Source organism: Elgaria multicarinata, chromosome 8 (assembly GCF_023053635.1).
Source record: "Elgaria multicarinata webbii isolate HBS135686 ecotype San Diego chromosome 8, rElgMul1.1.pri, whole genome shotgun sequence".
NCBI classification, from domain to species: Eukaryota; Metazoa; Chordata; class Lepidosauria; order Squamata; family Anguidae; genus Elgaria; species Elgaria multicarinata.
This window is the reverse complement of record NC_086178.1, coordinates 97,275,099-97,419,277: the sequence shown is the minus strand read 5'-3', so window position 1 is coordinate 97,419,277 and position 144,179 is coordinate 97,275,099. Positions and strand designations below refer to the sequence as shown.

General features: G+C 41.8%; 1 protein-coding gene across 1 annotated transcript; it reads left to right on the top strand.

Moving 5' to 3' along the window:
• Positions 1 to 80,247: 80,247 nt before the first annotated feature.
• On the top strand, positions 80,248 to 139,559 carry CABCOCO1 (ciliary associated calcium binding coiled-coil 1). The gene is made up of 7 exons (XM_063131638.1): positions 80,248 to 80,348; positions 81,330 to 81,499; positions 84,222 to 84,366; positions 87,649 to 87,721; positions 133,103 to 133,225; positions 134,771 to 134,905; positions 139,426 to 139,559. Exons 1-7 carry the CDS (start codon positions 80,278 to 80,280, stop codon positions 139,498 to 139,500), a joined length of 792 nt encoding a protein of 263 aa, XP_062987708.1. The 5' UTR covers positions 80,248 to 80,277; the 3' UTR covers positions 139,501 to 139,559.
• Positions 139,560 to 144,179: the final 4,620 nt, after the last annotated feature.

Sequence of the window (144,179 nt, the reverse complement as noted above, 5' to 3'; positions counted from 1 at the left end):
ACTGGAGATAGTCGGAAGGAGCTCAGTTTGGCTCAGGCCTTAGCCAAATCCAGTGCACATCCCTTGTTTAAAATCTACCCTTTGTTGAATTTATGTCCGTGCTGCACCTGGAGGCATGCCAAGTGCTGCAACCATTGTGTCTGATTGTAGTATCTGTTATCCTGCTGACCAGATACTTAATTTTCTTGTCTCCTTGCTCTGTTGACCAAACTGAAACTGACCTAGACCATCTGCCTGTTGCCTGTGCCATGACCAGGTTGACAGTCAGAGATTTGGTCCTCTATATTCTGCCTCAGTCCAGTGGCACCTTAAGGCAGCCTTCCCCATCCTGGTGTCCTCCAGATGTTTTGAACTACAACACCCATCATTTTTGACAATTGGCCATTCTGGCTTGGGACTGATGGAAGATGGAGTTCAAAACATCTAGGGGGCACAAGCTTTGGTAAGTTCATGAGTGAAGCCAAGAGAAATGCATGATTCAGGAGGTTACTCTTGCTCAGGTTGGCATTCAGTACTTTAGAGATAAATGATTCATTTGGACCTACTATAAACCATGATTGATAGCAATAAGGGTATGTTTCCTATCTGTGTTGTTTCCTATCCATTTCTGTGGAATCCACTCAGTTCCATAATATCTGCCCACTACTCCTGAAATCTCCATCAGTGGGCTGTAATAAAAAGAATTTGTTGCAACATCTAAAGCAAACACATCCTGTATTATATGCACTTCCTCACACAGCACATCTGGAATATAGATAGTGCCATTGACCTTTGGTATATTTTGCTTCCAGGGACTGAACACAATGGAAATAATTTTCAAGTTGTTTGTGTTGTTGTTTTTTAAAAAGGCATTTGAGAATACATTTTAACAAATTTGTTAATGTGACACAATTCTTTTACTCCTGTTACTAAATGCTAGATATGCCATTGTGAAAGAAAAATAATTCTGGAGGGCAGTACTGTTAAATGTCTGGGGCACAAGGCAGAAAACATTAGTCATCACAACAAATGTCTCATTCATACATACAAAAGATAAAGTGCTAAACCGATTTCTGGACTGTACCACTTCAGCTTGCAGTTGGAAGATCACATAGTTGAAAACTTCTCAATCCAAACCCATTTCTCTGAATGTAAAAAAAACCCCAACACCCTAGCATATCAAAGAGAAGGGTTCTAGCTTAGCCTTCCCCTTGACATGCTAATACCTTATGTGCAGGGATTTTTTTCCCATGCAGAATCTGAAGAGGCACTATGTAGGAACAGGTTGGCCTCTTCGTCTGGGGTTTATGTGAACCAGGCCTTAAATCAGCTGAATTTACAACACAATCCTATGCATGTCTTCTCTGAAGAAAACCTCATTGAGCTCTTTGGGGCATCCTTCCATTTAAGAGTACATAGGAGGGTAGCCTCACTTGCAACTAAAAATCCTATTCCATTGCTTTCAATGGGACTTGACATAGTTAATCTTCACTGGATTAGCCCCTACCTCATCCAACTAAATTTAGAAGAAAGGATTCCATTAATACCCATGGAAGTTTTTTCTAAGCTTTTGAGATGCTGGGGAAGGGATTTGAGGGTGGGGTTTTCCAGCATGTTGGAAGGAGAGAATTAGCTCTTCCCTGCTCAGCTCCAATCTTCATCGAAAAATCATCCCCTTGTGGCAATTAGCCAAAGAAAAAATCTTCCATTGGCATCAATAGACACTCAGAGCTCTGGGGAACAGATCCAGGGGTGCTGGAAATAGAATTGAGAACAGGGCACCCAGGTAAGTGTCCATAGGACTACAGCCTGAATAATACTATCTGTGCACATGTCTGTTAGTGGAGTGGATAGAGTGTTAGTCTTCACATTCCTACTTAGGGCTAATCTACACCTGCAGTGCTTTTGCTACAGAAGAGGGATGCTCCCCAATGTTCCCTGCTTCCACGATCGCCACTCACTGGGCAGACACGACTGATCTTTACCACAATCAAAGGAGTGCCATTGTGGGAGCGTGTGTGCCCCGTTACAGCGCGTCCACATGTGTATCGGTAGAAGTGGGTGGGACTAGGCAGATGGCTGCCAGACAAAGGTTTTTTTTTTTTTAATGACTCATGAGGGATGCGCAGGAGCGCAGGCACACAACAGCACATGGTGGGATAGGAACTCCACTGAATATGCACTCCTGCGCAGAGATATGGTTGTATTAAAAAGAAAAACACTCAGCGGTAAAACACGCCAATACGCATGCACACACCCCTCACAGCTGATTGGCTGTGGTAAACAGCAATGACCTCACAAAGGGGGTCACACTGCAAATGTTCTTTGGAATGGAAGCGGGAGAGCTGGAGAAACTGCGACAAAAGCAGTCAGAGATATTCCAGGAAAACTGAGCGGAAAAGGGTAAGTTTTTTTTAAAAAAAATCCCCACTCACCCCACCCCTGATGGGCACAGAGCTGAGGAGCTCTGTGCCTCGTGCCCCCTCACAGTTACTCACGAGGAACTAGAACAAACTGCAACGCCCGTCCACACGCTCTGCGGTCTCGGGATCATCCCAAGACCACGGAAAAAGTGGGCTAAAAGGCTATGCTGATATCCCAGGGCAAGGGAGGGATCATCCCTCCCTGTCCCAGGATCCCCTGTGCATCATGTGAACACCCAGGAATGATATCCCCAGGTCTAGACATGGCCTCAGTGGATGACTTTGGACCAGTCACCACCTCTCAACCAACTCTACCTCAAAGGACTGTTGTGAGGATAGCATTAGATAATCCAATATACAGATTAACAAGCAGAGACAGACCTGGAAATGTGCAGGAAAATGTGTTTCAATTACACTTTATCACCGGCAATTCTCATTTCTTATCTCCTGTGTAAGGACTCAGTTTTCCTTTTGAGAGAACATCAAAACGGGCTGGGGTTGCCTTCCTCATCCCCCTCAATAATCCAATGTACATCCCACTAAAGTCCTTGCAGGAAAGGCATGATAAAAACATGATGAGCAAATAAACTGAACTTTCTGAATATCAAATATGAATGATTGTCTTAAATATGAAAAGAGAGGGGAGAGAGAGAGAGAGAGCAGTCAAGAACTTGATCAATGATTTAAGTAAATTAATTGCTAATTCTTAGGTAAAGAAAAGAGATGCCTGATCAACAGTATTGAATTATTTGAGGAAACATCCAATATCTGAGTCAGACTAATACTAGAATTTGATGGAATTATATCATGAAATTACTTGCTTCAGGGTTTTTATGTTTAATAAAGTACTTTTGCTTTGTTACCTAGGAGATAAATCAATTACAAGAGAACATAGAATGAGGAGAAGATAGATCCATTTTGCTGCATAATTCTCAATTTAAAACTTCCAGTTCCTCAGGATAGGTGTGTCCCTTTAAAGAGAATAATATAGAGAGATGGAGTGCATAGCAATAAAACTAAACATAATGTCTCAAAAGGCAAGGTTTTCCCCCTTCTTCTTCTTTTCTCTACTAACCATCCTGCATATACAGAATGGTAAAAATATTAGTTCCATACCTATTGTTTAGTGCAAAATGAGCACTTTAGAGGAAATGGAGATATAAATCAATGCCATAAAAGGGGCTATATGAGAAAGAAAGAGAAATGAAATCTGACGTCTAACTTGCAAAACAAAATAAAATGGATACTGTGAGAAATGTTGGCTACTAAAATCTGTGACATGTTGCTATTTCTGTTGTGGTGGATGGTGTCAAGGAAACAGTTTTTGAATCAGATTTGTATCTCTATAGCTTGTTTGCCCATGTATTTCAATCTTGCCTTGATTCCCTGTAACCTTTTCCCCCTACCTTTATTTGTCTTCAGCGTGTTTTGTCAGAGATAAAATAGTAATTCAGTGGATGTCATGTACAAAATGAAAGGGAGAAGTATAAACTCTCCTAGTTTCCCAATATGGCAATGATTAGATTGAGAGCTAAAGGAAACTATATTATACGCAGTTATAACATTTATCTATTATTTATATTTTTTTATGTGGTTACATTTATATGACAAAATCAAAGATTAAGCTAGCATTTCCACAACAGATGAGCTTTCTGTTTTGCTCACCTATTTCATAGAGTTGATGGGTAAATAAATGAACCCAGATTCCAGAGTAGCCTATTAATAGTACATTTACCAAACCTTTTTCTTCTTCTATAAAATGATACGTTAATAATCTATTGTGAAACCTTTCATTAGCAAACAAAGCTAGCTGAACGCTTTTGTTGCAAAGAGCACAGTGGTTGCAAACCGGTACAATCCATATTAGTGGTCCTCCTCTTGTGAAACTACAGAGTGGGGGCTACTCCCAAAGACCCAGGCTCTCAGCTCATCTTTCACAAGGGCCATATTTTGAATTCATCAGGGGCTGAGATAGCTGCATGCTCAATCGCTCACTCCAAAGCAAACGGGAAACACAGACAAATGGACCTTTAACCCTCTCCGTGCCAGCGTGAAAAAGCTCTATGAGGAATTCTCTCCTTCGGTACCCCACTACTTCCTCGGAAGCAAAAGAAAAATGTCCCAGTAAAATTACAAAGGCAATAAATTCAGTAACTAGCACTTTTCACGACACCCCCAAATCAGCTGCCTGGATTTGCACTTTGGAACAGGGAGAAAGAATAAAGAGAAAGAGAGAGAGAAAGTACTTAAAGAGTCGGTTGATGTTGAAGCTCCTTGTAATCATGGGCCCACTTGCTGCGGATCTATGTGGAGTCATAGATTTGCTGCCTGATAGGTGCACTTCCTGTTTGCCTCTGTTTATGCTCTAATTGTACATTTGTAAATTAAGCAGGAATTGCCAAAACACCATCAATCTCCAGTGATCTCCCCTCCAAAGCAAACCAAGCCCAGATCATACTACCCCTGGAACATTTCACCGCTCGGGGAAGTGTGGGACGCGCAACACAATTTTTGATTGTACGGAATTTTGGATTTGTTCCGGCATTGTTTTCTATGTGTTGTGGGGGAGAAGGAAAACACATCAAAGATGCTGAAATAAGGCCATGAGAGGAATTAAAAGCCAGAGGGGATGTGTCCAATCCAAACATGATGTGCTTCTTCTTTTAAGACTTCTTCCAGCAATTGTTTGCACAAGCAGCATTCTTATCTCCATCATCCAGGTCAGACAGAAAACCGTTACAGTATTAACAAACATCTTCAACTTATTTAGGAAGGGCGACTCTCCCTCCCCTCCCAAAGCTTTGCTCAGTTCATCCATCCATTGATCCATCAATTTATTTATTTATTTGCACTAACAATAATACTTAGCATTTATATAGCATGCTCAGACCATTCAAAGTGTGCTTTGCATTGCATTGCATTGCATATATTGGGCACATTCGGATGGCACAATAGCCTACCCTGTCCTTATAGTCCACTCCACGGATGACTATTAGGACATTACCCTTGGGTATCATGCTAATAAGTCACCCGTGAAGTAGGCTATAAGGGCAGGGTTGGCTATTGCTCTCCCCCCCCCCCCCGCCCTCACCACGGAATGGCGGCACTGGTTCCTCCTTACCTTACTGGGGTGCTGCCATTCCGTGGGGAGGGGCAGAGGGGGGAGAGATGTACAGTATCTGTAATGTTCAAAGGAAAGTATCTTTAAAGTTTTTATTTTCAGCATGTAACATGACATTATTCACCCTTTTAAAAAGTGTGCTTGACTTAGCCACATTTATTTTGGAGAAAAAGCAGCCAAGAGCCCCAATTTGGAATGTGCCCCTGACCCAGATCAGGTTTCCACACTGGTTTTGTGCTGAAAATTGCCCCCTCTTGGGTGAGATTTACCCCTGAAAATCCAAATGGTATCCATGGAGAAAATAGCAGCTAGCAAGGAGGCAAATTTCAGCAGAAAAAAATTGGGTATGGCCCTAATTTGGATCAGGGTCCCACAGCTGCTTTTTCTCCAAAATAAAAGTAGCCCGGTTAACCATACTTTCCTAAAAGCATGAATAACATCCCATGTAATTTGACTCTGTGACATTTACACACCAGGACCAAAATGTCCTCAAAAATAAGTGTGCCTGCAAATTAAAACAGTATCCACTTGCAATAAAGCTAAACTAAACCTTAAGTTGATTAATCAAGCAAATTATACCGATGACATCTTACAGCCCTGCTTTTAATGGGTTCAGATTGCATAATGTGCGTCTTCTTTGCAGCCTATAATTGGCAGACAAGATTTCTCCATTAGCTGCCTTTCATTGAACATTCCCAATTCCAACTAATTTAATGTGCTGCAATGGATGCAGGGGGAGAAATTATAGATCTTATGGACAGAGTATGGATTGGGGGAAAGAGCGTGAAAATAATGCATTTGCAGAAATTCAGTGTGCAGGGCCAACACTAGTCTCAGTACTGTTTGAGGAACATTCTAAAATTAGGAATGAGTATACTATTTAATTCTAAATGAAAACAAATGGTTACAGAAAAGAACTGAAGGAAATACAATATTGATAGAATAGATCTGAAACTTTTATAACTGATTGAGGCAATATTCTTTATCAATGAAAATGATATACTCAGTGAATCAGTTAACAAGTTAAAATGGATATTTTTAAGGTGCTATCGTATGACTTTAAATGCCATTATCTTCTATACAAAGAAGGCGGCAGACCTAAACACATTTACTCATAAGAAACAACCCAATCCTATGCAGGCCTACATAGAAGTAAGCCCCACTGAATTCAATGAAGCTTACTCCCAGCCAGGCAAGTGTGTATAGAATTGCAGCCTTAGAGACCAACTGTAGCCCCTAACAGAGGCTGGCTGAGGTGGCTCTGGAGAGAATGTGAGTGCCCCTTCATGAGTAGAGAAGAGTTCCACTTTAGGGGAGGCATATTGCTTGGTGGAGGGGGGGTAGTTTGCTTGCAGAAAGCTCCACTGATGTAGATTTACTGCCAGAATTGTTTCTGCCAGGTATAGGCCCCCCAAACTGGGCATTCTGGGGGATGGTTGGGGTGGCCATGGATCCACCAGATTCAAAGCCACTGTCATGTCTAGCCCTGCTCCCCCTGGTTTGGAAGAAGGTGTTTCAGGTAATCAATAAGAATCAGACTCTGATGTAGAGGAGTCGGCGCCAGACACAGGCCAGCCTGTATCAGTGGGGGAGAAAGCTCTCATGGGTTCTTCACCAGCTGGTGGTGAACTCTCTCCAGAGCTTATCTCATCAAGGGCAAATAATACACAGTCAGTGGGAAGCCAACATTCTTCCAAAGGAGAGAGCTCCAACAGGTGAGTGGGTGGGGAGGGAGCTCCGCACCACAACCACAACCTCCTGTGACAGTGCCTCTGTGGTATGGATTTGGTGGTGCCTCTCGCTGGTATACAGGATTGCTCTGACCATTCCTAAAAACTCAGTTGAATGTACTTCTGAGTAGACATGGTTCAGATTGCACTTTTAGGGCACAATCCTATGCATGTTTGGACACAATAAATTCCTACACCTCCCAGCATTCCCCAGCCAGTGGCTGAGGACTGCTGGGAGTTGTAGGTCTTTCATTCTAAACGTGCAGAGAATTACACCCTTAAAGTGCCAAACTCGCAACTCTCTGGCATTCTTTTTCTCTAGTTGAAAATGTTCTTAATTTGAACACGGTGGCTACAGGAAAAAGAAATATTTTTAAAAGTAAAGTCAAAGCATTATGACTAATGCTTTACAAATTACCGTAAAATCTTAGCGGGGGGAATGATTTCTATAGAATAACAGTAGGCAAATGATTTCTAGGTCCTTGCAATTATGAGATGTCTCCGATTAGTGAACTTACGAAGCTCCTGCCAATGAATCACAACCTCTTCACATAGCCAGCACAAAACTGGAATGTTGTGAATCTGAGCAGAGTGATTTATTAGGAGTGACACACTGCTGACTTGCTCCATTATTACCATTACTTTTTAGAAATAAGTGTCTATTATACATTTTTATGAATACATAAATTATACTAATGCAGTGTCTGCCAATGGCTATTAAATACTATTCAGGAGTAACTATTCTTCAGACCTCAGTTACACAGGAAGACTCACAATGTATGAACAAGTTGGAATGGAATACGATTTTAATCAAGGTATTTAAAACAGCCATAATACTTATTCATTCTTGGCCTTGTGCTATACAGCTGCAACCCTGCAAACAGACTCAGCCATGCAGTGTGAATGCTTTGACCTGTCCCTGTGCAATGCTGGATTAGTTGCGCAAACACAATGCAGGAACTATCTGTGCTGTGCCCAGGAAAGAAAACTTGCCATCATGTCCTAATAACTACATAGCTCTCAGAGAGGGCGACCACTAATGAATGCCCAAAAAATAAGACCAAAGAGGGGGTGATTTACATAAAAATTAAATATGGCTATTATATATATATATATATATATATATATATATATATATATATATATATGAAATCATTATAATAGTTCAAATAGAAATACAGTAGATTTCATCATAGTGTGGAAGGCTGTAACCCGGGGGAGTCCACACACCGTTCCGAAGGCGCCCCAAAGCCCCTTGATGGCGCCCCAAAAACACTCGTGTAGCACATACCTTAATCGTCCCCAGAAGAGGAGGAGGAGGAGGCGTGTTTTGGCAGCGCAGACTGCGGGCGGGCTGCTCCTGGCTCCGTTTTCCTTTAGCCAGCAGGCCCTACGAGAGCTACCAGCAGCAGGGCTGGGTCGTGGGAAGGAAGAGAGCCGACGGGCGAGGAAAGGGGAGGGCGCCTCCCACGCCCCCAGGACCGCGCAGGGGCCGCCGCCGCCCTGCTGCTGGTAGCTCTCGCAGGGCCTGCTGGCTAAAGGAAAACGGAGCTAGGAGCAGCCCGCCCGCAGTCTGCGCTGCCAAAACATGCCTCCTCCTCCGCCTCTTCTGGGGACGATTAAGGTATGTGCTACACGAGTGTTTTTGGGGCGCCATCAAGGGGCTTTGGGGCGCCTTCGGAACGGTGTGTGGACTCCCTCTCGGTAAACTGTATGCCTGACTGCTCAGTCTGTCCTATGGCTCCAGAGGTAGCCAATTATATATGACAGACTTGTGTCCACCAAGGGGGCATTTGCTGAACATCTCTTGGTGTGGCTGAGGTATATTGATGATGTCCTCTCTATTTGGAGAGGGAATGAGAAGGATCTATTCTATATGCATTGACCACATGGGTTAACTCCAAAGATGAAAACATGAAATTTGACATCCCCTAGAACGTCTTGGAGAACCACGTTTTAGATTTAATAGTGAGAAAAGAGAGGCAACAGCTTAAGACCTCAATTTATAGAAAACCTATTGATGTCAATGCATATCTGAGGTATCATAGCTCCCACCCTAGCTCACTTAGAGGAAACCTACTATATGGGTAGTGTGGCATTACTCCACTATTGAGTATAGTGCATATGTCTAGATTAGTATGTCTGGTAAGTATGGAATGTTAGAACTGAGTGGGTGTGGTTATGATGTAATAGGTGTGGAGGAAAGGAATATATAAGGAGAGTGTTGTGAGTTTGAGTGTGTGTGTGAGGAGAGTTGTTTAGTTGTAGAGTAAGAAGAGTTTGGATTCTAGGGACTTAGGATTGGTGTGAAGAGAGTGAGGTGGCTTGGTGTGTGGAGAGTTTAGATCAGGCAGGATTGAAAGTATTCTATTTTGATTTAAAGCTTCTAAACAACAATAAACTTATTTTTATTTTGTTAGCTACCAAATACCAAGTGTCAGCTTGGCATTATTTACCTGCCTTACAGTTATTAAACACCCACAGCAGAGTATTCCCACAGTATATTTTGAGAGATCCTATAATAAACCTTCTTGACCTTTAAACTAGACTTGGATTGGAAAGGACAGTCCTTGGGCAGCCTTTCCAACAGAGGACTGTCCTCTGTAAAAGAGGACACATGACTTCTCAGAGGTCAATGTTATGTCTGTTTAAGTCTCTGTCTGAACGAAACGTGATTTATTTCTCCAAAATGTGCATATGAGTTCAGCCTTGCATCCAGATCCTGTTTATGTTTTCCTGAAAGTAAATCCCATTTCATTGAACAGGTCATAGATACCTACTCTCAAGTAAGTGGCTTTACGATTGCAGTCTCACAAAAAGATACACCGGAGTGGCCGTGGCTCCTCCAAATGAGGAATCCATCAGGAACCGCTGAATTACTCCAACTGCCTCTCCTGGATATTCACTCGAAGAATTAAAAACATATGGAATAAGAGAAATGTAATCCCCCCCCCCCAAATGAAAAATGAATGTTTCTGCAAGCAAGAGCCTACGTAACTAAGGATGAAAAATAGCTGTAAAAATTGTAGTCAAAGATGCAAAGGAGGAGGCCGGAGACCGGGTGTCTTCATCCATTCTGGAAAAGTCACCAATGATGTCACTGACTGAAAGAGTTACTTCATTGAAACTATTATCCCCAAGGTGTCTTCTCCTCACAGAATGTACACACTTTATAAAAACTTAAATATTTGCAATCTCTCTTGGATCCACCCTATGTGTATGTGATGTTACTGAGATATGTTCGTGTGTGTGTTTATGTGTATATAAGGCGCTAAGTGCTGCCTCTATATACATGTTGGACTAGAAACAGAAGGCTCTTCTTAATCATTATTTTATTATACACAACTCAAGGGACAGTACACTACATCATGACTGGGGCACAGGAAAACTCAATGTCCTGATCTCAGTCAACTGAATGAATCCAAGAGCCCCACTTTTCCTCCTTTTCCTACAGATGTTCCTTCCAGGCATAATATCTACTTCCTGTGAGAAGTCCTCAAGCGTTATGCTGAAACATAATTCCAACTTTAATTCCAACTTTTCCCGTGGTCTCAGGATTGTCCCGAGGTGTGGGTGGCTGGCCCGGTTTTGTCCCAGCTCCTCATGAGTAAATGTGAGTAGCCAGGCACGGGGCACGGAGCTCTTCAGGGGCTCCGTGCCCATCAGGGGAGGGGAGCAGGGGAAGTTTTGTTTTGTTTTACCTTTACTTTTTGCTGGAGTGCTCATGAGCTCCAGCTGTTCTTGGTTTTTTTTAAAATGGCTGCCACGACAGGCGCTATGCCTAGGATGTCTCGAGGCCCATGTGGACTGAGGGGGAGGATCTCGCAATCAGAATACTGTGAGATCCTCCCCCCTCCCTCCCGGAATGCTGGGAGGTCTAGACATGCCCCATATTGCTGGTGAGATGTGAGCTTTGTGTTTTGGATATATTCCCATATCAAAATCCTCCTGTGTGCAAAAAAATATAGCAGGGAGATGGTTCTAACCTAGCTTCAGTTCCAACTCCAGGTTTTTGAGGGCCCTTGGCAGGACATCCTCAACGGGGGCCCTCACACTGAGTCCACCTTCTCACCTCCATTTTCACCAGTTTCTATTGCTCCTCCTCTTTCTCATCATTGTTACCACTTGCTTGCTTGGCAGGCAGAGGACCAGTGGACATGCAGGCAGTGGCATCTACTGCTCCTCCTTCTCAGCACCACCATTGTCTGGGCCAAAAGCAGGCTTCAATTGTGAAGACGATGAACAACTCCAGAGGTTCCTATTAGTGGGGCCCCTCAGGGATGTGGGCCCTCAGCAGCTCTCCACCCATGCCTGCTCTTGATGCCAGACCTGCCTATCTTTCTCCCCGATGTTGTGATCTTCTGCGTGTGAAAGAGTTCTTGATTTGTGATTACAGTCCCAAACAGGTAGCGCTTTTCATGGCGTTTCCCTTCTCTACAAAGTAAGTGCATTTCATTTGTCTTTAGTCCAGGGTCACGTAGCCACATCTGATTGGCTGTGCATAACATCACTGTTACTACGGTGATTCCTAAAGAAGAACAATGTTGAGGTAGTGGCTGATCGGGTCTACAAACAACAGCAATGAAAAGGATCAGCGTTTGAGGGCAACTGAGAAACTTTTCAGCTCCCACCCTGTTCACACTGAAAATGTTGGCTGGAGAACTTTCTGCTCTGTCCTAGTTTCAAACATGACTTGGCATAGTCCCGGAAACTCTCCATCATGTGTTTTATTTGCACCTTAGAGGTACAGGGCTGCCCTGGCTTTGAAGGCACCTTGATGGGTCTGCCTTTTATCTTCTCATTGGTCTACTTATATATCTCACCTGGAGCTACACCTGTGCACCTGCCTCATCCTCATCCTTCCCCCTCCTTTTATATTTGAGGGCAATGAGCCCATCCCACCACTTCTGAACTGCACCAATTTATGTTTTGCTTTCTACCTTCATTCCGGCTGAACACTGCTGCCCCTGTTTACAGCGTTCCCCCGCCCCTCCATGCACTCACTCCAAAAGGGAAGAGAATGATTTCCTCAGGTTGCAAACATTTTTGCAAAGAACATGCACCCCTTTTCACTTAACCCCAGGTGTGTCAAGCGAAAGGTGGAGCTAAATCTTTCCCCGTGGATCACATTCTTTTTATAGCAGCTGTACTGCCTTTCCCTGCCCCATCAGCATCTGAGGTACGTACCTTATTATGCACGAGAGTTGTGGCTAAGCCACACGCCTGGTGCACTCGGTCTACCATTTTGGAGAGTGACATATGGATCCCTAACTTTGGAAATATTTAGGTCAGCCCCTTTTTGAAAAACTTTTTCTGAGTACTCAACAGCCTAGCGGTTAGGCCACTGACGAAGACTAAGAAGCCGAAACGCGTATGGCCAGAGTCTAATGTGCCCTGTTTTTATTTTATTACTTTATTTGTAAATGTATAAGAGTGTTCTTTGAAAGTATTAATAATTTCATTTCATTTGTATTAAATTTTAATTCATACGTATATCCTTAACTTCTTTTCTTTTAATTTCTTTGATTGGTTTATTAGGAAAAAGAGGGAGGCCAGCTATGATATAAAAACAGATGTGTTATTGTCCACTGCAATACATTGAAATGTCTGAAAATTCCTCACAGGACCACCACATTGCTAAGAAGTCTCCCAGCCCCACAATTGATGATTCAAATGACTCACTGAGTGCTTACGTAATGCCAGCATCCAATGTGTACTGCATGCCATTATGGTACAGACATGCCTTTCAATTACAGTCCGCAAGGCCATTACAAGGCCTGTCATTTAAATGATATGATTTCACACAAAGCTTGGACTGGTCAGGCAAAGCAGCTGTGATGATACATGGCCCAGTTAATGCTTAGGGTCAGAGGGAAGGCACCACGATCTTTTAAAGCAAAGGTAACTTGCAAAACGCTGAGTACTGCGGGCGCCGCTAATAGCTTCCTCAAGTAACACATCAAGTGCAAAATGTCTGCTTAATGAAATGGAATGTAAATCAGAGGATTTGATAAAGTGAACAAATGTGTAATATCCGCAAACGAGGATGGAAATTAGGAAGAGTAGGGTGGGTGGGTTTTTTTTATGATTTCACATTCAGAGAGCTGATGTCCTGTCTCATGCTTAAGGCTGCAATCCTATTTATTTATTTATTTCACTTATATACCGCTCCCATAGCCAGGGCTCTCTGGGCGGTTCACAGAAATTCTAAAATTGAGATAAAAACAAGTATACAAAATTTAAAACTCTAAAACGCAGAACATACACACATAAAGCATTAAAAACCAATTAAAAACTAAACATGTGGGTGATTAAGATGTGCCGCCATATGCCTGGGCAAAGAGGAAAGATAGCAGCGTTGGTGCCAGGCGAGCCTCGTCAGGGAGATCATTCCATAGTCTGGGGGCCACCACCGAAAAGGCCCTATCCCTCGTTGCCACACTCCGAGCCTCTCTCGGAGTAGGCACCCGGAGGAGGACCTTAGATGTTGAACGTAGTGACCGGGTATATTCACGTCGGGAGAGGCGTTCCGTCAGGTATTGTGGTCCCAAGCCGTTTAAGGCTTTATAGGTCAAAACCAGCACCTTGAATTGGGCTCGGAAACATACAGGCAGCCAGTGCAAGCGGACCAGAGCAGGTGTTATATGGTCAAACCTTCTGGTTCCTGAAATCAATCTGGCCGCTGCATTTTGCACGAGCTGCAGCTTCCGAACCGTCTTCAAAGGCAGCCCTAAGTAGAGTGCATTGCAGTAATCTAACTTGGAGGTTACCAGAGCATGGACAACTGAAGCCAGGTTATCCCTGTCTAGATAGGGGCGTAGCTGGGCCACCAACCGGAGTTTGTAGAAGGCACTCCGTGCCACTGAGGTCACCTGAGCCTCTAGTGACAATGATGGATCTAAAAGAACCCCCAATCCTATACACTTTTTATATAAAAACCATAGAATGGCTCCCTTTTTGGGGTGGGGGGAAAGGTTCCTGGGGTTTGAATGGGAGAAAGTTATGAAACAGAAAGTGCAGGTTTACCAGAAGGAAAAGGCCAAAGAATGGGGAAAACAGGTGTGTGGGGGTGCATAGTTGACCAGGGAATATGAACAAGGAGATGCAGTTGATTGTGGAGCTTGGAAGAGGAACACAATGGTCAAACAGTCTTCTAAGCTCAGCCTGAAGTCTGAGGCAAAGGTTGTATGATTGCAGCTGGAAAGGAGGACAGGGCTCCTGTATTTTTAACAGCTGTATAGAAAAGAGAATTTCAGGAGGTGTCATTCGTATGCATGCAGCAACTGATGAAACTGCCTCTTCATCACAACAGTTCAAGCTGCAGGAGCTATACTAGAGTGACCAGATATAAAAGAGGGCAGGGCTTCTGCAGCTCCCAAGTACTTTATAACTGCTACTGTATAAAACCCGATGGATATGCACTGCAGAGTCAATGTCTAATAGGCCTCCCTGGCACGCACCCCCTATTTGAAGGGCAGTCCAGGCCTTGTCCAGTTTAAAGATCCAGGACCCATAAGAAGGGAAAATTGAAGCCTTGAAGTTGCCCAACAACAATACCCGGACAGCAGACAGAGCAAGGCACCCAGGACACCTGGTCACACTCTCCCCCACTGGTGAAGTCTTTCCTGCCTCAGACCCCCACCCCCACCCCCATGGTGAGATGCATTGATTTTCCATTTAAATAAGTAATTCTCTCTAGATTTGCATCTATACATATAAATTAACACATGCAAATTCCATGGCAAATCCATGTCCTCTTTTGTCCTCTTTTTCAGTGATGCATTTCCGTTTTTCTTTTTCGGCCACCCTAATTTAGGGGGTGTACATCTGGTCTTCACATCCTGTGTGTTTACTACTGGAAAAACCAGTGCAGCTGCAGCACCAGACATGATTGCCCCCGTCAAGTGTGAAGCAGCAACGAATTGCACTGTTCAAACAGAGGAACTCGGTGTTTAGAGGTCTCCGATGTAAGCAAAGCTTTCAGACTTCCTGTGATAGGAAACTGAATGAACAAAATAAGCTCCCATAAACGCGAGGCTTCTGCCTCATAAAAATGGCAATAAGTAAGATATTGAAAAATCTGTTTAAAAAACAGCTTAACAAGAAAGGCTTCTGGCAACTTAATGAAGGAAAACCAAACATTATGCTGACTGAGAACAAATTTAATTCTTCAAGCTTCATGTGGCATTCTTTGCTTACTGTGCCCCCCCCCCAACTTCACTCTGTAGTGCAGTAATTCCCCAATTGTGCAGTGAAAACACTGACAGAAGTGAATGAATTAAACAATGAAGAGCTCTTGTGAAGCCAAATTTTCCATCCACAGAAGAGGCTGCCCACCGCATCTCTGTACGACTTACTGCTGTGGCCTTCCCATTAATTTCCGCCGATGGCAGGCCAGCCCTCCCATAAGGCAGGGTGGTCCCTACCACTTCCAGCGGTGGAGTGGGAGGAGTGGTGAATTGCACTGTTCCCGTCTCTCTCCCTCCCTCACCAGGAGGGCTCACTGCCTTCTCCAGGGGGCTGCTCCGGAGAGTCTTGCCAGCCGCCTTCCCATTTGCACACCAAGAGAGCAGCTGGCAGGCAGCCTCTCTGGAGTACCTGCCCCCTGGAGAACCATGTTTATTTATTTATTTATTACATTTATATACCGCCCCATAGCCGAAGCTCTCTGGGCGGTTTACAAAAGCCAAAAACAGTAAGCATTAAAAACGTACAAAATTTTAAACCATCAAAAACAACAGTATAAAAACATCAGTATCCATTTAAACAACAATTCTGGGGTCCATTAAAAAACAAACTTAGCGTTGTTAAATGCTATTAAATGCCTGGGAGAAGAGAAAAGTCTTGACCTGGCGCCTGAAAGATAACAGTGTTGGCTCCAGGCGAGCCTCATTGGGGAGATCATTCCACAGTTGGGGGGCCACCACCGAAAAGGCCCTCTCCCTTGTTGCCATCCTCCGAGCATCCCTCGGAGTAGGCACTGGGAGTAGGACCTTAGATGTTGAGCGCAGTGTACGGGAAGGTTCATGTTGGGAGAGGCGTTCCATCAGGTATTGTGGTCACAAGCCATGTAGGGCTTTATGTTGACATGGAAGCCACTCATTTTGGCCTGGCCAGCTCTCTGCACCAGCTGCTTCCCCTGGCCATGCAGCTTGAGGCAGTAAAGATAAGGGAGTGGGGGTGCAACATAGTGAGTGGGAGTGCAACACGGTGGTGGCACATGTGCTCTCTAGCCTCAGGCGTGTCACATCTCTGCATTGGTTGATTGGATAATTCAGTCACTCCTGATACAATAAAATTATCCAGCTTCACAAGAGGCATATCCGGGACAGAGACCCACACAGAAGGCGGGTTTCTTTGGCTGTGGGTAATTCTTACCAGGAGCAGGCTTGAGGGGACCTTTGCGGAGTGTCCTCTATGGGGCCATTCCTGCACCATAAGCCCCTCCAAGTAGCACCAGGCAGCTGCCACTAAAGTTGACACCAGTGGGTACCATTTTAAATGTTCCATGTTCAGGACTGCCCCTCACTCATTCCCCCTACAGGAACAAAGCAGTTTGGTACCTCAACCTAAGATATCCCATTGCACCTGAGGACAGTGGGAGAGTAGGGCATGCAGGTCAGGTATGTGACGTATCCAGCTCTGCCCTCCAACACTTCAGAATGGAGATAGAGGCAGAGCCATGGGGAGCTTAATATGTTGGGGGCAGAGCCAGCCACAGGACAACCTGCCATGTCAGTGGGAGGACCAGAGCTTCTGCTCTGGCATGATGGGATATGGTTCTTTCTGGGCTACAGGAGAGGTGGAGTTCAATAAAGGTCCCTCTGGGAGAGGGACTTCAGTCCCTGCTTCAGCGTGGCTTCTGGGCTTTCTTTCATACTCTCTACAAAGGGCCAACTATATCACTCCACTTTACCTACTCGTTCCCTCCCAAACCCCGCAGCAGCGCTGCTGTGAAGCAGCAGTAATAGGGTTCTATGGCAGGAGTGAGCGTGGGCTAACCAGGCAGGAAAAATTGCAGTGCTGTTGTCAGATGGTGGTAATGGGCAGCAAATATCACAGGACCGAAAACCACAAAACTCCTTTTTCCCCCTCTCCACAACTCTGCACAACTTTGAAAGCCGGTAGCAGTGCAGCAGAGGAGCCAGAGCGGTACAGTGGCTAAGGTGTTGGACTGGGATATTCATCATTATGTGATATTCATCATAACTTCCCAAGACTTTAATATTGCCCTGGCGGCCATTACTAAGTTTGTCAACCCCTGCACTAGGATCCACCCCTAACTACGCCCACTCTCTTGATCTCAACTAAAGCCACCACTGACAGACAATAAACAACCACGGAGACACTGGAGGAATGTAAAAAGTTACAGTAAAATGACACGTAAAAAAAAAATACAGTTTTGTGGGGTTGGTGGCTGTGTCATATAAACACTGGGGCGCAACGGCACAGTCACGCAGGGTATATAGAGTGTATAGACAAGCCCCAGGTCATGGGGAAAACCTGGCAAAATTTGGAATTTACCGGTTCCTTCATACCCTGCTCCTGATTACCTGGCAGGACATGGCACAAGCCAGACCAGTAGGGTTGGCAATCACCCAGTTATTTGAGCAGAACTCAGCACTTTCTCATCAGTGTATGGTCCCAAGGAGGAGGGTGTCACCTTCATTCATGACGGCAGACGCATAACTCTACAGAGGAGTCCAGAAGACTCACTGGAAAAAGCAATCCAATGCACTGCACAGATTTGCTTGCTCCAGCCTTGCCGTAAATCTGGAAGAACTCAGAACTGAAATGACAACGGTCCTCCTCGCAACACGCTTTAAAGGCAGAAGATGATTCGGATACATCTGCAAAGCTGAGCAGATGTTTCTGAATGAGTAATGCACATCACTGACTCTGAAACAGACTAATGAATTGCAGCATTCTACAAGTGTTCACCAGTGACATGTTTGGCTAGGAGCCTGGCATGTGTGTGCTTCATCTTGATGAAGCATCTGCTTGTCTTTGTAGACATGGCCGGATTGGTCTGGCTCTTTTAATCATATTTTAAGGATAGGGCTGGGTTAACCACCAGCATACATCCACTATAGAAAAGAGGCCCTGAAAAAAAATGAAGTCTCTCATATAGTGCAATTGTCTCTGAGTGACTGTGCAGAGGGGGGAAATCTAGCTTTTATTTATTTATTACATTTTCTCCTCCAAGGAACCCAAGGTGGCATACATAATCCTCCTCCTCTCCATTTTATCCTCACAACAACAATCCTGTGAGGTAGGTTGGGCTGAGAGTCCGTGACTGGTCAAAAGTTATCCAGTGGGTTTCCATGGCGAAGTGGGGACTAGAACCCGGATCTCCTGACTCCCAGTCCAACACCTTAGCCACTATACCACACTGGCTCCTCTGCTGCTCTGTTTCTTTAAAGTGCCTTGACATTTCAGGAGAGGGAAGCCATTGGACAATTCAGCCATTGAATGTTTTCCAGTTTTGAGGGTTACTGGGAGCGCATGGTTTATGAAGTAATTTCAAAATATAATTTAAAATTCCACAACATGGTGGTGTCCCTTGGTGAGGGGGCAGCAGGTAAAAAGGGGGGCCTCTACAATTTATTTTGTGTGCCTCATTCTGTAGAGGAGGGAGATTCAGCACCACAGCAGTTTCTTTTAACCCCATCAGCACAACAAATATGGGTAACTTTGTGACAACAGTTATTTTCGGGGGGGAATGGATTTTCATATATTTAGGGAAATTTTAATTGTAATGTATCTGTTATATTATGTGGTTGTGACAGAATGGTTTGATATATTATTTTGTTGTTGCACCCATTTATACTGTTAGTTTTACCCTACCCAGTGCCTGTTTACCCTACCCTGTGCCTGTTTGCATTCTCTTCCCCTCCTTATTGTTTTATTATGATTTTATTAGAATGTAAGCCTATGCGGCAGGGTCTTGCTATTTACTGTTTTACTCTGTACAGCACCATGTACATTGATGGTGCTATATAAATAAATAATAATAATAATAATAATAATAATAATAATAATAATAATATATTGAGTTGTTTATTCTTCTTGTGTGCTGATTTGAGCACAACTTGGAAAAATGGCATACATGTAAATATGGTGATGATGACGACAGGCAGCTAGGTTTCCTCTTTAACATCTAAGCATTTTGAAATTATTTGAGTTGGAATACACAGTGGATACAATGCACATTCAAACTGGCATTGTGCAATGTCCACGGACTTTTAATTGGGTACACTTTCCCACGCACCAAAAACCAAAACAAAAAGCATCCGGAATAATCAGATATTGTGTTTCACTTTATCATCAAAATGTACAAGAAAATGCATGTGGGGAACTGTCTGAGGGCAATCGCCTGGAAGTGCAGATTGCCTTTATATTTGATGGCTAATGTCCAATAGGCACAGTTTAGCCCAAACCGGCTAAATTTTGCAGAACTAAAGCTAACATATTAAGCATAAATGACTGCCAAGCCTAGCTGAAATAACTTCACACCTTTGCCAGTAGCCCGATCCTATACAGACCTAAACAAACTGAAAACAATGAGCTTGGGTGTGCCTGAGGGCTAAACTGCACACTACATCAAATATGTTGTGTATTGATGATCCTCACTTTCTTTTTTAGCATATGGGCCCCAATCTGCATCAGGACAACCATGTGTAAATGGCCACGTGAAATTCCACAGTTCCTTTCTCCCATAAATTCACACACACACACACACACGCTAATCAAAGGGTGAAAACTTTCATTATTGCCATTGGAAGTTTTCTCTCTCTCTCTTCCAACCACTGGATGGTTGGAAGATTTAACCCTTCCCTACCTGCACATGGTGGCCTTGATCTGGATTGGGGGCTAGCATGCTGCTGCTTATTATTCTTTTTCTATACCGCCCTATAGTCGAAGCTCTCTGGGCAGTTTACATAAGATTAAAACAATTAAAAACAATATACAAAATTAAAAACCGTAAAAAGATACAGTATACATGAAAATATACATCTAAAAACTGTCAGCCAAACCTAAAAACAGACCCAGGATCGGTTAAACTCATCACATATTGCTAAATGCCTGGGAAAATAGAAAAGTCTTGACCTGGCGTCAAAAAGATAGCAATGTTGGTGCCAGGTGGGCCTCGTTGGGGACATCATTCCATAAATAGGAGGCCACCACAGAGAAGGTTCTTTCCTTTGTTGCTGTCTTCCGGGCCTCCCTCGGAGTAGGCACCCAGAGGAGGACCTTAGATGGTGAGCATAGTGTATGGGTAGGTTCATGTTGGGAAAGGAGTTCCATCAGGTATTGTGGTCCCAAGTCATTATACGGAGCAGAAGGAAGTGAGGGTCATCCACAGGCAATGTAATTAACACAGTGTGTAATTTAGCCCTAATTCAGCACAAATTAGGGCTGTTGATCTTTCTCAGATGTGTAGCCACTTTCCAGCTACATCAGTCAAGTCCTCAGATAGAAAAGCAAAAACATTTATCACCCTGGAATATAGACATAGCTCACATTTCTGGAGGTTATAAGGCTGATATATTAGGGAAATGTAGCATATGTGAGCTGTGGCCAGTTCTTCTCACTGAAAGGACAGTTTTACACCCAGCCACAAGTGCTCTGAGTGAACGGAGCCTGTGGCTCATTCTAACATTTTTGGGTTTTTTTTAGTGTACCAGTGTGGGCTCCCAATCCAGATTGGGATGACCATAAATGAGTAGGAAAGTTAAACTTTTTACCCAGCTTCTTTCCCCCCTACATTCAACCTCATGCCACACACGGGAGCAAAAGTAACCATGGGGAGGGGACTCCATTGGCAGCAGTGGTGGGTTTTTTCTTTCTTTAACCCACAGACGGGGGGCAGAGATTTAGAAGAGGAAATACCTAGTTAGGAAGATTTAAACCGCCCCCCTAGCTGCATGCAGTGGTTTCAATCCAAATTGGAGCCTCATGTGCTGACACTAAAGCAAAACACAAAAAAAGTTAGGATCAGCTACATGCTATGCATTTAACATAATTTAACCCATAGGCAGAGCAACAAATGGTGCCCATATCTCCCCATTCATGCCCCACATTAAGGTACATAGTACCTAATGAGGGTCAGTCAAGGTTAGGGTGACCATATGAAAAGGAGGACAGGGCTCCTGTATCTTTAACAGTTGTATAGAAAAGGGAATTTGAGCAGGTGTCATTGGTATGCATGTAGCGTCTGGTGTCTTTGGTATCTGATCAAGAGGGCAGGGCCCCTGTCGCTTTAACTGTTGTGATGAACGGGAAATTTCACCAGGTGCTGCATGCATGAAAACGACACTTTCTGAAATTCCCTTTTGTATACAACGTTTAAAGATACAGGAGCCCTGTCCTCCTTTTCATATTTTCCCCATCTAAGGCAGAAAATCCTACAAATATTCATGGAAGTAAAATACAATTAAATAACTAAGAGTTTGCTGCCCTTACAAGACACTCAAAATTAGTTGCCTGAGGCAGCTGCCTCACTCTACTTAATGGTAGAGCTGGCCCTCCTACAGGACAGTTGCTGTAGTTTCATCACAAAAATAACTAGCACATAGTCTTTGATTAAATGAAACTTGTCTTGTATGATTCTCTTTTTTTAGCTGAAGACAACAGTATCCCCTTAGCTAAAATGGAAAATGAAGCAGGCCCTCATTAACAAAACTTTTTAAAAAATGTTCACATGTCATCCTCAATACATATTATCATGGTGCCTAAGGCCTTCCCTTTTTGGAGTGGCATTCTCAATTTTCCGTGAAGTATATTGTACAACAGCAGAGGCCTCAGAGCAATGAGAGAAGGGAATGCAATATTATGTAAAAAGAGACATTCACATTTTATTTTTCTTTCTTTCTTTTATTATGTTTTAATTCTACTTTTCAGACAATTACTGTCTCCCAAAGCTGTTCACATCAATTAAAGGGAGGGGGGCAGCCCTCAAGTTTACAAATGAAAAAGACAAGTCACAAGGGAAAGGGAGTGGAGGGAAGAGATAGAAGAGGAAGATCAATTTGACAATGCCAGAACAAAATTGTTAGTTGTAAAGAGGCATTTATATCCAGTTGGGCCAGGCTGATTTTCCCTTGCTGGTGTTCTTGCCTGGATAGACATGCAATACTGACCCAGTAGTCCTTGCACCTCTGGCTAGTGGCAGGGGGCAAGGTGGGCTTCCCCTCACATGGCCATGTGTCCTCTTTTACAGAGGTCAGTCCTCTATCTGAAGGGCTGTCCAGTCCAAGTCTGGCTGAAAGATAAAGGAACCATCAGAAGGCAGAGCAGGGCTTTGAAGTTTGCTGAACAGCAAACAGACAGACCAGCACGGAGGTCACCTGGTCACAGTCTTCCACACTTTGGTGAGGTACACTATTTTTTCTGCTTAAATGATAATGGGCAGTATCCAACAAGGCCGTTGCGCAAGCAGCCCCTCCCAGTGGTTCTGTTGCATGAGTGGAACCCACTGATGGCACAATGGAGATGTAACGCTTCCTATAGGGAGCCTCAAAATGAGTGGAGACACGAGCTCTGCTTATCTGCCCCTCTCCATTCCAAAAACAAGTATTTTTGTTCATCTCAGGTGACTCCCAGAAGCCCTAAATCTCCATTGTGCAAGCAGTGGGTCTCGCTTGTGGAATGGAATCAGCGGGGGCACAGCACTCTGTTGGATACTGCCCCATAATTGTTTCTAAATTGGCATCTATGCATATAAATTAGCATACAAAATTTAATGCAAATGTGTGTCCTCTTTTGTTATCTTTTTTGGTGATGCATTTTCTCTTTGGTGATTCTTAAGTTGCCACTTTACATGGGATGGTCTCCTCCCTGCTGTGATTCCCTTGCTGGGAGGCAGGTGGCGCAATCTTCCAGTGGCCTTTGGTTGCCTGGACAATGCCGGACATCAGAATATACTGCCCATCTGCTCTCAGAATGACCTGTCTGGTATATTTATTGCTGCTTCCTGTTTGGAGGGAGAGTAATGTTTTAGATCTATAAAAATGATAGTGAATTGTGTTGTTTTCCTTCAATTCCTAACATTGTCTCTCTCTGTGAGTTACATGATGCTTCTTATTACAATTTTGCATTTATCAGCCGGTTGGGTGTGAGTGGATGTTCCAGGTAGCATTTTAATCCAGATACAGCTTACTGTCAAGAACTGTGCCACCAAACAACTTTTAATGATGAAATACTGGGTCCAGTTTTGCCCAATGCAATCATGTTCACCACCTATTTTATAAAGCATGAAATCTATTTTCTCCTGAGAAACGTAAGGCAAAATTGCAACCATATGTGGATTAGTGCGGGTGGATTTGAGTGTACACCAATCATCTCTGAAGATGTGTGTGTGTGTGTGTGTGTGTGTGTGTGTACGCACACACTTCTTAGAACCACAATCATTTCTGAAACATGCCAAAATATAGTGAATGCACCACTGAACATTTTAGAGAGCAATCTTCACTCCTGGAGTTAGCTTGCTGGAGGGGGTTAGGAGGAGGTAGAGGTGTACTTCTTCCAGCAGGGGGGCTCAGCTCAGACCATGGAGAGGTCCAAAGGTGGAAAGCTAGTGCTGGTTGTATTCCTGTCAGCAGTAGCTGACAAAGGGCCCTGAAAATGAAAATCCAAAGCCCATCATTCCCCTCAGTATTAAGCCCTGGAGCTGGTATAGGGAATTTCCCTCCTGTTGTGACCGGTAGGAGGGATTGTTTAAAAACAAAAAAACAAACTGCACCATCAGGGAAAAAGGGGAGGAATTTTCTCCTGGCCAGTATGAGCTGATAGGGCTGTGGAAGAGACAGTAGATCTCTCATGTCATAGAATCATACAATTGGAGGGGGAGCATCTAGTCCAACCCCCTGCTCAATGCAGGATACCAGAACTTGAGGTGACAATGGAGAATGTCTTCGGATTCACCCTGATGCTCTCATCAGTGAATGCCTCCACAAATTTTTAACCAGTCCACAAAAATAGTTTTTCTTTTTAAAAAATGTTTATCTTATAGACATTGACCTATTTGCATTTAGCAGCAGCAAATGATGGGTCAATTAATTAACCCAGAATTTGCTGCAATGCATGCTGGGTATGAACAATTTCCACTTTGCATAATGAACCTCCGAAGGACCCTTTGTAATGTGCAAACCTGGACACTATAAGTTAGTCAGTTACAGCAAGCTATGATTAGTTCTTAAGTTAGCTGTGGGTTGTTTAACCCACGATTAACCCTTATTATCTGGTTCACACATCATGAATCAACTTCCAATTATGGCAATTAGAGGTTGATTATGCAAAGCAGAAACAGCACACGCTGCTGTTTTAATTAACCCACAATTTGCTTTCAGTCTCTCATTCTCTTAACTGGACTGGTCTGTTTCTTCAGATTAATTAGGGCATCCCACCTATCACTAGTGGATTTGTTTAGAAATCCCTTTTCACAATTTGATATTTAGGGCATGTCTACACCAGCCTTGTATTGCGGGATCATCCCTGTGCATCCAAATGACACAGCCCCCTGCAGGCAGGGACAATCTCTCCATTTTCTTGGGATAATCCTTAGGTGTAAAAAGGGCCTTACTGTGCTAAACTATGTGTCAGTTACATAAGTCAAAAGGCTTCTTCAGGAAAGGCACAGGGTGGGATAGTGGTGGGGAGATAATGATTCAATTGTTATTTCATGTCAAGCTATCAATAATAAATAGTCATTCTGCCACGCCTGGCATGGCCTGGGCGTGGGGAGGTGTTTGTGGGCAGGGGAGAGTGAGACTTGCCTTGCCAGCGTTTGGATGGCGCTGGTATGGTGCCACATGGGGGGAGGAGTTATAGAGCCTTTAAATAGAGGGCTCTTCCTCCCTCCCCCCTCTTTGCTGCGCGGCTCCCTCCCTCCCTCCCTGTAGGCAGTGTGGGCTTGCTCGTTGCCGTTAGGAGCCGAGTAGGATTTTTTTACTCCTGTACTGAATTGTGCAGGAGTTTCTTCACCTACTCCACACTGTGAGACAGTCTGGGTGTATTAATTAGGTTAATCTAATTTGGTCACATTTGCATTTGGCGCTAGGTATGGGCATCCAGAGGGGGAGTGGGAATGGTGAGCATTCACATGGCACTGTTCACAGTGACTGGTAAGTCTGAGGCTCTCAGCTTTGAGCCTTACGGCCTACCTGGGAGATAAGACTTACCTTTGGGGCCGACCCTACTCACCCATTCAGAGCTGGACAGCGTGAGTTAGGGCGTGACAAAGGAAGGTCCCCTGACCCCACAAGGGGCAGGCCCGGGGAAGGCGAAAGAGGCAGCGCCTAACCTTGGGCCACGAATGGCTCTCCCAACTTCAGGGGCCTGGCAACAGGCCATGCTGGATGCCCGGTAGGATTCACCCCCTTTCGCAGATCATTTAATAAAATGTGGCCCTGTTTAAATCCAGCTGTAAAGTTGTCTCGTCTCTTGATTTATTGTCACGTCTCCTTATTTATCGACCTCCGCACCACAAAGAGCTAGATGTGCCTGCTTCCATTCCGCTTTCAAAGTACAAAAATACATGGACATTAAAAAAGAAAATAAAAAAAGAAAATACCATACAGCCTCTAGCATCATGTAGGTACATTTTATTATCTTCCCTTTTTATGATAAACTAGCTTGGGAATCTTTTTTAAAAAAAAAACAGGAAAGGAACTGATCTCTCTTTTCTTCTCTTTTTTTTCTCTTTGAATATGGTTAATTTCTCATGTGCCAACCTAACCATGAAACTGTAATATGTGTCCCTTAGTGGGGGGAAAAACCCTTTGCTGTTGATTCTTGCACAATTTCAATTCACATCCTGTGTAGAAACATTTCCTTAGATGCACAATTGTCTGTATTTTATCACAATTTTTTTTAAAGAAACACTAAGTTCTTTCAGAAAGAAAGGGACGTCTCCAGAGATGTAGCGAACACAATGAAATAAATACCCTGACTGACGCATTCCTAGATCTACACAGAATACTTGAAGGAGAAAAGGATCAAACAATCCTTTTAAAGTTCAGATCCTGGAACTGATACATTTTTATCAACCTTCAGAGCGCAATAATTCCTCTTCTTCCTCCATTCGGTATGCCTAACGATAACTAAATAGGACAGAGCAAAGCTCTGTAGTAGTAGCTTGGGCTGGCCTGATTTGTATTAAAAGAAACATTGTACAGAAGAAACTGGAAAAGAAAGTGATGACAAGAACACAATGAGAGACATTCCAAGGTGATCCTGCACACTGTATTTGTGTGATAATATGAGACATCAGGGTGGATTAATAGTCCACTGAGACTCTGGCGGAGGAAACAGTGTTTTTGTTGTTAATATTTATCACATTTCTATACCACCCAATAGCCAAAGCTCTCCAAGCAGTTGACCAAAATTAAAAACACAACATGATCAAACATAATAGAAAACCTTCAAAAAATTTAAACAGAATAAAATATTGGCTGATCTATTGGCTAGAATCCTGCATTTGGACCAGGCAAACCCAGGTTCAAAACTTCATTCCGGGCAAGCCACAAGCTACATGGAAATATGTAGAACAGCAGCTCTGGAAAAGGCTGATTTGAGTGCCACAGAAGCAGCAAGGGAGAGGCTCCTTAACCCCTTCCCAACCTGCCATTTTCTCATTTCGAGTGCCCCCCTAGGTAGCTTTTCCCTTCACAAGATCCCGAAGTGTGTGTGTGTGTGTGTGTGTGTGTGTGTGTGTGTGTGTGTGTATCAGTAGTGGTTCCAGGTTTCAGAAGCCCCTGGGCAAGTTGCCTTGAGTGTGCCCCCTTTCCACCTTGCCATGGTCACCCTTGCTTATTCACTTGCCCTCTCCTTCTGGAGCCGATCCACACAGCCCCCTTGAAGGAAATGAGTGAGGCCAACAGGGGCTCCTGCTCCTCACTCTTGTGGCTGCTTGCTTGCTTGCTTGCTCTGGGGGCTTACTCAGGGAACAACAGGGCCAGGGGACCTCAGAAGTTGGTGTGCTCCGGAACAGATACCCAGTGATGCTGATCTCTGCCACCAGGCCCAGAAGCTTGAAGCTCCATGGGAGCCAGTTGGGAGGCAAAACGAGTTGGGAGGCAATTTGGAGAGGAGAAATAGTGGGTGGGAAAACACAACCTCCCACCATTTCTCCACTCCCAAATGTCTTTTGCTGAAGTGGTTCAAACGGGGTAATAATGGCAATACTGTTACATCCATTTTCATTTAACATGCAGGTTTGTCCTCAACCATGATCTTATGTCTTTCCACCTATCTGACAGGTATGTTGGGGGGGGATGGGGGAAATGAAACATAAGAATGTATTTAATGAATAACAAGAACTGAAATGAAAAAAGAAGAAGAAGAAGAAGAAGAAGAAGAAGAAGAAGAAGAAGAAGAAGAAGAAGAAGAAGAAGAAGAAGAAGAAGAAGAAGAAGACCACAACCTGGCCTTACATTGAGACTGTATGTTTTCGTGCATGTCCCAATAGCCACAGAAAATGTTCACAATCCTACCTCAGACACACAACCTTCTACACAAGGCAGTTAATCAACTGTATCTACTTTCAGTTTTGTTACTGAATTGAGATATTAGTACTACACAAGGAGCATTTCCTTTCCTGCTTTTCAGTGAAATAACCTCTACGTGGCACTGTAGTATAGTGGAATAGTGCAAATACACAAGGAGAAACAGCACTTTCTTTCACTTTCAGAATTAAATTCTGCATTTTCCCTGCTCTAAAAAAACCTTGCCAAAAGTGCTGGTTAGACACAGAAGCAAAACCGGAGGGTCACGACATAGTTTAAAGAACCCAAAAACAACTGTGAGTAGGGAATGACAAGCTCTGAATAAATGCCTCATGAGTAAATCACAAGGGTTGGATCCAACTGGGCTGGCCAAGAGAGACATCCCCATCCCCTTCTCCACATGGCAGCCCCTCCAGCCCCCTAAAAATGCTACACAGAAGGTTGAAGAAGGGCAATCCCTGAAAACTGAGCAGAGGCCCTTCTGCTCATGGAAGGCAGATCCTGGATCCAAAATCCTATACTCAATTTATCATATATATATATATATATATATATATATATACACACACACACACACACACACACACACACACACACACACACACCAGTTAACCATGAGCTGCCTCTCAAAGTTGTGAAAATAAATAAGACAATAAATCTTCTAAAGCAATTCGTACAAAGAAATGATGGAGGGTTAAAAAAAGTAGTTTCCTGCCATTGATTGAGTTGGCTTGATAGTCTAGGAAAGATACAGAAAAAGGCACTGAACACGGGTAAAATTGTAACAGAAGCTCTTGAAATGATAGCTGATGAGCATATTCAAAATTGGACAAAATCGAAGCATGAGAACACCCTCAAATTTCCATTTCAAAATGGCAGTCATAATGAACAGAGCACAGCAGATACCTCCCAGGGTTCACTGTTTGAGTAATTTATGGAACGCTATAGATATTGTCCTGAAAAGTTACAAGATGGTGCCTTACCTATGAAGCTGTGCAGAAAAAAAAATCAATTGTTGCAGGTATTATCACCAAATTGCTTTTGAATGCTATAAATGTGGCTTATCTTGTCTTAATATCTGAATATTGTTGAATCTCTCATATAAGTGCTCATGTTGTCTGAGTCACCCTATATACGTGAGAATGCCCCCATGGTGGATCCCTGAAGGGAAAGCTTTTTGTCCCTGTGGAGCAGTCATAAAGGCCCAAAGGAATGTGGAAAGGGAGAGAGGATATCTAGCAAGGAAAGAGTATCTAGTGAGGAGAACAAAGGCAACAGAAGTGGCTCCCTGATGGGGATACGGTTCAGCACCTCAGATAGCTCCTTTAGAATCCTGGCTGGTTCCGACCGAAACCCAAAATAGATTCACAGCCCCACCAAAATCAGAGCCACTGGCTCAAAACTTGAGACAGCAGCCAACAAACAACTGACTGAAAGCCTTTCAACCCACATCCAATCAAGGATTGATTGCTATGAGACTCATAGTTAGCTTGAAATTAAAAGGGAAAATGGCCGGGTTGTCAAAAGTCTGCATAACCTGAAAAGAAAGATTAAAACTGGAAACAGAGTTTTGCACACTAAGAGAAAAGAGGGCAGAGGGGATCAATTCTACAAGCATGGCAGTGCATATTTGCAACTACTGGCTAAAAAGTGTGAGTTACATGCAGGACGTTGTTTCCCAACATGATAGATATCTAAATTTAAATGGATACTGTTGTTTTGTACTGTTGCTTTGATATTTTCGATGGTTTTAAATTTTGTATACTTTTTTAACGTTTACTGTTTTTAACTTTTGTAAACCGCCCCAGAGAGCTTCAGCTATGGGGCGGTATATAAATTTAATAAATAAATAAAATAAAATAAAATAAATAGATAGATAGATATCTTCTAAGAAAAAGGCCTGCAATATTAAGAGTAGCTTCAAAAGAAGCATTCATTTCAAGTCAAAGGTCATTTAACAGTCAATCAGACTATCGATAATGTGGTACTCATGTTGACTTCTCACCAAAGCACAAGCCAAAAACAGGACATGTAAAACTAAGGACAAGTCACTTTGTTGAAACCATTAAGAGCTACCTGTAAGAGATGTTGTGACAAATGGACATTTGTCATAAGAGGAGGAATAGAGTATTACTTGTCCAATCCTCTTGCTGCAGACAGCACAGATCAAAGTGGTAGCATACATTTTCACAATGGGAAAAACATAAGAACATAAAAAGCCCTGCTGGATCAGACCGAGGATCCATCTAGTCCAGCACTCTATTCACCCTGTGGCCAGCCAGCTGTCAACCAGGAACCAACAAGCAGGACATGGTACAACAACACCCTCCCACCCATGTTCCCCAGCAACTGGTCCACACAGGCTTACTGCCCCCGATACTGGAGGTAGCACATAACCATCAGGGCTAGTAGTCATTGATAGCTTTCTCCTCCAGGAATTTATCCAACATCCCACAACAGCATACAAGTAATAAACATCTGTTGAAAAGGTTGAATGTGGGACACCCAAATAATGAAGCACTTCTGAGGACATCTATTTACTTAAAAGCAAATTACGAAGAACAGCTGAGTGTTGCAAAACAGCTGATCCGCTGCAGAATCCACGGGTCGAATTCCTAGGAATTCGAACTCATTTGAATCCATTGTGGATTTCTCCAACATCCCTACCTCTTAGACACTTGCAAATATCCTGTGGCTCAAAAAAGTCTTTATTGCCCTTCCAACAAACTGACGGGAGCTCCACTGACAAATCTCCTTAAGAAAGGACTTGTGTAGAATGTCTTTGGTTGCTTTATGATTTGGTTCTAAGATGCCCACGAGTGCTTACTTCACTGAAAGGCAGTGGCATTAAAATGTTCAATTAAACAAATAAACACACAAGCTGTAATTGTTGAGTGGCGGGATAAAAATGCTTAAATAAATAAATAAAATAAATATTTTTGTCCCTTTCCTCCTCTAAGCAGGGGTCACAAAAGAAGAGAATCCTGTACATCTCAACGCTGCAGGCCCTTCCGTTTTGCCATCTTTCAAATGAGTCACTAACACTTCCCTCCATAAACTTCCTTCATACCAGACTGTGGGATCTGAGCACTGTTTATTCAAGCCAAGGGAGGAAATTGCTCTATAAATTTCTCACTGGCTACCAGATGACAACTGTGGAAAACAATGGAAAGATACTGATGAACATGGGCTACTCTATATACAAGTATCCCAGCTAAGATAGAGTGGAAATAGAGGAGGCATGGCAAGATGTATTCAACGTGGCTCTCAAAATTCAAGAGGAAACCTGAATGTTATGTAGTGAGTCATAGCTTGACTGATTCCTCTGAAAAGTTATAAGTAAAATAATTAAAGCAGAAATAGCATTTCTGGAGAAGACGGGATATTTCAAAAGCCACTCTCTAAAATTAGGCAATATATATCTTGAGATTACAAGCCACCTCTGATGAGTGGCGTGTCTCTAGGCCCAAAGAAAGAGCTGAATGAAGCTCTATTTCTGGTAAAGCTCAATCCCTGAGACCAAGCAAATTTGGGCCTGCCTGGCTAGTAAGTAGTCATGAAATTCTAGGAATCCACTGAATGTTGCTTTGAGGTCCTTTGTAGGAAAGAATGGAATAAACTGATAATATGTAATACATTTTTGTGCAGCTAAGAGATTCATGTTATGTTAAGCCAGGGATGGGGAGCCTGTGGCCCTCCAGATGTTATTGGTCCACAGCTCCCTTCATTTCTGACCACTGGTCATGCCCAACAACATTTGGAGGGCCATTGGTTCCCCACTCCTGCTATAATCCATAGATTCTCTGTTTTCACTTCTAAAATAGCTAAGCACTTCAATGCGCCTTTGTTTTTAGTGGGAGATCACTAAGAATGTGCTTAATGGTCCTATTTAAAATTGATGAGACTTGGAAGTGCTTCTTTGGGACATGGAGCTATCGAGGAAAGTGAACCCTGCTGGAGACTTTGCCCTGCTAAGCTTTGCCTCACTCAAAACTACTGCTTGGCTGTTTTGCCTTGCCAGAACCCAAACTCCTGCCTGTTGAGCTGAAACCCCCATCTGACTGAGCCCCACTACCTTGGGCAGAACAGAAATATGGCTGGGAGTAGGGGGGGGCGATATTTTCAGGGGAGAATAGACAGCTGTGGGAGGGCTATGTGCCTCTTCCATATGCTAATTCTCTCCTTCAAATGTCCTTTCCATCCCAGCATTTATCTTACCTTGGCCAAAAGCAGGTTTGAGAAATGGGTAGTAGGTCCAGCCTACTCGGTCATTCCCCAGTTTGCCTTTGTTACACCAACTGTATAGTGGACATCCTGACGGGAAGTTCATATGCACTCTTGCATATGACGGTTATACAGAAAATATTAATTCTGCAAAAACAAAACACAGCAATTGGTGCTTGGAGATTCCAATTAGCAAGTCAGAATTGAGGGCTACTGGCTTTTTCATATGTAAATACTACATTCAGTAAACAAAAGTATCTTCCATAGCTATGCCTTAAGTCTATCAGTGGTATTGGGTATGGTGGTAGAGTTGAAGGGGGGAAAGTAAACCTTGTTGTAAGCATAAAAAAATGAAAGTTACAAGGTTTGCAACCCCCTTAAGTTAGATATGCTTGAAACGCCACTAAGATTTTGTAAAAATCCTACATAGGGGCCCAGAATCATGGGGTGCCATTGAGAAAGAATTGGAGGTAGAGAGACTATACTTTAAATTGAAAATAAATTCTCATTTGAAATGCGCTTTGCCAGTTTTTCCTTGTAAACTAGCAGTTGGCAGTGTGGTAGCAAAGTGGAACAGTATACATCCTTTGGTCAGGCATATGTACTTCCACAGTGTTCGGTTTTAAAGGATGAGTTTTTAAAGGTGTGATTTGTAACATTCTCTGGAAAGGCCCGATCAGCACCACACCGTCCTCAAATCCTCCAGCTAGAACCCCCATAAAACCAAGAATTTCTCTCAAACTTTAAGCAAAACCTCAAAAGATGAGGGGAAAAACCCAATGCGTTCTAGCAGAACTGGCCAAATGCAGTTGGGGGAAGAGGTTAGTCACTGAGGATGGTGGGGACACGGCTATTCCATGAGACCTGTAGATGGTGGGGTCAGGTCGAGCTCATGAGGCCTCAGCATTCTTTTAATTCATGGAGAGGTTGTCTGAACTCCTCAAGTGTGAGCCAGAATCCAGTAAGTCGCTGGTTCAGTTCTTACCTCAGCTAGGAACTGCCTCGACTGATGTCTTTAGGGATGACTTTCAGCTCACAACCAATTTGGGTAATAATAATAACAGGCTGTGGAAAGGATTCCTGAGATAAAATTCGTAAAGCGCTGTGACGATTTGAAATAGAATGCATGGTTATTTTTGCATATTAACTTCCAATTACTTCTGGCACAATATAAGATTGAGAGATGGTGACTGGCTCAAGGTCACCCAGTAGACTTCACAGCTAAGTGGGGTTTTGAATCCAGGGCTCCCCAGTCCTAATTAAGAAAGTCTATGTTCATTCATTTTCAGAGCATCTTCACTCCACATTTCTCAATTCACATATGTATTGTCCAGACTGGATGCATAACCAGATATCATGGTCCTTCATGTTATTCTTGCCTGTTCTTTGACTCGGTTTCCCACTTCAAATAGAAATGGAAAAGTCTATTCTTACAATATGATGTCATACTTTTGTACTATTATTAATTATTATTATTATTTTGTAAATGAAAATGTGAAAGTGAAAACAAGACATCCAGTAAAATAGTGACAGCAGAATAGTTGTCATGCTGTGTGTTCTACTAAGAGTTGAGTTGTACGCTAATGATTTTTAACATCTCAGTTTGCCCTAGCATCAATTATTTGCTGAAAGCCATCCAGATTGGCTCGTACGTGCCATTGTGTGTACATCATGGAAACATGAATTAAATCTGTCAGTCTTTTGATCTGCATGCCAGCCCAACAGTGTAAGCGCTTATTGTAAGTACTTATAAAGGCCCTTCTGTGTTCTACAGGGGGGCATTTTTGCCCCTGTGCCTGTTTTTATCCACCTCCCCCCCCCCACACACACTTCTTTTAAAAAATGACATTTATTTGTCAGCAGGAGAAATAATCTTGTCAGTTATAATCCTTAATTATAGATTCTGAGCTATATGTTTTATTCTTCACTTCAGGATACAATCACACAGCCCCCCCCCAAAAAAAAAGTAATATGAAGTTACTATTAGCTTTGGCATCTTTTAAATCCTCTACTATTAAAGCTCTTTTTCACTTGAGGGTGGTTGTTTGCTAAATTTTATGGTTGTGATTTGTGCTCAGACAACCACTTTTTTAAATGAGAAAAGATATTTTATTATCATAATACATCTATACACACACCCACACACACCCAAAAAAACCCTCTTCCATGTGTGATTGTATATTCCAGTACAGAATAAATGGAAAGTATTTTCAGGAGGTTTCACAGTACCTCCTAAGCCATCGCTGAATTTGATCTGTCAACTTACCCATCTCAGCAATATCTAGAAGAGTAATTATGCATCTTTCTAACGATGAGCTAATATAGTCAGTACTAATTCAAAGATTTTGCAATATTTTAATATCCCCTTGAAGACTGTCATTCAAATAATTCAAGAGTAGCATTGTTGCATCAAATCTTACACAATTATTTGAAAAATTAATCCTACAACATATGTCCAATAATAATAATAATAAATTTATTTCTTGCCCGCCTCTCCATTTTGATCGAGGCGGGGAACAACAATAAACAATAAAATACATAATACTCAATTGAAACATAATATACATTGTTAAAAACATCCTAAAAAACATTTTAAAAACATCTTAAAATTCCACTGGATAGGCCTGCCGGAAGAGATCAGTCTTTATATCTTTCTTGAATGCTAGTAGACTGTTAAGTTGACAAGTGTCCTCCAGCAGGCCATTCCAATGAACATAATCGCAAGGACTACCTTCATATTAAAAAAGAAAATCTGCTTGATTGGCATGTAATTGTTAATAACGTTGGCATGAATTTGCATGAATAGGTGATTAGACCACCCATTCACCAATTAGAAGTTATGTGTCTCCCCCTTCCCAATATCTCACGTGTTATACTCATGGGGTCCAGAAAACATGGCTGCCGTATGGGCGTATTATCTTGATTGGTGTATTAATGTCTAGGACATCTTCTTTGAGATCCCATTTCTCTTTGGACATATTTGGTCATATCTGCCCAAATACCTCCTCCCAAGTGTCACGTTTGCTCAGAATTATGAGTTTCCACGCCCAACTTCGAGTGAGGACATTCTCTTATCAGCAGGTGCACACCATGAGATGTCAAAACAGTTGTCCCCCCTCCTAGTGGACATCTGAGCATGCTCAGCTCTCTCATCCAGCTTGCTCACACACTTTCCCGGCACACTCACCCAGCACACTGGCCTTGAATGTACTTTGAGAAACCGCTTGTAAAAGTCCGCTGTGGGTTTCCCCCTCCCTCCCTTTCTTCAAAGACAGTCCTGCAAGTCTTAGCTAGAGTCTTAGTTGATGGTATAACATCAATTAGCATAGAATCAAACTTCAAGGTCTTCATGTCCATGGCTCAGAGGGTTTGGAATATACCTCTGGGATATTTCAGATATGAGTCTGGGGTCTTTTAAGGGGTCTTCTTGTAAATCTCCCCAAAACCCTCACTCAAACCACACCATTCCAGATCAAATCATCCCTATTTCACTTGAAGTAGCCTTCTTCATGCAGCATAATTTAACCCTTTTAGCACCAGATTAACAGTCATTTCCAAAACCATCCTACATACTCATAGCAAACTCATTCCATGAGAGCTGATCCCTACAGAATCCAAGTGGCAACATCCACATACACAAGGGAAGTAACAGCAGGCTCAGGAAAACACCAAGGTTTTCAAAAGTACAAAAATCTTTAGGTGGTGGGGGAGGAGGGGAAGAAAAAAATGACCCAATAAAAAATGTGCATGCTCAGCTGACATAGAATTCTGACTGTTGAATGTGTAGGAGAAATGTTTTTTGGATAATAAATCAAATTAAACAGACCTCTTGCTATCTTGACAAACTCCTACTTCCTGTCTGTATCTGGGTCCATAGAGTTGTGGTTTTTCTAAAGCTGAGAAAGACTCGATCATTTTTACACTCAACCCAGTTACGTTATAAATAGATGGTCATAGACCAAACATTTATTAACACCAAACAAATGTATTTAAGACAACTGTAGAAAGAAATTGATAGTGTTATATGTGATGAGATTGCTTACTATACTTTGATTGGTTATGTACTCTTTTAATCCCGCCTCTTCATGTGTATTCCTATTTGATGACATTTTGCTTTACTTGTACAGTTCTATAGAAATTTCCCAACTTGTCCTTTGTGACTTTGACCTATCTGGGGTATTATTATTATTATTATTATTAGTATTAGTATTAATATTAGTATTAGTATTAGTAGTAGTAGTAGTAGTATCCCACCTTTTGCCCAATGCTGGGCCTCAAGGCGGCCTTACAAAGTTTAAAATATACATGGGGGGGGAGGGAAACAAAACCATAAACAATTAAAAAATACACAACAAAATTATAAGACATTAACATAGATGGAGGGCTGGATTATTCTCCAAAGGCCTGCTTGAACAAAAAAGTTTTAGCCTGCTTCCGAAAGCCCATCAAGGAGGGAGCCAGCCTAGCTTCCCCGGGAAGAGAGTTCCAGAGCGCCGGAGCAGCCACCGAGAAGGCCCTCTCCCATGTTCCCACCAAGCGTGCCTGTGAAGAAGGTGGGACTGAAAGAAGGGCTTCTCCAGAAGATCTCAAAGCACGGGCAGGCCCATAAGGGAGAATATGTTCTTTCAAATAACCTGGACCTGAACCATATAGAGCTTTATAGGTCATAACCAGCACTTTGAATTGTGCCCGGAAACAGACTGGAAGCCAGTGGAGCTGTTTTAACAGGGGAGTTGTGTGCTCCCTGTAACCAGCCCCGGTCAACAATCTGGCTGCAGCTCTTTGAACCAGCTGGAGTTTCCGAACACTCTTCAAAGGCAGCCCCATGTAGAGCGTGTTACATTAATCCAATCGGGATGTAACTAAGGCATGTGTCACCGTGGCCAGGTCCGACATCTCTAGGAACGGGCGCAGCTGGCGCACTAGCTTTAACTGTGCAAATGCACTCCTGGCCACCGCCGAAGCCTGGGCATCCAGGCTCTGGGCTGGATCCAGAAGTACACCCAAGCTGCGGACCTGCGTCTTCAGGGGGAGTGGAACCCCATCCAACACAAGCTGAATCCCTATTCCCTGATCTGCCTTTCGACTGACCAGGAGCACCTCTGTCTTATCTGGATTAAGCTTCAATTTGTTCGCCCTCATCCAGTCCACTAGTGCCAACAAACACTGGTTTTAGCACAGAAACTGCTTCCTTGGAATGGACCTTATTGAGAAAGGAAGTCTTTCGTAATGTTCTCTTTTCTTCAAATCAAGCTTGCTGCCAGAAAAAGGTCAAAAGCAAAATTTGGCTCAGACAGACATTTTAGCTATGCCTCCCTCTTTGATATGCCTGGTATAACCATTACCTTATAATTGCATACAAGGGAGGGGGAGGGTGGAAAACCAGGGGGCAAGATGGAATGGAGTATCCTGAAAAAGGGCATGACTGACTGGCTGGAACCCAGAACAGGATCAGTCTACACCACAACATGTTGTTGTAGGTATCACTTATCTGTTCTAAAGGTCTTAATTAACTTTACAGGGGTAATGTACCACTGGCACGTCAATTTATACTGAGCCTCTCATAGAGATTAGCATAGGGAACATTGTCTAATTGTTATTTATTTATCTGCCACCTTACCATTTAATACATTTCCAGGGCAGCTTATGGCAAATAAACAAAGCCAATGCCTAAAATTATAATTCAAAATATTAGTATTTATTTATTTATTAGTAATAACAACAACAACAACAACAACAACAGCAACAGCAGCAGAAACAACAATTTCAGTGACAAACCCAAGCCTGAAACTAGATTTAAATGAGTCCAGGGCCAGATCTACACCAAGCAGGATATAACACTTTGAAAACTGTATATATAATGTGTCCTGGGCCCAAACAGTTGTCCAAACCATTATACACCTTTATAAAGCAGTAATGTAGGTCCTGCCCAGATAATTGGTCTTAGTAGCTTGAATTCCAGAACAATTACTCACTTGAGTATCTTAGCCGTAAAGAGGAAATCTTTGCAACTGGCCCCAATCCCCGGGAATCTTTCCCACAAATCCTGCCCGACGTTTCAATCCCCAAATTCACCTGTACAAATATACTTATCAGAGTCGCTCTTTAGGTCTACATCTGAGGTTACCATAGTTAGGACAGCTGCCCTTTCTTTCAGATAACCACTTTGCCACAAGCACACTCAAATCCATGTCCAAGCTGAACAAAATCACCTGCCCAGATAGGCAATAAGTGTTGCCTATTCACCTGTGGCTCACGGTAAATATTTATTTTATCGCTTTTGTTTTCCATCCTTCCTCTAAGGCAATCAAAGCAGCATACATTTCAGGTTAGGCTGGGTCATCGTGACTCGCTTAGAGTCACCCAGTGAGCTTCATGGCCACTGCGTTTCCCCCCCAAGCGAACACTCAGGACCAGATGTTCTCCAGAAGAGTCTGCGGCTCATATAAAAGCTGCCTGTGGGCTTCTCATCACTTTTATATCAAGGTTTCCATAATCACACATGTACAATGTAATGAAGGGAATTAGCTTACAATAGATGAGATTTATATTCCAGTATTTTCTTTAATATGGCTCATGGTGGCCTCCTACATCATAAAATACAATCAAAAATCATCATTAGCAATAAAATGCGTCCCATAAAACCCTTAAAGGTATAGACACACATACTAACTAAAATCAACCAGCCTGTGATGCCAGCCTAAAGTAAAAGAATTGCATGGCATTATAAAACTGAGCAGTGAGGAACCGTGGCAGAACAGGCTTTCTAATACCTTGGTGGCACTGGAAAAGTCTGTCTCCTATACCTCGCTGTTTTTACTTCTCTCACAGAGGACCCCAAGACTGAGCTGTCTCCTGCCCAAGACCAGCATTACCATTAGGTAAATTGAGGCAGTTATCTCAGGCAGAGAATGCTGGGGTTTGGGGAGCTATGGCAAGATGTTGGATGAGACCACGGTGTTTGCTAGGTCGTCTGCCCCTGCCCCCACCAACCTAACCAGCCAATGTTGAATTAAGATTCAACTGCCAGTCCAGTTGACTCTGAATGTGTGTGTGGTGGTGGGAGTGATGCCTTCTTGTTCTTTGCTTCAAGCAGCAAAATGTCTTGGCGTCAGCCCTGCTTCTGCCTGGCCTGGGAAGAGGCAAAAAATGGCCAAAAAATGGCAAAGCCACCTGGTCGCACAGGCAGCAAGACTTACATAGAGGCTTTTATGGGGTGCGGAGTCGCAGAGTCAGACCCAATTACATCACCTGTTCTGATCTCTTGCTGTTCTTCACTGGTCTGGCTGCTTACCCTGTAATTCTCTGCTTCAGCTAAAGCTTAGGGGTAGTGCATAGCTAAAAGTCCTCCTGCTATCTCTAAAGCCAATGTGTCAGGACATACTGTGGGCCTGAGTCCTAACTCACACTGGAAACCACATTAGTAGTCCATAGACATGAAATAAAACTGGAAAATGTTAATTTGCTGGAGCTGGCGCAATGCCTGTTAACCTGACATTTTCCACAGAGATCCATGTTCTGGTCTTGCACTCATAGCAGGTAATATGCCCATCACACTAAATACTACCCAGACCTCTGTGGCATTCCATTGCGCACGTGGGTGTATATATGTGCAGGGCAGCCCCATTCCGTTCAGTGATGAGTAACACAATGCTCCATGCATACATCTCAATGTATTGAAGCTTTCTGCAACATTAAATGAAATTATGTGGCCACTGTTGCTTTCCGTACACCTTGGGGCGCCTGCACGCCCATAATCTAGGGTGCCCCCCCCCAAAAAAACAGGCACGGTGACACAGTACCAAAAAAGATAAAATGCATTACCATAAAAGAAGAACCAAATGTGCATATGCTAATTTCATATGTATCAATACGATTTGAGAAATAATTTAAATAGAAATACAATATATTGCACCGTAGTGAGGAAAAATGTGTCCTGTGTATACCGCTCAGTCTGCTGTCAAGGCGCTAATTGTTGATGGGCAACTCCAAGGCCCAGCTTTTCTTTGGTGGGGTACTTTATCTTTATACCAAACTGGGACTGGACTGCCCTTCAAACAGGGGAAGACTTCAAATAGAGGACTGTCCTCTATAAAGTAGGTGATATGAATACCCTACCATCAGATCTGCTGGCTTTTGTTAACAGGGTTCATTTTAAGTCTCAGGATATATACATAGTGGCTCTTCTGGGATTGTCATACTATACATATTACATAGTGGCCCTTCTATAATCTTCATACTTTTCTACTATACTAGGGTGACCATATTTGGGAAACCAAAAAAGAGGACACCTAGTGTGTGTGGGAGGAAGCAGCTTTCTGAGTCCTGCAGAAAGTACGTTATTCCCCCGCCACCTTAAAGAACCCGATTGGAGTGGAGGAGGGGAAAGGATTTCATTCTGCACCACCACCATCCACTCCAATTGGGGCCTTTTCTATAATGTCCACGAATGACCCACTTTCCCCTTTAAGACCTCAATTGGAGCTCGGGGTGGGGGAATGATGTGCCTCAAGAAAGCATGTCACTCCCTCCTGCCATGCTAATGGCAGCCTTAAAGAGGAAGGTGTGTCATTCCAGGACATTATTGAAAATTATAGAAAATCCGCCCTGACACCATGGAAAGAACAAAAACCAGGACAAATCCGGGGAAATCCTGACAGTTGGTCACCCTAACTATACACTACACCAGAATAGCAGATTTTCACAATCTTAGCCTAGGATGCTATACTAAACTATTTCACGGGAAAATTAGAACACACATAAAATGCAGTTCAATAAAAAGCCAATGTCTGTTGTTAAGATTATATTGCAAGGGAAACACTGTCTGGCAGTTTTGTATAAATCAACATTCTCTTGTAATTCTGTCTGCCAATTTCCTTTGATCCCAAAGATACTTTGTTCTGGAAAGTTTCAGAGCTAGGAGAAAAGGGGGGAAATTACTCCTTTTAAAAAAAATGGGGGGGGAAACTAAATAGAAAATACACTTCAGCAGAATCTTTTTGTTCTTCTGTCACAGTGGGCCATGATTCATTTGGGGACATAATGTGCAAGTGAGTCACACAGAAAACAGCCTCTTCATAGTGAATTAAGTTGTCATTATGGAGTAATATTTCTTGTCTAAACTTAAACAAAGATGGTAGAAGAAGTCTCCAAAAGATCTGGAGTGTATAATTGCATATCAACTTCATACTTTGGGCTTTCGATTCTGATGGCTTCAATAAATTTGCAAAATTGGGCTCCCGCTTCCTTAACTATTTAAAACCCTTGGCTCGGATTCAAAGAAGTACTTAAGGCCACCCAAAGGTTTGGAAATACCCAGTGAGGACTTTGATTGCTTCCTTTTCAATGGCAGATTCCCCCCACTTCACCCATACAGTATCACAACTGCTTTTGAAACTTTAGTTCCCGAAGACGCTTGCCACGCAGCTTTGGGGAGCTTGAACAGAAGTTCAAAGCATCTTTGGGTGTGTGGAACTAGTCACTCCATTCTTTAGGCCAATAAATTCATCGTGGCAATACTATGAGGAAAATAGTTTCTATTTGTGAACTGGCTTTTGATGACGAAATGGAAGCCTTGGTCAAGAATGTTCCAGCTGTAGCCTGACACAACGGGGGAGTCTACACCAGCCGTTAATTGCAGGATTGTATTGTAGTCATCACTAACGGGCAGGGCCGGTGCCAGACTATTTTGCGCCCTAGGCAGGTGAGCTGCTTTCACCCACCCCCTACCCCAACGTACTTAGGTGTAGGGCGCCATCTCGCTCGCCCAGCCAAAGCGAAGCCAGGACGCTGGGGTGGGGCGGCTTTGGAACGGTGCGCCCGGCCGGAATCCGCTCTGGGAGACTGACTTCCGGGCACACCGTTCCAAAGCTGCCCCCCACCCCACCCCAGCGTTCTGGCTTCACTTCAGCTGGGCGCCCACCCAGCCGAAGCGAAGCCAGGACGTTAGAGTGGGGGGGCGTGGCTTCGCTTCAGCTGGGTGGGCGTCCAGCCAAAGCGAAGCCAGGACGCTGAGGTGGGCGGGCGGCTTCGGAACGGCGTGCCTGGAAGCCGCCCTCTCAGAGCCGCTGTGGGAGAGCGGCTTCTGTGTGTGGCGTTTGGCACCCCCTTACCTTGGCGCTCTAGGCGGCTGCCTGAGTGGCCTCTATGGTAGCACCACCCCTGCTAACGGGCCACATGATGTTCACTTCCTCCAGCGGTGATGTTGGCTCCACCTCTTAGTTTTCCTGGAATATCCCTGACTGCTTTTGTCCCGTTTTTTCCGGTTCTCTCACTTCCATTGTGAAGAATTTTTGTGGTGTGCCTCCCCCTTGATCGTTGCTATTCACCGTGAGTTCTAGTCTCAGTAAACACCCAATCAACTGTGAGGGGTGTGTGCATGGGTATCGGCTTGTTTCACCACCAAGGTTTTTTTGTTTTAAAACAAACATATCTCTGTGCAGGAGAGCATATTCATCAGAGTTCCTATCCCCTCCCCATGTTTTGCTGTGTATCTGTACTGGTGCACATTCCTCAGGAGTAATAAATAAAATCCTGTGCCCAGCAGCCATCTGCCTTGCCCCACCCACTTCTACCGATACACATACTGAACCACCGTAACAGGGCGCACGTATTCCTGCAACGGCACTCCTGTCATTGCAGGAAACTTTGCTTGCTTGTGCCCCATGAGTGCCAATCACAGAAGCGGGGAAAGTCGCAATCCCCCCTCTTCTGTTGCGAAAGGGCTGAATTAATCTCTATTAGTGTGTCACTGTCCTTCCTCAGAAGATGAAGCAGATCCATTTGCCGGGACCTCAAAGAAGCAAACCCTCTACTGTCTCTGGTGGTGGTGGTCATAGGCACCAGTCAGAGGGGATCCACGACCTCAGTACCAGAAGCCAAGGTTTGTGCCAGCTAATTAGAGCAGCGGAACAAAGACCTGAGGAACACTCTGAAACCTATCAGAGGCAGGAAGACTAGTGTTGCTCAGGTAAAGTCCAAGCCCAAATAAGACATCTCAGGGGACCCAATGACCAGCCTGGGTGGGTGAGGTCAGTCTGGAGCCTAAGAATACTTGACTGCCCTTGAAGATATGCCCACCTGCAGCTGTGGGGGGCTCCACAAACAGGGCAGCTGCATTTAGAACCAAGGGCTCCTGGTTCTTGCCCAGATGGAAGCTCAACCTTGGAAACTGAGCCTTTTCAAGATAAGGACCCAGCTGTAGGCAGACGTATTCAGGAAACTATGCCACAAGACATGCAGGGAGGGGGGTCACTCAGCTGGATAGGAGACCACTTAGCTAGCTGTACATTGTGGTGTTCTTGAACAGAATTATTAGTGGTTGGGTAAGGATGAGGACATTCAGCCATTATCAGAAGGGGCTTCAGCAGATAACTTGTCCATTGCTGAACTAAGGTGGTCGATGGTGTCATTCCTCATATGTGATTGGCTTTTTTGCTGTTCTTTTGACTTCTTTTGCTGTTCTCTATCTTGTGGAGTTGTGCATTTGCAGTTGATTCCATCTGTCCTTTTAGGACTGTCCTGCCCCAGGCTACATATACATGATTCTTCCTTAACCGTGTGTGTGTGTGTGTGTGTGTGTGTGTGTGTGTGTGTGATGCACCTTCCTGCTTGGTAAGATTTAGACTGATCTCAACTATCTTCCTGGTCAAAATATTGCCAGTGTTGACTTGGGCATGAACAAGCAGAGAATGTAAACTGCCACCTAAAATTAACATGCATGGGACATGACTATAACATACATATAAGGACCTCAAGGCACTGTTCCAACTGTGTGTACACAACAGCCAGGAATATAAACCCACAGCCCTGTCAAAAACAACCACAGCACTTATGCTAACTGGTTGTTTGGCAATGTGTGGAAGAGGACTAGATCCAACCCCTTCCCACTGAATAACAGTGCTGTCATGAAGGACACACCAGCCCGGAAGATAGACAAGACATTTATTATAGACAAGTAATCTCACCCAGATACAGTTACGTCCAGTGCCACCTACTGATTAAATGAGATAACAACACTACAACCCAAATGCTATAACTGATGTTCTAACATGGCTATGGAATATCACAGCCCTGAAAGCGGGATCACCCATTTGTTCATCTAGTCAGGCATATGCAAGCACATGACAGTTCCACAGCAATCTTCCCCAACCTAGTGTTCTCCAAATGTGTTTGTCTACAGTTCTCGTCATTCCCAGTTGGCATTATGTGAGTTCTAGTCCAACATATCTGGAGGTCACCAGGTTGAAGAAGGCTTCCTTGAAAAGTATTTTCTTCCATATGTGCTTCCCCACTCATAAGGTCATCTGGAGAGGTCTTGCCCCACAAACTTTCTTTTGTCTTGGTTAGAACTGAGAAAATGCAGAGCAGGGCCTTCTCTGTTGTAGCACCCATTCTCTGGCACTCCCTCCCCTATGAAATCAGACTAGCTAACACCTTTCCTTGCTTTCACCTTCCAAAGGTGTTTGCAGGGCTCTAATACGCCTGATGTGTTTTACACTGCTAAGGTTTGGGTTTAGTCTTATTTTATTGAAGGCGTATTTAGATTTTAATTGAACGTTGCTTTGAAAATCTAGTTTACTGGAAAGGTGATTGGATTTTAAAAGAAATAAGTACAAATATGGATTGGATTAATAATTCAAAAAATGTATACCACATACTTGTTGCCAATCTTATATAACATTTTAAAATTACATGTTCAGATACAAATTATATCGTATCAAACCTGGTGTCTGATCCAGAATACATTAAAAAAAATCTACAGGAAGCAGGTAATTGTGAAGAAAAATGTATCCTCCATCAGCCTTTGGTTGCTCTTCATACAGCAATTGTATTGTTCCTCCTCAGAAGTTTATATCAGCATACACATTTCACTTTAATTTGTCAGAATTCATTGACTTTTGAATAGCATTTACAATTCAAAATGACTGCTGTTTCGTTCATACCTGGAGTTATATTTTTCTTAATCACAATGGCTGCATTCCTAGATAATCAGGCATACAAAGTCCATTCAAACCAATTGCAAATTTGTTTGGTTTATTAAGTTCCTCTATAATGCTTAATACAACATGTTCCTTAAGGACAGAGGTCATTAAATAATAGTTTTAAAATGTTGCCTCCTTTGTAGGAACAAGTCTATATAATTAAATTCGCTTCCATCTGCTTTTGCACATTCTCTCGTTTTCTTGTTTCAGACATGTCACTGCACTAGTAATAATGGGAGTGCATGATTTTAAGCATATTCCTGTGTATTACTTAGGATTCAGTCACATCACTTTGATGGGTAGTTTCAATGCAGAAATGCCTGCGATTAATACTATGCCTTTTCTTTTTCCTAAAGCTTTTAAAACTTGATGTTGTGCAGACTTCTACTGTTACTTTCTACTGTTAGTTTTACCCTACCCTGTGCCTGCTTACCCTACCCTGTGCCTGTTTGCATTCTCTTCCCCTCCTTATTGTTTTACTATGATTTTATTAGATTGTAAGCCTATGCGGCAGGGTCTTGCTATTTACTGTTTTACTCTGTACAGCACCATGTACACTGATGGTGCTATATAAATAAATAATAATAATAATAATAATAATAATAATAATAATAATAATAATAATTTTGTTTGTTGTTGTTTATTCGTTCAGTCGCTTCCGACTCTTCGTGACTTCAGGGACCAGCCCACGCCAGAGCTTTCTGTCGGCCGTTGCCTATTTTACAGACTGGGAAACGAAGCTGGGAGATAGCGGTCACCTGCTATTCAAAACCGCCCATAAGGTTTGGCATGACGTCAGCTGACAATGACTCCTAAGTACAGGCCAAAATCAGTGAAGGCCAGCCAGGGGTCCTATAAGCACCTTCTTCCCTAGAAGACGAAACAGTTTTAGCTTGGATTGGAGGGGGAGGATGCAGATTGAATTTAGCCACATGCACAAAAGAAATAGAAAATCATTTGAGGTTTTTGTAAGTGGCTGGCAGGAAGCAGCCTTGGGGACCTGCCAGGGTGTGATGTTGCTTTTAGATCTGATGCCGCTTTAAGATTAGCATTGAATGCTTATATGCCTGCTTTCTGCCCAATAGCTCTACCTATAGTTACAAATAACCAGAAGGTAAAAAAAAAAATAATTACAAAATCTCCAGTACTCTTTCTTCGCATAGAGAACAACTCTTTGGGTGCTCTGGAAATTCCTATCACTCACTGCCCCCGTGCCCCCCAACACACACACATAAAAGAGTGGGAAATGATATACTTCAGGTTCTGTCCAATAAATATTGGATGTTTGTTGTTTATTCGTTCAGTCGCTTCCGACTCTTCGTGACTTCATGGACCAGCCCACACCAGAGCTCTCTGTCGGCTGTCGCCACCCCTAGCTCCCCCAAGGTCAAGTCTGTCACCTCCAGAATATCATCCATCCATCTTGCCCTTGGTCGGCCCCTCTTCCTTTTGCCTTCCACTTTCCCTAGCATCAGCCTCTTCTCCAGGGTATCCTGTCTTCTCATTATGTGGCCAAAGTACTTCAGTTTTGCCTTTAATACCATTCCCTCAAGTGAGCAGTCTGGCTTTATTTCCTGGAGTATGGACTGGTTTGATCTTCTTGCAGTCCACGGCACTCTCAGAATTTTCCTCCAACACCGCAGTTCACAAGCATCTATCTTCCTTCGCTCAGCTTTCCTTATGGTCCAGCTCTCGCAGCCATAGGTTACTACGGGGAATACCATTGCTTTAACTATGCGGACCTTTGTTGTCAGTGTGGTGTCTCTGCTCTTAACTATTTTATCAAGATTTGTCATTGCTCTCCTCCCAAGAAGTAAACGTCTTCTGATTTCCTGGCTGCAGTCAGCGTCTGCAGTAATCTTTGCGCCCAGAAATACAAAATCTGTCACTGCCTCCACGTTTTCTCCCTCTATTTGCCAGTTATCAATCAAGCTGGTTGCCATAATCTTGGTTTTTTTGAGGTTTAACTGCAACCCAGCTTTTGCACTTTCTTCTTTCACCTTTGTCATAAGGCTCCTCAGCTCCTCCTCGCTTTCAGCCATCAAAGTGGTGTCATCTGCATATCTGAGATTGTTAATGTTTCTTCCTACGATTTTAACTCCAGCCTTGGATTCGTCAAGCCCAGCAAGTCGCATGATGTGTTCTGCATACAAGTTGAATAGGTAAGGTGAGAGTATACAACCCTGCTGTACTCCTTTCCCAATCTTAAACCAGTCCGTTGTTCCGTGGTCCGTTCTTACCGTTGCTACTTGTTCGTTATACAGATTCCTCAGGAGGCAGACAAGATGACTTGGTATCCCCATACCACCAAGAACTTGCCACAGTTTGTTATGATCCGCACAGTCAAAGGCTTTAGAATAGTCAATAAAACAGAAATAGATGTTTTTCTGGAACTCCCTGGCTTTCTCCATTATCCAGCGGATATTGGCAATTTGGTCTCTAGTTCCTCTGCCTTTTCTAAACCCAGCTTGTACATCTGGCAATTCTCGCTCCATGAATTGCTGGAGTCTACCTTGCAGGATCTTGAGCATTACCTTATTGGCATGTGAAATAAGTGCCACTGTCCAATAGTTTGAACATTCTTTAGTGTTTCCTTTTTTTGGTATGGGGATATAAGTTGATTTTTTCCAGTCTGATGGCCATTCTTGTGTTTTCCAAATTTGCTGGCATATGGCATGTATCACCTTGACAGCATCATCTTGCAATATTTTAAACAGTTCAGCTGGGATACCGTCGTCTCCTGCTGCCTTGTTATTAGGAATGCTTCGTAAGGCCCATTCAACCTCACTCTTCAGGATGTCTGGCTCTAACTCACTGACCACACCGTCTGACCTATCCCCAATATTATTATCCTTCCTATACAGATCTTCCATATATTCTTTCCACCTTTTCTTGATCTCTTCTGTTTCTGTTAGGTCCTTGCCATCTTTGTTTTTGATCATACCCATTTTTGCCTGGAATTTACCTCCGATGTTTCTAATTTTCTGGAAGAGGTCTCTTGTTCTTCCTATTCTATTGTCTTCTTCCACTTCCGCACATTGCTTGTTTAAAAATAATTCCTTATCTCTTCTGGCTAACCTCTGGAATTTTGCATTTAATTGGGCATACCTCCCCCTATCACTGTTGCCTTTTGCTTTCCTTCTTTCTTGGGCTACTTCCAGTGTCTCAGCAGACAGCCATCTTGCCTTCTTGGTTTTCGTTTTCTTTGGGACGTTTTTTGTTGCCACCTCTTGGACAATGTTGCGAACTTCTGTCCATAGTTCTTCCGGGACCCTATCTACTAAATCTAGTCCCTTAAATCTATTCTTCACTTCCACTGCATATTCATTAGGAATATTAGTGAGCTCATATCTAACTGATCTGTGGGTCTTCCCTATTCTTTTTAGTTTGATTCTAAATTGTGCAATAAGAAGTTTGTGATCTGAACTACAGTCAGCTCCAGGTCTTGTTTTTACCGTCTGTATAGATGTCCGCCACCTTTTGCTGAAAAGGATGTAGTCAATCTGATTTCGGTGTCGGCCATCTGGTGAAGTCCATGTATAAAGCCGTCTTTTAGGTTGTTGGAAGAGAGTGTTTGTTATGCACAGTGAGTTGTCCTGGCAAAATTCTATCAGCCTATGTCCCGCTTCATTTTGTTCTCCTAGACCATGCTTACCTGTAATTCCAGATGTCATTTGACTACCACCTTAGCATTCCAGTCTCCTGTAACAAAAATAACATCTCTTTTTGGTGTATTATCCAGTAGGTGCTGCAGATCCTCATAGAACTGATCTACTTCTGCTTCTTCAGCATCTGTGGTTGGGGCATATATTTGGATCACTGTGATGTTAAATGGCTTACCCTGAATTCGAATTGAGATCATTCTATCATTTTTTGGATTGTATCCAAGCACTGCTTTAGCCACTTTATTATTAATTATGAAGGCTACTCCATTTCTACTGTGATCCTCTTGTCCACAGTAGTAGATCTGGTGGTGATCTGATGTGAAGTGGCCCATTCCAGTCCACTTCAGTTCACTGACACCCAATATATCTATATTTAATCTTGACATCTCACCAATAACCACATCCAATTTGCCCTGGCTCATAGATCTTACATTCCAGGTTCCTATGGTGTGTTGATCTTTAGAACATCGGATTCGTCGTTCACCACCAGCACCGTCGGCCGCTAGCCATTCAGCTTTGAGCTAGCTGCGTCATCACATCTGGGGATAGTTGAACTTATCCTCTGTTCCTCCCCAGTAGCATTTTGACCATCTTCCAACCTGGGGGTCCCATTTTCCGATGGTATACCGACATATCTCTGGTTGTACTGATCCATTTAGTTTTCATGGCAAGAATACTGGGGTGGGTTGCCATTACCTTCCCCAGGGATCATATTTAGTCTGACCTCTCTACCATGACCTTCCCGTCTTGGGTGTCCCTTCACAGTTTAGCTCATGGCATCCTTGAGGTGCTCAAGCTCCAGCACCACGACAAGGTAACGATCTCCTTTGCTGGAGAAATATTGGATGGAATGGTCTAATTTAAAGGCATTTGTAGCAAATGGCTTATTAGATTTCCCCGTTATGTTTCCCCTCCTTCATCCCCCTCAGCATGTGTAGGATAAAGTTATTCTACCGCCTACATTTTGCACTGTAGGATGAAGTTATTATAAATAATTTTAAGCAGTTTTATAAATAGTAAATAGTTATCATTTACTGGTTACACTTTATACAAACTTGACAAGCATTTATTTATTTTTCACTTCCATTGATTACATCATATAAAGATTTATTTATTTTTACATGTTGTCCATTACGGTGGATTAATATTACTCTGTTACAGTTTCCCCCTGAAATTTCACAATCCCGTATCCATTCAGTGCTGAAGCAACAAGAACAGGCAATTGGAAACTGCACTTCTCTTTCACAGAAGCAACGTGCAAATACTTCTATACCTATGTTCAACAGAGTGAAGATGGACAAACAACCATATTTGCCTCAGAAATGACTGGGATATTGCAAGCATTTCCTCTGGGTATTTGCAAAATTTGGTGGGCCTGTTTTTATCTATATGCCAACTCGGCAGGGAATGACTTCTTGAGACCTCTCAAGAAGCGTCATCACAGGGGAGAAAATTGTGTTTCGTTACCGTCGCTTCTTTGCTGACGCATTTGTCCCTCATTATTTCCTCATTCTCAAGGGAGAGGAAAGAGGAAGTAAACAGCATACAGGTGGCCCATTCAGTGGGCTGTTTTGATAGGGTGACCATATGAAAAGGAGGACAGGGCTCCTGTATCTTTAACAGTTGTATTGAAAAAGGAATTTCAGCAGATGTCATTTGTATATATGGAGAACCTGGAGAAATTTCCTCTTCGTCACAACAGTTAACACTGCAGGTGCCCTGCCCTCTTTTAAATCTGGTCACTCTAGTATAGCTTCTGCAGCTTTAACTGATGAAGAGGGAATTTCACCAGGTTCTCGATATATACAAATGACACCTGCTGAAATTCCCTTGTCTATATAACTGTTAAAGATACAGGAGCCCTGTCCTCCTTTTCATATGCTCACCCTAGTTTTGATCACACTGCTTCTCCTGCACACAGAAGTTCCGTCTCAGAAAATAAGTCGGACTTACCAGGGTGGGTTTTTTGTTTCGCAAAGAAGGTTAGAAGGGGCAGGAGGAAGATGACGTCATGAGAAGGACCTGCAAAAATCTATGAGTGCCTAGTAACTAGCATGCAATACGACACTCATCTGATGGAGCTCACAGTGTGTTGAACAAGAGGAATCATCACTTCTTATATCTTCTGCATAATTTTATCAGGCATAGACATGTTTAAAGAAGACATTCAATGAAGTCTTGGTAATCATATATGATTACCTTTTTATTGTCCCAGTATTTTAACACTTAATTTTAACTTAAATTTAAATTTTACTGTTTTAACTCTGTATTTTAATTTTATATCAATTTTGCTGCGTGGTTTTTATTCTGTTTGTGCTTTTTATATTGTATTGTGTATTTGTGCTTTTAACCTGTTGATTGTTTTACTATAATTTTAATTTTTGTGAACCGCCCAGAGAGCTTCGGATATTGGGCGGTATAGAAATGTAATAAATAAATAAATAAATAAATAAATAAATGAACTAGGTATTAGCAGAACCCCTTATTGCTTTTCATGAGGGAAATCTGATCAAATGTGCTATGCTAGTATTGGTTATTGTGCCTTCTCTGGCTGATGCCAGGAAATGTTAATAATCCAGGAACCAGTATTAGACTCCTCACTAAGCATGATAATTGAGCCATTAGAATTGAAGTTAGATGATGGGGTTACACTAAACTCATTATTTGTTTTCTTTTAAACAGATCTGTCATGCTTTTTCTTAAGAAATGGAATAAAGCAGCTCACAACAACAACAAAAATAACTATAAAAATACATCACAATTAAACAACACTCACATTCAAACCAGAAATTATGTATTACGAAGTAGCAGTAACTAAAGCAAACATTTCAAGCAACGGAGGAGAAAAGGAAGAAAAATCACCTTGTAGAAGCAAAAAAAAGCATTAAGTCAATCAAACCCAAAGGCCTTCCAGGATAAGCAGATCTTAGTTTCATTTGGTACCTGAAAGATCAAAGTATTGGGACTTGGTAGGCTTCCTTAGGGAGGGCATTCCATAGGGATGATGCCATAGCCAAGAAGGCCCTGCTTTCAGTGGATATCCTCCAAACTTCAGATGGTAGTGACATACAAAGCAAGACATCAAATATGATTAACTATGAAGTTATAATTCCACGCAATTTCAAGATGTCCTAACCCTGTATGAGCCCTGGCAATCACAAGCAACCTAGAGAAGTTTCATCACTCTTTTCAAGCTGGACCTGTACTTGATTTTTCTCTTGTATCATTGCACCTTAATCCTTGAAATATGAATGCACATTTTTCTTCCAGCTATTCTAAAAGCCAACCTTGCTTCGGTTGTTCTTTCCTTAAAAAAGAAGGGAAAAAAGCTCATTTTGACTGTTGACACTGAACACTACTTAGAATCATGGAATAGTAGAGTTGGAAGGGGCCTATAAGGTCATCGAGTCCAATCCCCTGCTCAGTGCAGGAATCCACCTTCAAGCATACCTGACAGATGGTTGTCCAGCTGCCTCTTGAAGGCCTCTAGTGTGGGAGAGCCCACAACCTCCCTAGGTAACTGGTTCCACTATCGTACTGCTCTAACAGTCAGGAAGTTTTTCCTGATGTTCAGCCAGAATCTGGCTCCCTGTAACTTGAGCCCATTATTCCGTGTTCTGCACTCTGGGATGATCGAGAAGAGCTCCTGGCCTTCCTCTGTGTGACAACCTTTCAAGTATTTGAAGAGTGCTATCATGTCTCCCCTCAATCTTCTCTTCTCCAGGCTAAACATGCTCAGTTCTTTCAGTTTCTCTTCACATCTTAATCACCCACATGTTTAGTTTTTTAATGGTTTTTAATGCTTTATGTGTGTATGTTCTGTGTTTTAGAATTTTAAATTTTGTATACTCATTTTTATCTTAATTTTAGATTTTCTGTAAACCGCCCAGAGAGCCCTGGGTATGGGAGCGGTATATAAGTGCAATAAATAAATAAATAAATAAATTAGGGCTTTGTTTCCAGACCCCTGATCATCCTCCTTGCCCTCCTCTGAACACACTCCAGCTTGTCTGCATCCTTCTGGAAGTGAGGTGCTCAGAACTGGACACAATACTCAAGATGAGGTATAATCAGTGCCAAATAGAGGGGAACCAGTGCCTCGCGCAATTTGGAAGCTACACTTCTATTAATGCATCCCAAAATAGCATTTGCTTTTTTTGCAGCCACATTGCATTGTTAGCTCATATTCAGCTTGTGATCTACAACAATTCCAAGATCCTTCTCCTTTGTAGTATTGCTGAGCCAATTATCCATCTTGAAACTGTTCATTTGGTTTCTTTTTCCTAGATGTAGAACTTGGCTTTTATCCCTATTAAATTTCATTCTGTTGTTTTCAGCCCAGCACTCCAGCCTATCAAGATCACTTTGAAGTTTGTTTCTGTCTTTCAGGATATTAGCTATCCCACCCAATTTTGGGTCATCTGCAAATTTGATCAGCGTTTCCTGCACCTCCTTGTCCAAATCATTAATAAAAATGTTGAAGTGCACTGGGCCCAGGACTGAGCCCTGCGGTATCCCACTCATTGCCTCCCCCCAGTTTGAGAAGGTACTGTTGATAAGCACTCTTTGAGTCCAATTCTGCAGCCAACTGTGGATCCACCTAATAGTTGTTCCATCTAGCCCACTTTTAGCTGGTTTGTTAATCAGTTTATTACATGGAAATGCATATCTGATGAAATTAAGGAGATATTGTGAGTAAGGATTTCCTTACTTGGTCATTGCTCTGGTTATTGTCGGTGGAGACTGGTCAGCTTGACAGTTTTTTAGCATTCAAGAAAACTATCAAGACTGATCTCTTCCGGCCGGCCTATCCAGTAGAATTTTAGGATACTTTTAGTATGCTTTTAGGATGTTTTTAATAGTGTATACTATATTTTTAATCAGTATTTTATGCTTGCTGTTATTCCCCACCTCGATCCAATCAGAGAGGCAGGTAAGAAATATATTATTAATTACTACTACTACTACTACTACTACTACTACTACTACTACAGCCCTGTCAATTATTTCACATCCTTTCCCAGATGACAACCCACAATGGAGCAACTGTGGTGCATTGCTGTTGGTTCCTCTTTCAGTGAAAAGAAGGAGAAACAAATTCTCAGGATGCTGAACTTTTTATTTGTAGGTTGTAAAGCCTGATGTGTTTCGCCTGTACCTTTCCAAGGCCTTCTTCAGGGGGTTGTAGGAAGATGTCTGCAAGATCTTCTTATCTGTCTTTCTCTGATTGTTAATAGTGACTGACTGACTGCCAAGATGAAGAGGAAATGACACTTCTAAGTGAAATCCAAGGGAAGAAGGATACCTCATTCGCAACATATATAGCTGGTCAAGCTTTTTGTATTTAATTATCCTATCACGACATGGGCGAGATTTGCCCATACATAATGATCTGGTAAGCTTATAATGGCATAGGAATTTTTCCTCTAGCCTCATATATTTGAATTATTGTTGGTGAGGCATTTGCTTTGCATATAATAATGGGGGATCATATTAAAAATGACCAGCTATCTAAACACTGTTTTAACTACGTTTTAATTGTATAACTCAAAAGAGTTCCCTTAATAGCTAGTTACAAACAGAATATGGTACATCTAGCAGCTATTGCTGAAACCGGCTAGAGCAGTTAATGGTTGGCTGTCAGAGTGGTGTTCCAAAGGAGTATTCAGTTTACCTTCTGCATTTTTAGGGACAGAGTAAATATTTCATTGTGTGCTTTAAAATAAATAAATAAAAAGTCTGTTTAACATTGGCTACTTTTTTCTCGAGAAAAACCAGGTTCCTGGTCTGGATTAGGAGGATGGCAGCAAAGGGTTGTTTTAGCCATTTCTACCCCTTGCAGATTTCCTGCCCCAAATTCCTCCCAGTGGTATTCCCCCCATTCTCCAAGATTCTGTTTGCAGTAAACAGCACCTTTGGGGGCAAATGGCAGCTGTGCAGGAAACTGGCATTGGGAAGAAAGGGTTAAACCCTTTTCGCCTGCATGCCATGCTTCCGATCCAAACCAGGGGGTGTGCCGTTGGTTTTCTTTGTAAAAGAACACTTTAAAAAACATACTTAATGTAATATGTAGTTCAACATTGGATGAAGAGATGGAGGACATACTCCTCAAGTAGTCAGCATTGTTCATGATGTTTTAAGGACAGAAATGATACTGCTGTGACCACCACCCTAGGAACATCATGGTCACTGAAAGTATGTGGTCTGAGAAATTATTTGGCTTTATTTTGTGCAGTAGAAGTAGCCACACTCCATGGTGGACATTACAGGGCAGGCCTTGCCACACAGCCAGGTGAGTCAACTTGTGTCAGGTGGCCACATTACAGGGGCATAGATGAAAGCAGGAATTGCTGCCTGAGTGGCACAGGAGGGCTTTTTACGTGTTGGCCTAGCAATAGGGAGGAACCATTGTGAACTGGTGAACAGAGGCATCTGTTGAAAGGGCAAAGCTGGGCCAGCCCTACTAGTAGTACTTGGGCAGCAGATTTTGGGTGTCATGAAAGGGCAACAAACTGTTAGCTGTTTAATGTATTGTTATTGTATTTTTATTATTATTATTGCCAGGGAGGGGGTTTCTGCCTCAAGTGCCAAAATAACTTGGCTGGCCTTGGATATGTTCTACCTAGGCAGCAACAATGTTTTGGGCCAGCCCTAGGCTACAGTCCTTATACCTGTGATCATTCACACAAACAGTGTGGGACTAAGATATTATACCTCTTTAAAAATAAGTCTGGACTTCTACTCCTTCCTCAACTCTGAAAAGCTCATTGGTTTTTTTTTTTTTTTTTGGAGGCAATGGCACTGCTGCAGATGATTCAATGGACACAGAAGACATTTTTGGCAGCAATTACGCTGCTACTCATCCATTAAAATTGGCACTCGATGTGAAGAATAAAAGAGTTAAGGACGTTAAGGGCTTAAAGAGCATTTGCTAAACTGACGTAACTGTTCATGTGAATGTGACTCCCATACCTATATAACTCCAGGAAGACATGCTTGGTATGCAACACAAAAAAGAACAAGATGTTCACATTATTAGAACATAATATGTGGCAAGAACTAGGAGAAAAACCTGAAATAATGGCCCTGAGAATTGAAGTGGTTTGCTTTGTGTAAGTGACAAACACTTTGACTTAGAGACACAGTACCCTACATTCAACAATGGTTATATATTATTACAAACTCCAGTCTAGTTCCTTCCATCAAAGAAATAACATTAATATCACGCTGAAGTTATTTACAACAGGTATGAATTTCTCCATGCAAGCGTTTCTGACAAGGCTTCTCTAAGTATTTCTGTCACATACAAGCTGTTTGGCACTGAAATGATGCTTTCAAAAATACTCATAGAATATCACAATCGGCCTCAGTGTTCTTAGCCCAGAGATGAATTTGATCCTATGGCAGTAATGCACTACATTAAAACCCACACCAGACAGATGACTATTACAAGAAAAAGAACTTGTGCTAATTGACAATGACATCACTTCACTCCGGATCAAAATTATTGCTTCTAGCTTCGCTTTACAGCCAGTTTCCTTCCTCCAGCCATCAGCATTGTTCCTTTATGAACTATCTACATCATTTACAACCCATCAAAGAAGAATTTAATAAAAGCACGACTTTGGTTTTCGGTTTGGCAAACTCCACTGTTTTCCTTGAACTGCACTTTTTGTAACTGTGCTGTTTGCTTAATTTTCAAACTTAATTATTTAAAGTGTTTGCACGAGTCTTTACTATCACACCACTAAACTTCCTATTGAACTAGATTCATTATTTGTGTGTATATTCAATGTCTATGCTAAGTTCATAAGATTATGCTGTATGCTGCTCTGGGCATTTCTAGTAGAAGAGTAGTAGGAATAGAAGAATTCACAATAAAAGACAGTGGAAATAATCTATAAGCCACCTAACAATAAGCAAACATGAATTTGAAAATGGAGGCATGGAGGTGTCAGGTGAAATGAGAGATTTGGAGAAATGAGAGGAGAGTTAAGCACCCCTATTTCACCACTAAAACCATAGGAAACTGTCTTATATTGCTTCAGCTCATTGGTCTATCTAGCTCAGTTTTGTCAACACTGACTGGCAGCAGCTCTCTAGGACAGAAATGGGGATTGTGTGCCCCTCCAGATGTTGTTCGACTGAAAAAACTATCATCCTTCACTTTTGGCTGTACTGATTCAGGCTAATGGGAGTTGAGGTTCAACAACACTTGGACGTCCCCATCCCTACTCCAGAAGCATCAGACCACTTTTAGTGCCTCAGAAGGCTTTTATTCTGTTGCTTTATATATTCATTCATTTTGAAAAATTTCTTATGGTAAAGAGATGGGTTTCAACACTGACATATTCATTGTTTCTAGAGAGAGAAACTTCACATTTTAATAATAACTCTCCTTTTTTAAGGTCTACTAACTTGCTTGCTTTTGCCATTTCCCCCTCATATTTTAGGGTTCTTTGAAATTAGTCCCAAAGCAAAAATATCAGCCTTGTATTGTTAGGGTGACCATATGAAAAGGAGGACAGGGCTCCTGTATCTTTAACAGTTGTATTGAAAAGGGGATTTCAGCAGGAGTCATTTGTATATATGGAGAACCTGGGGAAATTTCCTCTTCATCACAACAGTTAAAGCTGTAGGTGCCCTGCCCGCTTTTAAATCTGGTCACTCTAGAATAGCTCCTGCACCTTTAACTGTTGTGATGAAGAGCGAATTTCACCAGGTTTTCCATATATACAAATGAGACCTGCTGAAATTCCCTTTTCTATGCAACTGTTAAAGATACAGGAGCCCTGTCCTCCTTTTCATATGGTCGCCCTAGCAATGCTTTCCACCATAAACAAACAAACAAACAAACCCAATTTAGTACACCTTTCAATTATAGTTGTAACTCTGCACATAACCAATTCAGTCTCAATTATTTCAGAGAATATAAATACAGGAAAAGCATAATGCTGGATATGACTAAAAGTCTATCTAGCCCAGTATCACACCGCCCAACCAGATGCCTCATGGGAACCCCACATGCAGAACATGCGGGCTATATTGCTCACTTGCATCAACTGAAGAAAATAGAATTGCCCCATTTAACAATAAAGCAGTTCTATATCTTACATGGTATAGTGTAATGTTTTCATAAAATGCAAGGATGACAATAATTACTCAAGGCAGTAATTTCCTTTCCAGGGCTTACGCACCATTGCTGCCAAATCCTTCCTAAACTTAAGCCCTGCACTAAAGGCTGGAATTCTTTCATGGCCCAAACTACTTTTTTAGAGCGGATTCCCTCTTTTATTTCCCATGGCCAGCTCTGTCTCCTGACCACTTCCAAAGCCTAATGGTTCATTACATTATTGGTTCTGTAATTCACCTGCCTAAATGGCTAGGTCACATGACACTCATAGAGAACAGCTGACCACTGTACTACACCAAGATATGAGAAATTAAGAGTGGAGGCTTTTAATTAGGGTTGTGTTTTAACCTGAAGAATTTATATGTGCACTAGTAAGGCCTTCCGTTATAACGAAAGAGCCAAAAGCATTTCATTTTGCCTTTGCAGCTGGCAAGTTACCACAGGTGCTCTGCATCTGTGAATAGCCGTACCGCTGATCTGCATTATTGTTTAAATTGCTGTCTGTGAATTTAGAACATAAGGTGTCCATTCAGCAAGGCAATGTCTAAAGTGATCACTTGTATACGTTTCCAAAGAAAAAGAAAGACAAATAAGCAGTAAATACTAAATGGACAAAGAAATGAAATTATGTCATTCGTTCTTAGAGAACATAATGGAGACTGGTTTCTTACATTATCAGGGGCTTGTGGTATGGGAACCACTGCAGCAACTCTGACGCAACATGAGGAGTCCTAGAGAGAAGACTTTGCTGTGAGTATTTACCACTGCAGCATCAGCTCTATGGAAACCTAATCTAATTCTAATTTTCCTAATTTTATGGAAACTTTTGGGGCCTAATCTACACTAGCCGTTTGTTCTGGAATAATATCGAGGTCATCCCTACCACGCCACATGACGTTCATCTACTCCCGCAGTGATCTTGGGCCGACCACTCAGTTATTTAGGAATATCACAGACTGCTTTTGCCACGTTTTTTCCGGCTTTCTCACTACAATCCTGAAGTCTGCAGCTGGTGTGCCCCCCTTTCCCAAAGCTGTTGCTGTTCAACGCAAGCACCCAGCTGTCAGGGCAGTTTCGGCTGCCATTTTTGGCACAGTTTTTGATCGATTATCAGTGTGTTTGGGCACTGAATGTGTGTATATATATTTTAACACAACCATATTGATGTTCAGGAGCACATCTTCGACACAAAACCTATCACCCCCTGTGGTTCTGTGTATTTGTGCTGGTGTACATCTCGGAAGAGTTATTTTTTAAAAAAATGCCATGCCCCATACCCATCTGTCCAGTCCCGCCCACTTCTCCTTTGAAAGTGCCATCACGGGGTGCAAATCCTCCCACAACGGCTCTCCTTTACTCGTGGGAAACTTCCCTCATGTGTGCCCCATGAGGGATGATCACAGAAGTGCGAAACCTCACAATTATCCCTCCTCGATTGCGAAACAGTGGTAGTTGTAGATTAGGCCTTAGTCCATGTTGTTATGAAGAACAGCAATAGTTCTCCTCCTGGGTGGTTCAGGGTCTCTTACATTACCCTGGTACAGCAGGAAAAGACGGTATCACAGTAACTTTCACCAGTGCTGGCCCAAGGCATTTTGTTACCTGACATGAAGAACAAGAAGATGCCACCCCCACCTCCCAATTCCACATACAGAAGCTAATTGGACCGGCAGCTGAATCTTATTTCAACACTGACAATGGGTCAACATCCTCCACCATACTTTAGGGCAGCAGGTTACTTTAGGCAATGCAGGGCAGGCTGTATGGTACATACAACTCTGTGCTCTAACACTCTACTGTTGCTGCCCCCTCCCCCCCCCCAACATCTGCTGCCTCACTCTGTCTAATAAGCGGGCTGGCCTTGGCTTCCACACTGCTGGGATATGATGAGTACTGGACCTAAGGTGACATCTTTGAGCACTGTATACGTTGGAAGTGTTTATTATTACATTGTTAACAATGAACATGGTGATGAAAACTTGATTTTAAATAGGATTCTGAAAATTTTTGAAGTTACATCATGAATGGCACAGGTTGGCACAGTTTGCTGCTCCCAGACTGTGGCCTGCCCTGCCGGAGGAGACTCGTCAACTTAACAGTCTACTAGCATTCAAGAAAGCTATAAATCTCTTCCGGCAGGCCTATCCAGTGGAATTTTAAGATGTTTTTAGAATGTTTTTTAGTATGTATATTATGTTTTAATTCAGTTTTATGTATTTTACCGTTTATTATTGTTCCCCGCCTCGATCAAAATGGAGAGGCGGGTAAGAAATATTTTTTATTATTATTAACAGTGGTAAAACAACAACCAGGTTTTGTAAGTTTAGTGTAATATTTTTAATGATTTCCATTTAGCTAGTATTATAGCATAGCTTAATTCGCATTCGCTTGGCCTAACACTGAAAAAACCTTGCCTAATTTACCTTAAGAGTCTAATTGAGTGGAGTGGGGACGATTGTAGAGCTGGGACTTCTAATCTTGAACATTTTAGGCACTTCCAGATTAATGGAATGTGGTGCAGAATATACCTATATTTGATGCTTAGTGTCCGTGAAGCTGTCCCAGTATGATCAGCCAGTATTCTTAGATCTACCTGCCCACCCATTCCCTTCCCTAGATAATTTTTAATTTGGTGTTGAGCAACATTTTAAATTTTCCACAGTGCCCCAAAGTGACATTATGTCAGAGCATTGTGGGAAATTTAAAATGGTGGACATCCTGCTGTAGATCATGGGGAACCACTGGCTGGGGCTGATGGAGGTCAAAGTCTGAAGCATTGCGGGGTGAATCTGATTTAGCCATCGTTGTTAGAAACCAGGAAATTTAGGTCTGTTTCTACATGGCATCGGATTTGAGCATGGTTGCAACTCTGAGTTAGCTAAAGAGTTGTAATTAGCAGTGTTGTTGTGATCCTGAATGTATTCTACAAGTGTCTTTAATCAACATGATAGCACTCCGCAAATACTTAAAAGGTTGTCACACAGAGGAGGGTCAGGATCGCTTCTCAATCATCCCATAGAGTGCAGGACACGGAATAACGGGCTCAAGTTACAGGAAGCCAGATTCCAGCTGGACATCAGGTAAAACTTCCTATTAGAGCAGTACGACAATGGAACCAGTTACCTAGGGAGGTTTTGGTCTCTCCCACACTAGAGGCATTCAAGAGGCAGCTGGACAACCATCTATCAGGTATGCTTTAGGGTGGATTCCTGCATTGAGCAGGGGGTTGGACTTGATGGCCTTATAGGCCCCTTCCAACTCTACTATTCTATGAACCCACTTCCCACCACTATAACATGTAATATATATTATATGCACATCACCATACTCTTTTAATTAATGTGGAATAATTACTATTCTTTTGTTATTATTGTGGTTTACCTTCAACCAACCTGGTTGTGGGAACAATCAATTAAAAACTTTAAGGACAACTGAAACGCACTAATAACAGTATGGCCATCACTTCACACATCCCATATATCCTCAGTTCATACAGTGCACATTCATAATACTTTGCCGAAAGCTACAAACATTCCCAAATGAATTTGAATTTATATACGGAAACAGTAGAGAAAGAGAGAGTTGGAAGATCGTCCTACAGTCACATTTAATTCTCCACATTTTTCTTCAGTGTTGCAGCAAGCTGTGTCTGCAGCTCAAAATAGTAGCTTTAATTGACAATAATATATGTGTATTTAGCTGAAGAGGAAGTAACTGCAGCTATGCCAGCATCAGCTGCGGAACATTGCAGGGAATTTATATTGAAATTCACAGGGTTTCATCTACACCATATAAACAGTTCTCTCAAATGCTGCAACTAATTCTACAAAACACCACAGGATGCAGCAGCCTGTGTCCTGTTCTAGCGGACAACATAGTTTGGAGCAAACCTGATTGGTTGATATGTATGCAGAGAGGTCAGAGGAGCTCTGGAGTAGCAAAAGAAAGGATGATTCAACACATGCAGGCAGCGCTTCTTAAATCATAAATCACAGCCTTCACTAGGAAGGTAATGAGGTTTTGCTCATTTGTTTTGACACAGATTGGGAGATCGTTTATAGTTCTTAGCATTTTGCACAAGATGGAGCCCCTGATCACAATCTTCAGAAAGTGGCTCACTGTTGAGAAACAATGACAACTATTAAAGGAGTTGCAAGGATCCCAAGGAGTCAGTCCAGTCTGCTGCTAGATATTTTGTTATATGAAATTGCTGGCAATGGCTGAATGCTTAATTTAATAAATGCATGACTGAGTGTCCAGTTGTTTTAAGTGTGGGTGAGGGGGATACCCTTTTATCAACACTGTTCAGCGCTCTCAGCTCATCCCTCTGTTTTCTGTTTCTCCATGGGCTTCTTTAGATTAAGGGGAAATCATGTTCCTTACCAGAGCCTTGCTTCCTGCTTCTCTTGCACAATTGTAATGGGGCTGCATTACAAGAGCACAGAGGGGCGACCACTTGGTCTGTAATTGAAAACTTCCCCTCCTCTCCGTTTTCATAGAATTGAATGGGACAGCGCCCTTTAGTGGATGCTTTGTAGCACAACTCCCCCTGTACATGATAGGAAATCCTGAGATATTTCAGCAGAATCAGGATATCACAGCTTTTTCTTTCTTTCTAAAAACCCAATTATCAGCAGAAGGTGCAGGAGATGTGCAGGAGGTTGCCAACATCATCAAAAGGATCCACAAACTTCTGTGAGTAGCCAATCAAAAGGATCCACAAACTTCTGTGAGTTGCCAATCACGAGAGTGCCTTATTTCACTTGTGTGAAGATGCCTCATGTCTGGATCCATTTCAGTTGGGTTTCAGGCCTAGCTTTGATATAGAAACAGTCTTGGTTGCCCTGTATGAAGACCTTTGTCAGGAGAAAGTCAAGGGGAGTGTGACTCTGTTGATTCTCCCTAAACTCTCAGCGGCTTTTGATACCATCGACCATGGTATCCTTCTGCAATGACTGTCTGAGTTGGGAGTGGGAAGTATTGCATTGGTTCCGCTTCTCCTTGGCAGGTCGGCTCTGGAATGTGGTGCTTGGGGAACATTGCTCAGTCCTGTGGATTCTCCAGTATGGGGTTCTGCAGTGAACAGTTTTGTCCCCCATGCTGTTTAACATCTACATGAAACCATTGAATGATCCAGAGTTTTGAAGTGTGTTGTTATTAATACGCTGATGATGCACAACCCTATTTCTCCTTCTCATCTTCATCAGGTGAGGCTGTGGATGTGCTAAACCAGTGCCTGGCTGTGACAATGGACTAGATGAGTGCTAATAAACTACAATTCAATCCAAACAATGGATGGTGTTCAACCTGTTCTGGATGGGGTTACACTCTCCTTGAAGGAGCAAGTTCGTAGCTTGGGGTTCTCCTAAAACCATCTTCGTCACTTTATTTATTTAGTTAGTTATTGCATTTCTATACTGCCGAAATAGCCGGAGCTCTCTGGGCAGTTCACAAAAATTAAAAACATTCAAAGTATAAAACAACAGTATAAAACCATAATATAAAATACAATATAAAAGCTCAACCAGAGAAAAACAGCAGCAATGCAAAATTACAAATTTAAAACACCAGTTAAAATTTATTTAAGCCTAACTAGAGGCTCAGGTGGCCTTGGCGGCATGGAGTGCCTTCTATCAACTTCAGTTGGTGGACCAGCTATGCCCCTATCTGAACAGGGATGACCTGGCTTCAGTTGTCTATGCTCTAGTAACCATGCAAGTTAGATTACTGCAATGTACTCTACGTTGCAGTAATTGTGCAAAATGCAGCAGCCAGATTGATAATGGGAACCAGAAGATTTGAACATATAAGATCAACTCTGGCCCGCTTGCATTGGCTGCTTGTATGTTTCCAAGCCTGATTCAAGGTGCTGGTTCTAACCTATAAAGCCTTACATGGCTTGGGACCACAATACCTGATGGAACACCTCTCCCGATATAAACGTACCTGTACCCTATGCTCAACATCTAAGGTCCTCCTCCAGGTGCCTATTCTGAGGAAGACTCAGAAGATGGCAACAAGGGAGAGGGCTTTCTTTGTGGTGGCCCCCCAATTTTGTAATGATCTTCTCGATGAGGCCTGCCTGGCACCAACATTGCTATCTTTCCCATGCTAAGTCAACATTTTTCTCTTTTCCCAGGCATTTAGCAATATGTGTTGAGCTTCACTGATCCCGGATCTGTTTTAGGTTTGGCCAACAGCTTAAAGTTTTTTACAGTTGTTTTTAGATGTATGATGCATGTTTTTATGGTTTTAAATTTTGTTTATCATTTTAATTGTTTAATCTAAATGTAAACCACCCATCGACTATGGGATGATATAAATATGATGATGATGATGATGATGATAATGATAATGTCTGCCTCTCTTCTGCATTCGCTTAGAGTTATCCCTTGACTGGTTTCATGCACCAACCTCCGAATCCATCTCTCCCAGGGTAGTTCCAGCTGGAGAGCTCTTAGTGCACTTCTACCAATGAAAAGGCATGGTGTAGCTATTCTATCTTCCCCTCCTTAATAGATTTTTTTTTCTGATAAAAAAGACAGAAGAAGTGGTGGGGAACACCAGAGGATTACAAATGAAATGTGAGGACATCTAAAGTCAAGACCATTCATAAAATCCCATCTTTGAGGCAGGAGGATTACACAATTTATTTATTTTATTTATTTATTTATTTTATTACATTTATATACCGCCCCACAGCCGAAGCTCTCTGGGCGGTTTACAACAATTAAAAATGGTAAACATTAAAAATATACAAAATTTAAAAACCATCAAAAACATTTTTTAAAAAAGTATAAAAACAACAGTATCCATTTAAAAACAACAATTCAATGAAAGACTTGCCGGGAAGCATCCTTTTTTCAGGCTCGTTACTTTCCCTGTTTCACACACCTCCTATTCTAGCTATGCTTCTCTAGTCCCTGGTTCCTGGTTCCTTGCGTACATTCCCAAATCCCTACTCCCTAGGCTTGAGACTATTGAGATCCAGTGTGGTATAGTGGATAGGGATCGGACTAGGATAACGCAGGTCCAAATCCCCATTCCTCCATCTAAGTCACTGGGTGATCATGGGCTAGTCACTACCTCTCAGCTTAAGCTAATCTACATCACAGAGTTGTTGTGAGGAAGAACCATGGTCAGTGCCTTGAACTCTCTATAGGAAAAGTAAAACAGTCATGTAAAAAATAAATAAAATTTCTCTCTGGTGTCCTTGCACACATCTTGTAATTCACCTTTGTCCATCCCCGGCCTCAATGTCACTCCATCTTGTATCAGCTGTATATATTCTGCTGCACAGTGAATCACACTGCTCTAAAGAAATGACAAATTTGCTCACAACGTTCTAAAGTTACTGATGTACACCAAGTAAAAAGAGCACTTAGAGTTGATATAGATCTACACAGTTTCAAATTCCCCACTTTCCTGAGCAGTAGGATGATTCAGGCCAGCTTTTTACAGGCTCGGTTTCCTGGTGAAGAGACTACTATTTTATTTACAACTATACAGGTTGCGCAAGGGGGGAACGGACAAGGAAGGCAGAACCCATACGGGTAGAACTAGTCTTATTATTATTATTATTATTATTTATTTATATAGCACCATCAATATACATGGTGCTGTACAGAGTAAAACAGTAAATAGCAAGACCCTGCCGCATAGGCTTACAATCTAATAAAATCATAGTAAAACAATAAGGAGGGGAAGAGAATGCAAACAGGCTTTAATTAATTAATTTAATTAATTAATTAATTAATTAATTTAATTAATTTTTTTTGTGAACCGCCCAGAGAGCTTCGGCTATTGGGCGGTATAGAAATGCAATAAATAAATAAGTAAATAAATAAATGAAGGCCATCAAAAGGAAGTAACTAGCAGCAGTCCCCCCCCCCAAACTTCAGTCCTCCCCCCAAGCTGACCGCAAAACTCTGGAGCTTTTCTCTGTCCCTGTTTCCTGCAGAGCTTGCTCCCCACCGACTCCACCCTAGCACCCAGGAAGGATATGACACAAATTCCACTTGCTTGAAATAGCCACTTGCGATTAAAGGCCATTGTGCAGACTATCAAGTAATTAAAAAACCTAGAGAGAAATAATCTCTGCACAAGAGAGCAGTATGTACCAGAACAATTTGTTACCATGTCCATATGGAGAGACTATCTAACAATCTTCACATGGTAGCTGCTCCACAGAGGCAGCTATAAAGCATAGCACAGAAAACCACATGGATAATTGGTATCCGAGGTCAGGAAACTCCCACAATGCACTTAGGCTACCAAAAACAGCTTTCCTTCCTGCCAATACATGCTTTTTTAAATGGCCATGCAGGGGGACATTTTCAGGGGAGGGGTGTTAATTCAGTTGGAAGGGAGGAACTAAACCCTGTGAAGGCCCCCCGAAAAATCACCCATCAATTAGGAAGGGAGCAATTGGCTTTTGTCATGGATGGGGCATTTTCGTGGGGTGTCGCTGTGTGGGAGGAAATGCAGCCCTCAGGCCAGTGGGGAGTCTCAGTAATGGGGTTCAGATGGCCCCTTCTGCACACTCAAGGAACGTGTGAGGGGGTCCATGGGGTCATGCAAGCTAGTCCTGTCTTCAACCGTCAATGCGACTAGGAACCACACACACACCCTTGTGACCCACACATTGGGTGTATATGAGACAGGGGAACCTGCTGAATCAGGATTCTAACTTGCATGGAGGATTTATATTCACATGCAAGCAGTACATGTTAAGAATCCGCCGAGCTCTCCGACCTGGGTGGCTCTTAGCCCGGCAGCAGGAGGCCGGTGGGGAGGTGGCGGCAAGGACGCGGCCAGTTCCCCAGCCACCGCCTCCTCCGCCTCTTCCTCCGTCTCTTCTTTCTCGGTCTACAGTCGTTGTGGGGGCGCATATAAGCGCCCTCACAACGACGTGTAGATTCCCTCTGTGTGAGCCTACTTTTTCGTGGATAGTTCACCATATACATAGATTTTTAAATAAAAAAGCAAATGGTCAGGAATGCTGGGTGTTGTAGTCCAAACCCTCTGGAGGGCACAAGGTTGGGGAAGGCTGTTGTACAGGATCAGGCTGCACTCATGTCAGATTCTGTCCAGCACCAGTCGTACTTCACGGATGTCCTCTGAGGCGGCAGCAAGTAGTCCTGATATTATAGGATGGCGACATGAAAAGGAGGACAGGGCTCCTGTATCTTTAACAATTGTATTGAAAAGGGAATTTCAGCAGGTGTCATTTGTATATATGGAGAACCTGGTGAAATTCCCTCTTTATCACAACAGTTAAAGCTGCAGGTGTCCTGCCCTCTTTTAAATCTGGTCACTCTAGTATAACTCCTACACTTTAACTGTTGTGATGAAGAGGGAATTTCACCAGGTTCTCCATATATACAAATGACACCTGCTGAAACTCCTTTTTCTATGCAACCATTAAAGATACAGAGTCCTGTCCTCCTTTTCATATGGTCACCCTATATATTATTATTATTATTATTATTATTATTATTATTATTATTATTATTATTATTATCATATTTATTTGTATCCCGCCTTTTGCCCAATACTGGGCCTCAAGGCAGTATTACAAAGTTTAAAACATACATTTTAAAACATAGGAAAAGAAATGTAAAAAAAAAATATGTTTAAAATACACAACAAAATTATATGTCAGTAGGGGGAGAAAACAAAACAAACAAACAAGGGGACAGGCCCTCGCCTTGGTGTCGCCCCCGCCCCCAAAGGAGCCTGCCTCTCAAGTTCCCAGTCCCAAAAAGTTCTTGCAGCTGGGGGTGAGATGGTTCTGTGCTGGGAGCCTGCGTCTGCTAGGAGCTATTACCCAAATGTCATCGTGTATCTCCTTTCTCTGCTGTGGCACCCCGGCTGCGGAACGAGCTCCCCAGAGAGGTTCGGCTGGCGCCCTCACTGTATTCCTTCCGTCGCCAGCTGAAGACCTTTTTATTTTCTCAATATTATTTTAACACCTATTAACTTAAATTTTAAACTTTGCTGTTTTAATTCCATATTTTAACCTATATCAATTTTTGCTGTGTGTTTTTATCCTGGTTGTGCTTTTTATATTTGTATTTTGTATTTGCGTTTTTAGATTGTTGGTTGTTTTTATGCTCTTCATGATTTTAGTTTTTGTGAACCGCCCAGAGAGTTTCAGCTATTGGGCAGTATAAAAAATTAATAAATGAATAAATTAGACGCACTATACGGAAGTACACGGGGGGGGGGGGGGGACGAACAACTTGGGATCTCTTGAAACTGGCAAAAATTAGGCGCCTGCCTCCAGCTGGTGGTTTCTGAAGAAATGCCCCCCTCCCCCCGTGTGTTACAAATAAGCCTCCTTCCTCCTAATTCCAGACAGAGTTCCCCTCTACTTCGGAAGCTCGCGCTTCCCTGCGAATAGAGTTAGCCTGAAGACCCAGGGGAGAGGAGGGAGCGTCAACAGAGCGAAGTTTGGACGCCTCCCCGCCCTCAGAGAAACGGCTCTCTCAGGCGTCGTTTCCCGTTGCCCAGGCCGCATTTTGCCTGGCCCCGCCCAGGCCGTATCCCAGGGCAACGCCGGGACGCTGTGGGAGGTCGGCATGGCGGCCAAGGAGAGAGACAAGGCCAAGGAGAAAGAACGAGAAAGTATAACCTTGCAGGTAGGAGGCCCGCCGGCATCCCCTTCCCCGCCCCCCCCCAGGCCGAGAGCCCCCCTGTGCTGGGCCTCGAACGCCCCTAAGCCCACCTTTATTCACTATCGCCCGTTGGAATATCGGCTGCCCCCTTGACTCACTTTTCCTGTCCCACTGCCGAAGGCTGCAGTCCGAATACACGCGCTTACCTGGGAGTCGGCTCAGTGGGGTTTACTTCCGAGTAGACATGTATGGGCTTGTATTTTTAGTTTGGCTTTAGCTCCTCAGGGGACCACTTTCTTCCCATTAGGGATGCCCTCTGCTTAGGGTGACCATATGAAAAGGAGGACAGGGCTCCTGTATCTTTAACAGTTGTATTGAAAAGGAAATTTCAGCAGGTGTCATTTGTATATATGGGGAACCTGGGGGAATTTCCTCTTCATCACAACAGTTAAAGCTGCAGGTGCCCTGCCCTCTGTTAAATCTGGTTACTCTAGTATAGCTCCTGCACCTTTAACTATTGTGATTAAGAGGTAATTTCACCAGGGTCTCCGTATATACAAATGACACCTGCTGAAATTCCCTTTTCTATGCAACTGTTAAAGACACAGGAGCCCTGTCCTCCTTTTCATATGGTCACCCCACCTCTGCTACCATCCCCTAAAACAATGGCTTCTTTCCTTTCTAAGGGTCAGGGAGAGAGGCTCAAAAGCATCTCACATTATGAAACAAGATTTGCAATAACATTTTTAAAAATAACGATAATTTATGTTTTTAGGCATCTATCTGGGCATAATAGCACATAAACCCTATACATGCATGCCTGAGTTCAGGGGGACTGTTTAATAAATGCAGATTGCTAGTGTCTTAGCACAGCTGTAATTTTTCTTGGTGGCTAGTAACTTCTGAGTTGATGTACAAAGCCAAAATAAAACATATACTGTTAAAATCTGCACACATTCATGCATATCCTGTTCTGGTTTTATCCCAGCTAATGGCAGAAACAAAATGAATTTTCCGTATCATCTGACTCTTTCCCACTGTTATCATATTTAAGCACTTCCTTAAGACATATTCATCCTGACTTTTCCTGATTGATCCACCTTGTCTCTTATTTTACTTTCTTTCTTAATGTGTTTTGTCTAACTTTAAATTGTAAAGCTGCTGGCACAGTTGTATTTTTATTTTTTTAGTGCCTAGTGATTTTAAGTGTTTTATAAATAAATATTTAAATAAATAATTTTAAAAGCAAGACTGTTTAAGAGGTTTTAGTCCTATGCACACTTATTTGGGATTAAGCCCCTTTGAACTCTCACAAACTGATTTACAAGTAAATACACATAGGATCAGGCCATCAGTCTTCTAAATCATGGTATTTAAGGCTATAAACTCTTATGTGGGAATAAACATTTATACTAGATTACAGTATGCATCACCAAGCAGAAAAGTTTGATTCAAAACATTGCTTATAATCAGGTCATTAGTAAATCAGTTTTCTTCATTAGTTTGGTTTTTTTTTTAAAAAAAAGTAACTATTAAAACATAACGATTTATAATTTGACAGAAACATAGGGCACTGCCTTATACTCAGATACTGTAATTTGTCAATGTAGTTTATTATTTCCTGCACTGACTGGCAAGAGCTCTCCATGGTTTCAGAAAGGAGTCTGTAGCCTGATTCATACAATCACAGCAGAGGAAATAAAGCATGGTGGCTTATTACCCCTGCTGCACATGTAGTTCCTGTGCTTGGGGGATTTACATAAGTAACCTCATTGGTGTGGCTTGCCATGTCATGCAAACTGGAAAGGGTGTCTTGTTGCCATGGTTATCAAGTCATCCAAAACCCATGAGCTGTTTTAGGGTTCTAAAATAACCAGCACACACGGAGACAGACATAAGCTACCATGGCTTATTTCCCCCACCATGATCGTGTGAACTAGGTCTTTCTCAGCCCTGCTCAGAGACACTAGGGATTGAACTTTGGACCTTCTGCATTCAAAATGTGCATTATACCCCTGAGTTATAGACTTTCCCTTAATTCTTTGCATTGTATATTAAACCCGTTTAACAACTGGAGAAGTATTCCATAACTTACATTCATTTCTCTGAAAGAATACAGCTTACTTTCAAGATTTTTCATCTTACCTGCATGCTTTTCAACAATTTCAGATATGTCACTTAAAGCATTTTAGGAGCACTTCCCTCATTCTTGGTATCCATGTGTTGTATAAAACATAAACATGTAGTATCTGGTTTTTAAATTGATTTATGTCCATACAGGAAGATGGGTTGGCCATCGCATTTCAACTTTCCTGCCTTTTGCAGATGTGTTCTACCTGAAATTCATTTTTATTTCTCTACCTTGCCCCTACCATTTTTTCTCACCATTTCCTAGGCTGGTTTCTAATTTGGCGTCCCTTCATTGACACAAGCCAACCACCAGCAGAACTAAGTGGGAGACGATTTTCGGGGGGAGAGGGACCCTGCAGGACCCTGCGGCACTTCCCACATTGTTCTGAAAGGTCTCCCAACCCTCCAAATGAGATTGCTGCAGTTGCTGGGGAAGGGGCAAATCCTAAAATTCCACCCTTCCTTGTTCTGTTGATGGATACCTTCTGTTATCAACTGAATAACACCTGTACAAATGCTGGAATGGTATTTTCACATTTTAACTTCTCCATCTATAGAAGTGTCTCTTTGGTCACTATTAACAATTTTGAGATGCATCTCTTCCCTGATTTCTCTTTTTTTTTCCCCATGGCAGAACACATCTGTCACATAGCCGTTTTTTTCAGTGCTTCCCTCTTTGTGGTCTCTGGTGAAACTGACAAGATCAAGGGAAAACCCTATCAATTTTAGGGAGCCTAATATCTTTCACTCTCCCTGTCTCTGGACTTCAGTGAAACTAACAAGGTGGGAGAAAGCAGGACTATTTGTGTTAATTAAAGTATGACTATGTACAGCGGTGCTGGTGCACATATACATGCTCTTTTGAACAGCAACCATGCTGTTGGCCAGAGTCCCAAGAGCTGGATTTTGGTGAGACTGAAAAGGCTTTCTCATAACTATGTTAGTGTTGCCAGCAAGAGTGTACTGGAGCCAGGACTCACAGGGTCCAAGTGCGAAGACCTTTTGATTAGCCTGGACGTTTGTGTAATCTGCCACTCACTTGCCCTTCAGATTTCCCTGTTTTTTCTGAGATTAGCTGCAACCCTCACAGTAATTGCAGAGAAATGGATATTCCCAGTGCCAATATCATATGCTTTTCCCTGGTGTTGGGAAAAGAAACTCCTGGAACATCTAGAGCTGACACAGTTTGGGGTGATGTTGTATCCCTCTCTTTTTCTTTCTCATGCAATTTCAGGTCTCTCAAGCCAAAGTTCCACATGCTAACCACTACGTTGCCCTTTGCCAGTTCACTTATCTATCTATGACTGTCAGCTATGACTCCCAGCTGTGAGTTTGGTGTTAGACTCCAGTTTTAAACAGACTGACTGGATTAAAATGGAATTGTATCTGAGTCTAGATGGCAGGGCAGTAGAGGCTATCGTATGGGGTAGCAAGTAAGAGAGTGCCTTCTCCCCTACTAGCTGGAGGGGGTGTGGTAACGTTTTCAAGGAACAAGCCACAGCAAGCCACTGGGTGGGCAATCATCTGTCAGGAGTAATGGGCAAGCTACCCACCTACTGTGGCTTATTCTCAGAGAAGCTTAGCATGATGTGTGAACTCACCCTGTGTCTTCTCAAATGTGCCCAGCATTCCCCTACAGTTACGCATTGTAGAGAAGATTGCTAATGATGGGGAAACAGTCTTTCAAGTAGTTGCTGTTACTCTTCATCTTATCGAGGGATGCCTGATAAACTTCTGAGGGACCCCAGGATTCCTAAGAGCAGTATTCTAGCTAAACCAAAACTGCATTGGTGGCTTCCTTGAGCAAAAGGTTAAGAAACTATGGTTTAAAGAAGGTATTGAAAATGACAGCTGGAAGTTATGCAGCTATATATATTTTAAAGCACAGAAAAGCTTCGGAAGCTTTCAGGCCAGAACATTGATTTAAAGCCGAGAGACAGTTACAAAGAATTGTTCAGAAAATAAAAGTACTGCATAGCAAGCACAGGGCATGAAGAGTTAATGGTCCTCAGATGATATAAAGTCCATTACTTCGGATTGTACAAGGATCAATAGTATAATTTATTTGGACATCGTTAAGTAAGAGAAGTGCTTCCATTTTCTTGCATTCAGATACAAGAGGTCAATACATTAGTGTTACCTCGATTCTCATTTGTTTTTGGAACTGTGATCTAGAAAAGTATAGTTTGCAGTTATAGTACAAAGGCTAACTATTGTTAGAAGAAATCTTTACATTTTAATGCATATTTTGGTGAACCACAAAAAGTGCAGAAAATCACATCAAAGTGGAAAGCAACACAGTTTTGAAAATCTACCCAAATGGCATATCTGCACTAGCTTTTTTTCCTGGATTTTCTGCAATACGCCAGGTTTCTGATATGCCTACTATATATCTATGTTCACTCTTAGCACCATGCAGTTCCATTCCCTAATCTTGGCTTTGAAGTTTCTAATATTAGAATATAAACACCTGTACATTGCGTCCTTCTTTAAATGGTCTTATCATGTGCAATTTCTCTTACAACTCTTTGGTCTTTTTAAACAGCTGCCATGCCTTGCTTTATGATCTTTGTGAAGTTCTACCTGTCCCACACCCCACTTATGACTAGAAATATTGTCACCATCTTTTCTAAGAGATGAGTTGTCTCAATTCAAGTGTTCCACAGCTCTTGTCAGCTTTTCCCCAGAAGTAAGTTTAAAGGATATTCCGCAAGCTTTTTACTGTTAAGCACCAATAGTTTGGTTAACAAGCAGAGTCAAGGAAGCTATAAAAGGCAAAAAGTTTTATTTTAAAAAGTGGAAGTCTTGCTCAAATGAGGGAACTAAAGAAGGCCACATATTCCACCATTAAGGAAAAATTAATTAGGGCAGGGGGCGTTTGTTGCTAAAACTAATCAATAACAGTTTGTTTAAACACATCAGAATCTGGAAACCAGACAGGAAGGTGGCTGAATTGTTAGATAACATAGGTGTGAAAGGTTTACTGAAAGGGGATTGATAGATTTTCAAGGAAGATTTTGAACAGATATCTAAGCCTGAGCCACCTTTTTCAAGAAGGGTGTCTGAAAACTGTCAAATAGGGGATTTTAAGGCTAATTAACATAGCAAAAATGTATATGTATCCGAATCTAAATGGCAGACACCTGGGAATTCTTAAAATGGTTTTTTTTAAAAAAAATCAAATAAAAATATGAAATTTGACACTAAAAAAATTGACACTTGTTGGTGACTGGAATGTAGCTAATGTTTTTATATAGGCAATTGGGGTGGAACCCTGAAATTGCAGGACCGGTATCTTAACATCGCTTCCATATTAATTGATGGAAAGCAGTATTATAGATAGAATTAAACATATAAAACAACAAGTTTTACTGAGGAAGAAGTCTTGCCTCACCAAACTTTGGGAGTTCTTTGACAGTGTTAACAAACATGCAGATAGCAGTGATCCAGTAGACACTATATATTTGAATTTCCAAAAGCTTTTGACAGTGTTCCTCACCAAAGGCTCCTGAGTAAACCTAGCAGTCATGGGATAAGAATTTATGGATTACTGACTGGTTACAGAACAGGAAGCAGAGGCTAGGAGTATACAGGCAACTCTCACAACAGAGGGCAGTAAGCAATTGGATTTCTCAAGGATCTGTATAGGGACTGATGCTATTTGTTCATGAATGATGGAGATGATGCCAACTTATTCAGGAAAGTGGCAACCTAACCTCCTAAAGGATCTCTCCAAACTGGGTGAAAGGGCAACAAAATTGCAAATGAGATTCAAATGTTAAACGTAACATGATGTACATTGGGCAATAAATTTCAACTTCACTGGTATGTTGATGGACTCTGAACTGATGTTGATGAACCAGGAAAGAGATCTTGGGGTTGTAGTGGATAGCTCAGTCTTAAAAAGTTTGTGGTTGAACTGATTAAAGGCAGTTCCCTTGGCATGGGTTATTAGGAAAGAGACAGAAAAATAAGACAGCCAGTATCGTAATGCCTGTATACATTGGTAGTACTACTTCATTTAGAACACTGTGTATAAACTCCAGTTGCCTCATCTCAAAAATAATGTCATGGAGCTGGAAAAGGTACAGAAAAGAACAATTGACATGATCAAGTCGCTAGAGCTGGTAATATGAAAACATCTTGGATGTTTTGTTTAGAAAAATATGACATATTAATATGATAGACGTTTATAAAAATCACACGAAGTGTGGAGAAAATGGATCAAAAAAGAACTTTCTCCCTCCCTCTTCACACTAGAACTCAGGGTCATCCAGAGAAACTGATGGATAGCAGATTCAGCATAGGCAAAAAAGTTCTTTATACAACACTTAAGTCGGGGTTGGGCAACTTCTGGCCCGCCAGATGTTTTGGGCAATGCCTCCTGTCATTCCTCACCATTAGCTATGCTGACTAAGGCTGATGGCAGTTGTACATCAAAACATCTGGAGGGCACAAATTGTGCAGCGCTGATTTAGGATGTAATCCCATATCAACCTATCTGTAGTAACACCCATTGAACTCAATGGGACATATTTTGAGTAGAGATGTATGGGATTAAACTGTTAATTAACTTGTGGGATTCACTGCCACAAGATATGGTGATGGCCACTGGTTTAAATGGCTTTTAAGGGGGATTAGACAATTTTATGGCAGTTAGAGTAATTATTATAGCGTTGGAAGGTCATCTGGTCCAAACCTCTGTTCAATGTACGAATCCTATGATTACAGCAACCCTGACAGATGACTGCCCAGCCTCTAGTCAAATTCTTCCAGCAAAGGAGAGCCCACCACCACCTAAGGCAAACTGTTCTAATGTCAAACAGCTCATCATTAGAAAGTTTCTCCCAGTGTTTAGCCAAAAGCTGCTTCCCTGCACTTTCCATCCTCTGGTTCCTGTCCTATGGAGCAACAGAGAAAGTCTCCTCCCTCTTCTGTGTGACCCTTCAGATATTTGGAGCCATTATAGATAAATGGCACCTCCATGCCTCTGAATATCAGTTCCTGGGCTGAGGAAACAAGTGGTGGCTGGAAGGCTGTTCCTTCATGCTTTGCATTTGGGCTTCCTAGAACTATCTGGATGGTGCTGAACTAGATAGGCACTTGGTCTGGTTCAGCAGAGTTTAATAATGCTTTCTACTAATTTGCCCAGGATATATAATACGCTAAGTGTATTTTCATAAGAAATGTTGCTATCAAGGGCAGTTGCCTTAATCCAGGAACATTGATCATCTCCACTGAAATATGGCAAATATGGAAATAATCCAAAATATGGCAGTTGCCTTGATTCAGATTATGAACATGAATAATCTCCACTGAAATGAATAGATGAGATTTTCAAATTTGAGTATACATGCATCTCTGGACAGGGGCAACCATCTATAATTGAAAATCACTAGAGGTAATGGATTTTAGATATACATCCAATGTCAACAACTTGGTTTTACATATTTTTTTTTGTTAATTAGATATGAATTGGTAATAATAGTTACTTGGTGTTCAATACAACTTAGGTCGTGATATATGCAAATTTCATAAATTTATAATTTATATAGTTTTGCAGAGTGATTTACAAAACAGTCTTTCTTTTTCTTTTCATTTTTAGTTGCTTGAAATTCTAATGGGGGAGGGGGGAATGTCTTCCTCCTCATATTGACTTTGTCTTGTAGGACATGACATTTCTATTTTGAGTGGGACTGTAAATCAACACAGCTATTCTTGGTGTGCTTCCTTGTTTAAGAAATAGAGCAGCTCAAAAATAGATGCTATTGAATTTTAGCTACCTGGGGATAACATGGATAATTCGAGGCTTTCAACAATAAATGTATATTTAGAAACCATGAAACTGTTTGCTATTATAGTATTTCAGTTATGTGTAGGGCACATTTGGGACCTAATATACTTAATAGCTTTTATAACTTTGAAAATGAGTTATAAAAGCCATTAAGTATATCATCCAGCCAAAGACAGGGGGAAAAAATGGTGGCTCAGCTACTCAGTGTAGATGGCAAAATGATAACAGATGACAAAGAAAAGGCAGAAGTGTTCAATTCCTACTTTGGCTCAGTATTCTCCCAAATGATGGTCTATGCCCCACCACCCACCACGGCAAATGTGAAGTAGAAGCTGAAGGGGCGAGATTGCAGCTTGAGATTGATAAACAAATGGTCAAGGAACTTTGAACGAGTTCAACTCTCTGGGGGCCAATGAATTGCATCCTAGAGTAATAAAGGAACTGGCAGAAGAACTCTCAGAACCACTGTCTATTATCTTTGCAAAATCAGGGAGGATGGGTGAAGTGCCGGATGACTGAAGGGAGGGCTAATGTTGGCCCTATCTTCAAAAAGGGCAAAAAGGAGGAACCTGGGCAGTCCAGTCCAGTTAGTCTGACATCAATCCCTGAGAAAATTTTGGAGCAGATTATAAAGAAGTCAATCCGTAAGCATCTTGAAAACAATGCGGAGATTACTAGAAACCGACATAGATTTGCTAAGGACAAATCCTGCCAGACTAATCTAATCTCATTCATCAGGTAACCTTCCTTGTGGACTGTGGGAATGCTGTGGACATAATATAACTTGACTTCAGCAAAGCTTTTGGCAAAGTGCCCCATGACATTCTGATTAGCAAACTAGCTAAAAGTGGGCTAGATGAAACAATTATTACTTGGATCCACAGTTGGCTACAGAATCAGATTCAAAGAGTGCTTATCAACTGTACCTTCTCAAACTCGGGAGAGGTAACGAGTGGGGTACCCAGTGCTCTTCAACTTTTTTATTAATGACTTGGGTGAGGAGAGAATGCTTATCAAATCTGCAGATGACACAAAATTGGGTGGGATAGCTAATACCCTGGAAGACAGAAACAAACTTCAAAGTGATCTTGATAGGCTGAAAACAACAGAATGAAATTTAATAGGGATAAATGCCAAGTTCTACACCTAGGAAAAAGAAACCAAATGCAGTTACAAGATGGGGGATACTTGGCTCAGCAATACTACCAGCAAGAGGGATCTTGGAATTGTTGTAGATCACAAGCTGTATATGAGCCAACAATATGATGTGGCTGCAAAAAATGCAAGTGCTGTTTTGGGCTGCATTAATAGATGCATAGCTTCCAAATCACTTTCCCCTCTATTCGGCACTGGTTAGGCCTCATCTTGACTGCTACGTCCAGTTCTGGGCACCACACTTTAAGAAGGATGCAGACAAGCTGGAGGGGGTTTAGAGGAGGACAAGGGGGAATAATCAGGGGTCTGGAAACAAAGCCCTATGAGGAGAGACTGAAAAATAACTCGGCATATTTAGCCTTGAGAAGAGAAGACTGAGGGGAGTCATGATAGCATTCTTCAATATTTGAAAAGTTGTCACACAGAGGAGGGCCAGGATCTCTTCTCAATCATCCCAGAGTGCAGGACACAGAATAATGGGCTCAAGTTACAGGGAGCCAGATTCTGGCTGGACATCAGGAAAAACTTCCTGACTATTAGAGCAGTACGACAATGGAACCAATTACCTAGGGAGGTCGTGGGCTCTCCCACACTAGAGGAATTCAAGAGGAGGCTGGACAACCATCTGTCAGGGATGCTTTAAGGTAGATTTCTGCAATGTTTGTGGGGGTTGGACTCGATGGCCTTATAAGCCCCTTCCAACTCTACCATTCTATGTATCTATGAAATACTTGCTCCAACCATTACTTCCTTTTGAAGAGAGATCAGTCTCTTCCTTGAGTATGTTCCCTGATTTGTCCTAGGAATTTGTTGAGCCTGTGCATTTAAAAGTTAATCTGGTAGGATCAGGACATTAAATACTCTGTGAAGGGAGCAAGTTTTTTTGTAGGGTGGGGGCTTAATCACTGAAGTTCTGAGTACAATTTACATATCACTGAAGTCAGTTGCAAAATACTATTTGAATTAATTATAAATATATTATATATAGGTATTTATATATTCCTTTATTATATTATAGAGTTCGGCCTCTGTGAAATATTTTTATGGTTTTCCCCATCAGGAGAGAGAAGAAGGTGGAGAAAAAAGGAAATAAGGGAAGAAAACCTCTTAGGAGTTTAGTGGGTTGCTGCTCCAGCATTGGTAGAATCTTCTGGATGCTCAGCATTGCTCTCTATTTTCACTGTGAACTACATCGATATGTACTAAGGACTACTGATAGTACCTGGACCATAGTATATTACTACTGGCCACCAGTGAGGGAGGAAGCAGCAGCCAGGCACCTCTCCACCGTGCCTGGGTCCAGCTCCAGCTGAGAGCCCCCTCCCTCCTGCTACCAACTGTCTCTGCAGAGGCCACCAGTGAGGGAGGAAGCAGCAGCCAGGCACCTCTCCACCGTGCCTGGGTCCAGCTCCAGCTGAGAGCCCCCTCCCTCCTGCTACCAACTGTCTCTGCAGAGGCCACCAGTGAGGGAGGAAGCAGCAGCCAGGCACCTCTCCACCGTGCCTGGGTCCAGCTCCAGCTGAGAGCCCCCTCCCTCCTGCTACCAACTGTCTCTGCAGAGGCCACCAGTGAGGGAGGAAGCAGCAGCCAGGCACCTCTCCACCGTGCCTGGGTCCAGCTCCGGCTGAGAGCCCCCTCCCTCCTGCTACCAACTGTCTCTGCAGAGGCCACCAGTGAGGGAGGAAGCAGCAGCCAGGCACCTCTCCACCGTGCCTGGGTCCAGCTCCAGCTGAGAGCCCCCTCCCTCCTGCTACCAACTGTCTCTGCAGAGGCCACCAGTGAGGGAGGAAGCAGCAGCCGGGCACCTCTCCACCGTGCCTGGGACCAGCTCCAGCTGAGAGCCCCCTCCCTCCTGCTACCAACTGTCACTGCAGAGGCCACCAGTGAGGGAGGAAGCAGCAGCCAGGCAGTGCCTGGGTCCAGCTCCAGCTGAGAGCCCCCTCCCTCCTGCTACCAACTGTCTCTGCAGAGGCCACCAGTGAGGGAGGAAGCAGCAGCCGGGCACCTCTCCACCGTGCCTGGGTCCAGCTCCGGCTGAGAGCCCCCTCCCTCCTGCTGTCAACTGTAACTGCTGAACTTTGCAACTAAGATTGTAGTGCCTGAATTTGCTTTCCTTTCCCCCCTTCTCCTCCTCCCTCCCAATCCCCTTTCCTTTTGTGTCATGTCTTTTAGATTGTAAGCCTGTGGGCAGGGACTGTCAAGAAATACTTTTGTAAGCTGCCGTGAGAGCCTTTTGGCTGAATGGCGGCATAAAAATCTTTAAATAAATAAATAAATATTACTCATTGTTTAAGAGTTTCAGACTTAGATTAATGTGTAGTAAAGGGGTGGGAGTCTATTTTCTGTTGAGAATCTCATTCCCTCCAGAGTAATCTGTTCGAGCCACGTGTTGGTGGTTGGCGAGGCCAAAGCCGAACGTAGGGGGGGCCACCCCCTTCCCTCTTTTTCGCATACCCCCTTCACTCTCTTCCCCTCTGCCCAGTGAACTGCCATGGGAGGAACACATCGCCCTTGACAGAATTGACTGCTTGCTGAGAGCTTCTGAAATTAGGCCAAGGGCTTTGCAATATGGCATTCTCTCAGAAATACTTCATTTGCAAATGTAAGACAGATTAATTTTCACTTATCTGCCTATTATTCCTCCTGCCCCAAATCAGCTAAATTGGTGTTGGCAGCAGCCATTGTTTCTCTTTATGCTCTGATTAAAAGAGATCCTTGAGATGAAACATGTGTTGTGTGTGTGTGAATGCTATTGTAATGTAATGTATTGTCTTGCTACAGGAAGAGGACAAAATTGTTAAAGATGAAGAGGCGATGGCTTGGAAGTTTCTTTCCCTTGCTGAGGTGTCCATTCTGTTGGAACAAGATATAGCAGGAGTTCAAAAGTAAATCTGTTGAACTTATCCCTAAATATAGATAAATATTATTCACATTAGTTTCCTCTGTTGAGATAATGGCCTGTGTCGCTTTTATCAGTTCTTGCCAGATTATTTGCAAAAGATGTACAAATAGAATCCTGCCCTTATTTGGGATCCTTGAATCAGTGCAGGATCCCTGCGCTCATGCTTCCTTCTGTTTGATTGTCATTGTAAGAGAATTTATCTGATGTTCGTCCCCTTGTGGATTTATTTAAGAGGATTGTACAAAATCAAACTGAGTTAATTAATGTTCTTAATTTATATCCTGCCCTTCCAAAGCTCAGGGCAGCTAACAACATGGCAATGAAACAATAATTAATTAAAACTTACTTGTATTAAATTAGGCTTGAGTCCATGGTGCAATGCTTACATTGCATGTTCCCAGGAATTATATGGTATTGTTTTGAACCAGGTCAGCAGATCACTTAGAAGTCTTGCAGACAGGGGGAAATCAGGTTTCCTTACTGTCACTCTGCTTCCTGCTTCTCTTTCACATTTGAAACATGCTGAATGACATGGGAAGAGAGCAGTGGCCACATGGCCTGTAATTTAAAACCTCCCAACCCATACAGTTCAATGGGATGCTGCCCTCTAGTGGGTGTTTTACAGCGCAACTTCGACTGCACACGGCAGGAAATTGCGATGTATTTCAGAAGAATTGGGTTTTACGTGGTTTATTTTAAAAAGGATTAACTGGGAAAAGGAGCAGGAGATGCGCAAGAGGCTCGTGACGTCATCAAAATGACCTGCGAACTTCTGTGAGTGGTAAGTCACGACCGTGGTATAAATCGTTCATTTAAAGACGACCAAAGTCTGTCTGTTTAATCTGATCTTTTAAATGTAGTGTATGTGTGCAGGGGGGAGAGAGGAGCTTAATTGTTGTAGTTGCTTAAGTATTCTAATGCGGCTTTATGCTCCAACTTTGGTAATCACAATTTTTAACCACAGACGTTTGGAAGAGTTTCTGAATTTGAAACAACGTTTGACATCTTTGAAAGAAGCTGTGTTACTGGATTATTACGTCTCAGGATTTTGGTGGGCAAAAGCATTAGAATTCACGCCTGTGCAAGTTGGAGGAATTCTTACTCTGTTAAATTTGCTGATGGAAAACCTTGACAGTACGTTTTGTTGCATTTTGCATTTTACAAATTTAAGTTTCCTTTTTGAACATTTATAAAGTAATTACTTTTTCATAGAAATAAATGCTTTTTCAAAAAAATTTTTTACTTCTGAGCATCTCAAACCTCCATAAGTTGTATGTTTATTATAGCTGGAACACATGGTAGGCGCCATGCACAGATCTGGGCTGGCAAGGCTGGGCGTGTGCCATAACCTGCATTGAATAATACTCAATATTACACAAATACATTAGTAGTAGTACTGTAAACTAATTTATCGTAACCAGGTATAATAAATACCTGGTTGTGCTTTTTATATTGTATTTTGTATTTGTATTTTTAACTTGTTGGTTGTTTTATGATGGTTTTAATTTTTGTGAACCGCCCAGAGAGCTTCGGCTATTGGGCGGTATAAAAATGTAATAAATAAATAAATAAATAAACTGTCAACAGAATCTGAAAAAATAAAACAATGAAATAAAATGTAACTACATACTTTGAAAGCCTCAGTTTCAAATATTACAACCTTCTAAAAAGGAAAAAGGAGTAAATCACATGTAAACGTCAGTAAACACAGACCAAATATCCAAATATAAGTCCATTCATGAATGGCACCTATACGTCACTCTTTCAAATGTTGTTAGTGTTGTTAGGTTTCAATCTGTTGCATTATAGCCAGTGAGCTTTTATCGTTCCAATGTTGCAGTATCAGTCTTTTAGCAGTCAAAAGGGTGCAAAGAAATCCATTTACGCTGACCATGTGTTACATGCTAAGAAGCAGGTACATAATTTAAGAGAACATTTTTGTGAACCGCCCAGAGAGCTTCGGCTATTGGGCGGTATAAAAATGTAATAAATAAATAAATAAATAAATAAATAAACAAACAAACATGTACATCAGAAAACATTAAAGAGCTTTCCAATACAAAGTTTATCCATATTCCCAAAAGGAAGCAACTATTGAGCATTTCAAGAACATATGGACAAAAGAAGCAGCAAGACACCTCCAACTATTAGCTGAGTATTTGCTTTTGCCTTGAGGCATTCTGGATTTTAGCCAGGTGTTTCTACCATGTATTTCAGTAAAACCAATTCTATTGGGATGAGCAAAAGGTAGCTCATGGTTCACTGGTAGACTACTGTCCAGTTTCTTGTGGCTCACTTAGTAAATGCTGGTTGCTAAGAATGCTGGGCTGGGTAAACCTTGGTCTGATCCAGCAAGTGACATCTTAAGCAAGAGCAGCTACATTTAGACCAAATGCAAAACTATGGTTGGTTTAGCTAAATGATTGTTTAAATGTCTGAAACTGAAGTACATACAAACTGTTGTGTGTGTGGGTTTTTTTGCTGGCAACAAACCAGATCTGAAACTATAAGTTGAAGCTAATTTGCAAACAAGAATTTGTACTAACTGGTTTTCTGTTATGTCTGAATTCACAAACCATTGATAAACCATAGTTAGGTCCATTGTTCTGTCTTAAGAGGTTGCTGCACCACAAAGACAGGAGTGAACTTACAAAGTGAAGTGCTGAGTAGATGAGAAATGAAAGCAGAGAGAAGTTCTAAAGCATAGTTTGCTTGTTCTACGTCTGAAAGATGAAACTATGATGTGTATTCTTAATTATAGTTAGGGCAAACCATAATTTTGTATTACATGAGATGTTACACCAGGTTAGGATTGATTAACACAGATTAATTATGCCTTCACTGTTAATAGAGCCCGAGTACTGCACTCTTGCTTTGCAAATGTGAAACACATTGTTTTGGCCAGAGGGATTCTAATAAAACAAATTAAAAACCACACAAAACTGAAGTCATCCTGCCCTTGTCAAAGACAGCTTGGCACCACATCACAGTGAAAACTGATAGTTCTCTTGAGTAGTTGGAAGATCGTTGCTCTCAAATATGAAGAAATTTGCCAAAGGGAACAAAATGGACTCTGGCACTGGGACTGAACATCTGAAAAGACGGCAGCATTTTGGGGCTTACGGTAGCTTTTACATTCTATAGGGAAGCCAAAAAGGGAACCGCCCAGAGAGCTTCAGCTATTGGGCGGTATAGAAATGTAATAAATAAATAAATAAAGTATGGAAGGAACGACAGAATAGCTTGAGTGCATTTTTTTTTTAAAAAAAAACCCAGGTTATTTTGATAATATATGAAATTAGCCATATTTATGAAGTTATATAATTCTGTTTATATCTCAATCTCGCTATGTCTTGCAACATAATGGGACATATTGATAATAGCCATTGTGTGAGCAGTAATAGCCACAGTATGAGCAATAAGGGAAGATGTGTTAAAGATATAATCCATCACATATAATAATCTTACTATGAGGGGCTAGGGGAAAAAATTAAATGGAAGCTAGAATTCACAGGATTCTCACATAACTCACAAGTTGGGATAGAGAGTTTTGAGAGTCTCTGTTTCCCCACCTCTACTCTATACACTACTCCAAATGCTTCAGCCTATTCTGTGAGAATACTTTATTTACTTGTTTTAAATATATTAAAATATCCATCTCACCTTTTCCTTTCCCCTCTAAATATTTATAAATACATAATCTATAAATACATGGTTGATAGTATACAATGAATATACATTAATAGTCCATTAAAATAATTGGTGAAATTGTGGACTATTTTCCATGTTTGATTTAAAAATCTCCCATGTGTCTGAAAACAAGTGTGATTGCCTCTATTTCTGGTTTGCGTTGCAGCCCAACATATGACACTGGAAGAGAACATCCAAGAACTTGGAAGTGCAATGGCTGGAATTGGGCAGTGTCATTCAGAGAAAAGTGGTGGGTTTGAGTTCTTCACTGTAGACCAAGCCAAGGCTATAATCAATTATTTGAAGATCAGGTATTAACTTTACATCTTCATTCTAAAGAAGCACTGTGATAGGTGTGCCATTAAATGCTTGCCATGGTCAGAGTCTGGCCACAGTTATCGACAAATTTTGGAAGACTGATACCAACACACCTTCCATTTACTCCCATGTTTCAGGGCTACAAGGAGGAGGACAAAAGGTCAAGGAGAGTTTGTGTGTGTTGCTTTCCTTGTTTCATGCGTTGGATTAGATTGGGATCTTGACATTTGTGGTAGTAAGAATCCCTGAACCAACACTCTGAGCCTCCGTGGTGTTCATAAATTAAAAGACAAGGACCAGGAACTCATCTGGCAGGATTAGTTCTCATAATTTGGGCTTCCTGTACAAATATGGCTTTAAGTATATGGGGACTAGGACTGTCACTGAATTAAAGAAAACCAACGCTTCATTTTTTAATTATTATTATTCATTATTAACATTTATATACCACCTTACCTGCTAAAAAGTCATCAAGGTGGTGTGCAACAATTTAAAAACAATAAAACTCCAACAATAAATCATCAGAGTTTTAGATTATTAATTGGTTAAATTTGCACATGTATTACATTAATGATCTTTTTTCTTCTTCTTTCCTTTTTAACTTGAGTGATGATCCCCTTAGGTGTTGCAGCCCTTTTCATATTGTAAAATCAAATGCCATTATTATTATTGTTGTTGTTGTTGTTGTTGTTATTATTATATTTGTATCCTGCCTTTTGCCCAATACTGGTTGCATAGTAGTAGTTGCATAGAGGGAAGTATTCACCCTTAGTATCTTTAAATACCTACTATTCAGAGGTATCTTGGTATTGGTGTGTGCCACTGATACAAATTCATAAGAAATGCCTTGCTGGGTTGCAACAAAACCAGATACTTTCCAGATGTTCTCCATCAGAAAAGGACAGCATCAGTCCTTCCTTGGCATTTGGAAGGATGCTGCCTTTGAACACGGAGCTTCCAATTAGCTATCAAATAGTAAAAGTATGCTGAAACAGTGAGTTTCTTACAACTACAGACTTGAATGCATTTTTCAATCAGGAAATCAGGACAAAAGCCAATTTCTGAGAGAAAAAAGGTGCCTCCCTCCCCATAAAGGAGACCTCAGCCTTCCTCTCTGAGTGGGCTGCCTGTTTTCCGGGCAAGCAGCAGGAAATTCCTAACAGGCTGATCCCCTAACTAGCCCAGTGCTAGAAGTCGCTTGCAAAACAGTGGGGGCTTTTCCACTTGATTACCAGGGCAGTGGATCCACTGTGCTTCTCTGGGCCCGGCATGCCACCTCTGTATCTCTAAAAGCAAGGTGGCTGGGGATCACATTGGGATCCGTTTCCCACTTCCTGTGCCTTCTCTTTCCACCTCAGCTCACTGATGATGCCTAACCTAGGGGCCCCTTTAAGCTATCTTCCCACCCACCCCTGCCACCCCCTTGCATTCTGTTAAGCATTGGGGGCTGGGTCTAAGAGCCACTATTTAAATTTCCCACAATGCCCTGGACTGACAGTGTGTCAGAGCATTGTGGGGGCTCCTGGACCCAGCTGCCTGATGCTGAAAAGAACACCAGGCAAAAATAGCAGGACCCCGGCCACTGCCCAAGGGTGTCACATGCCAATGCCAGGCTTGCGCCCCTCCTCTGTCGATATTTTCAGTGATGGATATGATGTCTTTTCTTTTCCTCAAAATGAGTATTCAGTGTTTCAGTTCTTACATCCATTCTTCTGGTGGAGGAAGTTTTCTTTTAAACCCCTGAGAAATATAATTTTAAAAAATGAGAGTTGCCTAAATACTCTGGTGCAAACCGTGCAGGAACTTTGATGATGCCTTTGAGTTTGGTAAAAGACGACCGTGTTGGTGGATTGGGGTGGGTAGTGTGTGTTTTTTCCATCTTGTCTCCTGAGGCGAGTGCAGGCATCAACATATCACTTGACATTTTCTTTCAGGAAACAGTTAAGCTAGGAAAATATGTCGGCATTAATCACGTTCAGATACTTGCAAATTGTGATAAAATGCCCTACCCTGTAACTTTGTTCACATCTGTAATCATTTGTCGTGTCATGCCGAGAATCTAACCATAAGGAACAGCAGAAACAAATGCCAAGCATATTCCATTGTGTCATAAAAAAAGAAGGAGGAAATTTGTACTATTTAGGAGGAGAAATACACATGTTGCACAGCTACATAACTGAATAGAAATGTGGCCAGATTATGTTCAGCAGGAGCCAGGGAAGTAATAATTTTGCAGTAATAATCTCCCCGTCCCCAAGAAGAAAAAGACTGGATCAAGCTACACAAACACAGTAGGGCTTAAGAATGTGAGAAGAATGACCAGAGTTATGTCAGAGCATTTCTGACGTGTTGCATTTTAAAAATGAAGACAGGCGTATTTGGTTTATGGGTTTCCTAATATAGAGCTTCACTATCTGTTTTTTTAAATTTTACTAACATTTTATTTTTATTCCTAATATATCCCACCTTTCCTCCAAAGGAATAGTTTCCTTCCACTATTTTATCATTGCAACAGAGGTCAGGCTCAGAAATAGTGACTGGATTAAGGTGAGCTTCATGGCTGAGTAGGGATTTGAACCTGGATCTCCCCAGTGCTAGTCCAACACTAACCACTATGCTCTACTGACTCTAAGTTGCTCACCAAAGGACTTCTGTCTCTTTAGAACGCTGCTATCTGCCTCATTCCCTGACCTAGAAGTATGAGCTGTTTGACCCTGCCCTACACTGATCCTAAACACACTACTGTTTTATAGCAGACAAGCAAACTTACCTGCAAGGCTTATGTAAGGGAAAGTATCTTATTTATTTATTTTATTTTATTTTATTTTACTTTATTGCATTTATATACTGCCCCATAGCCGAAGCTCTCTGGGCGGTTTACAAAAGTTAAAAACAGTAAACATTAAAAACAAATATACAAAGTTTAAAAACGTAAAAAGCATAAAAGCAACTGTATCCTTATAAAAACAGCTATTCTGGGGTCCGTATTTATTTTCTTGTGAGTCCTGAAAGAGGAGAGGAGGAGGACCCATCAGGTGGTAGGAAATGAGCTCATTACATTTTTGGTTGCGAAACCCTTTAAAAACTAGATATATTTATAAATAAAAACCAGGTATAGATCACAAACTCTTAACTAGAATGGTGAGGTCTTTTACTAGGATACCTTTTTCCTAAGGTATCAAAATGGCCCCAGTGTGTTTTTAAAAAACGTTTTCTGAAGGGATTTCTTTTTCTTTTAACAGTGTCCCTTTCTTTTTTACTTTTTGGTCTGACAGCTTATTCCAACATTATACACTATATGAGTATCTTTTCCACAGTCCCAGGGAAGAACTTGTGATTGGAGATGAGGTAAGTAATTCATATGACTGGAACTGATTAAGTGGAATATTTTAATGCATGTTCTCTGGCATCTGTTTTCTATAGCTCAAAGCAACTTTGTGTCAAAATTGCTCAAGTGTTAACAGCCCAGAATAGCAGATGAAAGAAAAAAAAGAGAAGTACAGTAATGCCTGTCTCCTCAGAAGTTTGAAATTTAGAAGAATAAATATGCCATTGTTGGTTAGACTGCCGGCTGTATTGTCAAGAATATCTTTGTTGACAACATTTATAAGGGTGATGTGTGTGGAATTCTAGGTATAAAGAGGAGAGGGGCTAGTCTACTGAGCTTTTAAACTATTGTGTATGACTCTTATGGCTGTTCTGCTTTATTTCATTTCTGATGCAGTGTTTAAAACAGTGATATTGAATGTAAATGGATTGGAAAGCCAACCTCCCACCCAGCAGATGTCCGGGGCCCACTCCAATAATTTTTTCACTGACAAATCACACTCGGGAAAGGGGTCAGTAATAGTGGCGGTCAATTTCACCCTCCAGTTCTAATGTACCACATAGTGGCCTGGTTCAGACAACACGCTAAACCATGCTGCTTAACCACAAAATGGTTATGGGAATTCCCTTAACCATTTTGTGGTTAAGCAGCATGGTTTAGCGTGTTGTCTAAACCAAGCCTTTCACATCTTGTGTCAGCAATATGCATCCCTTCTACAGCTGCAACTACTCACCCTCTAATTCCCTGCACCATAGGCTATTGCTTGCCCTCCAAAACCATCTCACATGCCAAAGCCGTTGCCTTGCCCTCCTGACAGCCACCCTGCCCTCCGAAGTTTCCTCCTGCCGTGGCCACAGGCTGCCCAAGTGCTGGCAAACTTTGAATTCTGCACTCCCTGACATCTGCTTTGTTAATCTAAATGGAATGGGGGGGGGGGGGACAACTGATGATGTGGGTGGCAGGCAGTCACAGCTGCCCCATTGCCCTGCTAAAGCATCCTTCGTGTTCACTACCGCCCAGATTAGAAGAACATCCAATTGCACATGAGCCAAATGTGTGGCTGGATTTCATTGAAACAAACAGGGCTTTCTGCCAAGTACATGAACTTCAGATTGCAGTATAACTGGCAAACTCCTAATATTGTAAGCTGCTGGTGTAATATGGAAACCATTTCCTGTTTTTGATGATTTTACTACTCTTCTCTCTGCTTCCTTCTGTCATATTGTCTCCTAAATGAAGGTGACTGCAGTATTCAAGGTGTTTGAGCACAGCTGGGATTGACGTAGTGATATACTATCCATATTTTATAGTAGTTATAACCATCCTGCTTATCTTTCTGCTTCATATGTTGAATACAAACACATTTATTTAAAACTTTGTATTTATTCTTCAGATTACTTTTTCTAATGTGATGTAATTTAGACTTACAAAGCTAGACATGGTTCAAATGTCTCGGGAAATCATGGTTTCCTGCTATGTGTATGAGCCTGCTTGATCTTTGGTCTCATGTACTCCCCTGGCCCCTCTCCTCCTCTTTTAGACACTACAGGAGGAGATTGAAAGTCTCTGTTTATGACACCAAACTAATCACTATTTATTTATTTATTTATTTATAACATTTCTTTGCTACCTTTCAGGGGGAAAGCCCTCCAAGGTGGCTTACAACAATACATAAAAAACAATATAAACATTAAAAGTAATAAAAGCATACACAGTAAAAGAAATACAATAAAAGCTAACAGTAAAACTAAATCACCAAGAGCAGCAAGAGCAAGAGCAGCAAAAGAATACACATTTATGAGAAGGCCATGGTAAAATAAAACATTTTAAGGCCTTCTTAAAAGCCTGCAAGGATGGTGCATGGCGGACCTCTGATGGGAATTTGTTCCACAGATGTGGGGCCAGTGCTGAGAAGGCCCTCTCCCGTGTGGACACCCACCTAATTTCTCACGCTGGTGGGCAGATGAGAAGGGCCTTTCTTATCTTAAAGTGCGGGCAGACTGATATGGATGAAGGCGGTCCTTCAATAACTTCATCTCAAACAGTTTAGGACTTTAAAGGTCAAAACCAGCACTTTGAATTGGGCTCGGAAACACACAGGTAGTCCAATAGTACTCCATCCAAAGTAGTTGGTTTCTCAAGGCGCAGTACCTCCATCTTGTCTGGATTAAGTTTAAGCTTGTTCACACTCATCCATCCCAAAACAGCCTCCAGGCGTAATTTCCTATGTTGCTGTAAACTGTGGAAACTGTGGTTTGTTTGACTAGTGAGAACAAGCCATAATCAAACTGTGGGTTCAGGTCCTGGCTTGTCCTCAAACCATAGTTTAACCAAACCACAGTTCCATAGGTTCAGGTGTCACTGGAAACTGTGGTCACATTATAACTCGAACCAGAATCTTTTAGTCCCTTCCTCTGCCATGCAGAAGGGGAGGATTGAGGAAGAGGGAGTGAAAAATTTATTTATTTATTTATTACATTTTTATACCGCCCAATAGCCGAAGCTCTCTGGGCAGTTCACAAAAATTAAAACAATTAAAAAGTGCAAGGCTTATGCAAGCTTGTTCACGTAGTGGGGAAACATAGATTCCCATTATGTCTGAACCTGGCTACTAAATATCAGCTCTCTCTTCATTACAATTGCTCATTTGGGCGTAACTTATTTGGGGAAAGGGGATCATTTTTCTTTCACTTTGTAACTTCATCCTGCTTTGGCCTTAATTACCCAAAAAAATGTGGAGCAGAAAAGTTCATCAGAAATTTCTGCCATTGCACATTCAGATTTTCTCTACTATCTTGAGGGGAAATTACTCTTCCTTGAAAAAAGGTAGGATTATAAGGGCTCTTTTTAAAAAGCCTCCTGGGCTACTTCTGAAATCTCTTCATTGGCTTCCAATTCACTCCAGAATCCAATATAAACTTCTCCTGCTGACCTTCAAAGCTCTTCATGGTCTAGCTCCTGCCTATCTCTCCTCTCTCATCTCACACTATCGCCCCGCTCGGGCTCTCCGCTCCTCTGATGCCATCCTTCTCGCCTGCCCAAGGACCTCCACTTCCCTTACTCGGCTTCGTCCTTTTTCTTCTGCTGCCCCTTACGCCTGGAACGCTCTTCCAGAACACTTGAGAACTACAAACTCAATCACTGCTTTTAAAACTCAGCTAAAAACTTTTCTTTTCCCTATAGCCTTCAAATATTGAGTTTGTTCTGACTCTATACTGTTAGCTTCACCCTACCCGGTGCCTGTTTACACTTCCCTGTGCCTGTTTGCATTCTCCTTCCCTCTTTAATGTTTACTACAACTTATTAGATTGTAAGCCTATGCGGCAGGGTCTTGCTATTTACTGTGTTATTTGTACAGCACCATGTACATTGATGGTGCTATATAAATAAATAATAATAATAATAATAATAATAATAATAATACTCTTGTTTTATGCGTCTTTTGTCTCACTGCTCAATCACTTATTTCTGTGCTAGTTAACCATGTGATGACTTGGCAAAATTCTGCTTAGTCATGACACAGATCACAATCGAAAGAAATGATATCACACATGGGAGAGTACTGTGTGAATGGCCTTTTCTGCTGCAGGTATTCCCACTGCTGAAGAGGCAATCCATTTCTTAAGAATTGAACATCAGCAAATCTCTTTGGCAATTTAGACGGCACTGCTATTTTTAAGTAATAAAACTGCATATATTTTAAATATATGAAGCCCGTTATAATTGTTTTCAGTAAGATTTTTAAAATGTCATTCTCCTGAAAGCTAGTTTCTAAATGGTTCAGAAAATTATTGGCCAATGCAAAGGCAGCTTTATAGTGAGGGAGCAAAGAATAAATGTCACTACGATCCTGCTGACTGCTAGCCCTCATAAATCAGTTGATCTAATAAAAATAAAGCAATTGCAAAAGAAAACAGTAAGGCATGAATGTCAGACTCTTGTGAGAAGGCATACCTTGACATTTAGCTAGCAATAGGAAGCATTTGTCTAGTAACATTCATGTCTCTCTCTTTAATGCTTACTTAAGAGTGAAGCTTTATAGAAATAATTTGCTGAAGAAATGAATCCAGGTTACAAAAATAGTGCCCAAGTCTAATTTGGACAGTGGCTTTCACTTAAAAATCAAATCAAAAGTATTGCAGTGTCTATTGCATTTATTCAATGGAGACATTGGACTAATTTGAACATGCTGAGGGAGGAAGGACTTTCCTAAAAGATTTTTATGGAAGAAGGATACATTTATGGGTGGAAAAATATTGGGGGACAGGTGGCTAATAGGTGTGTCTAATCTGACATCATCCCATCCAGATCCTAAGCATGCTTATTTAGAACATCTGGTTTTTTTGGACGTCACTTCCATTGGCTTACAGCTTTTGTGTGTTAGCTGGCAAGACCTAGCTGTGGGGGACAAAACGGAGAGATTCAGAACAATTATTAAGAGAAAATGAGAAAAGGGAAAGGCAAAATAGGTAGATTTACATGTTTCAGAGAATTGGTGAAATAGAGGGCTTCACTTCCTGGGTGTTCACAATTGCTCAGAAATTCAGGGAAAGCCATTTCAAGAGAGTTAGTGTGTAAGTCTAGTGCAGCAAAAACATCAAAGAGTCTTGTGGCACTTTAAAAGCGAGCGCATATATTCTGGCATAAGCTTTTGTGAACAATATAGTCCACTTCATCAGATGCATGGAGTATTATGACAAGTTTCAGCTTATATACAGTACCTATGGGGGAGAGGGAAAGAATTGTAAACCATGAGGTCAGAAGGAAATTAAATGCCGAAAGTACTGATAGTGACAATCACATTAACAGTGGTCATTCACAGTACGGCTGTTGTTGTTACAATAAAGCATGGATGGGCAATATGTGATCCTTCAGATGTTTTGGCCTACAACTCTCATCATTCCTCCTCTTTGGCTACGTTGGCCAGGGCTGCGGCCAGTTGTAGGCCAAAACATCTGGAGGGCCACAAGTTGCTACCCCTACTAAAGAGAAATCACTATGTTAACTGAAGAACAATGAGACTTAAACTTGATGTAATTGCCCCTTTCTTTCTTTCTTTGTTTATATTAATAAACAATTTTTTTAAAAAAGGAGGAATGAAGGCATTTTCATATCATTTGGGTTTCCAAGGCTTTGTATGTGTGCATGAGAGTAACTCCTGTTAATTCAGTTACAGTTGAGGACACATAGGTGTTAGACTACAATTCCCATCATTCCAATGATGGGCATGTTGGCTGGCATAATGGGAATTGTAGTACAACACATCTGGAGGGAACCAGGATGGTGAAGGCTCCCTTAAAGTATTGGCGTCCATCTCTGCCTCATGTATACATTCACTGATTTACTTTATTTAATATGTATATTGGCCCAGCCTACACATTCGGAGAGCACGAATGGAGGCCAAGCTAAACGCAAGAAGTCAGCAAAGCAATTTTCATTAACACATGTCAGATCTTGAAACAAACGTTTACATTGCTGAGACATTAATTGCATAGAAGCTTTTATTATTTTCTATTTTGGGGGCTTGGCTAAGTTATTTTACTTAGGGTGATATATTATTGTATGTCTTTTAGGGAGTTTTGGGAACATTTACAAATGCAGCCTTGGTCATTACATACCCGTGCTGTTCTTTCCAAATAACGTTTGGAATGATGTTTGCTTTGAAGCATTTCCTAGTAAAAAAATAATGTGGTTGGTAAATGTAGCTTTATCCCTTCTTGCTTCAATCAGTGTGATAGAATAATCTGTCTTTTGTGGCCCAGCTGACTGGATGAATGTTCACTTTTTAAAGAAATTATATACCATGGACACAGTCCACAGTAACCTCTTTGCAAAAGTTCCACTGAAATTAATTTATTTGAGCAGGAAGACTTTACAGAGCATTATGTCCAATTTTTAGAAATGTCATAGAATCAGATTGACAGATATGTGTATATGTGTGTGTATAATATGCTCTCCCATTAAATTTACAGTCACTTGATATCATCTGCTAGAGTTAACCTTTAAAAATAGTAACTATTTACAAGAACGTATTGCTCTCAGCATTCCCATAGTTGGACTGTGTCCAAATCCGACTTTATTTCGTTTGGACTGTATCACTTGTTCATTTGAATTTGTTTAGAGGAAAAGACCTTTTTTTAAATCTATTTCCTGAATTAGCTGGTTGGACAAAATTACTGAAAAAGGAGTTAGTCTGAAAAACGAGGGGAGCTGAAGTCAGGATGTGAATATTACCAGCCTATGAGCCACCAATACCACAGTGGGCCTGTCCACATGTCATGACAGTCTACTGTGGCTTCATTTACCCCTGGGGGCTGTTGTGGGTAATGCACCACCACCACCCCACAGATAAATTAAGATCTGGTGGGCTGTCATGTCATGTGAAGCAGGCCAATGTGTTACTTTCAACAAGTCTCCTTCCTTTTTCTTTGTATATGATTTTAGTTCAGTTTTTCCCAGATTACTGATGCTTGAGGCACACTTCTTCTCTAAGGCCTTTGCTGGACCTAAGGATTATCCCAGGCAAATGGAGGGGTCATCCCTGCCTGCTCCCGGGATCCCCTGTGTGTCATTTGGATGCACAGGGATGACCCCGGGATATAGGCCTGGTCTAGCTTAAAAATTGAAGACAGCCTCATTCTTTAGTTTTTGTGAACCACCCAGGGAACTTTGGCTGTTGGGCAATATAAAAATGCAATAAATAATAATAAAATAATAATAATAATAATAATAATAATAATAATAATAATAATAATACTCTTTTTTTGTGTTTGCAAGAACTACCCACACTCAGAGGAGCCCACTTCCTATGTTCCTGCATGCACCTCTATTCTGACTTACTCCTGAATGGAAGGACGTCCAGAACAGTGGTTCATGCACAGTAATACAGCCAGGTCAACAGGGGCCCTGGGCATGAAGATGCTTTGCGGGGGGCATTCCTCCCCGCCCCAGCGCCACCTTAGTCTCTTCTCATTCGGTCACCTGGCAAGCGGGTGAATAAGGACCAAACAAATCTCTTTTTCTTTGTTTTAATAAAAGGAAGAAAAAAGAGACTTGGTTATTCCACCTGTTTCACACACACAACAAATGGCAGGATTGGATCAAAGGTGTCTCCTTTTCTTCCTTTGAGTTATTGAGTGTGCTGACTCTACACTATAGCCAGCACACCTGATAATCTATCTAAAGACTTTTAAAAGGAATAAAAAAGTTATCCATCTGTTCTCTTCCTCCTGCCTGGTAGGTGAGAGGAGGAGCGGGGAAAGAAACCGGTCCCTTTTCCTTTTTGTGTTTAAAACAAATAAAAAGGGGCCCTTTTGTTTTCTCCCCCTTACTGGGCAGGAGAAAAGGATCAAAGGGCTCCTTACACAAGTTGTTGAGCGTGCTGGCTCCAGGTCTGAGGAGTTTTAAAAGGAGAAAGAAAGAAGGCCAGGTTAACCCACACACCTCAGCTTACTGGGACACTGGTGGTGGCAGCAGTCTTTTCATCTGTCATTTTTAAAAAGAAAAATTACCAGGGCGGACGCACTGCTGCAAAGCTCCACACTCTCACCACCGTTTTCATTTCCTAATCCCAGTGTGCCTCTGGGACCCATGTGGAGTCCAGAACAGCACTCTGGGAAATGAAGATGGTGGGTGAGACTCTGGAGCTTCGCAGACTGGTCAAGTTATTCTGGCACCTGAGGCATAAAATCTCACAAACAGCTATCACCCTCCCTTACAATAAAAATACAATAATGAATTAAATAACTAACAATTTGCTGCCATTTTATGACACCCCAAATCAGCAGCCTGAGGCCGTTGCCTCACTCTGCCTAATGATAGGACTGTTCTTGTGTGAAAATAGCTAAGACTTGGGAGGGTGGAAGTAGGAATAGGGAAGTCTCAGGAAGTAGGAATAGGGAAGTCTGGTCACTGGGAGCCCTAGCTGGGAGGATGGTCAGATGTTGGCTTGATAACTCACAAGTCTTCATATCTTTGGCGACTTCCTAGGATGGCTCCACAATGAAAGATTTCACCTGCACCACGCACATAAAATGGAACTTTGATCTTTTGGTTTCCGTGCCAGATGTTAGTTTAGGTTGCGGTGGTGCTAATATTGGTTTGTGCGATGTATTGCTGAAGCCAGCCCATTTAAACTGCCATGGCAACTTCTTTGTAAATAAAGTGTTTTGATAACCTGGGGCTATGCACATATTGGACGAGAGCTCTAGCACTGTTTACACAACAGGGCAGTGCGCGTTCAGCAGGGACTTCACATTAACAGTTTATAAAGCTCCATGTAGCTTGTGCCCAGCATATTTGAGCAGCAGATTCCACAAAGGACTGGAGATACTACAAGCCTAATAATGGCATATTGCCCAGGGCAGTGCTTTTCAAGCATGTTCTTGGAGGGGTCACACAACAAGGGCCATGTTTTCCCCCATCACTGGGCTGCCAGCATACTGCTACTGTTGGGTGGTCCCTTTAAGGTACAGCTTAGCTCCCCCCCCCCCCAAACCCTCTGTGTCAGGGGTAAGGAACCTTAAGCACACAAGCCAAATCTAGCCCTTCTGGGGTCCCCTTGTACTAGACCCATCCCCAACCCCCAATTATTTGGTGGTTTCTTGGCTTTTCTGGGTCCTGTCCCCCCCATTCTAAAAGGTTTGAAATGCCTCTCCTAAGGCTTAGTTCCTGGCAATAAATAAGACCTTTAGGCTGCAAATAGTTTTGGCTCCACCATTTTTCCCATCACCACTGCATTGCTATTCCTGAGAGCTGCTCCGAAATGGAATTTGGCCCTTGGGTTGAAAGAGCTCCTCCACTCCTGCTCTGTGCCATGCTTGAATTCTGTTCAAATACATACTGCCCATATTTGCCATTTCATTTTTCACTTTTAACTCTGAAGAGTTCTTTCTTTTAAAAGAAAGAGCTCAAATTAATAGTCTATGTTGTCATTGTATATACAGTTAAAAGTGAAAAATGAAATGTAACATTGTTCAGTGATATTCTTGCATTTTCTGTTATAGAACAGGAACATAGGGCTCAAAATATGGAAGTTGTTTACAGGTGGGTCCCATTCCCAGTTTCTCAAAATATTCTCAAATGTTTTACAGAAGCATTTTTCACTCTAGGGCAGCCTTGTCCAACCTAGTGTCCTCCAGATGTTTTGGATTCCAACTCACAGCATTCCTGACCATTGGTACGAGAGAAGAGACTAACTCTGGTGCCATGAAGGATAATAAATCTTTAATGGTATTGTTGGGGGGAAATTGTAGTTTTAAAAGCTCAACGTCTCGGATACCAGGATCCTTCGTCAGGAGCTGATAAGGAGTATTCACTGTTGGGGACAATAATATTGTCATTAATAGCAAAGTTAAACACTTTATATGTGGAGTGTCCATGTCAAGAGCTGTGTTTGCTATCCAAGAAGCTGCTCCAGACCATTGGCCATGCTGGCTGGTGCTGATGGGAATTGAAGTCCAAAACACCTGGAGAGCACCATGTTGGGGAATGCTGCTCTCTAGGGAAATATGGCTGCAAGACCCAGATGTCAAGGCCTCAGGAACCTTCCGAATGGGTTCAGCCCTGCTGCTCCTTCTCATTGATCAAGGGAGAAACAGGCCTTGCAGTAAATTCCTGCTCTCCTTCCAAGGCCAGAAGTTCACTTGGAACTCTTGAGCTGGCTTCAGCTGCAAGATACAAGTTATCAACTAATGGCAAATCTCTCATTATATATAAAATATTGACTAGTATCGATCAGATATTCTGCCTTAGTGCAGGAGTTACGGACGCAACATTTGGCTCTAAATTTAATAAGGTTATTTCATCCCCCAGCACTTGCTGGATGCAGATAAATTTATTTGTTTTACATTTTAATCTGGGAAACTGCTAGTAGAGAAGTGAGGGCCACACGATTCCCCAGCACAGACTCTTGTGAACATGTGGCTCCCACAACCTCTATGAGCTATTAACTTCAGAACAGAAATTATCTTACGATCAGAAAGCACAGAGGGGTTTTTTTGCGGTGGGGGGGGAGTTAATATCACAGATCGCTATATCAAAGTCTCGTTTCTAAGCTATAATTTCTTACAAATGTGGGAGATACCGAAGTAGGCTAGCTTGTATTCTATTATGTACAGTTAATAGGTATTTTCCATTATTAAGTGGGAATTATTGCACTAGCAAGCAGTATATTTAAAATGAAAACAGAGGTCTTACCTACTGAATCACTACATTTGCAGAGAAAGAGTGTGTGCTGTTGTTTAAATTGCTACCATATGGCTTGTCCTGTAACGTACATCTGTATATTTATGAAACTTTAGCTAAGGAATTATATGTATTTCAATAAAAAGATAACGATATATACAATGAGAACATAGACTATTAATATGAGCTCTTTCTTTTAAAAGAAAGAACTCTTCAGAGTTAAATATTTGTGGCTTGTTAATCCAGGCTTGTTTGGCATGGGGTTTGGGCTGACTAAATTATCAAAACATAAGACAATGGAAACATTTAGCAATGCGAGGAGGAGGAGGAGGAGGAGGGGCATGCAGAAACCTGACAAGTTTTAAAACCCACTTTGAGCATTCCTTAAATCTCAGAGCAGAAATTCTCCTCTGCTTTCTCTAATTAAGGAAATGAACTTTATAGGAAGGTCAGTGAGCTCAAAATTAGGGCTGACTTTTCCTGTGTTTGTAATCGACACAATCTAAGAGAGAAACAAAAGACCACAAGGTCGCCAATGTCCTATTTTTGAGTTTGAGGCTATGCTGCTCATCCTAAAATGGCAAGAACACTATTGGTATGGCTGTTCTATCAGGTAGAACTCTCCAGCTATGTAACACAATACTATTATGATTTTTACAACCAACAACAAATACTGGGTTGGATCCAGATTTACTCATACAGAGCAGACCTGTTGAAATCAGTGGGGCTGGTTAGTCATGGCTAAGTTAACTCCTGTTGATTTCAGTGGGTTTACACTGACTAAATTTGGATCCAAACCATTGTTCTTTCCACAGGCATCACTGAAGCAGTGCCAGCACTCTCTGGCAATGCCATGGGTGGGAACTGAGCTGGGAGACAGGAAACTCTGGCTTATTATAAAGGCTCTTTTCCTGAAAGGCGCGGGTAGAAGGGGAAGTGGTTAGTGGGATACGTGTCTACCAAAAATAGGGGTGTAGGTTGTCATTCCTCTTCAAGTATTTGGGCAGGGGATATATGGCAGTGGGAAGAGATGGAGTAAAATGTGATGGAGTTAGAACATTTAAGAGCTCTTCTCCTTTGTGGTATCTTTCCCAACATGAGTATTGTGGTTTTGACATTGACCAATGCCTGTCTCCTGACCTTCCTGCAAGTAAATGTCAAATTCACAAAAAATCAAACAGCTCTCCTCCGTAGTTTGATTCTGGAGGAGCAAGCAGGCTTGGCCTGTATTAACCAAACTGCTTTTTAATGCTGGTTGGGTATTCCCAAGAACCTAGCTGCTGCAATCCTGCTTGTGATAAATGAGGTGGCAATCACCTCCATCCATCTCAGGAGCCTAGCAGTACTCCTGGCAGTACTTCTATTTGCCAGGGAGGCATCATGGATTGCTCTGAGCTCTTTTTATCAATTATATATGTTATGTACACTGCACCTCCATCTAGAGAGGAAGGATTGGGTCATACTGCCACACTTTTGTTATTTCTAGGATTGACTACTATAATGCCACCTGCCTAGGGTTGCCGTATGACAATTCAGAAGCTGCAGTTAGTGCAGACTACTGCTGCTTGTCTCCTGCTAGAGGCTGGGAGGCAGAAGCTGTTGTGGTTAGGTTTTTACCCACAGAAGGAAAAGGACTCTAAAGAGTTAAAAAGATGTCCTTGGCCAGATTGTCTCTGCCAGGAGAAGTCCAGTATGAAGCAGATTCTTCCCTGGCCTACGTGCGGTACGAGATGTACAAGATGAAGAGACTATTGGTTAATTGGGCCAAGGAGAAAAGTGTATTTAAGAAGTCCATGTTGTATGGAACTTACTGCTGGAACTTACTGCTGGAACTTACTGCTGGAACTTACTGCTGATGTTATACTGCTACGTTGTGTTGCTGTACTGTTGGTGAAAGGACTGTATATATGACCATTTATTCTGTAAGTAATTTATTTAGTGTCAGTAAAGCTTCTTACTGACCAAAGACCGTGAGTGCTTCTTTTGTTCCTAAATCCAAGCTGAAACCATTTCCAGACTCTACGCTGCTGCTATTTCGCACTCTGCTATATTTTGGGTAAGCAATTACCCCGATAGGTTATGCGCCCAGAGAAAGTCTGGAAGGCATAATTTTTGGTTGCTGGAAAGCTTGAGAGCAAAGGAACGCTGGAGGGAAAGACGGAGTCGAGCTCAGGCAGTTCATCGAGCTCAGACGGGTCTGTATCCAGTGTGAGTCGCGCTCCAGCCCAGCCGGTGAGGATGGCCCAGGTTCAGATGGCATCCAGTATTCCGGTGGAACGGCTGAATGAGAGAAATTACTTAACGTGGTCATTCAAGATGGAAATGTTTTTGAAGCGGGACAGATGTTGGAACGTCGTGAGTGTCCCGAGGCCGGTTGGTCAGACTGCTCAAGAAGCACAAGTGTGGGAAGAGCAGAATGAAAGGGCCAAAGCAAACATTGTCTTGAGTATGGAGGACTCGCAAATTGTCCATATCACCAGAGATGAGACGGCAAGAGACAGCTGGAATGCGCTGAGACAGATTTATGTGCGTGCGTCGGCAAGCACACGGCTGAGCCTCACCAGAGAGCTGTATCGGTTAAAGTTGGAGGAGGCTGGAAGTTTGGCAAATCATCTCCAACAGGTGAGATCTCTATTTGTCCAGTTGCAGGAGGTCGGAATCGTTTTTACGGAAGAGCATAAGTGCTACCTGATTTTGGGGTCGTTGCCTCAAAGCTGGGACATTCTGACAACCAGTCTGGAAAGTATGAAGACTGATGAACTCACTCTTCATTATTTGACAGGTCGTTTGCTCCAAGAAGAGAAACGGCGTCTTTCCAGGAAGGAGGAAAACTGCCAGGAAAGGGTTAAGCAGTCAGCCCTTGGCAGCAGAGAAAGAATGCAGAAAGATAAGTGTTTCCAAGACAACAGTGTGGAGAGAGCCGCAGTTGCAGTAAGAAAGTGTTATTTTTGCAAACAGCCGGGTCATATCAAACGCTTCTGTAAAAAAAGGAAGAAGGGAGTTACACAGGCTGGAGAGAAGAAGGAATGCTCGAATGCATTTGTTTCAGCCACAGTGAGGTGTAACGAGGCCCAAGAGGTTTGGCTGATTGATTCTGCGTCGTCCAGAACAATTTCTAATAATCCAGAGGCGTTTCGGAAGTTGGAACCAAGCAAGGTGAAGTCAATCACGCTTGCAGATGGACGAACGTCGAGGGTGGAAGGAATTGGCTGTTGCTACGTTCCTTGTCTGCAAAAGGAGTGTGAACAGGTTCTGTATGTTCCAGATTTAGATTTTTGTCTCCTTTCTGTTAGTGCTCTAACGTCTGAAGGATACGTTGTTACGTTTCAGAAGGATGAGTGCCAAGTGATTAAGGATGGACAAAATGTGGCACTGGGACATGTTAAAAATGGACTGTTTTACATGGGTGCAGGTAAAGAAAGGGTGGCACAAACTGGTAACGTGCCAGACCATAAAAATTGTGTTCATGAGTTGCACAGGCGTTTAGGTCATGCAAGTTTTAAAGTGTTAAGTCACATGCCTCAAGTGTGTACAGGGTTAAGCTTGCGAAACTGTAAAAATTTCTTGGATTGTTCAATCTGTCATCAGACCAAATCCCGGGTGCAGAACATCTGCAGGAAAAGTGACAGGGTGTCACAAAAGCCTTTTGAACTGGTGTTTATTGACTTGGTAGGGCCATTCACGCCTACACAAGGGGGATCCAGTTACGTGCTTGTAATTCTGGATGATTACACACGCTTTAGTTGGTGTTATTTACTGAAGCAAAAATCAGAAGCTTTTGAAACTTTTAGGGATTGGAAAACTTGGGCGGAAAAGTTCTTTAACAAGCCCATTATTTCTGTGCAGTCGGACCGTGGGGGTGAGTTTGTTTCTGGAAGGTTCTGTGAGTGGTTTAGGAAAACAGGAATCACACACAGGTTAATAGATCCCCAAACTCCTTTTCAAAATGGGTCAATTGAGAGAAGAATTGGAGTACTTCAAATGAAGAAAGATTCTCTCATGGCTGATGCAAACGCTGAGCAAGATTTGTGGGGAGAAGCATTTTTAACCGCAAACTATTTGTGTAATAGAACCTGGAGCAGGGTTACAGGCAGTTCGCCTTACTGTTTACTTTTTGGTTCAAAGCCAGATTTGTCTCACTTGAGAACATGGGGGTCTTGGGCATACGTGCATATCCCAAAGTCCAAAAGATCTAAAGGTGAAACCAAGTCTGTGAAATTACGTTTTGTGGGTTATTCTGGCATGCAATCCAAATCTTGGCGTTTTTCCCTAAGTCATGGGAAGGTGGTTGTTTCTAGGTCTGCTACTTTTCAGGAGGCAGGTTGGGACAGGATTCAAGGTTCCCAAGTTCTGTTAGAAACCGTGAACAACCAGGAGAAAACAGTAACTCAGGGGTTAACTTCTCAGAGCCCTCACATCTCTGAGAAGAGTGTTTCCACTCCCAAAAGAGGAAGGGAGGAGGGAAATGAAAGGGAGGAAGAAATTGCCAGTGTACCTCGTCGTTCACAAAGAAAAAACAAAGGAATTCCACCTTTAAAGTATTCAGATGAATTCAGTGTGTGTTGTGTGAAGTCTGAACCTGAGAGTTACAGTGACGTGTTAAAATTGCCTCAACAAGAAAAAGAAAAGTGTTTTCAGGCAGCGAAAACTGAAAGGGGGTGTTTTCAAACACACGTGTCTGTATGCAAAGGGGCAAGCAAAAGAGTACATGATTGTGGAGCTAGTGGTTCGTCTACTGGTGGCAGGGAGTTCCCAAGACCACATTCAAGAAAACTCAGCCCAAAGCTGCAGGAAGGGTTGAAACTGAAGTCTCTGGGGAAAGTTAGGTGTTACCTTGGTGTAGAGGTAGAAAAGTTTCCAAAGGAAATTACCTAAAAAAGCCAGAAGCAGAAAGTTTTAAAATTGCTGAAAGTTTGCAAGTTGGAAGATTGCAAAGTAGTTCAACGCCCCAAAGCACAAAGTTTTTCAACAGTGCTTGGAAGAAGAAGAAAAGAAAAGCTTACATATAAATAAGTCTCTGGGAAATGTAACACACAGAGAAATGTACACAATGTTGAGATTGTTGTAAACATGTAAAGTTGATTTCTTACAGGTGAAATGTAATGAAATGTAAATTGTATTTTTTCTGTAGTTAAAAATGAAAGGGTGTTGTGGTTAGGTTTTTACCCACAGAAGGAAAAGGACTCTAAAGAGTTAAAAAGATGTCCTTGGCCAGATTGTCTCTGCCAGGAGAAGTCCAGTATGAAGCAGATTCTTCCCTGGCCTACGTGCGGTACGAGATGTACAAGATGAAGAGACTATTGGTTAATTGGGCCAAGGAGAAAAGTGTATTTAAGAAGTCCATGTTGTATGGAACTTACTGCTGGAACTTACTGCTGGAACTTACTGCTGATGTTATACTGCTACGTTGTGTTGCTGTACTGTTGGTGAAAGGACTGTATATATGACCATTTATTCTGTAAGTAATTTATTTAGTGTCAGTAAAGCTTCTTACTGACCAAAGACCGTGAGTGCTTCTTTTGTTCCTAAATCCAAGCTGAAACCATTTCCAGACTCTACGCTGCTGCTATTTCGCACTCTGCTATATTTTGGGTAAGCAATTACCCCGATAGAAGCATGTTCAACCTATTCTGCAACAACAGCACCGCCTGCCAATGAACTTCAGGGTGCTAGTTTGTACATTTACAGTGGCGAGAAACAGTTTGTGAACCCCTTAGGATTGTCACGTATTTCCAACATAAAATGTCATTCGATCATTATCTATAGCCATAATCCTAGATAAAGAACAACAGATAACCTAATTAAACAAGTAACACCCAAACATGATGCTTTTTCAACATTTATTTATCCACAACTGATTCAACGTTCATTATCTCTGTGTTAAAAAGCATGTGAGCCTTTATATTCAGTACCTGATGGCACCCCCTCGAGCAGCAATGACTTCAAGTAAGCATTTACTGTAACTGCTGGTCAGTCTCTCATATCAGTTTTGAAAAATTTTGGTCTGTCCTTCCTTACAGAACTGCTTCAACTCAGTGACATTCGAGGGCTTCCTTGCATGAACAGCTCGCTTTAGGCCCTGCCACAACATTTCGATGGGGTTTAGGTCTGTTCTTTCACGAGGCCATTCTAAAACACAGAATTTCTTCTTCCGCAGCTATTCTTTTGTAGATCTGCTTGTATGTTTATGATCATTGTCTTCTTGCATGACCCACTTTCAGTTCAGCTCATGGATGGATGACCTGACATTCTCTAGAATCTTCTGATACACTGCAGAACTCATGCTTATGTCAGTGATGGCAAGGTGTTCAAGTTCTGAGGCAGCAAAGCAGGCCCAAACCATCAGGTTCCCACCACCATGCTTGATGGTTGGGATGAGGTTGTTCTGTTCGAACTCAGTGGTCCTGTACAGAAGACACTTTAAACCATGGCTTTAACCACGGGGAATAAAGCAAAAGGCCTTATTCACCATGGTTAAAGCTATGGTTTAAGGTGTCTTCTGAATGGGCCCTGTGTTTGTTTTTTGCCGAAAAGTTCTACCTTTGACTCGTCTGTCCAGAGAACATTTTCCAGATGTCTTGGGGGTCATCTATGTGATCTTTAGCGAACTTCAGATGGGCAGCAATGTTCTTTTTTGAGAGCAGTGGTTTCCTCCTGGCTTCTATGAACTGCAGATCCTTGGATATTACTCTGGAGTTCTTTTTGACTTTGGAATTCATGTATCACATTGTCCACCTTTCCTCATATGACTCCTGTCACTGTTTCTGGTGTGCAGGTTGGGCCCTGGTCTATATATCTAAACCAGGGGCGTTGAGCCTCATTTAGCCTGAGGATACCATTTTGGATGAGTCCTTGGGGGCTACATTCCAGTAATGGGTGGGGCCAAAGCAAAGGGAAAGGGGCCTAAAAAAACTGAGCATATTTTATCTTAAAGCCTTTACAACCTGTAATTAAGTCTTAGGAGAGACATTTCAAATGTTCACAATGGGGACAAAACTGCACAAAAGCCAGGAAATCACCAAACAATGGCAAACAGGTGAAAGAGGGTGTGGTTATCTAGGGAAGCCTGAAGGACTGGGTTTGGCCCCCAGGAAGATTAGATTTCGTCCTGTGCTTGAGATTTTGCACTTCTAATCTATAGTATATGAGGTGACAACTCTTCTTCACTGGTGGCCTCCTGGGGGGGGGGGGATCTACACTTCTGCTTTAAAGTGCTTTATAACAGTTTTGACAACTGTTGGGGCCCAGGACACACTGCATATACAGGTTTCAAAACGTTTTCAAAGCTTTAAAGCGCTTTAAAAGCAGTACTGTAGATCCCCTCCAGGAAAAGGTACAAAGCTCATGTTTCTGGAAGACCTTTGGAGGGTGAGTCTGAAAAGGGAGGAGCCATAACTCAGTGTGATTAGAGCACATGCTTTGCATGCAGAGGGTCCCAGGTTTGATCCTGGCTTCTCCAGTTAGAGTGAGGAAATTAATCCTGCCTGAAACCCTGGAGAGCAGCTGCCAGTCAGTGTCGACAATACTGGGCTAGATGGACCTATGGTCTGACTCAGTATAAGGCAGCTTCCTATGTACAGCAAGAATATGGTCTTCACTGCAATTTCTTCTGGACTTTGGAAGTCCTGAAGAGGTCCAGCCTGGAGCTCTTCTTCTCTGGTGGCCTTCTGGAGAAGGTACAAAGCTCACGTTTTTGGAAGACCTTTGGAGGGTGACTTTGAAAAGGACTGAATTTTGCATTTTTGATTGTTGCAATTGTTTATTTGTTTGTTTGTGTGTTTGTTTTCTGTTATCTGAACACTTTAGTTATTTACAGCCTCAAGGTTGGGGGAAGCAGCATATAAATGTTTTAAATGAAATGCATTGACGTGGTTGTCATAACTCTATCCAAATCCTTAACACCCACCAGGTCAGCAGCCAGTTTTATAGGAGGGCCACTTTGAAGCAGGGCTTGGGGGATGGTATGCCAGCTTCCCTTGCCCACCCTCCACCCATAACAGACTGCTAAGAAGTCCCATTCCCATAGTTATTACTCCTTCCTTCTGTCTTGGAGGTGGTAGCTGAAGTGGGCAAGCTGGAAATCCTCAGGAGGTCAGGCTTAGTTCTGGGACTTCCAATCACTATGTTAAGCAATTTGGGGTAGAATGCAGGTCCCCTCTGTTTTAGCTTAAACTAGTGGAGCTGATTGTTGCAAATATTGTTGCTGAAAATATTGTTTCCTGCTTGTATATATTCTCTAGGTCTTCCTCATTATACAAAGGGGGGAAATGCAGATAAGAGGGTCACTAATCAAAGCTTCAGATACTTATTTTAACTTTCTCATGCACTCTTCCTCACTTAGTTATTTATGATGTCTATTTATCATTGTCATTTTTTCACGTTTCTTCATAATTTCCCTTAATGGTCCGTAATTTGTTGTTAGCTTTTGAAACTCTACAGATTTTCAGATCCGTATTTGAAGAGTTTACATAGAAGAAAGACTAAATTAACCCATAACGATTGTTCTTCAAAGAGAAAATTTAATGGACTTAATTCTCTCACCTGCTTCTGTTATTGGAGATCTGCAGGTGTGTGAGCTTTTTTAAAAAATAAAATAAAATCATTATTGTAGAAATTGTTTTCAAAAGTGAAGATCACATAGAGGTTAGGTTGCTCTGCAAAAAATTCTTACCAGAGGGCACTTGAGTGCCCTCATGTGGGAGTTTCAGAAACATCTTTCCAATGCTCCCTCTCAAAATCCCTTTCTACTAAATACACAGGACTCTGTACTGGAGACATTAAATTTGGTTAATTTAACCTTTCAACCAAGAGAAGGAGTTCAGTAAGAAGCAACAGAGGCAAATCTGATTTTGCATATTTCGAAGAGATGCTCTGAAAAACACTTCAAAAGCAGAACAGTACAGATACAAGATATTTACTTTATTAAAGACTGCTTAGCATATCAGCTGCTTTTCACAGAAAGAGGCTGTGACATCCGCTATTTCAGTTCAGGCTTTTAACAAGAAGTTTTACTTTTCACAAAATATTTGCTTTGTTCGGACCACATTCTTTTGTTCCATTTGGGATTCAATATGGAACTCGATAAGGAGGGTACTTACACTTTTATCCCTACTGGTGAATATTCAGGAAGCACAAGTACTTTGGATAATTCAATAAATTGATTTCACTTCAAGAAAGGGGTTTAAGATCTTTAAACAAAATAAAAATTTAGAAGATATAATCCCAGCGTTGGTTTTCTTAATTAACAGTACAATCCTATCCATGTTTCCTGAGAAGTAAGAACCATTGGGTTAAAGGAGGCTTACTCAGGTAGGTTGGTATGGGATTGCAGCTTTAGTACAGGATTTGCACTACCTTGTAACAATTTTCAGAAATGGCTGATTCAAAAAAAATTGTAGAATTATGTTGCTTGGGGAAAGGGCAACTATTAAGTATATTGCACTTGGGGAGAGGGGAAGGTAGAAAAATCATGACACAGGATTGAAAATTAGCTAAAATGGGCGGAATGTAACAAGGGGGTGGAGGTAGAGTTAAAAAGGCCTTAAATGTGGGACATACTTTATGGATAATTCCATTTCCCAATTAGGTCCTCATTTTGAATTTGTCCCCTCCCCCCCCCCAATACACGCCAACACATGTTTTCCCCTTTAACTATGCAAATGACTAGAAATGCTGATCAGCATCACTTTGAGAACAGTTGAAGCCCCGTAAACACTCATTTGTTACCTGGCTTTAAAAATGGGAAACAATTTTTAAATAGATTTAAATAGATTTCGTGGATCTTAAGAATTTAGCAAGGTTTAGCAAGATATTTAGCAAGGTTAGGTTGAGTGTTTGCAAAGATCCCTTTTACCGTTTCCATGTGTTGCACATGGGAAGACACAAGTCAGGAGCAAAGAAAGGTTACTATAATTTCTATTGGAGTCCAACATTGCTAGCTTTTTCTCATCCCTTTTCCCCACACTTTTTGCTTAATATTCAGTCTGAAGGAGAGTTCTGAAGAACTCAAAAAGTTTGCTCAATATTTTGTGACATTCTAGATTGTCTTAATAAGATAGGGATGGGGAACCTTCAGCTTAACAGAGCCCACCAAATTCCCTCTGCCACCTGCAGCCCCCAAATCTGGGCTTTCTCCAGAGCACATTTGGAGGGACATGGGGAGGAGATGAAGGGGAAGTCCCATTTTGGGAGCAGAACTCTGCTCGTGTGACATGTTAGTGGGCTCTGCCAAGCAGGCTTACCCAGTGATGGCACTCATCCAATCAATACCAGGCAGCCACCATTTAAATTTCCCACAGTGCCCCAGAGCAACACTAGATCTGGGGCATTATGGGGAAATTGCAATAGCATCTGCCTTATCCCCAAGTGCTAAATGCCAGGGAAAAAAATTAAAGAGGGGTCAGGGCAGGCATTAGTGGTGGGCCACGTGATAATGTCGGGCCTATCTATGTTATATTGCACTGGTCCAAGTGTTTTTTAATTAACTTTCTTTCGCTAGAGATCAAAATATTTTAGCCTTTATTCCCTAAGACCTTGGTCCTTAAATGGGAATGTCTTTAATTGCTTAGGAAACAGTAGCAAGTCCATATCATTTATTAGGTCAGACTTCAGCAACTATATGTATATATATAGCATCCGAAAGGTATTTTGGCCCCCAGGTGTGTTGCTTTCCTTTTGCTGTCCCATCCCACCACAATGTTCATACTGTTTTGTACAGTGGTAGTAGCTATCAACCAGATCTTTGTACGTTTACTCATAAGTAAGGCGGACTGTGTTTAAAACGATTTACTCCCCCATAAGTGGAGGTAGGGTTGTAGCCTAAACATTTGTGTTGCAAGCTGGGAAGCTGATGATTCATGAAGCCATTAAGTCACTAGATGTCATTATGTAAGCCACTGCCCCTGATCCTCAGTCTCCCTTCCCCACAGTTCTGCAGATCGGAGGATAGTAAGGGCTACTGTGAGGATCTGAAGTACTCTGAATACTTTAAAAGTGCTAGGCGTTTTTATTACAGTTTTATGAATCTTGGAAATTCACTCATACTGCCCGTTAGCAAAAAGAAGAATAGTGATGAGCGGTAGCTTGGCAGCGGTCCGTTCTCTCTGTTTCTTACAGCAATTCCCCTCCCGTTTTGGTGACGTTCTGCTTTTTCTTTTTTAAAAAAGTAGTTCTTTGAATTATGTGCACTTGTTCTACCTGTCCAGTGGGGAAGTGCACATCCTCCCTGTTTATTTAAGTTGCTATTCCTCCTACAGCAAGGCTTGCTTACCAACACCCTTATATGGGTGCAGAATATAATTATAATGTGACATGCTGGAACAGTCACAGTGCAAGCATAGCGCTAAGAGAAAATCTAGACTTTTTTTTATCAACTGAAAAAATACTTAAGCATTGCAGCAAACTTCTTATTGAATATTTTGCATATTCCTAATTTTGCTAGGTTGTTCCAGCAGCACTCGTCTTTATTTAGAGAGTATTAAATTTAGATTAAAACTAAACTTATAATTTACTATTTCTATTTATAAAAAAACACATAATTTATAATAAATTAGCACAATTGCTGTGGGTATACTTTGACATTTTGCCATTCTCACAGCTAGGCATCTCACAAAGCTGTTACATTTTCCATAAAGGCAGCCTTTATGCAGCCGATCTGCTTCTGATTAAATCTGACATTTTGTTGGTACACTGGTCGAGGTCATCATTCTGGATGTATAACAATTGTGTTTGCACTGGAACCTTTACAAAGTATTGCATGTATTTTCTAAGTGCAACAAAGAATAGGATATGAAACCTTTCTTACAATTAAAAAAATCCATTACAATGATTAATTTTGTAGTGGTCAATAAAAATAAATATCTTATTTAAAAAATATCAGGGTGGGGAGCTGCCTCATCCTACTCTTCCCCCTTGAAAGTGAATCATAAAGTTCTCAGAGATATTCATGAGAAAACACCCATTAAGTTCAATTATGTCAGCAGCCAGACCATGTCTTTTAAATGTTAACAAGGTACGGCTGGTTTTTACATTGAGGAAGGATTTGAAAAGTTTGAATTAACATCTTAACACAAATTGGAGGCGTAACTTTCTGCACTGACTACGTGCCTCTTGGATTAGGGAAGACCCACAATTTACCTTGGCGTTTGTCAGTGACTTCAGTACATTTATTATACAGCACCAAAGTGCTATTTAGGGCTGATTTCAATTTTATTTTCAGTAATAAAACATTATGACTTCAAAAACATTCCTTAAATCCATTTCTCGTTTTTATGATATCAATAATAGAGAAACGATCCTCTGAGCAGATGATACTGTTGTTTTTATACTGTTGTTTTTATGTTTCTGATGGTTTTTTAAATCTTGTATACTTTTTAATGTTTACCATTTTTAACTGTTGTAAACTGCCCAGAGAGCTTCGGCTGTGGGGTGGTATATGAATGGTTTTAATTTTTGTGAACTGTCCAGAGAGCTCCGGCTATTGGGCAGTATAGAAATGTAATAAATAAATAAATAAATAAATAAATAAATAAATAAATAAATAAATAAATTAATATGAGAGCCAGATTGCAAGCAAATTAATATGGTTAAAACTTTGGAAGTCCAAGGTTACATGGGAGAAGCCTGTGCCTGATCTCCTTCGCATGCTAGCATTAACCCAGTTCATGGGAATGATGGTGTTGGTGTGAGAAGGAGCCATGGTTTGGGCTCCTCCCACATGGCCTTGAACTTTTGTCGGGCTGCAGCAGCTCCCACAATATTAAAGGTAACATCAGAAAGAGACTAAGTCTTTGTTCCAGTGTAGGCTAGAGTTCTTGCTGTCAGAATCCATGTCATGTGATCCATGTGCTTTAGTTGTTATCAGGACAGCCACACCTCAGGCTCCCATGCTGCCAAAGGGTAATGCATGAATTGGGATTAAGTATCCCATGAACTCAGTTCCCATAATTGTGCGAGTTATTGGATTTTACCAGGTGGGAAAACTCACCTAAGAGGAGCCATCTGAATGTTCATATCAACTGACTTGACATTTTCATCAAGAATTTGTGCATTATCTTCCCAGCTAAACACTCATTTAGGATGGCTTGAAGCTAGAAGAGGCTAACAGTTAAACAGCACTATATTATTGGCCTGAGCTATTGCACATGACCTTTGACATCTTTTAGCCTATCAATTGTTTCAGATTAGATTGTCTCTGGGCCAGATATTTATTTATTTATTTATTTATTTATTTATTTATTTATTTATTACATTTTTATACCGAACAATAGCCGAAGCTCTCTGGGCGGTTCACAAAAATTAATATACATAATAAGGAAGTTCTTCAGAAGATTACTTGTTTCTCTTGGAGTTTCTTCTTCTTCTTTGCACTGCTCCACCTTTAGTATTGTGGGTGGTTGATGCATTCTTATATAGCGCACCTTTGTTCAATCAAGCTTTGACATTTTTCCAGCATAAAAGCCTTCCTACATTCCTTATCATCTCCATACTGATAGTGTCTTATGCATGGGTCTTTCTTCCCCCATATAGTTTTCATGACTGCCTCAGTCAGTTTCTGAAACAGAAAGAGATGGATAAAGCAGATATTCAGAACAAGGAGAGGAATTCTATTTTCATCTACTTGATCGGCTATTCGGCTTCAGCTATTGGGTGGTATAAAAATGTAATAAATAAATAAATAAATAAAAAATCTGAACAATCTGATACACTAATCCACATTATGAATGAGGGTACATAAGTAGGGACATAGTTAAAATCCCCCCCCCCACCTCCCCACAATGAACTTGTATATACCAAGAAACCATATTGTAACACTATCTGGATTTGAGGCCCCACATATGGCTAGCTGGCATCTCTGCAACACAGTTTGCCGCTCCTGAAGTAAGTAAAGCATGGCTAGAAGTAACGTGGAAGTGTAAACACTGGGGCAGGGAATCCCAGAAGATACATCCAGCCCAGTGTAAAAGCTGAGGAGGGATCAGAGAGGAGTATTTATTTATTTATTTATTTATTTATTTATTTATTTATTTATTGCATCAGTATATTGTTTTGACCCCAAACCAGCAGAGATACCTCCACTCACAGAGAGGGACTCCATTCTCGATGTTCAAGAGGGCACAGAGACCCCTCTCTACTCAACCTTATCTGTTGGACTGCAGCCATGATGACGATTGAACTGAAGTAACTCCATTTTGGTGAGCCATCTGGGAAAAGTCCATAGCCATCAGTGTCTGACTGTTAGGACTGGACACCTAGGTTCACACTAGAGCTGTGCCCTCTGAGGCATTGTGTTCTATGTCCTGAGCACTCCTGACACCAAGGTTCCAGTTCCTAGACAGACTCATTCTGATACGGGAATGTGCATTTTCATCTAGGAAATAAAGTCAGAGTGAGATGATCATAAGGAGACATAGCAGCAAGTTGGGCAGGAGGAATAGTGCAGCCTTCTCCAACCTAGTTACCTCCAAATGTTTTGTACTACAACCCCTATCTTCCCTGACCATTTGCCATTCTGGCAGGGGCTGATTGGCACTGTAGTTTAAAATATCTAAAGGACACCAAGTTGGGGAAAGCTGGTCTAGTGAGTGAATCATATTGTTGAATCTGTTGCTTGGTCCTCTGTTCAACACCTCTGAATGAAGCAAAATTATACCAAGAGGGAAAGGGCATTTGATTTTCTTATGAGATTTATGGTCAAAATGTTTTGTATTTCAGCTTGGGCACCAATCCCCCAAGGCTGGATGGATGCTACTCTCTAATAGATTCATCATGCTATGGAAACAAAATTTACCCAGTTCATAGTTAGTTCATCTAGTTCTCTAAAGTGCTGAAACTGAAATGTATGCAAGTTTGTGAAATCTGGTTAATAACCTTTATGGTGAAGAGTTGGCACACTTTTTTATTTTAAAATCATGACATAGGCAAATGTGCTGTTTTGGCTCAAACACTTCTGTCAAGGTATTTTCATTATTGTTGTTGTTGTTGTTGTTGTTGTTGTTGTTATGTTTTAATTTCACTCAACTTTCCTGCTAAATGCAGTTGATCACTAGATGGAGACAAAACAATTTACCTTTATACGTTTACAGATGGTAATCAAATCCACCAGCTGCTGTCTACTTTTTCTGGGAAATTTGCCAGCTTTACTGGCAGTGTGTTGACTTGGAAGCTGATAGTGACACACTTTGATCGAGATCTTGTGTGATGATTTTTATTTTTATTTTTTATGTTTTTGTTGCTGTAATATTCCTGGGTCGGTTGTTGTTGTTTTATTTTTAATGATAAAGGAGATCCAAGATACATGTAATGATCAAAGTGTGGTGCTGTCTGCTTTCCTATCAGAAGCTTCTAATTTAAAGAAATCAGATCATACATGGGATGCAATCAGCAATGGTTGGATGCAGCTCTCACTTGTCCTGTTCTTTGTGAAAGTTTGTCATGCTGGAAAATGGGAAGGGGGTTGAAAAATATTCTTAAAATTAGCACTTTTAAATACGTTGAAATTTTGGAAGGGTTTTTGGAGTTTATATGTGCTGTCTGCATACCGCTACAAGTTGAGGGTCAGGATAAAGTGATGCTCTGGTGTTTATAGCTCAGTTCCATGACAGGAGGGAATCCCATCTATTATTTTTATGACATAGAGACATAGCGGTTACACTGGACGTTCTCTCAGGTGCAGTGTGCTCTACATCCAGGGCTGTTTTCAACATAATTTTCGGACAATTATACTTACATGTATAAATAATGCCGACAACATTACTTGCACGATCAGATTGGCATAGTGGAAACGTCTCTGTCAGCTGGAGTATTTTCGTAGCTTATTCAGTTCTGCAGGAACCACATGTAACAGCAGAACCCATAAATTGTGCTGGTCTTACTGAGACTCTAAGCCCAGCTCCTGTTTCTCCGTGCGTATAGTGGTGGTTGTGGGGTTGCATCCAATAAACCAAGCTTACTTAAGGAGTTTCTTAGTGGAAGTTGTGTAATGGAGTGCTTAGAATCTGATATTTTGGCATCCTTGTCAGGGCAGTTCTTCAACTTCTTTCGTTGACACTCCCTTAATGGTTTGTTCTTCTCTGTCCACTGTGCCCTCCACTGGCAATTTCAAAATTGTTAAGGCAATGCTGATGGTGAGCCCTCTCTGATTTCTGCCCTGTATTTCACTCAAATGATTTCCAAGGTGGCTTACAACAGATTAAGAATACAAACAACACCCAGTGGCCCTTGTTCCTGTGGTTAGTGGCATAGGCTATTCTCCTTCCTGGCAGATAGAAGAGTTCATCTTGGAGTGGAAGCAAACTCTCGTGGGGGTGGGGGGAGTCAGGATTTTTTTTCCGGGGTAGAAACTTCCATAATTGTTTCAATTGATAAAATATCAATCTCACTAAAAGGCACAAAAAGTAAATACGCTAAGTTTAGTTTGGCCATTGAAATGCACGCACAAAGCCAATAGGGAGAAAACTGTGTAGCTTCTTTAGTTGACCCTTGACCCTCATGGCTGGAGGGGGGTCCATTGGGTTGGAGAGGGGGTCGTTGAAGGAGATGGTTGTGTAGGACAATTCAGAGCGCTGGTTATCTGTAGGGCATAAGAGCAGGCTACTTGAAAGACTACTATCCCCATATGAGCCGTCCCCATGTGTTTTAAGACCTTTGGGAAGGGGGGCTTTTCTCAGTACCACCACCACCAGAGGTGCATTTGGTAGGGACGTGACAGAGGGCCTTCTCAGTGGCTGCTCCCAGGCTCTGGATCTCCCTGCTGAGGGAGGCTAGGTTGGATCCCTCTCTGCTGTTCTTCCTCGGGCAGATAAAGATGCTTTTATTCAAGCAGGTCTTTGGCATACGAGCTAGTTTGTTGCTGGAGGTTTTTTTTAATTGGTTGGTGCTATTTATTTCTTTGATCGTTGTGTTTTATTTTTAATTTATTTGTTTTTATGTTATGTTTTAATTAAGGCTTCTGGATTTTATTGTTAACTACCTTGAGCAGCGTTCTTTGGCAGAAAGGCAGGATATAAAATAATTAAATAAATAATGAACTCCTTTAAATGTCTTTGCTGGACCCGAATGAATGTGGGTAATGGCTGGGGAACTCCAGACTCTCTTGAAAGACATATTGCTTATCTAGATACATTTCAGTCTGGTTTGAGGCCCAGGTTTGGCTCTGAAACTGCTTTGGTTGCCTTAATGGATGAACAGGGAGTGTGACTTTGGATACCATCCCCTTGGTATCCTGCTGTGCTGTCTGGCTGGGGATTGGGAACACCATACTCTTCGGGATTATGTTCCTTCCTGACAGATGGATTCCATAAGCTCTGGGCCATTTATTTATTTTATTTGTACCCCATCTTCCTATCAAAAAATGGCACTCAAGCTGGCTTATAGAACCAATTAAAATTTATTAAAACAATACATCATAACTATTACTCCCACACACATAATTAAAAACAGCACCCAACCCACTGGACCCACTTACAAGTTATATTTAAATGCCATGACAGTTAAACTTAATTTTTGTATGTTTTAATTCTACTGTAAGTCGCCTAGAGTCTTTTTTGAGGAAGGTGTCTAAGAAATCTGATAAAGTAATAATAATATAATGTAATTTATGCTACAGAGTTCTTCTAGGCTCTGTTGTGTGTGTCGCCCCCCCCCCCCCCCCGTGCTTTTCAATAGCTACATGAAAGTCCTGAGTGAGGTTACCTGTAGATTTACAGTGAGGCACCATCCGTATGCTGTTGATACCCAGCTCTGTTTCTCCTTTTCATCTGAGTCAGGTAAAGCAGTGAAATTGCTTTTCCATGAATGGAGAGTTTGGGGGGAAATGTATCTGTGTTTCTGGGACCCAGATTCATGTCACCGCTATTTGGAGGACCCTTGCTTTGCTTCAGGCAAATGCCAGATCAGCCTGATTCAGTTCAGCTCAGGACCTGTCCAAATCCAGCACACACCCCTTGCGTAAAGATGACTAGCAGCCCAATCCTATCCCACCATGCTTGTCTTGCAGAAGCCGAGTGCAGCTTCCTTTTGTTGCACCAGCACAACCTGACGACTGACTTTGTTGGACAAACGCCTAGGCCCTCAAGTCTCACGGCATTTTTTGACAATAATATTGCTTTCCTGAATTACATAATTTTTGAAGAACAAGTGAGACCTGCAACAAAATATTGCAGTGTTTCAGGTTTCTAGCCTGCCAGCCACACCCTCTTTCCTGACAATCCATTCCATCTCACCCTCCCCCATAGGTGTGCACAAGGGGTGTGCCGAGGCACACCCTAATGTCTCAAGCAATAAGTGCTGAATTGAGGGGGCCGTTGAGTAGGGATCCAAAGAGGGTCCAGACTCTGTGGGAACAGCCCTCCAGCTGCTATCCGGCTGCTCCGCCGCCATGCTGAAGAACCGCTGCCTCCAAGAGAACATCATTGCTCCCGGCCGCAGGAGTGAAAAGGCCAGTGTCACCACAAAGCTCTACCAATGCTGGGGCTTGAGGAGTGTCCCCTCTCCCCACCCACCCCGTAATGGCCCCCCCACAGCCAGGCAAGCCAAACGCAGAGTAGGGCATCAGTGTCTACAGTATTTAATAAATAAATGAATAAAACTAATGTCCTTTATGACTATATTCAATAAATGTTCACCTTTAAAAAAAAATCCTTGGGTGCACACCCTAATGTAATGTGCTGCGCACGCCTATGTTCCCCCCCATTTTCTCCCCCTCCCTCAACAGCATTCTGTGGCCATCAAGCATGCTCAGTCGTCATTGGGCTGTTCTGCGTCCCCTCTCCACGTTAGGGTTCCCCCCCCCTCGAAGTTTTGTTTGTACTTCTGAAAACCTCGGGGTTTCCCCAAGCCTATTAATGCCTCCCTCTTATGTCTGGACGGAGCATTTTTGACTACATAAGGATCAGCACCCTGAGAATGAGTTTAGTATTAGTATATATAATACTATATAACCTGTTGCTTCTGCTTGGATCAATTAGGGACAGGATTAAAATAAAATAATAGAGTGGGATCACAACTTAATGCCATCCATGATCATGGTCATCTGACTCCTAACCTTTATCCTGTTTGATGTGGAGGTGAAACTTGAAATGTTAACAGTTCAAACTGCATGGAACAGGCATGCAGAGATTAATCCAAATTACGGGGACATTCAGCAACAAACAGAATGTCAAACGGAAAAAAAATATTTTAAATGGCATTTCCTTAAGAAGAATGAAAGGAGAGCCACAAAATAGAGAAGGTTGAACACAGGCATCCAAGCGCTCCGTTCTCTCATTCCCAATTGCATCTTAAGCTGCATACTGATTTACCGCACAAAATCTTCTCTCATGAAACTCAGCTTGAGGTTAAATTCTTCATGATTATGGAGATCTTGTTTAAACAAATGTCATCTCCCTTGCTTTTAAGAAATGGAAATTAAATTACAGATGGTGAGGGATAAGGAGCAAAATGGCTGTGTTATGTAACAACTCACTTCAGGGGGAAACTATTGGGTTGAAAATGGTTATTGTTTCTTCCCACTCCTAGTTAAACACATTTTTAAATACCCTGATTTAATAACATGAATTGCTGGCAGTTTTCAAAGCAAGTCACAGTAGAAACGATTTCAAGCCCAACATCACTGGGAAATAACACTTTCTAATGCTGTCTAAGGCCAAGTAAAAATAACACTTCTGGCTTCTGAATATATTATAGTTCACATTTTTCCAGATTTGAAGCTTCCATGGCTTGTCTGGCTGGGAGTTAATTTGATAAATTTGCTGTTGTCCTACCATGTTTAACACCAGTCTAACTGATTTTCAGCCAACTCATGTGTTGATCTTATTTGACCTGAAATAGTTTATAATGGATTGCACAGCTGGTTTGGTTCATGTCTTACGTCGGAGGCTCCAGGTTCCTTGAGAAAACTGATTCATTTCAGATCCATAAATCTGATATGGCAGTAAGACTTTAAAGCAGCCTTTCCCAACCTAGTGACCTCCAGATGTGTTGGGTGACAATTCCCATCATCCCCAGCCATTGCTGGAGAACAGCAGGTTCAGAAAGGTGGCTTTAAAGCATTTTATTAGCAAGCTTGTGAGTTATAAGGAAGAATCCCTGTCTTCCCAGGAAGAAGTTATATTCCTGTGTTTTGTTTTCTCAGTGACGGCCTAATCTTATTACATGGTTACAAATAAGCACTGAAATGGGGCTTATTTACTTGGTGCAATACTGCATTTGTCAAAAAAAGTAGTACGATTCCAGCATTTACAAGAATATTACACAGGAGTTTATGGTTGTCAGGCTACAGCACAGAGGTTTCCTCAATACCTTCAGATTTATTGCTGAATCAGAGATGGGTGGAGGAGCCAAATTTTGAAATAATTATGCAAGTTTTGCATAATTTTGAAATGATTATTTCAAAATTGAAATAATTTTGAATGCAAATTTTGAAATAACTGCGATTTTTTGCAGATGTTAAAACAATTATAATTTAAATAGATATAAGGTACATCTCACCATAGTGTGGAAGACTGTGATCAGATGACCTGTGGGCCTGCCTGCTGTCCAGGTGCTTTTGATGGGCAACTTCAAGGCCCAGCTCTTCCTTCTGATGGTTCTTGAAATTAAAACTGGACTTGGACTGGTCAGCCCTTCAAAGAGAGGGCACAGTCCTCTGGCAGCCCACTGTAAAAAAAAAAAGGACTCATGGTGGTTTCTCTTGCTGGTCTTTCCCTTCATCATCCCATGTCTGTTATTATAACCAGGACTCCAGATACACTGCACAGAAGCAGGATAAATCTAAGAACAAGATAGGGAAAGCTACAACTGCTGCCAGCAATAAATTTAAAAGAAACTTGGCAGGGAGCAGGGGTTTCCAGTAGCAAGCTGGGAATCCTACTAGAATTTCAGATAGGTACACCTGTGTCAAGTGTTGAGGTCCTAAACTTTAGAATCCTGTTTGCCAGTGACTGGATATCACTGTAGGCCACTAGGTGCTTGGGAAACCCAGAATAGTTGGTTCTTCCCCCAAAGGGAGCTAATGGTGAGAGACAGTTGGCCATAGCTCTGTGTTTTGAATGGGAAACCCATCAGATCTTGATGAAGTGACACACCTCGCCCTCTCTGGGAATGGAATGTGGGGTCGCAGAATTGTTGCCTGATAGAAGCACATGCTGGTTGACTCTACTTGTGCTCTACCTGAATATCTATAAACAAAGTGGATATTGCAGAAACACACAAGCATGGCCAATGATTGGGCGGTGGGGGGTTTGTAGTCCAGTGCCTGAAGGGCATATGTTCTGCATCCCTGGATTAGATTAGATTAACCCTGACAGTGTTTATTATTCTTTGTTGTCTTTTCTTGAATTCTTAACTGTGCTGTATGAAGTGCTATACAATTTTTCAGCCTAATCCTAATAATTTGTATTCAGATGTAAGGCCCATTTATTTCAAACACTTCCTTACATGATGCAAACAAAGAAGTCCCAGTCTTAAACATATTCGGGACCACAGAGACGTTCAGAGTCCTGTCATCCTTATGATTTTATTATATATTATTAAACTTAGAACAGCTATCATTGCAGTCAAGAGCAAGTCCTTTGTTACTTCCTTCAAGTGAGCAACGCTCATTATTCCAGAGATGAAGGGAGCAAGAGTCACAATAGGCATAGATAGATAGATCAATTATAGGCAATGTGGTCACTATAAACAGCTATATTAGTTTTCATATTTCTTGACTTGCACGGGGCACATTGTCACATTGTATTCCAAGCCACAATTAAAAAGCATGTGGCAGTTACTAATATCCAAGGGAGGAACTGCCTGTTAAAAGAAACATGAGAAACTTACTACCTTTGTCATGAGATTATTATGCACAGTGTATTGATGTCAGAACAAGATGTAATTTGTATTTGCAGAGCTGGAGGAGGAAACTTGACATAGGGCCACTGGTTTTGGCCTGTGTTTCTCATAACACGTAGTTCCACTTCTGGAATTGTTAACCAGCAATTTCTAAAACAGCAGCTCAACCTTTCAACAATCATACACTGGATTTAGAAATCCTGAGCCTCCATCATAAATTGCCATCTTGCCTAGTGCTCTCTACTCTGCCAGGCAGTGGGTCTCCAGGGTCTCAGGCAAAAGGGTCTTTCACATCACCTGTGACGTGGTCCTTTTAGCTGGAAGTTCAATCTGGGACCTTCTGCATGCTAAGCATATGCCTGACCGCTGAGCTCAAAAAAATGCTATGAGTGCTCAGTCTGAAGTGGTTGCTGAGTAGCTAACTTCTGAGCACCTCCACCTGGCTGTTTTGAACCAGGGAAGGGGTTGGATTGAACACCTTGCAACTGCAGCGGCTTCAGCGGCAGGAAGAGGGAATCAACAGGATCAGGGCTGGCCCCAAGACATTTTGCTGCCTGAGGCGGAGGAGAAGAGAGCACCTCCATATTCCATTTACAGAAGCCAACCAGATTGGCAGCTGAACCTTACTTCCACACTGGTGATGGGGCAGTATCCTCAATCATATCTGAGGGCAACAGGCTAGTTTAGGGGGTGCAGTGCAGGCTGCATGGTCCATACGGCTCTATCCTCCCAACACATCACTGCTGCTGCCCACCCACCCACCTAGCATCTGCTGTCTGAAGCAGCTGCCTCACTCTGCCTAATAAGAGGGCCAGCCCTGTACAGGATCCTGAGGCGTGGTGAATTGATGTGTCCCGGTCATCCCATTATCTTGTGCTCACTGTAACCCAAGGCATACATTCTAAGAGTTTAGACAATTTGGAAGTGCAGTTCCAGAACAGGGAAGTGCATGTTAATAACCTAATTTTAATGATGCAAACATGAAAAATAAAAGTCACTCAAATAATCTCTAGTCAATTTTCTGATAAAGTGAATTTTGTGTTTCCCCCATTTATGATTAAAGTGAGCAATGGTACGAGTTTTATTTTTAAGTGAGTGTTAATTAAAAATATGGAAATAGGTTGGAACACATTGCTGTTCACAGGCAAGGAATAATCGCAACCAATTTGTTCACACAATCATGCCTGTTTAGGAATGTTTTTCAAAATGTCTGAGTTACTGCTTATTTCTCTGCATGCTTGTTTCCGCAGCAGGATATGATCCCAGTAAAATCGGTAATTGAATTTGCAGTCCAAAGAACAAATGGTTATTTTAACAGAAAGTTACACACTCTGTGAAAAAGACTTAAGCTCTTTGTATGTTGTATCTAATGGCAGAGGACACAACATTACAGCCTTTACGTCTCCTTGTAACCCACACATTTAGCTAAATACATAATATTTATAAAAGAAACTCTATAGTGCAGGTTTTGTATCTTTGAACAATTTTATGTTGTGCTACCTCTGGATTTAAGACTCGTACGTTTATTTTTTAATGCCAGTTTCTTTGAACTAAAAAAAATGTGATTCATACATAAGCTTGAAAAGAGTTGGGTTTTGCCAGCCATAGTATATGTCTGCAAGGTCTCAAAAAAACTTTGATACATTTTTTTTAATAGCTTCTGCACCATTAGCAGTTGTTCACTACTTTGTCTTTGTGAGTTGAATCCAGACTTACAGCAGACCCATTGGAATCAATGGGACAAATTAGTCATGACGAACTTGTCCCATTGATTTCAATGGGTCTGTTCTAAGTACGACTTAAGTCTGGATCCAGTCCATAGAGTGCTCTTCTATAAAGAGAGATGAGGTAAGTAAAACTTACTGTATTGAAAAACTGGCTGATTTAGCAAGACATTGAGGACAGCACCAAGTAATTATCACATCTTATAGCTAAGATGACTATCTTAGATTTGAAAAAACAAATCCCTTTTCATATTGTTTCAGGGTTTGAATCTACAAGAAAACCTGTCTTTTTTCCCTTTCTTTTTGGACTTGTACACTTTAGACTTCTCAGGCATTAGTAGACTATGAGAGTGGAACTATACAGTATAAAGAATATTTTCAGTGGCAGCCCTGTATCAGGTTCTACCCTCTCTAACATCTAGCTTAACTTGTCCTGGATCTTTATGTGATTACAATGGGAGGTTCTCTGTCTCAGCCAGCAGCAGCTGGTATCATGGTGAGTGTGTGGGAAAACGAATCTGTTATGACATTAGGTCATGGGGTAAGCTGAACACGTGAGGGAAGGGAATTCAGCAGGATTGGGAAGCTACTTTGGCACCAAGGTCTTTATTTATTTTATTTATTTATTTATTTATTTATTACATTTTTATACCACATAATAGCCAAAGCTCTTATACCGCCCAATAGCCAAAGCTCTGAACATTATAATATGATGTTCAGCTCTTTCGGTGCCAAACCCCTTAAAAATGGAGACTCTTCACACTTCTAAAATTAGTCTTCTCTTCATAACCAAGAATGGATACAACCAAGATTCTTCTCCTGCCCAGTTCTGGAAAACCAGTCTTTTGCGAACACACAGACACTGTACTGTCACTATTACTCTTTATCATATTCCTCTACAGCCCTTTATTCAAGAGACTGACCAGCTGAAAAGTCAGTGTGACCAGAGTTCTAAACCTCACTTTTAAAATAAATAAATTATTTATTAAAATATCTGTATATCCTGCCTCTTAAACACAGAGGTTCATAAGGTGGCAACCAAATATAAAATATAAACACACAATAAAACCTCAAAAAACTTAATAAAGTGTTGAAGGCAAATAAAAGGATCAGCAGCAACAAAACCCACACGTAACAACAGGATCAAATCATGTTTAAAGCAAAAAAACCACAACATTTTCAGGTTCTTATTAGAGGTCAACGATCGAACCTGACAGAGGGAGATGGGGAAGATGTTCAAGAGGCAAAGTGCCATTACTAACAAGATCCAGCAGCTCATTGCTACCCATCTTATTTCAGAAGGTGACAGCACTGTCATCAGGTTCTCTGAAGGTTGTCTTAAAGGTCTGGCAGACTCATGTGAGAGCAGGTATCCTAAATGGAGTTAAGGTTAAAACCAGCACTTTGAATTGTGCCCAGAAACAAATTGGTAGCCATTGTAGCTCTTTTGATACTGGCAAGATGTGTTCCCTATTATTTAATGCCAGTTGGCACAGTATTGTGAAGACGCCCACATAGAGCACAGTGCTGTAATTCAGTGTAGATGTTATCAGGGTATATATAATTTTGGGGCCTTAACTCATTTTTCCAGGAATGGCCTAGCTGGCAAATCAGCCCAACCTGATAGAAGGCTATATAAGCTGGAAACTAGGCCCTTGAATGAGTGTAATCCCACTCACGTCAAATCCTTCTTCTCTGAATAGCTTTGGGTAACTCATTATAGCCCAACAAGGTTGTTATAGGGTTAAAATGACATTCTAGGTTCTTGGAGAGAAGGGCAAGATACAAATAAAGACATGTCAACTTCACTTAAAAAACCGAGGCTGTAATCCTGTCTTCACTTACCTTGGAGTAAGTCTCATTGAATTCAGTGGCGTTTACCTCTGAGTAGACATGCACATGATGGTACTGTGAGTGGAAACAATGAGCAACTGAGGCTATGAGAACAGTATTTAGGAGGCTAAGTTCATTCTTGAGTGTTCATATTTAAGGGCTGCATTACCTGAAACCTTGTCATCTGTGCCTCCCACATGGCCTCCCTATTCCAGAAGTAGCAGCCATGTATGTCCCTCAATAGGTTTTAATATGCATGTTTTGTTTTTCTTCTTAGAATTGCAGTTCTGCTATCACTTACATGCTTGCTACAAGATTGAGGTGGTTGGGTTGAATCCAGACAAAGTTAGTTGAACTTGGTTCCATTGAAAACAAGGAGACAAACTAGTCATACATCCCATTGGTTTCAATGGGAACTAAATTCAAGTAACCTAATCTGGAGCCAAATCATTATATGTAACTTAAAGGTTTGATCATCCAACATGACCGACAATCAGCATTCAAAAAACTGAGCTAAGCCCTGAAAAATATCATATTTAGAAAATATCAACAACAACAAAAAGTTAAAGGCCTACATAATTGGGGAGGGGGGGGAAAGGAAAGTGGATTACATAAGGCAGCAATTCTTAAACTGTGGGTTTGGACCCGCATTGAGACGTGGGGCAGGATATGAATCTGAGGCAGATTATGCCTTCATGTCTCTTTTCTCCCACCCCTCACTTTGCTAAGATCTGGGTTAGTTAAATGCCATCTAGCAAATGACCGTAATAGAACCACATTGGATTTGTGAGGGTTTGTTGCATCCTGAAGAAGAGGCTGAAAGAGCTACTATTTTTGATCTTTTATGTTTCCCTGTGCATTGTCAGAAAGATTCTGTTCTATTCTTTGGATGCCAGTGCTGGGATTACACTAGGATCCCTGCATGCTCACCTATTGCCACACATGGTTTGCGCTGAGTTGGGAGGCCCCTGAAGATAGAATAAATTTAGCGGAAGCAAGTTCAAAAAGTTTGAGAAACACTGGCACAAGATAACTGTGACGGGGCAGAGATGCAAATTGCGATAAATCAGAAGATTTGGTAACTGAAGCACAGATAATAGAGGTTGTATTATGCTGCATCTCATTTATTTGGCCCCAAAATTGTGTTGGCTCCAGTCTGGCTTGAAAATGCTTTTCTTTTCTTTCTTTCTTTCTTTCTGTCTTTTTTTTTTTTTACTGAGTTGTCAAAATGTAGGAAGATGTCAGTTGCTTTTTGCCAGCAGCACTCTTATTGGTTGGCTAAGAAGACAAATTGGCAGCATTCATTAGTGTAACAGGAAAATTCTCCGTGTTGGCCAGAAGGAGAGTGTTTCAAAACTATTTAATAACTTAAATCTAAGGGGAAATATTCATTGCTATGACAGTGTGTTTTCTCATAGTAATTTGTGGACTAAATGTACAAAAAAAAAAGCAGAAACCATAAATAATTGCGCTGTGGGTAAACATCACTTTAAAATTTCATGTGGATGTTCATTAATATAGATTACTGCATTTCAGATGACTTTCGTGTCCTTGAGGCCAAGATGCCACTGATGGGTAGCTTCCTAGATTGTCAATATAATTCTGTCATTAGAATATGTACAATAAATATGTTGCTGTTAGAGGTATGCTCCACTGTTTTCACATTGTTTTGTGCTGATCCTATTTTTGAGAAGACCAGAGAAAGACAGGAAGATAGATAGATATATGTCCTGAAACTAAACACAGGCCCAGGGGGAACAACGTATGTCCCATAGACGATTTGTGGCCCCAAAGGTGTATTTGTGTGGCCCTCAAGCTTTCTTTTAAGTCCTGAAAATCTCTTTTTACAAAAAAAGTTTCTAGCCCTCACTGTTTTGAAAAGTTGCTTCAAAACATGGTTGTGATGTGTCTGGGAGGCTCAAATTGGGTGATTCTTTTGCTCTCAGCCAAGAAGTGCCATATGGAGTTAAAAGACAAAATTTGGACCTGAATTTAAGATACAGTTCAGTTCAGTGAGTAATATGCTTTCTGTCTACAGAACAAGAGCAGATTTTAATATTACATAAACAACTCCTTTGTAACCTATTAGTCACAGCACTTTAGTCATTCGTTGAACAAGCACAGACGTGTCTGTGTGCTCTTTTTATTACCCCAAAACTGAAATGCGCAGCTAAAGATGAACATATTGAGTGAGCTTGGCAAAGTCCTTCCTTAACTAGGCTAAGTGATTCAGTTTACAAGCTTGCTTGTGTCACTTCTTAGAAATGAACTTGTTTGGATATGTCTTTGGTATGTGAGTGTCCCATACTTGGTTGAGAACTTTGTAGGCATGGCAAGCAAGAAGAAAGGAAGGAAAGAAACACACAGAGAGAGTTTAGTATAATTTTGATTTGTCCCAAACGCTAAAGAAAAGTATTACTAAATATTTGGATCTGGTCATTCCGCTCGCATCGGTGACATTGTGCTAGTGGGAACTAGGTGCATAACTATGATCAAAGGGTGAATCCAACTAGTTCTGCTTGTGCAACTGCCCCAGTAACAGATCTTGGTTCTGCTTGTGCAACTGCCCCATTAACAAATCTCAGTTCTATTTGCACAAGCTCTGTCAGCACTTCTCTGTTCTGCTTTGCGCTATAGCACATTCCACTAGCACCATATGCTCCACTTGCACAACGCTTTCCACTTGCATAAGCCCTGCTAATGCATTTTGTTGCCACTTCTGCATCTCGCTAACCTTGTTACCGCTTGCGCAACTGATAGTTTGGGCGGAGTCGTGCAAGTGTGATTTGACTTAGTGAAATGACACATATGCTACCTATGAACAGCCCCAAGTAGTGGTCAGGTGGACAGTTTGGAAAGATTTGGTCCATGAGCCATCATCAAAGCAAGGTTAGTGCTGATGGGAAAGGCAGTACTACTAGCTATTATCAATACTTCCAGAATTTTTTTTAGATAGATAAAGCTTTATTGTTTCAACCAGAGGTTACAACAAGCATAGTAAAAACAATGATAAAACAAATCATAAATTCTGCATTTAAAAGAAAAAATACATTCCCAGTATGTTTGTTTGTTTTGGAGCAAAGGGCAGATTTTGGAAAATAAATGTTGTGCCCAAATATTATTTCTTTTTAAACAGAGCCAAGCAGGCATTAAACAATAGAGTCTAATTTTCTGAAAGTGTATTATTAAATACATTTGAACAGACATTGCCCCCATCCTTCACTTCCAGTTATTCCTTGAGTAGAGTAAGTAAGCCTTTTTATGCATATAAAATACTGCAGGGGTTTCCTGTGGTCCGAATTTTCCATATAAATAAATAACTACTTATAATCTACAGTACGTAGTATTTTGAAGGCAGGCAATTTGTGCTGTGGGTAGTAGGTTACAGAGCTATTCATATGATATTAAATACTTTTCTTCCAAAAACTATTTCCACCAGTCAGCTGTCCCTTTATACTTTGGTAACTGTTGGATCATGTAGACAAGACAATAATTTTCATTTTAAGTGAAATTGAACAGCATAACATCCGGGGGGAAGTTGAGTTTTATTTCGGTAGATTGCCCAATGTTAATTTTATAATCATTACCACATCTGCACAACTTATTTACAAGAACTTCTTAGCAATCCATTTCCCTGCATTCTTAAAGATGTTTATTATTATTTATGATACTTTAATGATGCTGTCTTGCACACTGTTCTAAAAAGCTAACCTGCTGTTCATCAATAACAAACTGCCTATGGCAGGCACATGGAGGAAAGTGGATCTGTTCCCCACCCACCCTCACCTCTGCTGCCAATGAAAATAGAAAGCATATTTGAAGACTTATGGTAACTTTTAGACTTTGAGGTTGCAACCTAAAAATCCTCTTTTAGGCACACACCAGGGTTTGCACAAGCACAGCGAGTGTTTTTTCAGTGTTCCCTTCCCTAGCAGCACTTTCTCACACTACTTTGAAAATTGCTTCTCAAGTTTCCCCAATTTTCACGGGTAGGTTGTCAGGTAGGTTGTCAACAGAGAATGCTTTCATAAAAGGTGAGCGGAGTTCATCACGCACAGCCTTTGGACCTGGTGCAGAGTGAACGATGTCTTTCAGTATGAAACTGTTTTGGGGAGCATATTGTGAGCAGGGGGAGGGGGTTAGATGAAACCATTTTTTTCAGTAGGTATTCCACATGGTTGTACAGCTCACATGAGTTCTGTATAGCAACAAAATTGGACGTGTTTCAACTCATCTCCTTGTTTCCAACCTGTTAGCATTTTTCCTGCTGCTGACACAAGGACCAGAAGTCTGCTTGAAAGAAGCTGGTATTTTGGGGATCTACCAATCATCCATGGGCTGCACAAAAAAGTGATCTATGGGAAGGGGATGGATTTCATGTGGCTTGTAGGTATTCAATTGACTGTGCTTGAGTTAGATGTAGTCTCAGGACCACCGCATGACATTCTCGGGCAGCTGCTGACCAGCTCACCACTCTTGGTGTGGTGGGGAGGCCTTCAAAAGAAAAGAAAAATCTGATGGACAATGCTATGAACTCATGCCAGGTAGCACCAGTTCAATTTCCCACAATGCCCCTGCCTGATATGGCATCACTCCAGGATTTCTGCGAAATTAAAACAGTGCTATCAGCATTTGATTCAGTGCTGCTGCTGTTGCTACAACCAAGGCCAACAAGTTAGGAGGTAGCCTACTCCAAATTATTTAATGCTTTATGTGTGTATGTTCTGTGTTTTAGAATTTTAAATTTTGTATACTTGTTTTTATCTTAATTTTAGAATTTCTGTAAACTGCACAGAGAGCCCTGGCTATGGGGGCGGTATATAAGTGTAATAAATAAATAAATAATAAATAAATTTACTGAATATCCCTCAAACTGGGAGCCAGCCCTAGCTAGATTATGATAGTGTTATAAACCTGAACACAGGTATGACTACTTCTTACTGAAATGGTAACTCTTTTGTCTGAGCTGTACACAAAATTAGCAAAGAGAAGGATTGTAGGTTAATGCACAGTCTCCCCCCCCTTTTTTTTCTTCTTCTTCTTCTTCTTTTTGTATGGATGAGCATTCTTTCATGTGAACCCACCTGCGGTCTGAAGCGGTAGAGCCCAGACACAGATTGACCACTTCCAATGAGAACAAGGTGTTGGTGGAAGCAGAATTACACTAACATCCCATTTATTTATTTATTTATTGCATTTTTATACGTCCCAATAGCCAAAGCTCGACCAAAGCTGCTGTCCTTTGCACACTAACTTGGGAATAAGCCCCCATGGGACGCAGTGAGACTGGCTTCCAAGTAAACATACATAGAATTGGGCTGCACATATAGAATAAATTGGAATTACTTCCAAGTAAATATATTTAGGACTGTAGTGTTAAAAGATCCCTCCTGCACAATGGTGTAGTGCTAAATTTTGAAATGCAGATTCTCATTATGACAGTCCCCATAACCACACCCACAATTAGCATAATTGCCCTCACCAGGGGTTATCATTACATCTGAACCCGGCGAGGGAGGGAGGGTGGGCAGGGTGGTTTACAAACCACCCTAAAAACCACGGCCTGTTCTACGGTTTCTGGGTGGTTTGTGAACTAATCCAGCCAGCTATCCTTGCCAGCTTCAGATGTGAGAATAATTATGCTAATTAGGCAGCTCACAACCGACGTGCGCGGGGAGGGAAAATAAGGCAACGGTAGCTTATTTTCCCACAGTGACCATGCGCGGATCCACCCACTGTCTCCTTCCTTATTTTGCATCACAGATAAACTATCAACCAGAAATACCTTTCCACGTGAGCACAATTGTTTTGGGTAGCAAGGACACGACAGCGGTGCTTGTGGTTCCACTGTAGTACTCCTTCCCAGTTGGAAGATTACCAAACCGTAGGGCCAATCTATATGTTTGGAGTTTGTATCTGCAAGTGGTAATTTTTCTCTCTCATGGGAAGCCAATTGTGTGAAATGGAAATGGAAAGTTACTATGTTACAGAAAAACGAATTCTTTGTGACTCGTTTTATCACATTGCTTGTTTGTCATGCCATTCTTCTGTTCTAATATGTGGTTCCCCAAAATTCATAAGCCCCATTCTGCCCCTTGCAACTGTGCTTATATCCTCCGCTTTGTTGAGATGGTTGAGAAAGCTTAGTCTTCTGTGATTTGTTGTCATTGTGTCGTTTAGTCATTAAGTGACATTGAATTTAGTTGTTTCTGGGTGGAGTCATTTATTTATTTATTTATTTATGGAGTCATGAATTCCTGGTGTCTGTTCTGCGCTTGTTGGAGAGAGACAAGTTGTCTAGCATCTTGACAGCTGTATCCTCGAAGCCTTCCACTGTACGATTATGGCTTGCCTGTTGTGCATCGCAGGATAACTGACAACAAATGCTCATTGTCCAGGGTATGTCGAAGCAGACGGAGCACAGACTTCATTGCAAACAGTGACCTGTATGTGACCAGCATGAGTAAACAAGAGGTGTGGCTGAACCTAGCAGATGCTTTATCTAGACAAACAGGATGTGTTGATTTAGGCTAATCACTATGTATCCTACAATAAAGTTTAATATAATGGCTTATGCAATCCTGGTTCAAAGCCCTTTCGCATTGCTACAGCTGGAGCTCAAAACACCAGTTTTCAGAAGAAATAGATTTGCATAATCATCTGATAATATCACTGCTTTTCTATTTAAACATTTTATGATTCAAAAATAACACATTGCAAAGGGAGGCAAAAACATTCAAGAAATGTGTTTTGGGCGAGGGGTTATTAACAAAAAAATAGCAGTACAGGGGTTTTTTTAAGTTTAATTTTATTTGTAGACCTAATTCCCTTGAAGCCTGCAGAAGCAAATTGCCTGAAATCCTTTCACATACTTAAGAAAGCTGTAAATTTCTTTTGGAAAAATTGTTAGTTTAAAAGCAGGATTATAATGCTTACCTTGTCTCCTCTATTTTTAAATGGATTTTACTACATAATCATTGGTAATAGTGTACATGAGGTTTTGTTTAAAGGAAATACAAAGCCTTAATTGTACTTTTTAAAAGAAAGTATTGCATCAGAAGGATTCATTTAAATACATTTGGCTCTGGGCTCTCTTCACAATTCATTCATTCTGATTTTCCCTTGGACTTGTTAAGAATGCAAAATATAGGAACAAACAAGTCAAATAGCCCTTTTTAGATCACTGCATTTTGGCTTCAAAGCATACTTCTGCTCATAAACCTCTGTTACTAAACAAAATACTTCATTTTAATTCTACGTTGCAACTGCAGGCATCTTTAAAAACTTGGCTAAATGTTAAGGCTGTTGTGACTAACAAAAGAGACTAGTTCTGCTGTAATGTAGTAGTAATTGGCTGTTTGAATAGGTACTGGTAGTAGGGCAAGAGACTGTTACAAAGAAAATTGTGAGTTCTGAATCATGCAGGCGTAGGTATAGAAGTCATTGTAAAGACATATGTGTATGCATCAAAACATCTTAATGCGCAAGGCTGAATAATTTTGAATAATTCAACGGAATTCTGTTTCCAAGCCCAAAACCACTGACAAATACTAGTATCTTTGGCAGTGCTGTAAACAGCTTAATTCATGAGACAACGCTTTGAGAAACAGAGGAAATGGGAGAACATGTAATAATGTCTCCCACATTTAAAGAGTAATAAACCACCACTTTGTACGGAGATCCACGTGGAAGCTTTTCTTGTGGAACCTGGCCCACTCTTAATGAGGGTTGTGCCCAGCCATGCTCTCTCTTTATTCCTTAAAATCAACAACAAAGTTCAGCAGAGGCAGGATTACAAATGAACATAGGAAGCTGCCTTATACTGAGGCAATTGATCCATGTAGCCCAGCATTGTCAACACTGACTGGCAACAGCTCCGCAGGGTTTCAGGCAGGAGTTTTTCTAGCCCTACTATGAGATGTTGGGATTGAACCTGGGACCTTCTGCATGCGATGTATGTGCTCTAACATTGAGCTATGGTCCCAGTCCAGTTAGTATCATGTCTAGCCCTGCTCCCCCTGGGTTGGAAGTAGGTGTTTTAGGTGATCAATCAGAATCAGACTCTGAAGTAGAGGAGTTGGCGCCAGAAAAAGGCCAGCCTGTACCAGTGGGGGAGAAAGCTCTCATGGGCTCTTAACCAGCTGGGAATGAACTCTCTCCAGAGCTTATCTCATCAAGGGCAAACAATACACAGACAGTGGGAAGCCAATATTCTTCCGAGGGGGAGAGCATGGAGAGGTGAGCCGATCCTAGAGTACGCCACAGACTAAAACGGGTGGAGCTAAAGGAAGGCGAGAGAAAGTCGGTCCAGCTGGCATCCTGTCAGAAGCTGCCTCAGAACTAGTCTCTCTGAAGTTAATGCATCTTAAGAAAGGGCTTTCCTTTCTTCTTGAAAGGACTATTGTCTTGGTTAGTTTGCATAGTTTTGCCTAGAGGAAAGTTCCTAGAGATTAGACTCTCTTCAGGTGGGAAGAGATGTTCATTGCTTGAGTAAAGCTTTGTGGATTACTTAGCAGGCCTCATTATTGTCTTCCAAGAAGGCGGGAGGTTTTGAGAAACACGACAGTAAGCTGCATGCCAAGTTTGGCTCACACAGCATAGCTATCATCCCTTCCTTCTGACAACAGAAAAACCTGCACATCCAGAACACCATTTTACGCAGGTCTCCTCTGAAGCAACAAGTTTCAAAAACAGCCTCTGATGCAAGGAGCTGAAGCCCTTGTACAAACCAAAAGTCTTCATTGGATCATGGTGCTAGGCTGGAATATGGCATTGCCTGGCAGCCAAAAATGGCATCACATTTAAATCCATGTGTTGCACACCTTTAAATAACAAACAAACCTCTGGGAGCCATTCATCCAGTTAAAACATTTTTAGCCTTTCACATGTGCATTGATAAGTCCAGCCAGTGTTGTGACCAGGCATAAAGAGATTGCTGGGTTGGAAGAGCTGTTCTAATTTGAAGACGGTCATCTTCTCATGGCTTTACAGGAGGGGATCTTTGCCGGGTTAAGACAAAACAACAATAGCAGCAGCAGCAACAGCATATTTCTTCTTCCTCCATGGAAGAGGGCTATAGCACAGGGTTATTACTGGCCTGGCAATGGTGGAGAATGTTTTGTGCTGTAGGAAGGAGAGACTAGGGCTGTTTCTATACCTGTCTTTTTTCCCGGGATCCCAGGGATCACGGGATCCCTGGGATCACAGGAGCAGGCAGGGATTATCCCTCCATTTTCCTGGGATAATCCTCAGGTGTAGAAAGGGCCCAAAGCTCCCTGTCCAGTAAAAAATTGTTTAGTTGGCTTCTTGATCTCATATTGGCAAGGAACAAATCTAGATATTGACTTCAGCTCATGGACCAGGAAGTGAACATCACGGTTTTATAAATTAATAAAATTATGCTCTGATGAGGGAGGTCCTTTTTCTTTCCTTCTTTAAATCATCTTTTCGATGGTGGTGATATTCACCAAAGATTGTCCACTATTGTATTATTTTCCATGCTAAGTAAATGTACGAGTGTAAAACTGCAATGCTCTATAAAAGAGCACAATTCAGCATCTGCTTACAGAGTAATACATTTTGAGCTTTTAAGGAGGTCCCCTTGGAAAAAAAAATGCTAGAAATTGAATGCAGATCTGGAAAGGATGTCAGGAAGCCTTCCAAGTCAAAGCACTCTGAGAGTAACAAAAAGTGTGGTTTGTTGACAGCCTGAGGCATTTTGTTTCCTTTCTTGAAAAAGCCATTAGCAAATTATGAGTGTTAATTACATCTTTGTTATATAAGCTCACTTGCTTTCTGTATGTTCGGTTTTTTTTTCTTTCTAAACAGAATGTTGTAGAACTAGTCAAGCCTGCAGACCTCCCGTTCCCTGCTCCCTTGGAAGAAGGGCTGCCTTCTGATATTTATTCCAATTTTATAGCAATTGTTCCAGGGAAAGAGGATGTAACCACGGTAAGGGGGATTTTTCTTACTTAAAAAAAAAATTGGGTCAAGGAAATGGCATGTCCCTTAATTCCTGCCACTACCATCCAAAGACAAAACCATAAGCAAAAGGCCTGTGTATATTTTGGTTCCTCTGTGGGGAAAGTGCTGTTTAAATGCAGCATATTCTGCTGACTCCAGTCCAAATGTGAATATTGGATGACTTTGGGCTCCGTCACATGTACTTTCCCCCCCCCTGCTTTGTCTCCGTGGTTTGTTTGTTTTTTACCTCCTGTGCTCTTTCACTTGTTAGCTCTTCCACTCCACCCCACTCCTTCTCTTTCTCCCTCCAGTTCTTTGGTTGCTCCTTCCCCCACTTTAACAAGACAGGTCCTATAAGATGAGTACTTCAAACAGACTGCCTTTCTGGCTGGCAGAAATGGAACGACCCTTTAGTCTGGTTCATTGGGGGCATCAAGGGAGTACAATCCTGTTTCTGCAGAGATTTGGGCATTGTACAATTTGTTAAAAATGCTTTTGAGCCTGGGATGCAAGGTTTGGGTTTTATATTGAGGCTTGGGGACGGCTGCTGGGAGAGGTCGCTTTTCCCTGCCAGGACTTGTGGCAATCCATTCAAGCCAACAGCAAGGCTCCCATCACAGCACATGCCCCCAACAAAGGAAAACACACTTAGGAAAAATAACCGAGATTTTAGGTGTTCTAAGAAAAGACGGAAAAGGCTGGGGAAGAGGCGGGGTGCAAGCAGGACAGGCACGGCATCATGTGAGTACAGTGCTGCAAATTCGCACCCCATGCATGGCGAGAGTGCACTGAATCGCTGGTGTGATGGAGCTCACAGATTGTGGTACTTTCCCCCCATTAAAACTCTGAACCGGGGACTGGGAAGAACCAGTTACAAAGCTCACTGGGTAATTTCAGTGTTACATAAATCCCCCTCTACCCCTCTTTCAATCTTGAGGAAAACTGCCACCCCCAGTTTGTCATTTTCCTAGCTAGTCATAAGTGCGTGTTGCCTCTTGTTCTTCCTCTAACCAGCAAGAAAGCTTTTGCCATTTCCTGTTTTGCAACTACATTTTATTTTTGTACAAGTTTGGAGGACGTGTGTTAACAAGAGAAGACTCTATTCAAGGTGGCTGTTTTCAAAGGACAAAACTAGACTGGACTCAATACTGCATTGATGGTTTTGATAGCAAAGTTATTTTTTTATGTAGGGGAGAGCTTCCCTGAAAAAGAGAAGCACTAAATGGCTGGTGTGATGGCGCTCTCAACTGCATCCTTCCCCAACCTGTGGCCATGCTTGTCTGGGAATGATGGGAGTTGCAATCCAATACATCTAGAGGGCACCAGGTTGGGGAAGGCTGCTTTATCAAGTGGTAGAAAGGCACACACTAGCTTTCATATGCTCAGTTTCTCAAGCAATGTGGCATTCTTCCTTCTACTGGCCAGGCAAAAAACACCAAAGATTTCCTCTTCTGTGCCAATACAACAATGTGAGTTTTGTCTATTGTGTTCAAACAGACACATCAAATGTTGGATTTCTTTGTACTCTGTTAGGAAATGGATGGAGGGCTTCTTTCAGACGAGCAGGCTGAAGCCGAAAGCTTCATAGATCCTTTGACAGGTTACACCATAGAGGATGTTCAGTCAGTCCTGGGCCAAATCACCAACGACGTTATCAGCAACATTCAGGTATTGTTTCTAGAAGTCTTGTGACTATTTATTACTCTAGCGCATTGATCAACCTGTTACACTAGGGGAATTCAGCGAACAACCACATGGGGCTACTTACCTTGCTTGCGATGATATGCAAGAAAATTCATTTGCTAATATAGATTTATACATTTATTCACATTAGCCATGATGTGATCCTATTCACATTCTTGCTAAAGTATCTTCTTCCATGATATCATCCCATCCCATATTTTAAAAAATGTATATAGATGCAAGCTTCTGAATGGATCTAGTTCTAGATGCTGTGAAATACCTAGACATGGAAAAGTGTTTGCAGACTTCATCTTTGTCTTGTTCATATTGTTTAGTCTCTGCTCACTGACGTTAGAAACTATGTCACATCTGTAGTCTAAGCAATGCCTAGTACATTGGGATTATTTCCGCACAGGAACCCTTCAACGTTGTTGAGGCACGGCTTTGCAGGAATGAGCAGGAAGCAGAGTTAAAATGGAAGTTCCACATAGGACTTAATGTACTACCATATTATGCAGCAGTATCCTTCCCGCTAGCCCAGATCTTTATTAAAAAAAGAGTTTATTCACACATAAGTTCCAGTTCAGGTCATTTCCAACATTAATTGGAAGTTTCATGTTTGCAAGCCCTGACTGTTTTATTACTTCCTATTGATCATTTCTGGGGATTAGTGAAGAAACAGCCTCTTCTAATTACCTCTCGGAAAGTCTCTCTCAATTGTCCCAGTGTCAGTTCCTGTTCCTGCAGGGGTGGGGAGGCTTTAAAGACCAGTGTGTTTACATTCTATTTTTTATTTTCATTTTTTAAATAGCAAGTTGTGTTATTTTTCTATAGAAAAGAAGAAATAGCCAGAGGAACTCAGTAATGAAAGCCATTACCCTTCTCTGTGAAAACAAACTGACAGTTAAGGGCACAATCCTATAAGGGCATCATATGCAGAGCGGGAGGAGTGGATGAGGCAATCTTGATCTCTGTGCTCCTTCTGCTCTGCATTTTGGCTAGACAGGCTTTATTGTCCATCTAGCTGGTGTGCATCAGAGTGGGAGGGAAAGAGGGTGGGGGAGGCCTCGAGATACGTCTTATCCAGGCTTCCCGAGTCCCCTCCCAACCCACCGGCATGCCCCTTTTACTCCCTTTCCGAGCACACATTTCCAAGAGGCAGTCGGTGCAGTACTCTCCGCACCAGCTGTGAGGGGGAGGGGACCAGGAGCACAAATTCCTGGATACACAATTGGATTGCTATCTCCGACCTCGGATCAGGAATCTGAATTAAACCTCCCAGAGAGCTTTGGCTATGGGGCGGTATATAAATTTAATAAAATTAAATTAAATAAATAAATAAATAAATTATCCTAGACTCTGTCTAGGGGCCAAAAGATTGCTCTCTCCGAGAGGCTTTTCAGAGTCTCTTCTGCACCGGTCCCCCGCTGAGATCATCAGGAAGTGACAAAACAGGGCAGATCTGCAAACAGAAACCTTTCATTAAAGTCACAGGAGCTCTAAGCAGCCCCAATTGTTCACACTGGACAAGCTAGTGCCACAATAAAACACAAAGTACAACAGAGAAAATTCTTAACTCTAAATATTTGGCAATGTTATTGCCTGGATTGTTTGTAAAAACACACACATGAGAGAATGAAGGATGGCTGTCTCAGAGGAAAGGTATAAAATATAATATAAAAACACAGCCAGGATAAAATCAAGCAGCAATGCAGAAATTAATACAGATTTAAAATACAAATTTAAAACAGCAATGTTAAAATTAAATTGCTAGACTGTTGAAATGCTGAGAAAATAAAAAGGTCATCACCTGGCGTCTAAAAGAGTATAGTGTAGGTGCCAAGCGAATTTCTGTAGGGAGCTCATTCCACAGCCAGGGTGCAACAACAGAGAAGGCCCTCCTCCTGGTATCTACCTGCCTCTCTTCCTTTGGCAGTAGCTCATGGAGAAGGACCCCTGAGGATGACCTTAGGGTCCGGGCAGGTACATATGGGAGGAGGTGTTCCTTCAGATAGCGTGGCCCCAATCCCATCATGAACATCAGAAAGCCAAAAAAGGATATAATTGCAAGAAATTGATGTAAGTCTTTTTTATTGCATGTTGATAATTCACAAGAATGAGACAGTGTTCAAAAGAAGATGCAGGTATTTTGATGTGCATCTAGTGTCTACTGTACTTAAATCCCATATGATTTAGCCCCTGTACAAGGACCATGTCTCCCAGGCATCTTCCATCTGCTATCCCCCTCCCCCCACCAAAAAAACCCACCCTAGGCGATACCCAGGCATTGCTTAGTTTTGGGCATCATGCTATCAGAATTGGAGTCTGGTCGTATGAACTCCATTCTCAGATCATACAGTATGTCACCCATGCTCCAAGTTACTTACAGGACACCACAGACTTCCCAAGGAAACCACAACCCTGAACCAGGTGTGGGAAGGCAGTTTCTGCATGGAAGAAGGCAAACAGGCTGAAACTTAATCCAAATAAGGCAGAGGTACTGTGGGTGGGGAATTTGCTCCCATCTAGAGAAAGCAGATTTTGCCGCAGTCATACATGCCCTGGTTATGTCCTGGACTAGATTACTGTAATGGTAATGCACTCTGTGTGAAGCTGCCTTTGAAGAAGCTTTGGAAGTTTCATTTGGTGTAGAATTCAGCTGCCCAAGCGTTTGAAGGATATCGCACCTGCTTTTATCAGCTGCACTTGTTGCCAGTCTGCTTCCAGGCCCAATTTAAAGTTATGGTGGTTGCCTTTAAGGTACTAAAAGGTTTGGGACCAAGTTATTTGAAGGGCCACCTGCACCTGAACGAATCTGCCCAGGCCTTAAGACAGGCCTCTGAGACCTTGCTTGTGGGTCCACCATCAAGACATATTAGATTAATTGGCATGAGAGGTTACATTTTCAGTGATGGCCCCTTGCTTATACAGGTATATATGGTCACTACATTGGTGGCTTTTAAATGGGCTTTGAAGACTTTTTTGTTGTTGATGCTTCATACTGTTTTTAATTGACATCGTAATGCTCTGCATGTAACTGCTGCTGCTTTTATGTTGGCTTACCAGTTATATTTACGCTGCTCAGTTCTGCTAATATTGTTTAACTGCTGCTGTTATAATATTTTTAGATTGAGATTTTATGGGTTGTAAAATGACATAATGAAATTTTTATCTTTTAACATGTTGTGAGAATTCTTGGGAGGGTTAACACTGAAAGATAGCATATGAATGCTGAAATAAATAAGAATCCGAGCAGACACCAGGTGTTTCAACAAAGGGTGGCCACATCCACCTTCTGCCCACTCTAGCCAAACTGTTGTCCAAACAGTTATCGGTCATGCTTTGGGAACTAAATTCCAGTCCTATTCATCAACATCATAATGAATCAACCAAACATTTGGTCCTGACTGTTTGCATGGACTCTATATAAGGCATCGAAATTTTGTCTGATGTTGCAAAGAAAATACACAGTTCTTGAAAAGCCTACATTTTTACTGTATTCTGTCCCTTTGAGGGCTGCTTTTGTCAAGCTGTGGCATCTTTTCCCACAAACATGCACATGTCCCACATACTGAAATGGTTACATAAATTCCAAGGCCTCAGATAATACCGATATTCATGGAATTTAATCCAGTGTTTGTACAGTTCTTCAGGAAACCACGTTGCAGAAACTTACTATCTCTGCCAGGGAATGTTTGTCACCACCCTTATATTTTCATTATGAACACCGCAATGAAATCTCAGCTTGGCATTCTGATGCCCCTGTGTGTGATGTTTATTGGCAATTAAGCTTTAGTTAAACGAGACAAGGCACATCTAGTAAACTAATTCAGGGATGCTGGGGGGGGGCTCTGTTTCATTACGTTTCCAATACTATCTCCTTAAGGGTAATAGATCTTTTCTAAACATCTTTTAGCATCTGCAGCAAAGAAAAGAAACAGGGACAATATCCCAAATGCCAGAGGATTCTATCCTGACTCACCAGTTGGCTATTGTTATAATTCATCTGAAATTACAAGGTTATCTCCTGGGGGAGGGTGATTGTCACTGCATCACTTCCTATTAATGGCAAACATCCTGTACAGTGAGCTTTACATACAGTAATATGAACAACTGTTATTATGTAAATACAGGCTGTTACATGATAAGATCTGCAGGGCAGAAAGGTGTTTGAAAGATAAGGGCTTGGATGCAGCTTTGCAGTTCCACTAACAGGAGCAGTTTTGTCAATGAAACTGGGAGAGAGGATTCCCCACCACCCCCTCAATCCCTTCACATTCTCAGAATCAGCTCTTGAGGGCTAGGATGTACTTCCAAGCAGATTTTTGGGTTCATGCAGGGCTGCAGAAGTGAAAGTGGGAGAAAGTCCCATCACACTGGTGGACATCCACTAACCCAATGACTGTTTGCTGTGTTGAAGCCATGAGGACACTATGCAGCAGGTGGTAGCTCCGTTATACCCACTTCTTCTTTTTTTCTTTTTCCAAAACAATTTGTCTTTACAGTCCGAGATAAATGAAAAGCTACAAATGCAGGAAGAGGTTTATTCTGCAAGAATTGACAAACTGAAGAAGGCCTGAAAAAAAGAAAAACCTGTGCAACTAGAGTGATGCAGTGTCTTACACAGATCGTCTAGATGTGTTTTATATGTGTTTTACTTTATAACTGGGTCAGTGTTTTGTCATCCTAAAAGCATTGTTCTAAAGTCTCTAATACAACATATCTGTGCTTAGATGGGATAATTTACACACACACACAAACACACACACACACATATATATTATATTATATTATATTATATTATATTATATTATATTATATTATATTATATTAAAACTGGACCTTCGTTTCAAACAATCACTTGGTTCTGTTGTTTTTGTAATGTCATCCAATTTGTAAAGTTTCCTCCTATGCACGTGTTGGTTGAAGACATGCAGAGTATCTAGATTCCAACCAGGTAGAGCGCATAAATCAACTCTTCATTTAGGAGTTTTTCTGTTTAGGAGCCCTGGTTTCCTGTCTTCTCATTCATCCATAGTTGCTATGCCTAAGGCAAGGTTGTGCTTAGAAGTTAGCATGTGCCTATTTGTCTACCGTGAATTATCAGAAAAGCAGTCAGGATGTATATATTTGGGATATAATGCATGTCTTCTTTCGCCCACCTTCCTCTCTGCATACACTTTGCACTTGACCAAAAGATGCTTTTCAAAACAAATGTAAAGTGGCATGAGGATAAAGTTGAATGAGGAAATAATCTCCCATAGGCCAGCCTGAAAAGGACATACTCATCTCGTGTTCCCCAGAATATCTAGAGAGTAACTCTTTAGGATAGGTTTCTCCTTCAATCCAGAACACAGTATCAGAAATTTGGGACCTTAAGATTATCCAGTTCCTAGCCTGCCTCACACTATCTGCATAAACAAGATTTCCTTTTAAACTCCCTTAAATGTCCTCCCCTTTGTGTTAGGATAAAGGACAAATATCCCCATTGGCCAGTGTCCCATTACTTCACAATTATAGGTTGGTGTTGCTGTTTAGACTTGTTGTATATCCTCCAGCTTTGTTGCTGTGTAGCTGCTGTTACCTTCCTGGGTGCAGGTACTCATTTGCCTTCTCTCATTTTTGCCTAGCTTCTTTGTGGCTCCAAATGCTCCCTTGTCCCTGGTCCAGTTCTCTGGCACCCAGATCTGTTCTTTCATAGCTTCTGCCCTGCTGTTTCCCTTAAGTGGACTAACTGCTCAATTTTGACCCTACGGAATTGAAATCCAGACCTTTTTACTACTTCATCTCTCTAGTTTGCTTACTACTGTTTGACTGTCTTGTTTGTCATCCTGGGCTGACCATCAGCCCTCCTGATTGCATGTCACTCAGGATTCTAGCCATGTATGTGCTTCTCCATTGTCTCAGGTACACAGAAAGACTGTTGCCTTTCCAGTCTCCCAATTTAGGCAGAGATGATTTAGCCTTGTTAAATCATAGTAATGTGCATTATCCCTGTACCTTGACAGGGATGTCTATAGTGGATTTATTAACATTGATTCAGAGCAAGCGTCCATCTAGATCCTGTATTCTGTTTCCAGACATTGCCAATCAAATGCCTCTGGGAAAGGCCATAAGTAAAGCATTAAGTAGAGCATTAGGGCAACAGCCCTGCCCTTTTGTCTATCCCTACTATCTGATACATAGATATATAATTATTGGTTCTGTATCTTGGAGGTTCTATTTAGGTACTGTGGCTAGTAGTCATTGATAGACCGGTCTTCCATGAAACCTTTTTTTAAAAAAGCCACTTGAGCATGTGACCATCACCTCCATCTTGTGATAGAGAGTTCCTTAAGATAATTTTGCACAATGCAAGGAAGTTCTCCCTTCTGTCTCCTGCTGAACCTGACACCACACACACCCCAAATTCAAGAGTTATGAACTAGGGGGGAAATCTATATTTTCTCTCTCTCTCTCTCTCTCTCTCTCTCTCTCTCCAGCATTTATAATTATACTCTATAATTATACTTATAATTATACTCTCCTGTGTCACCTGCCTGGTTGTATTGTTTCTAGACTAAAAAGCTCCAAACATTTTATCATTGCCTCGAAAGGAAAATATCATAGGGCAATGAGGCAACATTGCGACTGGCCATTTTGTTTTCAAGCTCATTCCTATTAATTCCTAACATCTCTTTTTGTCAGAATCACCCAACATCAGGAGTACAAGCCACTAGTACAAGACCTCTATGCAAAACCCACGTTTATCTTCTTATGGACGAGGCCTGACTTTGATTTGCTCTAGCAGACTCTGAAGATCAATCCGATACCCCCTGCCACGTCCCAGATTTTATGGAGACCCTGGGAGACCTATAAAACACTTTGAAGATGAAAAAGTGCTGTACAAGTGTGTGATGACGTTGATTTATTAACATGTAGACTTCGCACATATGTAGGACATCTGTGCACTTTTAGGATCAACTCAATGGTTACATTCTGTATGATGTATTCACTCCAAGATCCCTGTTGAAGTAAATATAGCTTACTTCTGTTGATTATAATTGAGCACAGTTGGAACTTGATCGGGCTTTACGGGAAAATGGGAACAAACAACAATGCAACAGAAAATGCCTTATAAGTAGATGCATAAGGTGCAAAAGGAAAATAAAACTCTGTGGCCAGTTCATGTGTGGGCATTTGGCTGGCTAACATCTTCACCCTGTGGGGAAGAAGATGCGAGGGAGACTGGAGCAGGCAGGGACCATCAGAGCCTGCTTCAATTGGACCCACCCACAGGGCTAACTGCCATCTTCACCCTGTGGGGAAGAAGAAGGAGCTGTTGGTCTGCCCTTTCCATTGGGAGATGAGAGAACGGAGCAGGGCCTTCCCACCAGCCTGAACAGTCTCCTTAATTACTTTTTATTTTCTCCCTCTTCCCTCCCCATCCACTTTTCCTTGTGTGTCTTGTCTCTTTTAGAATGTAAGCCTGAGGGTAGGGACTAACTTCTTTATTGATAAATTGTAAGCCGCTCCGAGAGCCTTTTGGCTGAGGTGCGGGATAAAAATACCCTAAATTATTATTATTATCATCATCATCATCATCATCATTTACACTTATATACCGCCCCCATAGCCAGGGCTCTCTGGGCAGTTTACAGAAATTCTAAAAAATTAAGATAAAAACGAGTATACAAAATGTAAAATTCTAAAACACAGAACATACACACATAAAGCATTAAAAGCCGTTAAAAACTAAACATGTGGGTAATTAAGATGTGCCGCTATATGCCTGGGCAAAGAGGAAAGTCTTAACCTGGCGCCGGAAAGATAGCAGGCAAGCCTCGTCAGGGAGATCGTTCCATAGTCTGGGGGCCACCACTGAAAAGGCCCTGTCCCTCGTTGCCACACTCCGAGCCTCTCTTGGAGTAGGCACCCGGAGGAGGACCTTAGATGTTGAACGTAGTGATATTCACGTCGGGAGAGGCGTTCCATCAGGCAGAGAGACGTTCCATCAGGCAACCATAAATAATAAATAATATATCACTTGGTTATTCTTTAATAACCCACCATGACTGTGTTGTGTTAGGAGGGAGGGAGGGAGGGAAAGTTGTATCTGATGGCTGATTCTGGCAGCAGCAGCAGCTGCTTTTGGTGAAGCTGGCCATTTGCCAGGGCCTCAAGGCTTCCAGAGGGCCCACCATCCTGACAGAGGTAGCGTTTCCACAGTGTGTGGCGCAACCAGAAAGTTGGGGGCAGCATGATCAAATTCTCAGTGTGCATGTTCTGCTGCTTCCGCATCAGTAGGGCCCATTGAGGGTGCCTTGCCTGAGGGACCCCCCAAATCCATCAGCCAGCACAAATCTTTCTGTAGTCCAGTCACCAAATGATCAACCTGCTTGTAAACCAGCCCTTAGAAGGGGCTAACAATAAAGCTATTTTACTTAATAGATTTAATACCCTGCCCTTTAAAGTGTCTACCTTCACATGGTGGCTTACAATACCAATACCAATTAAAACATCAAAACAATCAAGTCTTAAATATATAACCATATAAAATAACACCAACAGATAAAAGTTAATTAACCCTAAAATTAGCCAAGCGCTGACTGGTGTGTGTGGATGGATGGATGGATGGATGGATGGATGGATGGATGGATGGATGGATGGATGGATAGATAGATAGATAGATAGATAGATAGATAGATAGATAGATAGATAGATAGATAGTATTTAGGGTTCTAAAAAACAATAGAGAGGGGGCATATGTATCTCCCTGGCAAAAGAGTTCCAAAATGACAGGGCCACCACAGAAAAGGTTCTGTCCCTGGTACTCACCAGCTTATTAGCTTTTGCTGAAGAACCAGAAAGCAGGGCCTCAGAACTAATCATAAGGCTCAGGTAGGCTGATGTTGACTGCAGGTGGCCCTTCAGCTAAGCTGGTCCCAAACAATTTAAGGCTTTAAAGGCTAACACCGGCACCTTAAATTGGGCCTGGAAATGTATTTATTTGTCATGGGCAGCCCCATAATCTTTCACAAGATGATTATTTTTTTCTGAATGTTCCAGGAGTATTAAGACTGGGCTACTTTCTAAATTTCCTGGCTTGTCATGTTGTTCGGTTCCCCCACCTCACCCCACCATTATCCTATTCTATCAAGTTGACAGGGAAATTCTCAATGTCTCCAGTAGTTTTTACCTTTTAATTGTTGTGTAAATTACATATATTCACAGATCCCATTGATATTGCTTATTTATACAGAGGACTGTTCTGTACACA

Excerpts from the sequence above, each read along its gene's own strand:
- CABCOCO1 (XM_063131638.1), top strand. The coding sequence starts at position 80,278 with ATGGCTTGGAAGTTTCTTTCCCTTGCTGAGGTGTCCATTCTGTTGGAA. Across the intron at positions 81,500-84,221 it reads GCTGATGGAAAACCTTGACA|CCCAACATATGACACTGGAA; the intron begins GTACGTTTTGTT and ends TTTGCGTTGCAG. Across the intron at positions 84,367-87,648 it reads ATCAATTATTTGAAGATCAG|CTTATTCCAACATTATACAC; the intron begins GTATTAACTTTA and ends TTGGTCTGACAG.